The sequence below is a fragment of the Periplaneta americana genome, chromosome 3, assembly GCF_040183065.1.
Source record: "Periplaneta americana isolate PAMFEO1 chromosome 3, P.americana_PAMFEO1_priV1, whole genome shotgun sequence".
NCBI lineage: Eukaryota > Metazoa > Arthropoda > Insecta > Blattodea > Blattidae > Periplaneta > Periplaneta americana.
In genome coordinates, this window is record NC_091119.1 from 71,274 (window position 1) to 215,452 (window position 144,179).

At 37.8% G+C, this 144,179-nt stretch overlaps 8 protein-coding genes across 20 annotated transcripts in view; 1 reads left to right on the top strand and 7 right to left on the bottom strand.

Annotated features, from left to right (window-relative positions):
- Positions 1-847: 847 nt before the first annotated feature.
- LOC138695720 (zinc finger protein 235-like) lies at positions 848-12,057 on the bottom strand. 2 transcript variants are annotated; one of them, XM_069819841.1, is made up of 5 exons: positions 11,740-12,057; positions 10,508-10,683; positions 9,388-9,501; positions 7,461-7,537; positions 848-3,142 (listed from the first exon to the last, which is right to left on the bottom strand). In XM_069819841.1, exons 2-5 carry the CDS (start codon positions 10,601-10,603, stop codon positions 2,158-2,160), a joined length of 1,272 nt encoding a protein of 423 aa, XP_069675942.1. In that variant the 5' UTR covers positions 10,604-10,683; positions 11,740-12,057; the 3' UTR covers positions 848-2,157. The 2 variants fall into 2 exon arrangements, with proteins under 2 accessions (XP_069675942.1, XP_069675941.1); XM_069819840.1 differs by having other exon boundaries at positions 10,508-10,686.
- A 3,669-nt stretch (positions 12,058-15,726) lies between these two features.
- Positions 15,727-50,152, bottom strand: LOC138695713 (zinc finger protein 235-like). 6 transcript variants are annotated; one of them, XM_069819828.1, is made up of 6 exons: positions 42,059-42,191; positions 41,886-41,956; positions 23,744-23,854; positions 21,165-21,278; positions 20,888-20,970; positions 15,727-17,543 (listed from the first exon to the last, which is right to left on the bottom strand). In XM_069819828.1, exons 3-6 carry the CDS (start codon positions 23,852-23,854, stop codon positions 16,283-16,285), a joined length of 1,569 nt encoding a protein of 522 aa, XP_069675929.1. In that variant the 5' UTR covers positions 41,886-41,956; positions 42,059-42,191; the 3' UTR covers positions 15,727-16,282. The 6 variants fall into 6 exon arrangements, with proteins under 6 accessions (XP_069675929.1, XP_069675930.1, XP_069675932.1 ...); XM_069819829.1 differs by having other exon boundaries at positions 42,063-42,129; XM_069819831.1 differs by lacking the exons at positions 41,886-41,956; positions 42,059-42,191 and adding an exon at positions 25,790-25,903.
- A 3,611-nt stretch (positions 50,153-53,763) lies between these two features.
- On the bottom strand, positions 53,764-77,318 carry LOC138695718 (zinc finger protein 235-like). 3 transcript variants are annotated; one of them, XR_011331186.1, is made up of 5 exons: positions 75,240-75,621; positions 74,406-74,522; positions 72,391-72,461; positions 59,256-59,403; positions 53,764-53,859 (listed from the first exon to the last, which is right to left on the bottom strand). XR_011331186.1 is itself a non-coding variant. In XM_069819837.1 (5 exons), exons 2-5 carry the CDS (start codon positions 75,330-75,332, stop codon positions 64,561-64,563), a joined length of 1,359 nt encoding a protein of 452 aa, XP_069675938.1. In that variant the 5' UTR covers positions 75,333-75,337; positions 77,189-77,318; the 3' UTR covers positions 60,325-64,560. The 3 variants fall into 3 exon arrangements, 1 of the variants encoding a protein (XP_069675938.1); XR_011331185.1 differs by lacking the exons at positions 53,764-53,859; positions 59,256-59,403 and adding exons at positions 60,325-64,418; positions 64,453-65,638 and having other exon boundaries at positions 75,240-75,620; XM_069819837.1 differs by lacking the exons at positions 53,764-53,859; positions 59,256-59,403 and adding exons at positions 60,325-65,638; positions 77,189-77,318 and having other exon boundaries at positions 75,240-75,337.
- A 1,116-nt stretch (positions 77,319-78,434) lies between these two features.
- LOC138695719 (zinc finger protein 180-like) lies at positions 78,435-91,285 on the bottom strand. The gene is made up of 5 exons (XM_069819838.1): positions 91,077-91,285; positions 85,644-85,720; positions 85,300-85,398; positions 83,476-83,558; positions 78,435-80,218 (listed from the first exon to the last, which is right to left on the bottom strand). Exons 2-5 carry the CDS (start codon positions 85,713-85,715, stop codon positions 79,195-79,197), a joined length of 1,278 nt encoding a protein of 425 aa, XP_069675939.1. The 5' UTR covers positions 85,716-85,720; positions 91,077-91,285; the 3' UTR covers positions 78,435-79,194.
- Positions 91,286-94,756: 3,471 nt separating this feature from the next.
- LOC138695721 (zinc finger protein OZF-like) lies at positions 94,757-116,109 on the bottom strand. 3 transcript variants are annotated; one of them, XM_069819844.1, is made up of 5 exons: positions 113,965-114,019; positions 110,357-110,505; positions 107,358-107,468; positions 106,089-106,171; positions 94,757-96,658 (listed from the first exon to the last, which is right to left on the bottom strand). In XM_069819844.1, the coding sequence occupies exons 2-5, from the start codon at positions 110,429-110,431 to the stop codon at positions 95,731-95,733; spliced, it is 1,197 nt and encodes a 398-aa protein (XP_069675945.1). In that variant the 5' UTR covers positions 110,432-110,505; positions 113,965-114,019; the 3' UTR covers positions 94,757-95,730. The 3 variants fall into 3 exon arrangements, with proteins under 3 accessions (XP_069675945.1, XP_069675944.1, XP_069675943.1); XM_069819843.1 differs by lacking the exon at positions 113,965-114,019 and adding an exon at positions 115,970-116,109 and having other exon boundaries at positions 96,524-101,016; XM_069819842.1 differs by having other exon boundaries at positions 96,524-101,016.
- A 3,481-nt stretch (positions 116,110-119,590) lies between these two features.
- On the bottom strand, positions 119,591-134,880 carry LOC138695724 (zinc finger protein 782-like). Its single transcript, XM_069819852.1, has 4 exons — positions 133,465-134,880; positions 131,064-131,174; positions 129,810-129,892; positions 119,591-122,610 (listed from the first exon to the last, which is right to left on the bottom strand). The coding sequence occupies exons 1-4, from the start codon at positions 133,537-133,539 to the stop codon at positions 121,776-121,778; spliced, it is 1,104 nt and encodes a 367-aa protein (XP_069675953.1). The 5' UTR covers positions 133,540-134,880; the 3' UTR covers positions 119,591-121,775.
- A 134-nt stretch (positions 134,881-135,014) lies between these two features.
- Positions 135,015-144,179, bottom strand: part of LOC138695726 (gastrula zinc finger protein XlCGF64.1-like) — an 11,457-nt gene continuing 2,292 nt past the window's right edge. Inside the window, exons 1-5 of one of the 2 annotated variants that reach the window (XM_069819857.1) lie at positions 143,012-143,517; positions 142,539-142,624; positions 142,310-142,447; positions 141,021-141,100; positions 135,015-136,948 (exon numbers count right to left, since the gene is read on the bottom strand). In XM_069819857.1, the coding sequence (XP_069675958.1) occupies positions 136,297-136,948; positions 141,021-141,100; positions 142,310-142,447; positions 142,539-142,624; positions 143,012-143,018 (963 nt within the window). In that variant the 5' untranslated portion in view covers positions 143,019-143,517 and the 3' untranslated portion in view covers positions 135,015-136,296. Of the gene's footprint in view, positions 136,949-141,020; positions 141,101-142,309; positions 142,448-142,538; positions 142,625-143,011; positions 143,518-144,179 lie in introns of those variants that run through there. The other variant, XM_069819858.1, reaches the window with a different exon arrangement.
- LOC138695723 (zinc finger protein 664-like) overlaps positions 143,829-144,179 on the top strand; it is a 9,578-nt gene continuing 9,227 nt past the window's right edge. The window contains exon 1 of one of the 2 annotated variants that reach the window (XM_069819851.1): positions 143,829-144,129. The gene's annotated coding sequence lies outside the window, so the exon portion shown is untranslated. The other variant, XM_069819850.1, reaches the window with a different exon arrangement.

Genomic DNA, 144,179 nt, shown 5'->3' on the forward strand with positions numbered 1-144,179 from the left:
TGATGAGGTCGAATGCTTTCTTATAATCAATGAACACAGCTTCAGACATCTTCACTTCATTACTACCGAAAGATAATGTTTTCTTCAATAGGCTGCATTGTGAACTCCCCTTGGTGTGAGAACAGTAACCAGCATTAAATGTAGGGACGAGGGAACAGAAAAAGCTCAACATACGCAGTCCAAAATGAATAATATGCTTCACATAAAAAGTGTAATGACTAATCAAGCGGGCTAAGCTGGCGCTATTATTGATACACAGATTAGCTCAAACGTCAGCAGACTATATCAACTGCGATGTCTATCTAGCATCTGGGTGAAACGAAGGCGATAATCGCAGATTTGTACTCCAAGTGTAAATATGGATAAACTCCAGAACACGGACAGCAACCTTTCCCTCTTATTTCAAAATTCCAACCTTGTGCACACAAAATAAATTATTGGCACTGAAAAGTGTCTTTTCGTAAATATAATGATGCGTACTCGACAAACGCAGACAAATCTGCTCTTTTTAGTATTTTAAGACATAATTTGGTAGGTTCAATCCGTGTTCTAAAATTTTCCCTAATTTGCCTTGCAATGGAACCTGTATGCAGCACAAGCAGGAAGAATCAAAATACGCTTATAGGCTTGAAGTTGTCTGAAGAGATATAACTGCATATCTCTCAACATTTTCTTGCAGAAATAGAATTCTTTCCGAAATAACCGTTAAATTTTAATATAGCATTTGTTTGCTGTGTTAATACATCACATAATATTTTACTATTTTCTTTCTCTGTTGAAAATGTTCCCACTTATACTTTACTACTCTGACTATATTTTGTTCCTTTCCAGTTTCGTAATTGGCTTTCCATATATTTATTTATTTCTTTATGCCTATAACAGGGCAAAGCCCCAATTACAATAGACAGTACAGATATTCGTTTAGATACAAATGTACATACAAATTGAAATGGAAAATGAGAAAAGAAAAAAAAAAAAAAGAACAGACAAATAGATACTACCTAAATAAGAGATACAGGTATAGATGTACATGAAAAATACAAAATGAAATAAATGGAAAATAGTTAAATATAGATATCATAGCCAAAAATGTAAAATGTAGCTATAATTGGAAAATTACAGAGTAACAAATAGCAATATTATATAAAATCAACTACCTTCAGTATATTAATAAGAAAACGTTTGTATTCCCTGTAAGAAATGCAGAAATCTAGATCCCATGTTTTACATATTTCATTTAAATTTGAACAAATGTTTAACACTGGTGAATTTTTAAGTCATGAAGTCTTTGGTTTTTTTTTATAATATAAGAATTGACGATTTCTTAAATGTGATGTTCTAGCATTAATCTGGAAGTGACTGGAGATATCCGTTCGAGATCACGTGTGTATATCTGATTAAAGACAATTATTAAATAAAAGCATCGAAACAAACCTTGACTCTTCAAAATTCATACCAAACCAAGCTTGGAAAGCAACGAATACACCACCATGAAATTCACACTAACTTACTACAAACAATAAAATACGATGCTTTGCTTATTAGTTCACGTGACTTATACTTGTAGACCGGTATTTACGTAGTGTGCTCGTGACAGAAATAATAATAATAATAATAATTTTTTATCTTGGTTATTTAAAGACGCTAAATCAACTAGTAGATTATTTAGCGTCGATGACATTGGTGATAGCGAGATGGGGCCGAGGATTCGTCACAGATTACCTAGCATTCACATTACACTTTGGGAAAACCTCGGAAAAACACAAACAGGTAATCAGCCCAAACGGGGATCGAACCCACGCCCGAACGCAACTTCAGACCGGCAGGCAAGCGCCTTAACCGACTGAGCCACGCTGGTGGCTAATAATAATAATAATTATTATTTATTATCATTATTTATTCATATACAGATTTCTAATGTTTACACATCTTTTTATACCTAAAGTGTTATTCATGTCCTCATCTCTGTCCATCCAATCCATGTCGTTGAGCTGCACCCCTTGTAGCCATGAATTTCTAGGTTTCCCTTTCCTTCTTCAAATAATAATTTCAACTTCCAGCTACCGTAAGGTAAAATTATACTAAAAATAAGATGGCAAATAACAGAACATAACACACACATTAAATTAAAACTATAGTCTCGTGTTTATAAGGTTCTCAGTCTGTATGCAGTCGGGAATGGATTTTGAGACTATGGGGCACTGTATAGCACTTACCACACACGTGGCACTTGTATGGCTTCTCGCCTGTATGCACGCGTGAATGAGTTTTGAGGCTGCCTGGCACAGAGAATCCTCTACCGCAAATCTTGCACTTGAACGGCTTCTCGCCCGTGTGATGGCGCGAATGAACCTTGAGATCACGCGAGTCATGAAAACTCTTGCCGCACTCGCTGCATTTGAACGACTTCTCGCCGGTATGTCTGAGCTGGTGTGCCCTCAGCGTCGCCGACCTCGTGAAGTACTTTCCACAGACACTGCACTTGAACGGCTTGTCGCCGGTGTGTAGGCGGGCGTGGCTCCTGAGATGTGACGAATTTATGAAACTTTTTCCACAGACGTCGCAGATGAACCGCTTGTATCCAGAGTGCACGAGCGCGTGACTTTTTAGATTTCGAGACTCTGTGAAAGTCTTTCCACAGACATCGCATTTAAATGGCCTCTCCCCTGTGTGGAGGAGTACATGGCTATTTAGACTTCGCAACAATGAGAAACGTTTTTCGCAAATTTCACATTTGAAGAGTTTTTCGCCTGTATGCAAGCGTTCATGGGCTTTCAGCGTATACGTCGTCGAAAAACATTTGCCACAAAGGTCACATGTGAACGGTTTCTCGCCCGTGTGCGAGCGATTATGGACACTCAGGTGGTACTTCGACGAGGCTGCCTTTCCACAAACATCACATTTGAATGGCTTCTCACCAGTGTCAGTGTGTGTCCGCAAATGTCTCTTCAGATATTCGCTAGTTGATAAAACCTTGCCACAAATGTTGCATTTCTGCGGAGGGACGGGAACTGTGTCTTCTCTGATAAGCAAGTTGTAGTACCCGCGACAGACACTGGTGAGCGTAACCTGATCAGCGCTGAGCCTGATGCTGGTGTCCTCTTCCTGTGTCGTCACTTCCTTCTTTCCATCAGCTGCAATGCTATGATAAAACATCTTCAACAACCTGATAGCCGGTTTCACCAAGCTTCACTGTTTTTGACGATTTATTTATTTACTGCTCCATTAAATTATTTTTGTAGCTCGCCAAGCATCCTTAGCCCTAACGAACCAATACAGCTATCATTAGTTTAGAGATAGAAATTTCCATCTTTAAATTTTTTATTGTTCACTAGTTTCAATAGAAAATGGCGGAACGTATCGACGTAGAATTGTTACATATGGAACTGCTCGAAAATCAAGAGCCAGATGGGGATAATGTTAACCATTTAAGAAACAATCAGTTTGAAAATTTGAATGAGAAAAAATTTCCCGAAAGATACCGCGCCATGGAGATAGAGGTACTCAAAATTTTAGAAGAAACTGACCATAGGTTAGGATATCATCAGAATGGCTGATGCTGAGACAAAACTGAAACCAGTCAACTAGGTAATGTACAACTTAATTTTTATTGAAACACATAAAAGTGGTTGTTATAACTAAATAGCTGCACACAATGTACATTCAAACATAACGAAACTTAACTGGTATATTAACTCCGATTTATTAGAATTAAATTTATGGACATATCGAATGTCCACCTTGAAAGCAGTTATTTAACACAGCGTATCAGGGATCAAGTTTCTACTTTCAGTTCTACGACTATACTTCACAATACAGTAAATTCAAATGTCTTCAATTTTTTTCTTTCTGGATAATAGGTTTCAAGAATATTATCAATACCTAAATTGGAGTTACCGTACATATCATCCTGCCTCAAATGAGGCGAGGACTCCAATCAGAAAAGCTATCCTCACAACATACAACAGCCATAATTATGGCGCAAATCATAATACTTTTTGCTATATTTATTATATTTTGTAACCGCAGTGCTTCATTGTTGCTCTACATGCAAATGGTGCACGATTTGCGGTATAGCAGGCTGTGATTTCACAAAAATGTTGAGGTATTTGCAATGAAGCAACACGTACTGCTTATTAAATTTTAATAAAATTCTGTTGGTGAACAGCACACATTTGCTCTTCAATATTTTTGCATAATTTCATAGTATGCAAATAATTGAAGGTAAATTTTTAAATACGGATACTATTCAAGCTGTATTTAGGTCATTAATGTAAAATTCATAGTTCATGTTTTGATAATGTGCAGTCCATATGGACATATCTAACAATTTTAGTGCCTATAAATCATAGTCTTGGTCATATTATATTACATTTGTTTACTTGTAGTATTTGATTGCACAGCAAACACTTTATTATGTATCACATTTCTCACATGAAACAGATTTTCCCAGTCAGGACCTAAATATTTAACATTCCCTCATGCACAAGCCATTGCTGTACTAATAGTGTTCCAGACTGAGAAATGTGCTGATGAGTAGCATGCCACAGCCAGCAGTTGATATGCATTATGAGATCCTCAAAAACACGTCATTACACCATGTTTAGACAAAAGACAGAAGAGGAATGGCATAGTATAGATTTGGTGTTAACCGGAACTGTGAAACATTTTAGAATTGCGAACAGAAATACAACTTTGAATTTCATATTTGTGCTTAAATTATTATTGGATGGAGGTCACTACAACCCAACGCTGTGGTAACCCATCTAGGCGTATCCAAACCCAAAACAGCTCACTATGCTAAGGTTTGCTGAGTGTGCAGGTATCGAAGAAGGCAAATGCATTCATCCAGAGATCAGCGCTTAGTGCACAAGCCAATGGCTATACAATGATAATGAAAAGGAACGTGGATGTAACTGCAATGTTACTTAATGCGAGGAAATGGAAGAACGTGGAGAAAAATTCCAAATGTATCCTTTCACACCAAAACTGTCATTTGAAAAATCTGAACAATCCCGACTCGAACCTGGACTGCATGGTGTACAGCAATGAGCCACCACACGATAATGGCAGTGCATCAGTTAAATTATTAGTCTTGAAAACATCTGATACCAGGGAAATGGATAATGCCGAAATTAGATTGCTCTCTGTCTCCACTATTCTCAATAATCAGACATAATCAGACAAATGCGCAGAGTCTAAATGAATTGCTATAATATATTGCACTCCTCAGAAATAGCAGAAAGCGACTCCAAAAATACTTATAAAAATGAGTTCAAAGCATACGGAGATGTTAGGAATTCTACAAGAAGGTAGCAAAAAGGTACAGCCCACGGGGTTTACTGACGTACAGCACAATAGAAGCTGATACATCTAGTCAAAATGGCTGTAGCTACAAGCTATTGCACAGCCAACATCCAGCAACAATTCACTAAACGCTTTAGAATCAGAGGGATTATCAAGACAAATGCCTCAAATTGATAATGACAGGATGTTTAACATCAAGCAATGCAATGCAACTCTGATTGTGCGTTGTTAGCTGCTTGGGCAATGTCTGAGTGTTTGAACAACTACTGATGCAAGAAACTGCATGCTCTTACACAATGGATCATACAGTGTCTGTAGGATTACGAACTTCATTCCTGTAGCAGTGGACACATTTTCTACTTCCTACTGAAGAATCAGTAAACTTCCCACTAAGATCAGTTTATGGCGCTCGGTATTCTGTACCGGAATTGTCTACCAAGTCGCATAGATTTTGAGTGCCCAGGAATGTTTACAGGGTGGGCTAAGGGAACGGGAGATTTTTAAATAGTGAAATTAAATTTTAGATATTGAATTGAATTAACTTTTAATATATGGATATATACAATATAGTATGTCACTTGCATGGAACCACTACTTCTTGAAAATGGCCTCCACCAACGTGCATGCATTCTTGTAATAGCTCTTTGAAGTTTCTCGTTACACTTTGCAGCATTTCGACTGTGATGTTTGAAATTTCTTTACGAATTGCTGTCTTCAATGTTTCGCGGTTTTTTGCATATGCCAAACTTTTTAGATGCCCCACAAAAAGAAATGATATGCACTTAAATTTGGGGATTGTGCAGGCCAGGGAATGTGTCATTTCTTGATATGCCACGATTCCCAAACAAATTTCGCATTTCCGTTATACAGTACTTATGTGCCTTGCACAGTCTTCTGAAACCAAGTTGACGTCTCAATTGACCACTAAAAAATGTTTAATCATTATCACATAACGAGTTTGCGCACGGTCATAATTCCTTTGGAAGAGACTTTAGTGCTCAGCCTGTGTCTTCTGAATGCAGGCTTTAATCGCACAAGATTTCACAGCAAATCCTCCTTCGTCACCAGTCCGAAGCTCCATGTTTTAAAATTGCAACAATCAGGCTAAACAATGGCAATGAATTTAAGCGTAATAAAATAATACTTGTACTACCAACAACAAAACTAAAATCTCCCATTTCTTTGTACGTAACACTGCACACTGTGTTATGTATTGCACAACATCCTATGGAATTAAATGCCCACACTACCGGGAACATTTGATCCGGCACACTATCTAAGTTCCTTGAGGCACCGTAATGAAAATGCCACAAATTTATTCAACACAGAGAGAGTAAGTCTTTAAGGGGTCTAGAAATAAAAATGGATATATTATATACATTGGAATATTTAGTGGCAGTGACCAAACTTTAACGTAGTTTGCAAGTGAAGTAAAAGACAATTATGTCGAACTGATCAATTTACACAAAGAAACTGAGAGTGGCAGATTTAAGACGGATAATACTGGAATGGGCCAGCTATGTGTGGAGGGTATGAAAAGAAGCAGTAACACTACGTGAATGATGATCTTGAACAAAGAGAGAACATTATAGTCCCGTCGCTCTAATTTCCGGCATTGCAGGTTGGCTACATTTAAACGTGTGCATCTTGTGATTCGCTGATTCATTTCTTAAGGCTCGATAAATACTTAATATAATCGCCCGCCATTTTAGCTCTTTCGTTGGCGTTCGCAGAAAGCATACAAAGACGTTATTTGCCGCTCAATTATTTGCTGAATTACAGTGCGTTTGATTTATTATCATAGGAGCTACGACATGATAATGTTTAACAGTGTGGCAAATAGATTCCTCGTATGGTAGCTCGGCAACGTAAGAACAAAAATAGCGAACGATACTACCTACCTAGACTTTATAGAGCCTTGACTTCCTAAGACGTAAGCAAAGAGGCGGAGTCACGCCGGGAATAACAGCGTTGGGACTATAGGTATATGAGAACCAACAAGCAAGCTGAAGGAGAGGAAGACACGTGGTGGGGAGGGTTGTATTGTTCATGGACGTTGTTCCACACATTAATGAAGCAGTTTGTCATACAAGGAATGTAAGCAAAACATTAAACATGTTTGGTCTACAGCACTGCGGCGTGATCGCACTCACCTCTGAGAAGAGACTTCATCATCTCTTAATTCCTGCTTCAGTTCTTCCTTAATTACGTCCAGGTCAGGCGATTCCTCCTAAAAGAGAAAAGAAAACAAAGGTGTGGGCGACCATTAGCTGCAGCAGATTTCTGTGATGGATGTGTAGTAAGTTCTTGTACAGTCCAAATATAATTCAAAGTGGACAAAGAAAATTTAGCCACAAGCATAGCTCAGGCGGCACTATTCCAAATCTGCACTGAGTCTTGGATTCTAAACCCCTCCAGGCTGATTACCAGATTCAGTTTTTTCCAAGCATAAGGGAACTATTAGGTAATCTATGGTTAGGATTTCCATATGCAGGAGACGCTGAATGATGCAGTCAAGTTGTACCTGCTGCTCTCATTGTGTGGCTCAATTCTCACTCGTGGCTCGACACCTCGATGTCCAGTATTTCCTGGATGGTGCACTGGAAGAGGAGGACCGGTAGTTCTACCTTCCTGATCTCCTGATTTATCTCCAAATTACTTGCTTTTGGGGAAGCGAATTAAAGAAATCCTGTGATGAGTTCAGCAACAATGGAACATACAGAGCAGGCTCGTGTGAGCAACCCAGGATGCAGCACAGTGTTAGCACAGGGTGGCGGACATTTTGAGCAATTATGAAGATTGTTGTGTGGGAATGAGTTAGTTAGTTAGTGGGGTTTAAAAAGGGCGCGTCAGCTACTATGCCTATTTGCGCCCTGATCTAAAATCATTCACTAAACACGAACGTAACACAATAACCAGAATACTTAAAAGAACTAAAAAAGCGTTGTCACGGTTAAAACGAGGCAAACAAATGCAGTTTCAACAACGTGAAGCATAAAAACCATAAAAGTCAGAAGTTCTCAGACCCTAATTAGTATTTAAAAAGAAACAACAAAACAATAAAACATACGCCACCAGAAATAAATTGTCTGGCGCATTTATAAAATACACGGATGTAAAAGGTCCGAACGTCAAATTTGTTAAAATCATATACCAAAAATGTAACCTCCGGATGTAAAGGGTCCGGAGGATAAGTAAAACTACATCACCCTGCCAAGTCCTGCATTCGATAAAAATCTCAGAACTGCACTTGTATAATTAAAATAATTTCCAAGAGCGTCACGTAGAGTCAGACGAATTCCATACTGCTGACGGACACAGTCGTATTTTCTACACGGCATATATCACACTCCGGCTGAGGCTTGCCACGTAGCAGATGGCCATGTGTCAGATGACAGTGGCCAATCCTCAACTGGGTGAGTAAAACCTCCTGTGTCGTGACGCTGTTGAGGACGAATCCCAAAAGCGAACAGTATTCTTTATTCTTCGTAATTTATTTCCCTCTTGTGCAGACCATTCGCCTTCCCAATGCCACCATAACGTATGTTTCAAATAATTTTTAAAATCTTGCCACCTCTCACGCCAGTACACCTCAGCCCCATTTATAGCACCGTCCCTGGCTGCAGCGTCCATAGGAACGAGTGCTCACAACATCGCGATAGCTGAGGACCCATATTTACAATTTATTTTTCTGTTTTCTTTAATTGGAAATAAGAATGGAAATAAAAGAATTGTATAAGTTATTTCGTTCTGAAAGTCCCATCCAGAGATACCTTACACGACCTCGGTTCTTATTTGAAAATAAAGTCGAAGCCTACCCATAGATCCTGTTTGTGTCGGAAAATGCAAGCACCATGAATCGATAATATGTCACTATCAATTTCCACACTCATCTTGAGAAATATTAACATGTATTTATGAACAGTTTCCCAAAATCGCGATTTCGCATATTTATCAAGACACTTCACCGAAAATCAATTCACTCAAATCACAAAATGTTTTCAGATATAAAATCAGTGACTCCTTTGCTGTCACTGAGTGATCCATTTATTGCCATCACTGACGCAAAGCTTGACTCACCTCAGGCTCACAAGAAATAATTGGAGCTGCAGTTCCCTCAGATGTGAGGTCGCACTTCTGGTCCTCGCTCTCTGCTTTTATTCCAGCCACATGCAGACCCAGTGAGTTTCCTTCCTGTAGAACACAAACAAGAAATGAGTAACAATTTATAGTTCGTAAAGGTTCAATTTATGCATCACAGACCACACCCTATGTAGCGAGGCATTGAGGAGTGATGAATGACTAATTGTAGCAAATGAGTTCTGATCGACATTGACAGTGAGAATGATGTTTAATAGGCTGTGTCACAATCTAAGGCTATTCATGTCTATGGGCTAAGGGTCTAAAAACCTACACAGTTTGAGAATACTGTAAATGAAATACAAACAAAAAGTAGAAATATAGGCATATGAAAGATATTACCAGTATCAAGAAAGTGATTCGTTCAATATCACAAAAATGAAGTATTTTTAGTCTGACAACAGTAGCTAAAAGGCACTATAAAGTATTGAAACAAACAGCAATAGTCGTGAAATGTCTTTTCATCTCTTATAATAACAACAATTGAGGGGCTTAGAACAAAAAGCAGGTAAGTGACGGAAACTTAGTTTTGAGAAAATTACAGTTAAAGTTCTACATGCAATGGAATATTATACACTAGTTTGGTGAAATGATGCCCATATAGCAGCACTGCACAGTGTGATCTCTTACCTGATTTTATCCCAAAGAAACATCCTTTTGGGCTATCACAACACGCACTTACCTCATTTTTTTTAATAATGTCACTTACCTGCTTTTTGTTCTAAGCCCCTCAATTAATATAATAGTCCGCATATATGGTTTCCACGCAGCAGTATTTCCTGCTAATCTCAAAAGTAACCAAACAGCACTCGCCAGTTCTAAACCTGGTTATATAAAATTTCTCTACACACGAGGGTATAGCCCACGATACAATATTCTGTTACAAAATTTTCGTCCGAGTTTTGCTCTGTGATTGGTGACGTGACACATTTGCATTCCGTCGCAACTTTTAACCTGTTGGAACTATCACGGTATACACAAATGTCACAGAGATACTTGTTACTGTTGGGTTACTGTGACTTAAAACCCACACCCCATAGTGAAATGTGTTTCGATTTACCTGTGATAAAACTTTATTCTCTTCAACATCTTGGTCGTTATTTCCTTCCAAAGCCAGCGGGTCGACTTCCTCTGGCTCTGTCTTGATGACGTCCATCACAACTGACAGGGCTGGTCAGAACCAGACTGCTATCAGCATCTGATGTAGCGTGAATTTCGGGCAGTGCCTGGTTCACACTGCTAGGGAAAGGATGTTCATTATTTATTTCTTTTAATTCATTATTTTACGACGCTTTTTAAACTGCTATGGTTATCTAGCTTCTGAAAGAGATGAAGATGATAATGCCAGAGATATGAGTCCGGGATCGAGCGCCGAAAGTTACCCAGCATTTGCTCTTAATAGATTGAGGGAAAACCTCGGAAAAACACAACCAGATAACTTTTCCCAACCAGGACTTGAACCCGGGCCCGCTCATTGCACAGTCAGACATGCTGACCGTTACTCCACTATGGATGTTTATTTTGCACCTTATTTACCTTTTCAATATGTCTCTGTTATAGATTACACAACACTTGATCTATAAATAGACAGACAACAAACAAAACAAAGGAACAACAGAGCTTGGTTGTGCATCAGCAATTCATTCACATGTAAACCTAAGCTCTCACGGAAACAACCGACGTCTTCCGAAGGCTATGGCAGCCAGTCATTTGTTTTGTCTCAGATTATACATGTCATATGGAGAGTGAGTAATGGGTAGACGTATGCTACATGATTCCAACTTGCATTGTTCTAAATTCTGCGGTGCGGAAATCTGTGACAGGTTAGGTGAATTTAGGACTTTCGTATGGTTTACATATACGAATCTGAGGCAGGTTAGTTTAGGTTTTTGGTATGCTTTGCATATAAGCCTACTAAGTGAAGTGATATATGCATATCCCGTTCATTTGAACTGTTCTACCTTTTTATTTCACGTGTTACCTACACCGAACAATTAGGCCTTACTTCCGATTTTTACCCATTTTCTAGTATGTTTTCAAGTCAACGTCGTCCTTTATAAATTCTTGATATTCCTCTGAAAATTGAGCAATTTTCCACTTTTTTCGTCAAAAACCCTTCACTGTTGCATGCTATAAAAATCCACTGACTATTTTGTAATATATTTGTATAAGCCTAGTATTTTTGCTGCGAATATGCTAATACTATTCCTGTTAAGACTCCAGCAGTAAATAAAAATTGAAATCCAATCAATTCCTGTCTGTAAATAAAATATCACTATCAGTCGAACTTACCTGTGGAAGGAATATAATTTCACTTGTAGTGGATAGTAAATAATGATTAAGTATCTTGAGTAAGGTGATAACTACAAATCTCAGATACAGACATATAAATGTACTACACAAATGGCAATAGCAACTGGGTAAAGGGATTTCTCCACTACACAACGTTACTGACTTCCTGGAAACGGAGAAAATGAAAAATGTAACAATCACGGCCCTCTTGGTGCGCTCCATGTATAAAATGTAGTACGCTTCATATCCATAGCCTCGTTCTGGCACTGCCTAAGGTTTTTCCGTGGTTCACGTAAGGCGCTAAGATTAACGTTGGGATCAGCCCTAAAAGAAATACAATAAACAGACACATCACAAACAACCAACAACTCTGCAACCGCCTCCAGAGCCACAACAACGCTTCACTAACGACGCCACTACAGCCATCGACCTAACAATAGCACTAAAACAATGCAGAAACTGAGCCCCGGACCAGACGGCATTACTTACGACGTTGTGAAACAACTTCCACCTACTGCAGTACACCACCTCGCCGGACTCTACACAGTATGCCTAAAGGCTCATTCACAATGAAGATTAAACATAACGTAAGCGTTAACTTAAGAATGTAAACGTTACGGTAAAATCAAGAAGTCATACCATCATTCACGATGGGGACATAAACATAACAGCAAACATACTTGGTAACCATGGAAACATAACAACGACACCATTTCCTCATATTCTGTCCTATACTTCAGGGCTCCAAGATTGTGTTCTGTTTGCAAATCACGTGAGCATAAGCATGGAAGTTTGGAGTTTGCAAACTTTCATGTTAATGTCTTACGGTAATGTTTATGTGAATCCATTTGGTAGCCTGGGCGCAAACTTCTGTTTTTTATGTTACGGTTATGTTTAATTTTCATTGTGAATGGGCCTTAAGACTCGGACACACTGCCCCCCCTCCCTTACGCTGGAAGCACTCACACGTTTTTCTCTTCTCAAAGCCTGGCAAAGACGCGTCCCAACCGACGAACTACCGACCAATCAGTTTGACATCGACAACAGCCAAATTAATGGACAAAGTAGTCGCGTCGACCAATTGATACGGGTGCTTACCCCCATTGAAGAGGTTCACACACACAGACATTATGCCAGCATCGTGCATTTGACACGGTGTGCATAGACGCCCGGAAGTCCAAACTTTCCTTAATCTCCCACACGAAATAACCAGGTGGGTCTCAAGTTTCATATCGAACCTCACAGGACAGGTGAGACTCGGAAGGGGCGAGTTGTCTCAACCCTTCCGAATCGAAGCTGAAGTCCCACAAGGGTAGTGTCCTCTCCCCAATTCTATACTGTAACATTTTCGTGTCAGACATCCCTCCCCCCATAGACAATGACGTTGGACTCGCTCAGTATGCAGATAATGTCGCATTCTGGGCGACACACCCCCGTTTATCTTCCGCCAGAGCCCAAATAAACAGAACACTGCGGGGATATATCACCTGGACCAAGATGTGGCGAATCCAAATAAACACAAACATGTGCGCTCCGTCCCGCACAGTAAACGCAAACCCTGTCACAATCGGAACCACCCAAATCCCCTCCGGCATCCCAATAAACGCCACATTATCCTGGACTGCTCTTGTCACTAGAACCTGGAACAATTGTAACGCGGCCATCAAAGCAATCAGCTGCCGTAGTGGCATCAGACGCCCAGGCTCCTCCATCTTCACAAAGCATTGGTTCGATCCCTTTGCATGCACCCCTCCATATTCCTAGTACAAACATCTAACTCCAACGGACGAAAATATGAGGCAAGAGAAAGGCGCATCCTCAGATACATTTCCAGACGAAGCACCAATCACACCGTATATCACAGAAGAAAAACCACACCACTCTTCACACACCTACAGGACATCAACGATAAATACACATTCTCTACACTCAACAGGAATACACACACACTCTTCACAGAACCGCCCGGCACAAACAACAACAGAAAAACTACTTACACACTGCCACGATCCACAACCTCCTCAGTAACATATACTCAAACATAAAGAACCACATGTTGGTTCATCTGTGTATCGCCGAAAACCCATAAAAAAAAAAAAAAAAAGGATAGAGACGATGGTGACCCAGCTAATTACCATCGAAATCACGAACCAGCGGACAACTCTAATAGAAAACTCAGGACTACTACATGTATGAATGGCGGTCATTGACACATGAGCAGTGTGAGCTGTGACATCATCCTGCATGAAATAACTGGACAACTTTTCGTCCTCAATCAGCTGTGAGTATGAATGCTGCACCATAGCTTCTAAAATCATCAAATAAACACGTCAATGAAATATCGTGTACTTCCAATTGTCATTTGTCCAGAGCATTTATAAAAGTCGCTTAGCAAATGTTTTTGGTCTTGCAGTGTTCCCATATAAGCAAGCCACTGGAATGTAATTCGGTGTTCTGAAATTGAAAATATGAAAAACCACTTACAGTAGAAGTTCCATATCATCAGTTAACTCAATTTCCTCTGACAATAAACATCTGAAGGCTTTAGCAGCGTCACTAGGATACAGATATGCTGCCAAAAGAACACTCTGCCCTTAAGACAGGATCACAGTTCTGGGTAATTAGGGCTACCTGAAGATACATATTTCGATAGGGTTCTTCGTGACCAACAACTTTAAATATAGGGAGCAGGGCAGCCACTGTTCAGAAGGGAGCAGTGAATCTGAAATAAATAGGAATACCTGTCATTTACTTGGTTCATTTGCGGTTAGCAAGCCTGACCATGGAAGGAGTGGGCCTGAATTCAAATCCTGGTTTATGACAGGTTACCTGATTGAGATTATCCTGGGGTTTTCCGTCAACCCATTAAGAGCAAATGCTGGGCAAATTTCGGCCCTGGACCCTGGACTTATTTCGCTGGCAATATCGTCATTTCACTCAGACACCAGTTGAAATGCAATTGTATGCAGTTCCGAGACATGGCAGCACACAATGTAATAACCAGAACCCCACCTTAGTCTTACGGTATTCCGAAGGAATTTAACTGATTAACTTTTTTTTTTTTTTAAGTTTTCTGGTAGAAATAAAATTGACTCTAAAATAATGTGTTAAATTTTAATTTAGCATTTATGTGCTATACCATTACGGAGGGAAAAAGACCTTTAGGGAGGCCGAGACGTAGATGGGAGGATAATATTAAAATGGATTTGAGGGAGGTAGGGTATGATGATAGAGACTGGATTAATCTTGCACAGGATAGGGACCGCTGGCGGGCTTATGTGAGGGCGGCAATGAACCTTCGGGTTCCTTAAAAGCCATTTGTAACTAAGTAACCATTACATTACTATAATATTTGAGTATCCTTTTCTTTCTCTTTTGAAAATGTTCTCGATTATTATTCTTTTTTACTTTCATGGCCTAAAGGACCCTATAAATGCAGAGACTTACCTGGAGGTACAGATTCACGATTCCTTTCCGCCATTTTTAAATAGTATATGTAGTTTTGCTGCTATTAAGTATTATTATAACATATTTGATTTTCCATAAACACAGTAGAGATTGAAAACAATGAAATCTGAACTAGATGCTCGGAGTATAGTTTCTTTCTCTGTTTAGGTTTTTTTTTTTTTGTTGCTTAATTTGGAGAGCGCTACATTCGGAAAATTTAAGGTACCGGTAATCTGGAGACTTATCTGAAGGCCAGAAGCCTTCATACTTTTCGCCCATATACGAGGAGACTGGCCTGCGGCTTTATGTTTGCATAGACTTACATTGAGATGTCTTAAGGCCATTAGAAAGCTAAAACGAATGTCTTCCCCCTTTTTGGAAATTGTATTTCAAGTTGTTTCTTTACATAATTGCGAACATATGCGACCGGAATCTCATTTCCGCAGTGTGATTAAAGAGAATATTTAACATACGCATAATAAAAATCAGTTAAAAGAAACATTCAGTATTGAAAATTCACAGCAAACTAGAAGCTCGGGGTGTAGTTGATAATTTACTATGAAAATAAAAATAAACTACTTTCAAACACATAATGTAGTTTATCAATTAATGTCCTTCAAATTTATACACAGTAGTTGATAATTTACTATGAAAATAAAATAATAATAATGATAATAATAATAATAATAATAATAATAACCGTCCTTGCAGGTATTAGGCCTAGTGGCCTGTTATGGTCTCTGTCCATCTTTTCAGGGGGGGTCCCAAAGATCGTCTTCCATGTGGTATATAGCGGAGAATGTCTTGGGAATCTGGAAAGGTCCATCCTATTGACATGTTTAAGCCAATTTTGTCTATAGTGATTGAGATGTTCATAAATAGGTGTAATTTTCAATTCTTTTGAAATTAGTTCATTCCTTTTGTGGTCAAGCAAGCTGTAGCCGGCGGTCCTCCTTAGAAATCTCATTCCCTCAGTTGTTAAGCGTTGAATATCTGAGTTTCGGACAGTCCAGGCCTCACTACCATACATAATAATAATGATAATAACAATAAACATAAAGACATAAGGCTACGGAGTGTGGTATGTTTGCAAGGCTTAGTCTGCGTGTAGCCGTGAATGGACTTTCAGGCTACAGGACACGGAGAAGCGCTTACCACACACGTGACACTTGTACGGTTTCTCACCTGTATGTACGCGTGAATGTGTTTTGAGACCGATAAGTGCACGAAAACACTTACCACAAACATCGCATTTGAAAGGCTTTTCGCCGGTGTGCTGCCGTAAATGGAGTTTGAGACTGTAGGACACTGAAAAACACTTACCACACACGAGACACTTGTATGGTTTTTCCCCTGTGTGCACACGTGAATGGGTTTTGAGGTTTATCAGTACAGAGAAGCACTTGCCGCAAACATCGCACTTGAATGGCTTTTCGCCAGTGTGCTGCTGTAAATGAAGTTTGAGGTCATATGTTTTTGAAAAACTCTTCTCACACTCACTGCATTTGAAAGGCTTGTCGCCTGTATGCATTCGCATATGGACTGTCAAGCTTGCAGACCTCAAGAAACATTTCCCACAGACATCGCACTTGAACGTCTTTTCGCCGGAGTGCACGAGGACGTGACTTTTGAGATAGGCCAAATTCGGGAAGCATTTTCCACAGACATCGCAGTCGAACGTTTTCTCCCGTGAGTGCAGCAGTGCGTGCATCTTCAGACCCTGACTCTCTGTGAAGGTCTTGCCGCAAACATCGCACTTGAACGGTCTCTGGCCTGTGTGCTGCCTCTTATGGGTTTTCAGACTTCGCAAACTCGATAGACCCTTTCCACAAACGTCACAGCTGAGCAAACTGTCGCCTGCATGGCGCCGTTTGTGGTTCTTCAGGCCGGCAGACGTAGAGAAGCAGCCGCTACACACGTCACACTCGAATGGCTTCGTACCGCTGTGTATGCCGGCGTGCACTTGCAGGTGATACTTGGACGACAAACACTTCCCACAGACTTCACATGTGAAGGAATTTTCCACATTGTGGCGGCGTTGATGGCTCTTCAGCCTTTTGGAAGAGGATAAACATCTGCCACAAACATCGCATTTGAATGACTTCTCACCTGCATCAGTCTGTAAACGTCTTCCCACAGAGCAATCTGTTGCTACAATGTTGCACTGACTCGAATTAACGTCTGTGTTGCTGCGTATAGATTCGCGGACTGCATGTTCTCTCGTAGAAATGTTCTCGTAACTATGGCAACCAACAGATGTTCCACTAACATGCTCTTCATGTTTAATGTTCGTGTCCTCTTCTTGCAGAATACAGCAGCATTGAGCCGACATTTTATTGTCTTGGCCAACTCCAATGCTACGATAGAAATCACGACAGATCACCAAATGCTGTATATAATTCTTTCAAACTATCAAATTCTGTTTCCACACTTCCTACATTCTAAAGAAGAACTTAGATACTTGAAATGAACGCTAAAATACTGATCCAACAGTTTGAGCATAGTGTTAATGACCCTCAAGAAGGAAACTTACAGAAGAAAATATTTTGGAATAGTTCAGGAATACTTTAACAGAGCTATAAAATTAAAGGTGATGTGGTTTGTTTTTAGGCTCTCGTGATGCCATTTCGAACTTCTTTTCCGAATTCTGTAAGAAGTTTAATGTTCCAACAAGTACATTAAAAACTGACGCTATTATTGCTGTTAAATCTATACTAATAATAAATCTGTAGCCGAAATTTTTCTGGTAATTTTCGATTTTCCAAAAATAATTGGTCCTAACATATATAATTAACCACCCTGAAACCGAAAATCGCTTTTTGGAAATTTTTGTTTGTATGTCTGTCTGTCTGTATGTTTGTTACCTTTTCACGCGATAATGGCTGAACGGATTACGATGAAAATTGGAACATTAAATTAAGTTCGTCGTAACTTAGATTATAGGCTATATGGCATTCAAAATACATTATTTAAAAGGGGGGTTATAAGGGGGCCTGAATTAAATAAAACGAAATATCGCTCTTATTATTGATTTTTGTGAAAAATGTTACATAACAAAAGGTTCTTTAAAAATAATTTCCGATAAGTTTTATTCCATAAACAATTTTGATAGGACTGATATTTAATGAGATAAATGAGTTTTAAAATTAAAATAACTGCCATCTAAGGCCGTGTAATGAATTAAAAAACAAATGACTTCGTCTATAAGGAGCCTTGGACAGCAACAATCGAAAGGAATGAAAGATAGCCTACAGAGAATGTTTCTGTGTTTGTGAAGTAATATCGGAAGCTAAATTAACCGATTTGTATAATTAATTATTATTTCACCATTGGAAAGTGTAGTTTGTCTAGATGGACATAATGCTATAATGTTATTACAGTAACTTCTGATATAATGTAATATAATATAATATAATATAATATAATATAATATAATATAATATAATATAATATAATATAATATAATATAATATAATATAATATAATATAATATAACATAATATAATGTAATATGTAATATTATATAATATAATTTAAGTTATTTGAAGGGTTCAGAACCATAGTGGGCCAAGCGCCATTTACTGAATACGTAGAAAACAAGGGTTAAAATTAAGTTATTACCATAATTCAATGGAAACCTATAACAAGTAAAATAAAGTATACACATTAAATCTAAATGATGTCAATCTTCATTAAACTATGGTTGCATGTAATAAAAATTAAGAAACAGGTTAAAGGAATTGTCATTGCACCAAATGAGTGCTCTCTGGACCAAAATGATCGCATTTTAATTATTTGGATGCAATTTGAATTAAGTAACATATTAAACGATTTATCCTTCTATCAAACACGAATGTTCCCTGGATCAAACGTCCTATTTTAATTATGTAATTACTTTATATTTATTTCTAACGGGTGCAGCGGAGCGCATGGGTACGGCTAGTATTCAATATATAAATTTTCAGAAGCCATTTATATGGACAAGCGCTCTCGAAAAATTATTTATGTAAACAGTGAAGTGACGAACAATTATTATGTTATGTATATTTATTATACTATGTTGTGTATTGGAATTATTTTTGTATTCACTGTACTCGGTGTCGTTTGGGCACATTTTTCTTATGGTAAATGATTTAGCAACACTAAAAATTAACAGATGATGTTAACAATAATCAGAGAGCTGGACGAGTTGCATAGTAACTGACAGAATATTACCACAGTTAGAGATGTTTCTGTCTAACCGTCGTACTATTCTGTCAGTATTAACATTGCCAACATTAGAAAAACTACTTTAAATTACGCAAGTCGATACTTTTGCAAACCAGACCGAGAAGGATAGGCAACTCTTTCCCCTCCTGAGTGGTGCAAACCTTTAGATAGAACCTGTAAGGAGAACATTAAAACTTAATAAACTGCGAAGGCAGTTAACATTATGAGATTCTCAAAAACAGATAAATAGTTAATTTTAAGACAAGACATGGAGAAGGTTTTTCAATTTATAATACATTTTATAAATTAATTTCCATCAGCGTATGATACAGTACAGCTAATGTATTAAATGAGTTATTTTACGACGCTGTTTCAACATCTAGGTTATTTAGCGTCTGAATGATATGAAGTTGATAATGCCGGTGATATGAGTCCGGGGTCCAGCACCGAAAGTTACCCAGCATTTGCTCATATTGGGTTGAGGGAAAACCCCGGAAAAAACCTCTACAAGGTAACTTGCCCCGACCGGGATTCGAACCCGGGCCACCTGGTTTCGCGGCCAGACGCGCTGACCGAAACTCCACAGGTGTGGATAGTATTAAATGAAAGACTGAAAGAGTTTAGGACTCGAAAGTTTCAACACCACATGGGGACTTGAACTACTGAAGGGAGAACACGAAATCTCAACACTGCGACATTCTGCCGCCCTGACTGGCGAATCTACAGCCAAACTAGCTGACTACGCTACAGTCTTCCGAGTGTCGGATTTGAAAGGAGGGGAACCTGCGCATTGCTATATCAGCAATTAGGTAATGTAGGCACCATTGTAACTGCAGAGTGATAAAATATTTAACAAAGTTTTCTAAGAAGGAAAAAGGCGATATTTCGAGAATAAGAAAACTATGTTGAACCAATGAATATACAGGTTTACATACTTACTGACTTTTAAGGAACCCGCAGGTGACGATCCTGGAATAGGTACTTAGCAATTACAATCAGTGACGTACTGCGTACATGATTGGTTGCAGTGACGAAAATTTAACACAGTTCCCAAAAGAAGGAAAGTAAGAACGGTATGTTGAACAGATGAAGTTACACGAAGACATTCACGGCAGGTTTATGAGGGAACAAGTTATGCACTGAAGATGGATCAGCTGAGACATGAAAAGAAGCACGAGGATACAGCTAAGAGCGCTACGGGAATGACGATTCCGAACAAAGAGGACCAAAGATAAAGAAAGAAATTGAAAAAATACGAGAATGACCTGGAAATGTAAAACAGGATCTGCAGCAGTAGCAGCAGAAGTGGTCCTTGTGTTTGTAATGGTAGTTCTAGTAGTTTATATTATGCCATTTCACATTCCACAAATTACTGAAGTATGAATTTCGACAACAGTGTGTTATAAAAGAATGCACTGAAACATATAAAAATTCATATTCCACGTCATCATTCAACAGAAATGATGAAGCGAAGATTTGCAGACATACTCACCTCTCTGCAAAGACTTCATCACCGTGGTCTGCTAATTCCAGCTTCAATTCTTCCTTAATCATGTCCAGATCAGGAGATTCCTCCTAAAAGAGAGAGTAAGTAAAACAAAGATGACGACTATTAAGATATTTAAGATTCAAGATATTTATCAAGGCACTTGAAGGAACATCAATTTGCCCAAATCAGTAAATTTTAATGTAAAGTTAGGGACGTCTTTGCTATCGCAGAATACTCCGTGCTTCATTTGTTTTCATCACTGTAAGGTATGTTGACTCACCTCAGGCTCACATTTCAACCCAGAAGAATTAACTGGCACTGGAGTTCCGTCAGACTTCGTGACGTCATACTTCTTGTCCACGCACTCTGCCTTTATTCCAGTCACGTTTCCTTGCTGCAGAACACGGACACGAAAAATTAGTCACAGAAGTTCATTTCGTGCTAACTGGATCTGCATGGCAGAATCTGACTAGCATTCGCACCACAAATTATGAAATGGAGGACCGGGAGCTTGGGGGATGGAAGGGGAAGAAATTTAAAATTATGGCTTATATAATGACGCACGCAACTGCCGAGGTTCTATCAGCGTCGCCGGATGTGCCGGAATTTTGTCCCACAGGAGTTCTTTTACATGGCAGTAAATCTACTGACATGAGCCTGTCGCATTTAAGCACACTTAAATGCCATCGACCTGGGCCGGAATCGAACCCGTAACCTCCAGCACAGAAGGCCAGCGCTACCCAGGCCAACCGGGAGGGGAAGAAAGAACATAGGAAGATAAATGTAGACAAAATTCTAACAGTTAGCCTGCATGCAATAACTGAGGAGGGGTATTACGAAGTATTTAATCCCTGCAGAGTATTTCGTTAGCAATATTAGCAGAGTGTCTCTGTTCCTTCATTACAGAGAGTGATGGTATGCCCTCAAGTTCTAAAACATACCATTTAATAAGAGTGTAAGTGAAATGCGAACACAAAGTACAAGATATGTAGACACAATTAAACTCTGGACAAAAATTTATTAGCAACAAGGGGATTCGTTTTATTTCATTAAAGGAAAATATTTTACGCCCAAAGCAATAATAATCAGAAAGGACCATAAATTAAAATAAAGCCCATGAGTCGTGAAGAACCTTGCAGAATGTCCGAATAACAAAGTTTGGTGAAATATCAAGCAACTGAAATACCCTGCACAAATAACAGCAGAAAGTAATATCCTAGAACTGCAATCATTTCCAAGGGCGACATGCAGTTCCTGCTGTACTGTTTGCAGATGCCTAATGCAATCATATTTTCCACTATGTAACATAAATGCTTCACTATAAGCAGTTCTTGGAATATAATGATAGTAGTTATCGAGTAAAACAGTGTTGAAAATTAAAATTAAATAGCAGAATAAATTTTTCTGAAGGAAGTATTAATTTGCGGCTGATACGGTATTATCATTTTCGTTGAAATCTGCACTCATACTACTTCCACCGTGTTTACTGTGTTTCAGATTGTGGTAAGCAAGCTTCAATGATACAAATTACTCGCTCCCTATAATTTCTTCAATGAACTCTCAACGTTACATGGACACATTACTCATGGGAACAAGAAGAATATGTAAGAATAAATAACAGGCAAGTGAGGACGGGTATAGTTTGATGATGGCTAGGAATACGGAAACTGAAAAACTGGAGGGGTGCTGTACAGAAGGATATCTGTCCCTTTGTAGCATGAGAGAAGACATGTTCCATACAGTAGCAGAATGTCAAGAAACAGACAATACAAGGAAAAAGTAGAGAAACAAAAAATGTTTGAGTATGAATAGATATGTAGCATATAAGAAAATATGTAGTACGGCTAATATATGAGAGTTAGGCAAATTTTTACTGATAGTGAAACTGAAATGGGAAGAGAAAGTTAAAATTAATGCTGTATTAAATTGATCTTGTAGTTTGTAGTCGTATTTGTTTTTTTCCTGCTTAGTGAATAGGGGATGTAATATATATATATATATATATATGTGTGTGTGTGTGTGTGTTTAGGAGAAGGGTTGTGTTTAGCTAGTAGCTAATTGAATGTGTTATGTTCATAAAAATAAAAGTATATTGGATTAGTTTTAGGGTTGGTATGCAAGACTTGGCGTTGGTGGTTAAAATTGTAAAGTAAGGCAGATCTGGGGTAATATAGAATTGTAACGACTCTGTCTTTCAGATATATGATGGATGAATGAATAAATATATCATATCATACCATACTGACACAATTTTTTTTTTAAACTTGCTGTCTTACTTCTTCAAGGTCTTGAGGTAGACGCAACAATGACGTCCGACCCTGACAAAGTCCAAAGAAAGGTGTCACGTGGTGTCAAAACTGGCGACCTAGAAGGCCAGATCAGGAGTGGTAAAATGACGAATTTGGAAATGTCTACAAAACAACTATTGTATAAATTATTAAATTTGTTTCCGTAAGCTGCAGAACACAGAACGATTTATACTGTGAAATTACTGTTTCTCAAAAATGTCTCCCATGGCAACAAAAATAATATGGAACATTCCATTGGAGGCGTGTCACTCGGAAGATGGCCGTCTGTTTGCCACACAGCATTGGCCAAATCTGAACCAAATAAAGCGAATTCAAAATAACACACTATTCACTCATAAAATTCTCGTCTGAGACTTGCTAACTCTGTGATTGTTAACGTGTCATGTTTGGATTCTACTGCAACTTATGACAGGTTTAAAACCTCTGGGGGGGGGGGGAAATCATAGAATACCACAGACATGCGTGTTACTATGGAACTGCAGTGACTTAACACCAGCACTGCATTGTTACATACATATCGATAACTACTGATAAATGTGTTTCAATTTACCTGTGAAAAAACTTTATTCTCTTCTACATCTTCTCCTTCCAAAGCCAACGGGTCGACTTCCTCTGGCTCTGTCTTGATGACGTCCATCAGGGCTGAGTCAGAAGCAGACATCTGCTCACACAAAGTGAACTGCTATCAGCATCTGTACAACATGCTGACCTTTATTAATCACAGAAGAAATTTTAACTGGATCAAACCAGTGCACAGATACACGGCCCCAGAACAATTTTTCCTTCGAAATTATTCAAATCAAATTTACAGGGAGTTATACTTGAAAGCTTGAGTTGTATAATACACGTCACTGTTCGTTAACAGAAAACCACAATTTAAGTCACACAGAGTTAGTGTGCACTCAATGTTGGTTCCTTGACAGTTGTCAGCCCACTTTGAGGTCTGTGGATATAGAGGGAAAAATTGGATCAGTGTCGGGTAGAGTTCCCGGATAGCTCAGTCGGTAGAGCGTTGGTACGTTTAACCAAAGGTGCCGGGTTCGATACCCGGCCCCGGAACAATTTTTCCTTCGAAATTATTCTAGTGCACAGGTAGTTCTGGTGATTTTGGAAGGGAAAATCATGGAATTCGTAAGGAATATTTTGTGGAAATGGAGTTGAATATTTAAGTACTTTACAATGATACTATTACACTGCTTAAAAACAGAACTGTTTGACAATGAAATGAATTACGGTTGAAATGAGGTGTCATAATCGATAAATAATAATAATAATCAGCATCATCTTGTAACAGAAAAGTACTATTCTACTGGTGTTTACATGACTACTCCCAATCTCTATCTTTTGGAAATCTGAAGAAAGTTGTAACATGGTACAAACATTTCCACATTTAACTGACATTGTGTAGGCTACAACTATAATGAGAATAATCCTTGCATCATGTGTTTTTTTTAAGAATGAAGTTCATATCACAATTCAACGCGCTATTCGTCACGTCATCCTCGCTGCCTAAAATCCCTGCCGCTAGATAGCACTGGCGAGTCATTCGCCACTTTTACCGTGAACTTTCCGGTATTATCATTGTAGACTATTTGCTATCACTCAAACCGGAGGGATAGAGGGCATTTACATCTTCTAAACTAAGCTAACGTAACCTTACGTAAGCTTTTTGTAAATATTTACAATAGTGTTATCAATGGAAAGCCGATAGCAAAAAACCGCGCAGTTTTAAACAATTTTTAGCCTATGCAAGGTATACCAAAAGCCTAAAGTACCTTGTCCCGTCATTGATTCGTATATGCAAGGCACAACAAAAGCCTAAACTAACTTAACGTAACTTGTCACAGATTTCCCCACCTCTCCGCCGAACTTCACTTTCACAGCAACTTTGGATCCTTATTTTCGGTGTGGAATTGGCGTCGATATTTTATGTTTATGATACGTATGACTCCAAGCCAAGGATGTAAATACATTTGTACCTTAACTTGGTAACGCAATAGTAGAGCAATAACCTAAGACAGCGTGAAACTTTCGTAATGTCACGCCAAGTTATGTTGGTAATACTCCTAGGTCATAGAATACAGTATGATCTAGGGTAATACTTAAGAAAGAGATGAAGTTGTACTAACAAACTACGAAGGGAACTATTGTTTAACAAGTTACCATTACATGCACACGAACTAAAATACTTGAGGTTAAATCTGGAATTATCGATGGTTGATTCACAATCCCCTCTATAGTGTAAATGAATAACTTGACTGACATGTATACATCAGCCTATCTGTAATTCTATTATGAACACTAAATATAAAATTTGCAATGTCAACTTCATCCTTAGTACCTAGAATTCTGTTTCCTTCTATTGTGTTAGTTTTCTCTTACGACAACAGCAGCCTTAGGCTCACCACAGGATAGCTCACAAACTTTGTACAGTATAACTGATGAATTTACCAATACTGCTTCTGTCAAGCAGCCAACCGTCCAATCAATTAGAGGATATTAGTACGATAGCACCAAAACCCTAACAAACCTCTCTATGACATACAATCGACTTGTTCTGGTTAGTAAATACTTAATTATCTACGGTGATAATTACGTTATTAATCTGAGAAACAAGCGCATAAAAGTACAAAGTATATCACTATACAACTTCGCACAGGGATTTCACCACGCCTCACACTTGACGTTACTTAATTTTCTTGACGTGAATCGATATACTCACGGCCCTCTTGCTGCTCTCCATAAGGATTAAGAGAATCATCAATCAATTCAATTGCATTACAAACATGAGCACTTAATTGCAAATTAAGTATTGATTTAGCCATTAACCGTACATTATTTTAACGTAAAAAGACCAATTTTACAACTAAATAAATTAATCACAAAGAAACATACCGTATATGTAACTTGGAGATATTGATGTGGAATTTGAAAATTTTAAAATATTGGAACTACGCCATCTCACAGCATAACTGCAATAGGATCTAAAGTAGTTCGAAAACAAATCAATAGAACAAGTTGGTGATTTGAAATTCCTTCACACAATTATATATTGAGGAAACATTTATCAAAAGATAAATAGAAACATTAACTTACATAAATGGCAGAATCAGAACTTTAGTAAATAAAGACAAAAAAAGAAAGAAAAAAAAATAATTAAAATTGTAGTACAATGTTATGTCGGTAACTTGCCTGTTATATGGTAGTGAAACATGAATCTCGAGAGAAAGAAAAATCAAGGTTGCAAGCAAATGAAATAAAATTCTGCAGTTATGTTGCAGGTTATACAAAAGTAGACTGCAGAAATAACAAGATGTCCGGTTACAGTTAGACTTTTTAAAAACTGATGACAAAATTAAAAACTACCAAAATAACTGGAATTACATTCAGGAAGGATGGACAACACCAGACTTCCACTGCAGTTTTGGACTAGCAAGAAGAACTCTGGGAGACCAGTAAAATGTTGGACAGATCAAGTGTAGTTATTACAGGCAGGAGATTATGTACCTAAGACATGGATGATGATGATGATGGACACATCATTTGGCATAGAATAGTATAGGGGTACATAAAAATTCTCAGCTCAATTCATAAATATTTTGTACACTTCTAAAAGTGTTTTATAAAAAATAATTTCATTTCTCTTTTCTTTAATCATATAAAAATTATTTTTGAAATTAAACTTTACTGTTAAGTTCAACATACTGTCACTAATAATACTGACTGCCATGGAAATTATAGGAGTGATCATTAGTAGTATTTATTTATTTAACCTGGTAGAGATAAGGCCGTCAGGCCTTCTCTGCCCCTCTACCAGGACATTCCAACTACAATATCAACAATAAAATTACAATTAGTATTAAATTTACAATTACAATTACAAATAATATTACAGTTAGTATTAAATTTACAATTACAATAAAATCAAAGTACGAAAAGATTACCTGAATAATTAAAGCTAGATAATTTATCATAGAGAAACAAAGAATATTTTATATTTAGTGAATTACAAATTAAATCTAGAATAACAAAATTGTATAGTCATGAAATTACTGGATATTGAAATATTTTGTGATAGATTAAAGAAACTATTTACAAGTAATCAATTACTCACCAAGTGCCTAGTAAGTTTTCGTTTGAATTCAATTTTATTTCGACAGTCCCTGATGCTAGCAGGTAACGAATTCCAGAGTCTTGGCAGGGCTATTGTGAAAGAAGATGAGTATGAGGAGGTGCGATGGGATGGTATTGTTAGTATTGTTTCATGGCGAGAGCGTGTGTTCAGATTGTGGTGGGAAGAAAGGTAAGTGAAGCGAGACGACAGGTACGAAGGAATAGAAGAGTTCAAGATTTCGAAGAGAAAGAGAAGTGAATGTAAATTTCTTTTCTTATCTAGTTTAAGCCAACCTATTGCTTCCAGGGATGGGGTAATATGATCATATTTACGAACTTTGCTTACAAAACGTACACACAAATTATGAGCACGTTGAAGTTTCGTTTTGTTGTCGCTGGAGAGGTCAGTCAGTAAAATGTCCGCATAGTCGAAATAGGGAAATGCAAGTGTCTGCACAAGGGACTTTTTTAAGCAAGAGGGGAGATGAACATTTATCCTTTTTAGCACATGGATAATAGAATATACTTTTCTGCAGGTTTCATTAGTTTGGCCCAAAAAATTGTTTACATTCTAGTAGCTCAAATATGAAAAAGGATTGGCATGATTGTACAAATTATTAAAAGTAAGTCCCTTTGAAATACTACTGGTATATATCCACGCCAACTGTCATCCAGTGTCATGTAAACTGAAGGAGGCGTGCAAAAATGTCACGTAGCTAGCTCAAGATTTGTTGCAGGAGATAAAACATGGGAAGAGTGCAAAAACTAAAAAGCGGAGAATTTAAAGTGCCCACATCTTTACAGATGGCTGCCAAAGCTAGTGTTCTAAAGGACGCCAGTCTCTGAAATTTCACGAGGAGCATGTGTTAAGCTTCGAACGTTTTTTTATGAGTAGAAACAAAAAAAAATTTTTTTTTCGTAAAAAATGCAATTCTTTCACTTCAGTGCACGCACATCACATATTGCAATTGTCCCAAAGTAAACCCATAAGAAGAGCGTTAGCCTAATGCGTATCGAGAACAATTTCAATTTATCTAATTCCTGAATAATTAACTTCCAGCACTGCTGTTAAAAATGACGATTTCTTGTGTGCTCAAATTAAATTCAATGCTGTGTATAGGTCAGTGTAAAGGTATGTAGGTACATCTAAATTCAAATTTACAGTATCAAATTGCAATACTACTCTTCTATACCTGTGACAAATTCTATTTTCTCGCTTTTCATAGCTATGTCTTTTCTGCCTTTTGAAGACAGCCTATGTACGTTATAAACAATCTTGTCCCACAGTAAACTTTTATAATTTCTTGTCTGAGTACCAACACATACAGTCAATGATAACCGGAGCACAATTTTGCCCAAAGACTTCGGGAAAACGAATTAATTTTCTTCTGGTTTTTTCATAACTGCTCTTCCGGCAGCAGTAGCAAATCACCATGAGACAAATCGTTCCGGTCCATCCATTGAATGATGTGATGTGGGCGTGGATTAAACCCTGTCATGTTGTGGCTAATGCATCAAACTTTTGTTGCGGTCTGTGTTGACCTTTCAGTGGAGAATGTGACATTAAATTGACATTTAGCATATCTTTTTGATCTTTTACTATGGCAGGAACTGAAGACACGACTGGTAGAAGCTTTCCAAACACTGATGACGTTTGATGTCACAGGCAGAAAATGTCGCCTGCATTCACACCAATCGACACCATCACTATGCACAGCTAATGAAGTGTCAGAGATGGTTGAGTGGGGCTGTGAATTTATATCATACACCAACCGCAATCAATTCTGTTTTGTATTTCCTATCACAAATCATTCGTAGAATTTGTAAAAATCCCTCAGCAGTAGTTCCTGTATATTTACCTCTTTGTCAGACATCCTGCTGCTCTCTATCGCGTTGTTTTAAATAAAGAAACTCATAAATAACGTCGTGCAGTAGATGTCAATTAAAACAGGGGCACATACAAGATGTAGCAAAGCAATCTGACATGAATGAAATAATTTATTTTTAACATATGTTTTTATGAAAAGACCCTCCATGGTTTACGGTGAGATGTCATATTATCAGGTCATCAAATTTCACATTCTACACCAACCTTCCTTCAATGTTGAGGAGTTCCTCACCCAATGATAAGGCTTTACATGCCTCAGAGTTGAGCAGTGCACCCAGTGCTATCTAAAGAACTAAAGCCTATCTACATTATGATGCCTTTCACAAGGCCTTCTTTACCAAGAATCTGGCACTGATATGACAAATTTTGCAACCTTACTGCTGTCCACCATTAAAAAGTTTCAGACAGATTTCAGATGCAAACATTCCTCGTGCAAGATGGAGTCAAGATCATCTTCATAGAACAAAAGATTTTCTCCTGCTGCTGCTTCAGTAGTCTTCTAATAATCCCATTTTTTCATGGTGTTCCTTATAGCGAACACTACATTCTTTGAAAGAGAAACACAGATAGTCCAGGATCACATTAGAGGTACTGTCTGTTACTCAGGAGAAGACGAGCGGAAAGAATGTGACCTTCTTGACTATCGCTGTTGATTACTATAAACATCGCTCAGATAAGCATCCCAGTAGTCAGGTTATTACTCGTGAAGGAAACATGAGTAACAATGCGTATGGAAATTAAAGCTAAGTTGAACAGAAGGAGACCTAATGTTTCTGCTTACTGCAGTACAAGTATTGCACGTGTTGTCGTACGTTATCTGTTCACATCCCTTCCTCCTCAGTCCGCTGTCGTCTTCTCCTGAGTCACCGACAGTACAAGTATTGATCCTAAAATAATATGATCCAGTTTTCAAAACTGTTACTTCCATGACGCTATCACCTGACATTAGTGGACATTTTACTCTTCTTCTTTCATCAAATGCGTAAGTGTGGTGTCCAGATGAACCTTCAGCTGAAGTCTTCAAACCTTAAGAAGTCTTCTCTCAAACGTATTACGAAATCGGATAATGAACTATATAAACCGCCTACTTGTACTACATCAACATTCACAGCCTGAGGTCTAGCATTCACTGCTTCGAATTAGTCCTTGCCATTCACATCGCAAAGTGTGACTCACATCACGTTTAGATGAGACTCTGAACTTTTAGTTTGCAGTTTTGACTAAGAATTTTCCACCTATTCATAGAAGCCGTCAAAAAGTTACAGAGTTCTTGAACGGTCCAAGGAGATACAACACTCAGTAGCACATGAACCTCAAGATTAAGAAAGTGTGCAGCACATGGAATGCAGTGAACTTGCGGAGGAATTTGTTTTATTCTTGCTTGAACTCCCGAGAATGTTCAGCCATATTTGAAGCGCTGTTATACGACTGGCGTGTACAATTCCAAATATCTATATCGTATTTTTTTTTTTCAAAATATTCAAAAGTGCATTTATATCTGACATTTGGTAAGAAGCAAAGGTAACTTCCAAGTGGGGTTGCGTCAGCATTCATATATCGTATTATAATTCTATGGTGCGCGTAAAAGGAACACTGCAAGTGTTGAGTACAGCAAAAAACTCTGGAATGAGGACCAACAACATTATTATGGTAGAGGATAGACATATGCTCTTTACATATTTCTTGTATTCAAATGCAGGTCGTAACCTCCAATTCCTTTTTCTTGCTCACAATAGAATTGTAAGCTTAAATGTTATGTTTTATTTAACGATGCTCGCAACTGCAGAGGTTATATCAGCGTCGCCAGATGTACCGGAATTTTGTTCCGCAGGAGTTCTTTTACATGCCAGTAAATCTACTGACATGAGCCTGTCGCATTTAAGCACACTTAAATGCCATCGACCTGGCCAGGGATCGAACCCGCAACCTTGGGCATAGAAGGCCAGCGCATACCAACTCGCCAACGAGGACCACGAATTGTGTTGATCTACATGAGATATATACCGAAATACTCAGCTTATTTGTTGATTTCTTTAAGAACATTATCACTCATCAAAGTATTCAGTCCTTCAATTGTAGTTTAGAAAGGTATGATGTTTTTCCAGAGCCCACGTTACAATATATATTGTGTTATATTTCAGTTTTAGGTCACCAAGTAACAAACATGGAATGCAGAAAACAAAACTCTAGGATTCGGAGTATACCAGCCAGTATCTCATGTTTCTCTCCATTAGTCAAATCGCAAACAAAGAGGTGTTTGGAAAGATATTTATCTTCATCACCATATGACCTCTTACACTTACAGAAATCCATTTCCAAATTCTATTCGACGCCATGGCCAGCTATATAATCGCGAAGTTGTTCACCAATTTTCCGCAGTGCTGGGTCTTTACTTGGCACAAGAATCTGATTTTTATTAACACGTATGATACTCTTATTATTAACACTGTTACACTGTCTGTTTCAAGTTTACCCAAGATCACTGCTGCAGCTGAAGATTCATTAGGTGATCTGCTACTGGAATTGTGGCGTCATGTCTGTGATGCCGATGCTTCAGAGTTATTATATGCATTAGGAACGTCTGTAGAATCGATAAAAGAGACACTACGCTCATGAACAAAACTTCTCTCATTCTTTTTCTGAATTAACTTTTGTATAAAAAAAAGATTTTATTTAATTTTATTGATTTCATAAAAGCTTTAGATAGAGTTGATAGAAATAAACTTTTAGAAATTTTACACTATGATAATGTGCCAAACCAAATCATTCTCTCGATTTATAATTTATATCAACAAAATGAAATTGCCATAAGAACTGAACGCGGAACTACTAGCTGGACTTCCATCAACCAAGGTGTTAGACAAGGGTGCGGTCTTTCCCCTCTGTTGTTTATTATATATATGAACCATTTTTTATACATTTGGAGGCAAAGTCATCATGCTGGAATTCAAATTAATCGAAACACAGTTCTCGATACACTAATGTTTGCCGACGATCAGGTTATTATCGCTAAAACAGAGGATGCTTTACAAAGAGCCATTTATAATTTGCAAATAATCGCCTCTGATTACAATATGGAAATCTCAAAAGAGAAAACAAAAGTCATGGCATTTTCGGGAGAGAACCCAATTCCAAGTAAGATCATGATAAATAATACTTTAACTGAACGTGTTAATTCATTTAACTATTTAGGTTATAACCTATCTTACATCACTGATGAAGATATGTCAAACAAAATATCTAAATTTATAAAAATCACTGGCCTCATTAACGCCGTCTTCAAATCCTCCCATGTTCAGAAACATACAAGGCTAAAGGTATATAAAACACTAGCTCGACCGGTCCTCACTTACGGTAGCGAGGCATGGACAATCAGAAAATCTGATGAGCAAAGGCTGGCGACAGCTGAAATGAGGTTCATGAGACGAACAGCGGGATGCTCTTTGCTGGAACACCGTAAAATTGTGGACACATTGCAGGAACTCAAAATGGATCCTATAGTTAATTTTGTTCAACAATATCGACTTCAGTGGAAAAAACATGTCGAAAGGATGGATCGCACTAGATGGCCTAAACAGATTCTTACTTATGTACCAAGAGGAAAGAGGAAATTGGGAAGACCACGAAAGAGCTGGCATGAGACCGTAACAGATCCTGTAGGGTCTAATACGTGAGGGATATGATGATGATGATGATGATGATGATAAAGAAAAGAACTAATTTTCGGAACTCTTTTCAGAAGAGCTGCCTCTTAAAATCATGGAAGACCTGCGTGAGACCCAGGACGAATGTAAATTGACAATAATGACTTTACGTGACTTCAGCAAAGCCTTCGATTCTGTAGACATTGACTTGTTAATATGTAAACTCAGAAGATTACATCTAGAAGAGCACGTCCTGTGGTTTGCCTCTTACCTTAATGGCCGCCAACAAAGTGTGATAACTGGAAATCGTTCTTCCTCTTGGCAGGCCATGAGGTCAGGGATCAGTTCTTGGCTCTTTACTATTTACAATTTATATAAACGACATCAGAATCTCTAAAGTACTGCCGACACCATCTCTATACAGACGATCTTCAAATATATATATAAAATTCCACACTGACAAAATAACTAAAATTAATGACGATCTCGACTCAATTTGGACATGGACACGGAAATTCCGACTTAAATTAAATCAGGAAAAATCACAGTCAATAACTCTGGGTCATTCACGTCTGTTAAGCACTATTACCATACCAAATCTGTCCCTGATTAAAATATATGGCACCCAAATTCCGTTCAGTGAATCGTATTTATATGGATAAAAGTTTAAATTGGAACATTCAAGTTGCAGAAACCTGCAAAAAAGCGTACTCATTAATCCACTCGTTTCGGCGATTGAAGACTTTTCTACCCTTTTCTCTGAAAAAGATGTTAGTGCAAACACTGTGATATTTTTGTTTTTTTTTTCCGTATCTCAAATAATATAATATTTATAGCAGTTTAATGTTTGAACTTACTTTTGAAATATCCTATATATAACCATTAAGCATTGATAAACCTAAAACAGCTATTACCGTTAACAAGAATTGTTAGAAAAATATTTCGTTAGTCTATTGAATTGGTTTGATGTCTGACAGTCCCTGACATTACTCGGTAGGGAATTCCAAGTCCGAGGAAAGCCACAGTGAAGAAGATGAATATGAGGATGTTCTGTGGGAGGGAATGCATAATGTTGAGGAGTGTTATGATCGTGTGTCTAGGTTACGGTGGGTTTTCCCGACACATCCAACAACCCTACTGCAACTGAAAGATGCCATCTCGCAAGAAATTGCCAATATTCCAAGACATTATCTGCAAAATGCTGTGCATGGTGTCGCAGACAGAATGCTGTACGTTGAAGAAGAGAACGGCGGACATCTTCCCAATGTTTTGTAAACCCCGTTGTTTGCCCAACACTGTGATGTTTTTGTTTTTTCCCTATCTGAAATATTATATTTATAGCGGTTTAATGTTTGAATTGACTTTTGAAATACCCTATATATCACAGATTAAATGTTTAAATTATCTCATTATTATTATTACTACTACTATTTCTTACCAATGTTTATTATTGTCTCACTGACATTACTTATCCAACTCTAATTATTTACTTTCATGTTGTTTTATGGTATAGATGTTAATGTAATAACTATGTAAGCAATTGTATTCAATTAGAATTAGAGTCTGGCTGGGCGGAAGAGAAGGCCTACTGGCCTTAGCTCTGCCAGATTAAATAAATAAATTATTATTATAGAACTAATTATCGATGGGCAGGGCATGTATCACGTATGGGCGAACCTAGAATTGCATATAGAGTGTTTGTCGAGAGACCGGAGGGAAAAAGACCTATGCGAAGGCCGAGACGTAGATAGGAGGATAATGGATTTGAGGGAGGTGGGATATGATTATAGATTGGATTAATCTTGCACAAGATAGGGACCGATGGCGGGCTTATGTGTTGGCAGCATGAACCTGCGAGTTCCTTAAAAGCCAGTAAGTAAGAACTAATTTTCGGAAGAACTTCCTCTTTCAGGACTAATTTTCGGAACCCTTTTCAGAAGAGCTCCCTCTTTGTTATCTTTCTCCCCCTCTTTTTCTGTATTGTAATCCATGAGTATTATCTTAAATCCAGCCTTTTCAACTGCTATGGTAATCTAGCGTCTGAATTAAATGAAGAAGATAATGCCGGCGAAATGAGTCCTGGGTCCAGTGTCGAAAGTTACCCAGCATTTGCTATTGTTGGGTTGAGGGAAATCCCCGGAAGAAACTTCAACCAGGTAAATTGTCCCAAGGAAGATTTGAACCCTGGTCCGCTTGTTTCACGGTAAGGCATGTTAACCATTAGTCTACTCAGTTTTACTCTTTGGTCACTCATGACTAGCGTGATGACTTTGTTTGAAATCACTAAACAAACATTAACACCCACTCACACACCATCTACCTCATTGCTACAAATGACTGTCAGGAGTGCAGTGTGACGGCTTACATTATGCCAGCAAGTTAGTTCTCAATAATGCAACGCGATAAGAGTTCTGCTGACCTCGTTCTGAGAAATATTGTTAGTGATGTTTTAAATGCTGCATGAAATCTTTTATATCCTGAAAAAGAGACATTCCGAAAATTAAGTGATCTTTAAATGGGGAAAAATGCCTCTCTAGGCAAAATCTAGGCCTGAGTAAGACAATATAATAGAACATGAGGTGCATATTAGAAGAACAGAGAGGTTACAAGAAATTAAAATAAAAAAAAAAATGTGTAGATTTATTAAAATGTACACCATGAAAAAATAAAATGTAACAAAACATGTACACGGCTTTTGCATGTGTTAAGAACCAACACAACCTACAACGCTACTTCAAGTCTTTTCAGACAGAAATATTTCAAACAACTACCTGGCAGGACGAGTCTGTTCGTCTTGCCACACGATGTCAGCTATTTTTTCCTCGGAAGTTCGCTTTGCTGGTTGGTACTGTCCGTGGTATGCACACGTGCGTGCTTTTTTAAACTTCCTGACCGTGGAAAACATTTTTCACAGACGTCACATTTAAACGGCATTTCGCCCGTGTGCATTCGGAAATGCAATTTGAGAGCTTGAGACTCTGAAAAACATTTGCCGCACATTTCGCAATTGTAAGGTTTCAGTCCCGTGTGCCTATGTATGTGGGCTTTCAGGTATCGAGACTCTGAAAAACATTTCCCGCAGATCTCGCACTTGAATGCTTTCAAGCCAGCGTGAGTACGTTCATGAACTCTCAGAGCCCCCAAATCCGAGCAACACTTCCCACAGATATCGCATTTAAACGGTCTCTCCCCGGTATGGGTACGAATATGAATTCTGAGATTTTCCTTCTTTGCAAAGAATTTCCCACACGCATCGCACATGAATGCTTTCTCGCCTCTATGCATACGCACATGCGATAGTAGCGTACTCGACTGTGAGAAACATTTACCACACACATCGCATTTGTAAGGCTTTTCGCCCGTGTGGATACGTTCGTGGATCTTAAGAGTTCGGAAATCTGATAAGCTCTTCCCGCAGATATCGCATTTAAATAATTTCTCGCCTGTATGAGTTCGGAGGTGAGACTTGAGAGCGCTAGAAACTGAGAAGTATTTGCCACAGATATCGCAACTGAATGGTTTTTCGCCGGTATGCGTACGAATATGAGCTACCAGATGTCCTGAACACGAGAAAGATTTTTCACAAAAATGACATTTGAATGACTTTTCACGCGTGTGAGTACGCATGTGGTCCTTCAGCTTTCTACTTGATGAACAACATTTCCCGCAGACGTGGCATTTGAACGTCTCTGTGTGGGCGTGCGAATTGCCACTGCTTGATAACAACTGGCCACAAATATCGCTCTTAAATGAATGACTCCGAGTCTGTGACTCCAACTGGTTCGTTCTCAGAAGCAGCTGCTCGCATAGCGGAGGGTCCAGCACATTCTGCGAGGAGACACTATCATCAGCACTTGTGCACTTTCGCCAAGGCATTTCCGTCTCGCTGTAAACAGAAGTTCCCATTACAGAAAGTGACAAAAATAAAAGATAGTATGAAATATTGCAATGCAAGAAACTTTCCACTTATGAAATAAAAGCTGAAAAGGCTTCAAAGAATAACAAGTTGATGCTAGGTTTTGTATGATATTAGAGCCGGGCTTGTTTAATATAAAGAAGGCTGTGATGAACTGAAAACCGGAATCCTCAAGGTGCGAGATATGTAGGACGATCACGTGGGACTGGAGAAGATGAGACAAGCATTGGGAAATCTGTGAGAAAAGTGAAAGCTGCTGCAGGGAGTCGCGTGCTGTGGAAAGCTGTTAAAGGTGCCCTACGCACCTGATGGAACTACAGTATGATCATGATGATAAGTATGAAAACAATTAAAAAATCTAAGGTTCATTAAATCTATTAATTTTATACTGATTCTGAAGTCATAATTTTGTGTAATTGATATTTTGTTATTGAAGTGTTCTACCAGTGAAGAATTATGTCGTGTCAGAAGTGTGTTGTAACAGTGAAGTGTGTTGTGTCAGTGAAGTGTGTTGTGTAAGTGAAACGTGTTCCTGTCAGTGAAGCTTTATAGTTTATAGTGGCAGTGCAAAGTATTTGAACAGTGAAATGTGTCGTAGTTCCAGTACAGTGAGTGAGTTGACAGCGAAATAAGTGTAATGTTGAAAGGTACTTGTGCAGATATGAACATATACTCGTGGGTTTTAGTTCGATCTTAGTTTTAAGATACAAATTAGAATATTTCAGATGTTATTTTAAGTGATCGTTTCATTTAATTTAGTATATTCCCTGTTATTATTATTATTGGTAGTATTAATTATTAGTATTATTAATTGTGTTTATTATTGTCATTATTGAGTGTAATTAGTTACCACTGCCACCGGGTATATACCCATTGCAGTGTGAATACATACATAATACATAAAAAAGAGAGCTGAAAACACTCGACTGTCTGCGACCTGTCACAATTCATCTCACTGTAATGTTCAGTTTATCGTTTCTTATGTCAGTGACAAATTTACAGGGATGTTTGAAGGAAACAGGAAACAAAACTCTATGCACACAGAACTGAATAAAAACAAAATACGAACAGGACAACAATGTAATTCATTTATTAAATCAATGTTTTAAGCTGTCGCCATGATCTGGTGACTAGAATGCTGGACTCAGTGGACCGGGGTCCAATCCTCGGCAGATTTATAACTTGCATGCAACAAGCTTACTCATACTATCACCCAATAAAATATTTACTATTCCTCCTCTGTAGGCTCAATATCCAATACAGGGTGTCTGGAAAATGCCTACAGAGGAAGATAGGACAAATGACTGTGTAATGAAGAAACTTCAATTATTAAGAAATCCTTTCGTTTTTGGAAATGAAATTAAAGTTTGTCGGCAAGGTCTGGAGAGGCAATTTGGACTTCACAAAAAATTGATCATAATTTAAAATAAACATCATATCAAGCCTAGTCATGGAACACGAATGGCAAGGGATTGGAGTCCAGAAAAAGAAGACATTTCCAGAAAGTAGGTTTCGTTTCCTCTCATCACTGGAATGGATTGCAAGTATAAAATCAGTAATCTTCGCGCAATAGGCTACAGATGGATCCTTTGTGGTAAAGAGACGCCAACCCTGCAGTTGCTGTCACAAACCCTTACTGATTACTTCCGTTACAAATTAAAATAAGACGACTACTGGAAAATATAGAATTTGACTGTTATGGAGAGACTGGCAGATTCAGTAACTTCGCAAAACAACACGAATGTCCTAATTGTTGACCCTATAATGAAGTTTTGAAATAATCCTAATCAATCATCAAAACTTGCGTTACAAAAGTAAAATATTATATAGTAAATTGTAACAGTATTATAACTAAACATTTTCATATAATATGCATTGCTCTTTGTTCTCGGAGGTACAATATTAGAAGTTGCTGTAATGTTTTTCAAGATTTTCGGCTTGGAAGCTTGATAAATCGTACACAATTATGTGAAAACATCGCAATTCAATCTATGTATATCATTCATCACCATATTTATGGAAATTAGATTTAAAGCGATTACTTTCATTTACATTGCAAACTTTAAGTAGTAAATATAAAAGTGCAATCTATACAGTATACCCTGTTTCACTGCAACTCGTTAAGGAGCAGATTCACTTTACAAAATGCTACATTAAAAGCCTTGTAAGCAATGTTGAACACAATAGGGATATAGCAAAATCACTGTGACAAAAATTCAGACGAATAATTGATATATCAATGTTATGAGCAGTGTTTATATCAGGAATTATAAACGTGATACAAGCTACAATTTCCAAGTTACCACCTTTATTGCGATATATGTGATGATTATTTTTCACAATCAGCATTTCATATTCTCAGTGATGGCAAGCGACTCTCATGAGCATAGGACCTCAAAATCACAAAATATGCAACACAATGGAGGAAATAATTATCTGTAAACTGTCCCAAACAGTTTTTTTTACGACGCTTTATTAACGGCTATGGTCATCTTGCGTCTGAATGATATGGAGGTGAAATAAGCACAAAACGTTACCCAGCATTCGCTCTTAATGGGAGGAGAGAAAACCCCGCAAAAATCTCAACCAGGATTTGAACTGGGGTCTGCTAGTAAACAATGATGTTTCATATCTATGCGTTTTATAACAGACTTGATAACTGTTGTACCTAAGTATGCAGCAATTGGAATATTACAGTCGAGAGAGAGAGAAATGTATCAAAGTACTTCTTTGTACTGTGATCACAGAGTTCATACAGAATCTGCATTCCGATTACTTTGCTCTGAATGCTTGCGTGAATGCACTTTCAGGCTTCCTGACCGTTTGAAAAACACACCGCATACGTCACACTTGAATGGCCTTTTATCAGTATGTGTGAGTGAATGTGTTTTGAGAACTCCAGATCGTGAGAAACATTTTCCACAAATATGACACTTGAATGGCTTCTCTCCTGTGTGGGTGCGTTCATGAACTTTGAGAGAACAGATTAACGAGAAAAGTTTCCCACAGACATCGCATTTGAATGCCTTCTCCCCTGTGTGGGTTAGCGCATGCGCTTTCAGGTGTCCCGACAGTGAGAAGCATTTCCCACAGATATCGCATTTGAAGGGCTTTACGCCTGAGTGCGTGCGTTCGTGAGCCCTGAGGCCACCAATTAATAGAAAACATTTGCCACAGACGTCGCACTTGAACGATTTAACACCAGAGTGCGTGCGTTTGTGCACTCTGAGCCCATTCATCAACGAGAAACACTTGCCGCAGACGTCGCACGTGAAAGGTTTCTCGCCTGTGTGCGTGCGCGAATGAGCTGTCAGATGTCCTGACCGTGAGAAAGTCTTGCCGCAGATGTCACATGTATACAGCTGCATGCCTGTGTGTATGCGCTCATGAACTGTCAGATCTTCAGCTGTTGAAAAACATTTCCCACACACATCGCACTTGAGTGACGTGATGTCTACGTGACGACCTGACTGTGGCAGTAAGGTTTGCTTTCTTCTCACCAAGTCGTCGTAAACCTGGAAGTGGGGTTGATTTTCACACGGAGAATCCTCGGAGGACAGATAATTATCTCCCTCAAGAGTTGCAATCTCATCTGTATTCATGACGCTGCAAACAAAAGTTACAGAACAAATGGCAGCAAAAGGTCACCTGGACCATCTAGAAGTATCAATCCCTCAACTGTGCAAAAACATGCAATATATTTCACACAATACGTGTCAACACATTCATTTTTGTACCCCAGTCACGTTCACAATTATAGAAATGTCACGCACACTTTACCACAAGGAAGGACGTCATCGCACTCACCACAATTTTGAAGATATAAGTACAAAACTTTTATATTGCTGAAGGACATATCCGTAAAAAAATTCCCATATACTCGTTAAACATTTTACTCCACAGTTATTAAAGAGAACTTGTTTAAGACGCTAATATTTTTCAAATTAAAATTCTTAATTTGTCACGAATTTGTAAATGCTAAATCTCAGTCAGGAAAATATATACAGGTCACATATTTATGAACTCCATTACACATTTTGATAGCGTTCAGCATAAAATTTGTCAATTACGTAAATAAAAAAAAGAACATTACGCTCTCTTTTTACACTTGTTACAATTAATGATACTGATACACTGAAATCGATACAAATATACTGTTTATCTATAGTGCTAAATATCGGCCTGTGATGGAAAGTGTGTCATTTGTAACTTGGTGTGACTTTGTTGACATCACATGATTGAAACAGGAATTACAGGCATGTAAACATGGCGGATTATGTATCGGCCGGTGGGAATATGTGCATAAACAGCAGGATCGTACATCTGCCTCAAGGGTTTATAAGTACAAACCTAAACAGCTCAAATGTGGAAAGTTTCTTTTTATATAACTCTAACACAATCCAAAGTTATGATCATGATAAAAAAACTTGAAACCTGATATAACGAGACATGTACGTAGTCTTTTCACATTGAAAGAAGTTCACAATATTAATAAATGTATTTATAGTTCCTATGGCTATAATAAGGAAAGGAATGCCTGTCATCTGAAGGAATTACGTGTCTTTGATGGAAATCAAAATTATGATAATTGTAAGGAAATGTTGGCTGCATTAAACTCGAACACTAAGAAAGACCAGAATTCCCTCTGTAAGTACAATTCGCTGTATAATATCTTGTATATTGTGCACACGCTGTGGACAGAAATTATTGAAGAATACTAAAAATATACCACGTAACATTCATGGAGGAAATGCAATACAAGAAGCGTGCGCTTTGTAAAACCTTAACATGCAAGTTGTTACAAAAGAACAGAGATCGCACTACACTATTTAAAGGCCAAGTTTTTGCCCATCCAGAGCGAGAAAAGAATAGTTTTAGAATCGTCAGCAGCAACATCCCGGTACTCTCTTAGCAAATATTCAGCGTTGGCAAGGTGCCCATGTGCACTGTCAAAATTACTGACTGAATGAGTAATGCATCTCTTTGCATCTGCTCCATCGCCAATATGTGCAACGGTACTCAACAACTGCAGAGATTACACAAATGGTAGACCTAGCACAATCACAAGATCAAATCAACATTTACATAAGCGAGAAAATCCATTTCTGTATAAACTGCAGACTGCACTCACCTCTCAGATTCCTCTATCGTTATATCCAGCTTAGTCTCCTCTTTCACTGCAACATCGCCAAGTGATTCTTCCTAAAAGTAAACAATAAGACACAATAGATTGATGCAGAAGAGATTAACAAGTCAGGCGTGGGCAATGAAATTAAACAATTCAGCATCGTAGTGTCACTATACCTACTGGAGGGTGCTTCGTCAATGGCGTGCACTTGGTGTACGAATATGACGTAGCTGGCACTGGAAATTCCTCAATTTTCATTTCCCGCTTGATGCCATAACTAGGGTCCTTGTCCTTCAATGTTGTATCTTCCTGTGGAATGCAGACATGCCTTATTATGTTCAATTCGATATTGCTTCTTAGCAGATTTTTGCAGCAATGACACTTACACTGAAGCAGCAATGCTGGGTTTCATTCCAGTTGTACAGCACGCAGACTCCATTCAGCTTATGTCATCATTATCAACATAAGTAGAAGAGCATTATCTTCTTTCAGAGTTTGTCTTCCTACGGCTGAGTGTAAGAAAGTTACGTCACCTCACGACAGCGTGTGGTTCTTGCAGATGGAACAATGACACAGGATTCCGAAAAATTTGGATATTACACTCACTCATATGTAACATAATGCTGTAACGCTTGCTTAGACATATTACTTAAAAAAAGAAGAATGAATTTAGAAATCTTCTCACCATTCGTGAGTTTCCACAAGGGACAAAGAGTACTTAACCATATAAATCTTTACGAGTGCATTGTACCTTGATTTTGTGTTGACAATGCAACTCCTACAAGTACATTTTTAGATTAGTAGAAATGTAGCTAGTTGTAGAACTGGTATTATTCAGCTTGTAAACTACAGGTTCAGTAACGTAATGATAGAATAGCATTTAAACAATACTGAAGGTACGGGAACCCTTCTCTGCACACTTACTGCTGGCTCTTCTTTAACTGCATCACTGCATGGATGTACAGTCAACGGGTCGACCTCGGGTTCTGTCTTGATGACATCCATTACAACTGAAACAACGCGAGATAATTACTGTCCAGTGCTGTGCAGACGATACTTATGAATGCCGTGGCAGGCCAGCATGCGGAAATGGCATTTCCTCCTTTTTGATGAAACAGTTATAACTCTGTGACTCGGTCCCCAGAGCCTCGTTTGTTAAAAACAGGTTGCACCATAGGAAGGTGAGGATGGGGTTGAGTAGGGAGGTTATGGAATGCACTTCACTACTCCTTGCAACCCACCACCGATATGTGTAAAATATTAATTTATTAACTATGAAGGAATATGTGACATTTCTTAGCACAATATTGCTTCAAACAATTCGATCATGTACCATGCTTCGCATTTTGAACCTCTGATACTACAGAACAAGCAGAACAATACAAATATTTAAACTTGGTGACAATTAAGACTTCCAGGTAAATGTAAGGCTGAAACAGGTAGACGTGTATGTGTGTGTGTGTGTGTTTGTTTTGGTTCTAAGTCTGGAGAAACAAAAACCCTCAACGACATCTGGGTGGCTCTTCGTGTTTTCAGCAATACATGAAAAATGACAGTAGTCCTCACATGTAAATCACATTAAATTTCAAAGACAAAAAGAAAGTAGAACACTCCAACCAAATACACAATCTGAATGCTGTAGACACATAATGTACAAAAGAATGCCAAACATTTATACATTCACATTCATGGAGAAAAAATAAGAGGAAATATACTGCAAAAAATGTTGTGGCCTCTCTGCTTTCATAAATGTTCATCCATATCCAAACTTATTCGTTCAGAGCACTTAAGTCCAAAAAAGTAGGTCCAGAACATTTTTGTCCATTGTCGGTAAATAATAAAAAAAAAAAAAAATCACAAGAAATGGACATATGATGTCATGGATATGCATATGGTACATCAATGTGTTTAAGTGTCGAAAAGAAACAAACCATTGCTAGTAAAAGACTGCTACTGTTACCAACATCACTCATACAACACAAATAGGGAGGAGGCTATACTGGCAATGTGGACACAGGTCAAACTGTAATGCACATTGCATTACAAATGTAGATTTGGAAAACATAAATACAAAATTGACCTTGTTGCACATCTTCATCCACCACACAGTGCTGCAGTGGAAGCACGAGAGGTGACGTGAAGAATAAAGGACATAGCTAGGAGGTCGCCTAATGCAAATCCACATGAAATTAGGGGATAAAATATGGGAGAAATACAAAATGAAGTTTTAGTAAAAATGCCCGAAAGCCAAAATATTAAGACTAATCAACCTACAGCAAAACAGAGCAAGATCGGCAATTTAATGTAAGTAAATCGAATCAACAGTTTCTTCTATATGATAGTCTGAGGAAGAAAATATTTTTGGAATGGAAGAAGAAAATGGAATAGAAACATATAATTTAGTAACTCAACTGTGTAATGAGATTTTTGGCCTGAACCTGAACAATGATCATATTGAAGAAACCTTCAGTATTGGAAGAGGGAAGAATCGTCCCACAATAGTGAAATTTACGAGTATGAGGGCAAAAATATTTATCTTATCACTTGAATATGCTGAGAAGTAGGAACTTAAAAATTTGAGCAGGACTACAAGGAGTAAGAGAAAATCGTTACCACCATTTATGAAAGCGGCTAAATCGAGGGTTCAGTTTGCGATCTTAGTGAAGGATAAAATAAAGATAAATTGAAAACTATATGACTTAGAGTATTGTCAGAGGAACCTCAATTCACAGAAATCCCAGGTATCCAAAGGTAAAAATTACCTGACAAGAGAGAAGAATAATTATGTACATATTTCGTCCCCTAATAGATTGAATACTGAACATTATAAACGAGTTGGAATGATCGGGTCAGCAGAATGAAGTATGGACGAGATTAAAGCTCATATCAGAGACCAGGGAGGGGCCTATTTCATAAAACTTGACAATGGTAATACCGTTATTCTGACAAATAACAAATGACGATTCTACAAATTTTCAAATTTCTGTTTCACAAAGCATTATGAAAATTTGTCAGATTTCTGTTTCATTAAAGTTCACCATGACATGTAAAATTTTACAATTTGTCAAGATTTTTCTGATACATTTAAATTTATGAAACAGACAAGTCTCAATTAATTTGTTGACAATTCTACATATTTGTAAAATTGTCATAAAATTCTGACACCTCATGTTTCACATGTAGTAGGAAGGTGACAATTTATTGTTGCAGTATTTAGATCATATTGTAACTGGGGCTATTGAATATTGGTGTGGATTTCAGGGCAAATACCTTTTTTATGTAAGTCATATTCAATACTAGCAGCCCAGTGATTATTACAGGGGGAACCACGCAGGACAAAGAGGATAAATCTAAATTACATTTTCGGTGAGTTTGTATTCATGGAAAAATTTCCTATTAGCAAAATATGAGCTGAAAATATGCGCGACATAGGAGATTTGCTGCACAAAACAAAATTAAATAACTTGATCCAAAATAATTATTGTGTGTTCTTATACAGGCCGGAAATGGAGCTCAGTAGCACTTGACTGCTGATGCATATCGATTATCGAAATCAACCCACAGCCCTTTATGAGGGCAACCAATTTGCCAAGAATTGACGGAATTATTGACGAGTCCTTGATAAAAAAAATTACAGATGATAAGAGTCAGAGTCAGAAATCTGCTGAGCAAGTGGAATAGTGGACCGATCAGGACAATGCGGAAACATATGGTGTAAGAGACAACGTGAGTCAGCAGGAGGCAAGAAACAAGAGAGCTTTACGGGAAGGTGCAGTTAGCTTTCAGAGAAGATGCCAGGATTCGACAAGGATGAGAGGAGAGGAGAGGAGATTATGCTTTCGTCACCACAGAGCAGTCTGTTATCGATGTTGGGTGGAATTAAGGAACAAAAAAAAGTTACAATTTAAGAAGTTGGTGCATGAGCAGAATAAAATAAATAAAATGTCAGAAAGAAAAATGACATTTGAAATTAACAGATTGTAATATAGTAGTTTGGTGATGTAACTTAATGTTGATAAATCGTGTTTAGTGTGATGAAAGAGTGTTTAAGAGAACTTGGACATAGAGATCAGTTAGGAAGTAACAGAATTGAAATGGATGTTGGGAAATTTAAAACATTGTCTAGTTAATTAATATAGATATCGGTAGAAGTATAAGGCAAAGAACTAAATTTTAGAAAATGATGTAGGGAAGTTCTGAAATATGATATTAGTGAGGATAGTTACAATTTTTAGATAGTTTGTTATGAGTGTTGTTTGAGGTTAAGGAATGGATGACCAAACTGAAGTGAACTTGAAACTCATGTCAACATTTAGCAAAATTATTAAAATGATGTGTATTAGGAAGAATAGGATCGCGTATGTGCATACATAATGGCAACATCAGCATAGAGAATGTATTTACTGTGTTTTAGTCTGAGATGTCATTATATACATTGCAAATAGAAGAGGCCCCAATACGAACCCCTGGGGTATCCCCACGTTCACTACTCACCAAGTTGAATATTGGTCATGGTTTTCGGCGTAATAGATCGACTATTGATCAGATTTTTTGTATTCGACAGATAATGGAGAAAAATTGGGAGTATAAGGGTACAGTACATCAGTTATTCATAGATTTAAAAAAGGCATATGACTCGGTTAAGAGGGAAGTATTATATGATATTCTTATTGAATTTGGTATTCCCAAGAAACTAGTTCGATTAATTAAAATGTGTCTCAGTGAAACATACAGCAGAGTCCGTATAGGTCAGTTTCTATCTGATGCTTTTCCAATTCACTGCGGGCTAAAGCAGGGAGATGCACTATCACCTTTACTTTTTAACTTCGCTTAGAATATGCCATTAGGAAAGTTCAGGATAACAGGCAGCTTCTTGTCTATGCGGATGACGTGAATATGTTAGGAGAAAATACACAAACGATTAGGGAAAACACGGATATTTTACTCGAAGCAAGTAGAGCGATCGGTTTGGAAGTAAATCCCGAAAAGACAAAGTATATGATTATGTCTCGTGACCAGAATATTGTACGAAATGGAAATATAAAGATTGGAGATTTATGCTTCGAAGAGGTGGAAAAATTCAAATATCTTGGAGCAACAGTAACAAATATAAATGACACTCGGGAGGAAATTAAACGCAGAATAAATATGAGAAATGCCTGTTATTATTCGGTTGAGAAGCTCTTATCATCCAGTCTGCTGTCCAAAAATCTGAAAGTTAGAATTTATAAAACAGTTACATTACCGGTTCTTCTGTATGATGTTGAAACTTGGACTCTCACTCTGAGAGAGGAACATAGGTTAAGGGTGTTTGAGAATAAGGTGCTTAGGAAAATATTTGGGGCTAAGCGGGATGAAGTTACAGGAGGATGGAGAAAGTTACACAACACAGAACTGCACGCATTGTATTCTTCACCTGACATAATTAGGAACATTAAATCCAGACGTTTGAGATGGGCAGGGCATGTAGCACGTATGGGCGAATCCAGAAATGCATACAGAGTGTTAGTTGGGAGACCGGAGGGGAAAAAGACCTTTAGGGAGGCCGAGACGTAGATGGGAGGACATTAAAATGGATTTGAGGGAGGTGGGGGTATGATGATAGAGACTTGATTAATCTTGCACAGGATAGGGACCGCTGGCGGGCTTATGTGAGGGCGGCAATGAACCTTCGGGTTCCTTAAAAGCCATTTGTAAGTAAGTAAGTAAAAATTACATACTGCTGACGGTAATAAAGATAGGAGAACCAGGTAACTGAGTTGTCAGAGAGGTGCAGTTTGCAGTGGAGCAAGTCTATGTTCACGGAACTGAATGCATTTGTGACGTCTAGAAGTGTCAGTCACAGCTACCATTGCTTCACGAATGTCTTCAGTTACTTTTACAATGGCAGCAGCAGTACTACGTTGTACACAGAAGCCAGATTGATACCAATCCAGAAGATTGTGCTCGTTCAGATTATCAGAAAGTTGCTTGTGAATGATTCGTTCCAGTGCCTTCGACAGGGCAGGTAAAAAGCTGATAGGATGGTAGTCACGAGGTACTGATGGGGTTTTGACTTTAGAAATGGGATGTATATAGGCTTTTTCCAAATATTGGGGAAAGCTGCAGTGGTAATAGAGGCATTAAAAATGTGTATCAGTGTAGGTAACATTATATGCTAGATATTGTTTACTAGAATAATGGTAATGCTATCTATATCAGTTACTTTTGATTTAATCCATCTCAATGCTGAAAAGATTCTTCAGGAGTAAATTTTCACATTTAGGAAATACGGCGGTGTTATCCATTGACGCACGACGAACTTGATATGTAAGGTATGTATTTGGGCAGACTGGGTGAGCATACAGCTCTCCCAGGGGTCACATCCAATTTCCACTGTTCCATACTATAAATCCTAGGCATTCTCAAGGTATTTCAGGAATTTCCTCTAGTGACTAGTTCATAAGTAACCTTCCCGATTTAGCCTAAGTAGTAAATATGGCAAATGTAAACACATGAAAGATAGCTACTGGAAGGCTGTTAGCTTCTTACAGTCGACAATGGAGGAACACGAAATCGTTCAATGTAACAATAAAGCAGAGTCAGTGACAGAGGTTAAGTTGCCATAACTTAGGATCCCAAAAGTTTCAGGTAAGTTACATTTCAATAATGGGTGTCATTTAAAGAAACGTTTATGTCCTTAGTTGGTGATAATACACAAACAGTACACCAGTGCTACATGTACCCCACCGCTAAAGAATTCGGGGCAATTGATGAGCACGATGCTTAGAGGCGTGACTTGCTGAAACGACATTTGATAATTTATACATTTCGTCCAAGTGTGTTCTTTGTGCAATACTTAATGCGATATGTAGTGCAATAAAAAGTGAAAAGTGTTGTGACTGTGATGAAAATGTTGAAATTCGTTTACAGTGCCACATTGGCAGTAATAAAAGTGTGCAATATTCATTTATAGTGGCGGGTGGATGCTCTACCTTGAATAAATAACCTAACCTGTCACAGATTCGTATATCGTCGTTGTTTCTGCAGTACCAACTCGGATACATTTCAGAACACGGATTCCTTCCTTTCCCTCATTCTTCAAAATTCCAACCTTGTGGACACAATTTATTGGCACTGAAAAGTGTCTTTTCGTAAGCATGATGATGAGCATTCGGCAAACGGAGACAAATCTGACCTTTTTAGTATTTTAAGATATAATTGTCCTCTAACGACCAATTGAGCAGGTTGTCTTTTTCTTTTATCGTAACTGCCAATGAACTTCTCATTTCTACTAGCAAATGCCGAATTAATAATTATACGTATTGTTATAAATTATTTAACTCCTTTTTCGTTTATGTTTCATATACCTAGAATAAAGGAGGTTTGATTGAAATTATGGATATTATCGATTGCGGAAGGAAATCGTCTTACCTCGTGTAGTAGTAACGGGCACGCCATGTTTATTGACATTCTGCTAAATACTGCAAATACCGCCATTATAGTATTCGAAAAAATCACGTAGAACTCAGCGAACTTATACAACCTTCATAATTAACAAATAGTTCATAGTCCTTCGTTAAATTATTGTTCCAATGGTCACTTATTGCATTATACACATTACCACATAATAAATTCTGTCGCGGCTCGCATAAACACAATCTTAAATGTATATTATTTCCGGCATAACGTAGAATCGAAATGTGGTGACAGCCATTTCTACGACCACGACGTGCAACTAAGCAGGTTAGCCAATACGTAACATACAAAAGTACGACATGACAAAACAGAACAAAACCAATTTCCTTCCTTCTATTATGTTCATGTATAAAGTACGGACAAGACAATACAACGAGTCGCCATGTATGGCGGTATATAAGAACAAAATATGTCATTGCGAAACGCCATTAGGCCGACTTGACCATCATAAAAATAATGTGACCAGCACTGACAAAAGTTAATCATAATTGCACACTTACTATCCCAAAATTATTTACACTTAAGTACAGCACTCATAATAGCAATTAATTAACTATTTGAACCTTTATGTTTTTTTTTATTTATAGTTTATTCATTGCCATTGCAAACATGTTGAAACTGCGCCGTCTGTTTTAGATTGAAATTTATATACAATATAATATCTGACATAAAGCTATAATTTACTAAATGGGTAAATATTATCAAAATACTCAATAAAATAATATTAAGACAGTACCATCTGTGTTGAAACTCTCTGAATAACAATCCAGGCTTAACGGAAACAGTACATTAATACATTGCAAACAAATCAAATTCCTGCCACTTAGATCGCCAATGCAGCAGTGCCATTTCATAAAATGTCCGACTCTGGCCAAAGAGTTTGTAATATTTACAAACTCATTGACTCTGGCTAAGCCAGGGTTGCCAATTGGGCGATATTTCGCCGTTTGGAATACATAAAGATTTTGCGGCCTATTTTTTAAGAATTGCGACTATCGCCATTTGGGCGACTTTTTCCTGGAATTTTGCGAAATTCTGGCGACATAGAAAAACTGACGCAATCGATTATTTTATTTTCTTTACTTATTAGTTTTAAAAATACACATTCTATAATTCAAATTATTATTCTTGTTATTAGTAATATTACTATTTTATGTTTATTTTCTCGTTTTATTTTCCTCGCAAATGTTAAATGCTGGTGTAGTCAGAAAAATTTCATTCTTCTCTGGTTCTCAGCCAGGTCAGTTGGACAGTTGCAGTATTATTGTTGCGCTGTATCATTTTCCATGTTTGCTGATGTGACATGTATTGTCTTCACTATATTCCATGGCAGTGATTAATTAATGTACTTAGTAGGCCTAATAAATTGTGAGCAACTGACACTAGTATGCACAATATGATTAAATTACTACAATTGGTATAATAAATCTTGATCTTATATTTAATTCAATAATGAAAAATAATTGGAAGTGGGCGTTTCTTAAAATGAACTGAAAACTCAGTCACTGTTGAGGAGCGAGTTCTCGGCTTTGTTTCAGACAACTTTACAAAAAAAATACACTGCAACAATATTATTTAACGTGCTGAGAACCTTCTGGCAATTGTTACATTACATTAAGTTGAACTGAGAAGTATAATACAACATTTTCATAAGTAATATTATATTACTAAGCCAATTATGTTATTTTTTGTACCATAAATGAAGTATTATATTATAAATACAAGATCCCATTGAATGCGGACAAACACACATAAGGCAGACTGGTCGCACTACAGACGACAGAACACAAGAGACACCTCAAACTACATTACCGTGAGGAATCAGCCGAGGCTCAACACAGCACAGAAAACGAGCACAGGATCCTGATCGACCAGATTGAGATCGTGAAGAAACCCAAGCACTATTGGTAACGAGTAATCCTGAAGGCCATTGAAATTACATTAGAAAAGAACAACTTCAACAGGGACGGTGACCTGCAGCTCAGCAAGGCCTTGAACAGACTAAAACCCTCACGAGAACCTGCACCGAGTACCGAGGACCAGCACCTAGCCAAGGCAGCCGATCCAAGCTTGCCATCCGCCAACATCACAAGAGGAACCCCGGCAGGGGCGGAGCTTATGAACATACAGAATTCCCGGCCTCGGATTGGTCCCACCACTAGCCAATCCCGCATCATCTGACCGAACCAATTTATATATATATATATATATATATATATATATGAGAGACATTCAGACATCGGTGTCATCAGTTCCCTGAAGATGGCTACAGAGTCGGTAGCCGAAAGTTGGAGTATTCCACAACTTTAACTCGGCTGATAGCCCGTGAATCCATCATTATGAATCAACGCTGAGAAAGCCTGAAGTCATATAGGCAATTATAGTGTAGTACATGCTGCAATGAATTAAATTATGATATAGTTGCAATATTGGCTGATATCAAGTGGCTGGCAGACGTAGTTCTTAACTTCTTACAGAATTATTAAGATTTTGTTCATTTCCTTCATAGTGACAAGTTGTGTAGTTAATAGTGCCAGGTGTAAGTCTGTGTAACAACTGGAACATTTGAAAAGAAATAAGGAAACAATGGAAAAATCTTCCAATATTTAAAGGTAACAATACAATCAGTTTATTTAAATTGTCACTGTGAGAAATGTGTAACTAAGTTACTTTTATCTTAATTTTTTTTAAGTATTAGACATATACACTTAATATTACTTGTTATGCAAACTAAGTTGGCTGAAGGAAGCCAAAGATTCGAACCCAAACAAAGAAGACAGATGTTCTGTCTGCAAAATTAATCTGCGAGCACACAAAACAGTTCTAGAAAAGCACGCTAAAACAAAACAGCATCTACGAAATGTAACTTTTCTGAATCCAGAAAAAGCTCGGAACAGTTGGTATGTACCATACTTAGTGTTTTTCTGTGTTACTGAAAATGTCGAGAATCACGGATTCAAAGTAAATAGGGATATCATAATTCTAATATCCTTAACTCTTCGTGAAACATTTTGGAAATTATAGAATTGGAATTTATACCAAGCTAATAAAACTTATTCCCATACTTTCCTATTTTTCTGGTATTATTGCTGTATCAGATGGAAAACAAAAAAAAAATTAATTCTTGCTGTGCATGCAGCTGTCCATACTGCGGTATCATTTAAGTACAATACTTAAAAATCTGGAAAAGGAACCACCTTAGGAAACCTTCGATTACACACAAGGAAATGTTTCGAAATTAATTTCCAATGTACTGTTGATAGAATTGATTAATGGAGGAAGAGTCCCTGACATTCCAGTTCCAAGTAGAGAAAGAAGACGACTCGCTTTCAGATTATGTGAAACAGGATAACAAAATGCTACAATTCCTAAGTGAAAAAAAGGGTTGGAACATGGAATGAATACAAAGTGGAAAGTTCTTGAAATAAATCTCTATATGTTGTTAGCAAGCAATAACTGTGCCTCCTGCACAATGACTTTAGGTATGTAACACTGTTAATCCACCACACGTGTGATACAGATTAGTGCTACTGTTAATAAAAGCACTCGGAAGTAATAGATTTTGCAGATTCAGCACACATGCATGCACTCTATCAGCCACAAACAGTCTACCATCTAATCTTAATGTTGGAAAAGCTCTGATTGAAAGTGACTGCGTTACCAACAGCAGTTCGAAGCACACATGTCCTTGAGGTAATCAATTAGGCAACTGATTTGGTAAAATGCACATCACAATCTCTCGAGATTCTAGTACTACCTCGGGCAATATACTTCCGTGTTATATGTATCTATAAATTATAAGCAAACTGTTGTCAGAACACAGAAAGGGAAAAAAGAAAATTATGAACAAGACACTGACATAAATACCAGACAATATGAAGCTGAAAGCATTGAATTACCTAACACAACGCCATACGAAATAAATCAGGCTTTACCATGGCCCAATGCAACTAATCATGTGAGAAATATTCTTCTGTATGAATTTTATTTTTATTTTATTGGGTTATTTTACGACGCTGTATCAACGTCTAGGTTATTTAGCATTTGAATTAAATGAAGGTGATAATGCCAGTGAAATGAGTCCGGGGTCCAGCACCGAAAATTACCCAGCATTTGCTCATATTGGGTTGAGGGAAAACCCCGGAAAAAACCTCAACCAGGTAACTTGCCCCGACTGGGATTCGAACCCGGGCCACCTGGTTTCGCGGCCAGACGCGCTGACCGTTACTCCACAGGTGTGGACTTCTGTATGAATATCACATCACAGTTCATAAGTGAGATAAAATTCGCTAATATTGGGCTCATAATATTCAAAACAGACAAAAAGCATTCAGATGGAAATACATCAGCAATATTAATATTAACAAGAGGAGCAAGAATTCAATATCAAGAGTTGGAAACAAAACAATAACAATAGTCCACCCACCTTAGAAAATGTAATTGGCACTGGAGATTCCTCAATATCCACTTTCCATTTGATGCCCCAGCTAGGGTCTTTGTTCTGCGATGCTCAGCCTCCCTGCAAATTTAACAAATGTCTTACAATTACATTCAATATTTTTGTTGACTATTGCAAACACTTGGCTATTACTGCTCTTGGAAATGAGTGAAGCTGGAATGCAGCGAATGACGTACTGACTGGCAGAAATTCTGGGATTCATTTAGTAGGACAGCATGCACTCTTCTTTCAGCTTATATCGTTGTTATCAACACACGTACACGGTAATCATTTCCTTGTAGAGTTTACTGTTCTGCGGCTGAGTATGAAACAAATTTCATTTCATCGTCCATGCAGATGAAGATTATAAGATGAGAAAATATGCAGCCTGTTACAGAAAGTTTACCGTCAGACTCAGTTTATAGTCTACGATGTTATAAAACTGACACATCCTGTAAATAATGGATAATAATATCTGTTTAAAACTGTCATGTTGGCAAAACTTATAACCACGGAACTTTCGAAACCAAAGAGTTTTGTATTGCTAACTTTACAAACTCTTTGATCGAAACAAAGCTAGTGCTGTCCCGACCACTGCGGCAAACTAAGGAACATCTACGAGCAACCAACATCTATCATTTAAGTTAAAACCTCCTGACTTCAATAGACCCAGTCTCTAATCATTTAGTTTTTCCTGTGTTTTGAATAATCCTTGACAGTTGCTCTTTCCTAGTCTCCGAGTAATGGGACTTTGCTTTTACCATTTACAATACAAGGACATAGCTGGACTACTTCGAAAGGGAGGGAGAGGGATCTTCGTGCATTCCTTTGATCATCATAGGAGACAGTAGTCCAGAGGGTTGATCTTGATAGCTCTCTTCAGCTAGTCTGTTACTTTTTCTTTAAGCTTTCGTATACTGTCAACTTTGCTCAAAGAGTGTGAACTGTGAGAAGAAATTTCAGCTTGAACAACATTCAGGAACTACTGCACATATTGCGGCACAGGAGAGGCAGAAAAACAGACCACCACAACCACTTCTACACAGGTGAGACCCAAGCCACATGTTAATACATTTTTAAGTGCATATTGTTTCATTTTTGGTGCATATTTTCCCACTTTTAGTGCATAGTTGTATGCATAAAGATCCGGTCCCCAGCAATAACAGTTAGCAATGAGATAAAATGTCACGATCTTCATCTCTTTTACCCAACATTAAAATATGATTTAAACATACGAAAATGAAACAGCTTGAAGAGAGGCATAAAAGTGCATTTCTCCGTAATATTGGACAACAGATGTTCGGACTTGTTAACATCATCACATCATCTGGTGTGGTAAATATTGAGGTGATCTTTTTAAAGCAATGTGACTTCCCCATGTAAGCCACACTGATGCCCCAACGCAAGAAGCACTCTGGTGGTGGGTAGCACATGCCATCAGAAGAAAAGCAGGTCATTCTACATGACAATGGTTTAAGTAAACACTAATAGCTGGCAGTACATACAATTCGTTGAAATAACTTACATACCATCACCTTCTATATGCATGCACTTGTCCGGTTTTAATCTCCTTCACGTCTCACACTCGTAGTACACAATTAGTTGCTATGCACGCTGATGATATTTCGTATTGGTTGGTGGTAGGAAAGGGCGAAGGACGAGGGGACCAGCTAAGCTTCTTGTAACAGTGGATTAATTATGATCAGAGTTTCATGGGTGCTAAGTAACACCACAGACGCCAGTCAAGCTTCTTTCGTGTAACTGTTATGGAGATTTATAATAAATAAATTTGTGGCTCCGCAGAAATATCTGAATGCTGTACCAACTTAGCATATATAAAGTATAACTGACTCGCACATTACATTCGTTCCTGAAGTCTTTCATCCAAGGCAATTTATTTCTGTATCTATGTGTTATCCCTTCAATTTTTGCCGCAAATATTCTATTGCAAATTGTCGACTCATCCTCAACAAAGAATGCTTGCCTTCTAGAAACGCATAATTGAAAAGTTTCTTCCATCAATTACGGAGTGCATGAACAGTACAAACAATACGAAGTTTGGAAAGATTTACAATAAGGAATACTTGCAGGCAGGGTCAAACAATCACATGTGCACGAGCACTCGATGTGAAACGGAGGAGTGCCTGATAATATAGCTCGTATTAAATTAAAACGTAATGAACATATATTTGGTTGTAGGCAAGTATTCTACATTACTTTCTTGGGGGGGTGAGGGGAAGGGGAGAGCTGTGGGAGAATAGTACCTTTAAATCGGCATGTCTGTTGGTAACAATTCTGCTAAACTTGCGCTGATGTAGTTCCCTTCATACACCTTGCATATACGAATGTGACAGGTTAGCTTTTGTTATGGCTTGCATTACGATCAATTGGACCTCCAAAAAAAATCCCTTATAATTTCAAAGATTTTCACTTCCGAAATCACTGGAACTACCTCAGCGCTAGTTTTTCCATAAAATCTACGTGACAATTGCTTTACTCTACACCACTTACGCGGGTGAAGACGAGGCTACTAATATTGGTCAATGTAGAGTATCCAACGCCCACTGAACGAATATTTCACATTTTTATCACTGCCAATCCGCTATAAACCAATTTTCGGCAATCTAATGTAAAAGACTGCCTGCAGATATTTGGAAAGTTTCAGAGAAAATTCACAAATTCAATCTTCTAACACGATTTTTTTTGTTTTTAAATAATTAGGTAATTTGCTGGGAGACATCGTTAGATATAGACCACTCTTACACTAAATTGGAGTAATTTGAGCTTATTAATCAGATATGATTCTACTTACTGTTTTTATATGCTCACCTGTTATGTAATTTTTATTTTATACATATTTCATTGTTATTGCCCATCCAAAGATCGTTAGGAACGCTGAATATTACTTAATATCTCCTATCTTTCTTCAAATAGTGTTTATATGCCATGTTAATTTTCATTTGTTTTCATAAGTTAATAATGATGCACATTGGGAGCAAGATATAAGAAATTATTTTCCTACACAATGCACGCTATATTCAGGTTGTCTTGAAATGATTAATCGAAGATGGTTTGCTTATTGTTTATTACAAGCACATTTGTATGTAATTTCTATTTCATACGTTTTTTTTTTCTATCCATACGTTTTATTACCAGCACATTTGTATGTAATTTCTATTCCATACGTTTTTTGTCTATGGTGAATATTATTCATGCTTGTTTCCTGCATTTCTTAAAATAATGTTATGTGGCATGTTAGTTTTTATTTGTCGTTATTTACGTAAAAATGATGCGCCAAAAAATAAATAATAATAATAATTTCGTACTCATTCCAAATCCTATTTATTCGCATTTGTTTTTCAGTGATTTATTAAAGAATGTACCGGTATTTAAAAGACTAATAATTTAGAAACATGTTACATAAATCATCCTTGTGCCAAAAGAGAATGCTCCCTGGACCAAATTGTCGTATTTTGCAGTGGTCGTCAATACTCGATGAAATGGGTAATAATATAATATAATTATTTTGTACGTAGCATTTAGAAACATGCCTGGACCAAATTATCGTATTTTGCAGTGGTCGTTTAGTACTTGCTGAAATGGGTAATAATATAATTAAGCCCCAATGATGATCCGACGTGTAGCAAATGATGTAAAAAGCGGGGTATCGGGGCTTGCAGCCCCAATGGTGATCCAACGTGTAGCACATGATGTAAAAAGCGGGGTATCGGGGCTGCAAGTCCCGATGATGATCTGACATGTAGCACATGATGTAAAAAGCGGGGTATCGGGGCTGCAAGCCCCGATGATGATCTGACATGTAGCACATGATGTAAAAAGCGGGGTATCGGGGCTGCAAGCCCCGATGATGATCGACGTGTAGCACATGATGTAAAAAGAGGGGTATCGGGGCTGCAAGCCCCGATGATGATCGACTTGTAGCACATGATGTAAAAAGCGGGGTATCGGGGCTATAATTATATTATGTAGGTTAGATTATGTGTGTAGTATTCTCAAAGGTTAGGTTAGGTTAGGTTAGGGTAAATTAGGTGTGTAGCATTATATTAAAGGTATTATATGAGGTTATGTTATGTATAGTATTATATGAGGTTATGTTTGGTTAGATTATGTATGTAGTATTCTCAAAGGTTAGGTTAGGTTAGGTTAGATTAGGTGTGTACTATTCCTTAATATAATTCAAAGGCATTTTCAGTTATTTACTTTTATTCATGCAAATTTGCTGCAAGTGTAAAATCGCCAGTAATTTTATTTACCCGGGTTGGCAACCCTAAACATACATCATTTTTTGCTTTGGAACCACAGATTTTTTTTTATTTGCGAATTGTTTACTGAATAGAATTGTGTAAATTTAATTTAATGAGCGTGATATAGTTATTAATTTGTGCTTTGTGAAGTTATCCCATTTCTCTGTTTAATATGATGAGTTAAAAAAATGCAAGGAAAATCTGTTATTATAATATAATTATGTTGTACATAGCAAGATCTATTATTCAATTGAGAGGATATTTCATGAGGTTGTCATGACTGAGATATCTATTGTCAATTGCTTTTATTTCTCAGAAGGCCTTGACTGACGGGTATATAAGGACCGGCGCTGTTATGGGCGGTGGTCGGGGTTTGGGATGGCCCACAAGCAACAAGTTATACTAAATATGTTTAGTGTAAAACTGGCCTATGTCTCTATAGTGGGCGGGACATAAGTAACATTCACCCTAATATTTCATGTTTTCATTATAATATCCGAGTAACAAAATTTCCATACTGTCTATGCATGTTTTTATTTTATTGGGTTATTTTACGACGCTGTATCAACATCTAGGTTATTTAGCGTCTGAATGATATGAAGGTGATAATGCCGGTGAAATGAATCCGGGGTCCAACACCGAAAGTTACCCAGGATTTGCTCGTATTGGGTTGAGGGAAAACCCCGGAAAAAACCTCAACCAGCTATGCATCTTATATTGTTGTATCATTATCAAGCCGAAACTAATGTAAATATATTGATAGATACTTCAAAATAAACATAAAACCAAATATTTCCCAGTTTGTATTGTATTGCTTTTACTTACGTTATGATTATGAAAGACTATACTGTTACTATGGGCGGTTACAGAACTACAAAGAATGCCTTTGCAAAATGGTACCGTACTAGGATAGCCTTATTACTGATAGCCTACTTATGACGAACATTATCACATGTCACACAAGCACATGCATACAAATCTCAAAATTACTTTAGAAGCTGCTTTTTACTAATCATTCCATATATTACAACAATTAACTGAACTTGTATACCTGTTATTTTAGCCAGTTTTTCATCGCTATTAAGCCATTTTGAAACCGCGTCATTCTTAAATTGAATATTGTGTAATACATTTCTGAACAAAATGTAATTTGTCCGATAAAGGTGTGGTTTAACATGTTATGAAACTGCTAAATAATTATTAAAAGCATACCTTATATGTCGAAATTAATTCAATCACAATCCAGACACGAAAAGACATCACAAAGACATGACACTCATGCCATATCAGAGCTGCCACGATCGTTAAACCGTAAGTTCATTTTCTTCCTCTTCTTCCGTATCAATGATTGTATCCCGTTCTGCAAATTCGTAGTAAGCTGATAAAATTCAATTTTGGCTCATCTAGCAGACAATTAAAATATAATAAAAACAAGAGTATTGTAGCATGTTATTATATATTCAGAATATCTTCCAAAGAGTTTTTGGGCTCCTAACTCATAAATAAACCTGCCCAACCCCTCGAACTGATAATTCTCTTCCCTATAAGTAGCTGTACTCTTCCACACTAAAATCTCAAGTGTTCAAAGGGAACATAATAAATTCTGTAGTGGAAATTTATGACTTTCTCATGGAACTCGTTTCTTTGCAGGATAAGCTGAGAAATGAGTTCTTGCCACTAAACGTAAAGCAGTCATTAAATTCATTTTCTGAAAATAGGTTCCATACACAATGTAAAAATTTTCATGAAAATGTAATCCATTTATATTAAATTTGAGTACAATATCTAAACACATGGTCAAAACCTATGAAAGAATTTAACTGCCCTCAATAGTTTAAGCTGGAGCACATACATACAAAACATAAAATATGATGATCTATTGACATGCACTGAATTCTTACATTCTAAAAATGTCACTACTTATGATTCTAAGCTATTTGATCAATTCTGCAATGTACAAAGCTATGCTAATCAGGTTAATTTTGACAAAGATTTAAGTTTAGATAAACAATGGTGCAAATTCTTCAATTCCAATAGTTCTGCGAGCACTGAAACTTTCTCAGAACTTTAAATAATGTTAATTCTATTTGTCTATTCCAAGCCACAATGGAAGTGCAGAGAGAGTATTTCCCTAATATCTGTTCAATGGACAAAACAACGAAATCGCATGCTAACGGAGAGACAGAGGTACCGGTATTATCATGGTGAAATATACATAATTTCAAGGAGATGTCCTATGAACAATTCCATAGATGAAGTTTGTCTCTTCAGGCTCTTCTGCATAAAATCGGCTCCACCGATAAGTACACATGTAAATTAATTTAAATAGTTGTTTTCAAAAATGATAATAAAAAGCCTTTATAGGACACCCAGCATAGATAGGTTGGGATTTTTGACAGATACTTTGTTTTTTTCGAATGCCACTCAAGTTGCTGCTTGTTTTTAGAATTTTCGATTGCGTGTTAACATCAACCTATCTACAACACTGGATGTCCGACACTACATAGAAGTTATCAGTGCTTTTTTCTGGCAGAACGATATTCCAGCACCTTTTTGTTGCATCTTTCATCATTGAACCGAAAAAGGGTGTGAATAACTATGTTTATAATATAACTTTTCTTTGAATTTCGCTTAGAACTTGAAAGTCTTAGTCGGACGAAAAGGAAGTTAAAAACGACAAAATTCCCGTTCAATGAACAATACTCATCTCCCCATATGCTAGAAAATATTCTACATGATCTCCAGAAGAAAAGCACTGGTTGTTGTTATATTATTATTATTTACAGTCCCATGTATTATGGGTCCCTATCACCACGGCATGACGCGTCCTCAGGTTGCAGTTCGAGGAGACGGCCTCCAGATATGGAGGGTAGCTGCGAATATATTGAATAAGCAGTCGTGGACAGCCGATGAGGGGTGGTCCTCCAGCTTGTGGGTTGAGCGAAGGGCTAACAACCCATCACCGTAAAAAACAGCTTGTTACGAATCCTTCAAATAAGCCTCGGAATGGGACTGATACTCTGGTACGACCACAGCAAAGTATTAAAATGGATTTGAGGGAGGTGGGATATGATGATAGAGAATGGATTAATCTTGCTCAGGATAGGGACCAATGGCGGGCTTATGTGAGGGTGGCAATGAACCTCCGGGTTCCTTAAAAGTCAGTAAGTAAGTAAGAAAGTAAGTAAGTATTATTAATAATAATAAAAACAAGTATGAGTCACTATATTGTGGGTGTTCAATAAAGCGCGTCTTTAGTCAAAAAAGGTCAGGAACCACTGATTTAGGGAGTATAAAATAACTCTTTTCCTGAAAAGGAGATGGCTATAAAAGTTAAGGCAAATGTACACCCCTCGTTGCCATTCCTAAAAATGCTGAAGCCGACAGTGCTGCCTCCAGCCAATTGCCATTCAAGCGAAAAGAATCTTAAATACACAAATGTGCTAATATCATGAGCAGAGAGGCGTTTCTCTGCAGGAGGGAAGCATGGAAAGAACAAAGGAATGTTTGCGTACTTCAAGCACGCCAGACATTGGTAATATCACTAAAAAAGGATATAATTTGGGAATAGTTGTGAAAATTATCACACACTATAGTCCATACACATTATTACACAGATCAAAACAATCTAAATGCAACGTCTTTCGTAAGATTTTGTTACAAAATGCTAGACTGAGAATGCATATACTTGAAAAGAGATGAAATCCCATAAGAAATTGTTGGTGATATTAATGCATGCTTTCAGACATTCGGTTCCTAAGAAATGACAGTTAGAATGGTGACAGCATTTAACCTAACATACCAATCACACTAGAATCAAAGGGTCATGTCTTCCAGTACTGTTTCCATGTGAGGAGCGTTTTTGCAGAAGTCGAAAGATGCAGAAATCAAGATTTTACAGAAATTACACTAAGTGACAGGATCTATCGAGTTTTGAAAAAACCTGGAAGGTTTGGTAGTCTCTACATACGGTATGAATCAAGTTTTGGTAAATCTTATTTCATAGATCGATTCCGGAGGTAGAAAACATACGATATCCATATGTAACTCACTATCAAAAATTTCTGCATCTATCGACTTTTGCAAAAACGCTCCTCATGTTCTCTAGTTTTATAAATCCCAGACAACATTCAAAACATAGCACTTCCTTCTCTACGGACATGACATCACTGTGCCACAGCCACTAGCTGATAACGAGAGGTGGCAGAAGAGTTAGGCCATTTTACACTTTAAGGTTAACTTTAAATACGTTAAGGAATAGAACAATGCTATATTAAACCACCTAGAATAAACTGTACTTCACAGTAGGAGAGCTGTACTCTTCAAGAGCCTTAAGATGAATGGCTTAAACCGCATTCTGGTAGGAATATCAGGCTCCTGTGCACTGTGAAATGAATAATGCCGGGCTATACAAATTATGATGAAGATGGCACTGGACACTTCAAAATCTGTTGTAACAAATCTCTTCTTTACAACAAGCTGTTAAATGCAGCTATTACTGGTGTAATAACCAATCTGTCATGTCGAATTAAAAAAAAATCGATTTTTTAAACACGACACACCATTTGATGAAGATTAACAAAACGTTTGTTTGCAATGCGTGCCGGCGCACTGTGGATTGTCTGGCTGCTTACAGTCTTGCTAGGCAGGGAAGTAAAATTTTACTAACCCCTATATCAACTTTATCATTTTCAGCAGTTAAAGATTAATCAACTCAAAATACCAAAAGAAGAAAAAAGAATATAAATATTGCAATTGTTAGGAAAATTATATGATATGGGTCACAAATTTGGCAGCTAAAAAAAGGGAGGAAGGCAGTTACTGGCGATGGAAATCGATTTTTGGAGGAAAGTAAACAGGACATCACGAATGGAAGGAATTAGATTAGAAAAGAAATAGAAATACCAAAAAATACAGTGGAAGAAATTATAACAAAGCAACACATATGGTATGGCAACTTCCAGAGAATGACGAACTGGAAACGCATTGGAAGCAAAACAAGAGGACAACCACGGAAATCATAGCAGAACCACAGAGAGGAAGAGTTGAGATATTCCAGGAAGTCTGTGGGAAGAGAGGAAAGCTTGGAGAAGATGTAATGCATCAATAAAACGGCATTTAGGTCTATGTATAAATATGAATACATTATATCATACCATTTCAACGAAATTTCAAATATTAAAAGATAGAAGTGTCCCAATGTGCAACAAAATATAGTTCTGAGTGTCCAAAGAAAAGTGCAGTTCCATCCTTCTATTAGTCGTAAGTGATGACTGTTTGTCAAAACATTTGAACAAAATAGGAGTTACTTCTTCACCACTTCATCCATTATGCAGTCTTGAAGAAGAAATGGATCAGAATCATCTTCAGCGAGGTGCAGCTCTTTCCTTTAAACTCAATGTGAGTGAGAAATATTAGAGAGCAAGCACAGCTTTTAAAGCTGATATCAGAGTTTTCTAGGATTTGTCAGCTTTGAGAGATATGGGCGCGGTTTCCATAGCAACGGTATCCACTAAGATGATTATTTTTAGCCCAAAAGTTGAAATACAATTAATTACAACCTAAACATCACTTGGGACTATTGACAGTGATATATTAATCAAGAGATAATTATTCAAATACTAAATAGAAGCCCATCCAACACAAATTCTCGCATCTTTGGTCCGCGCTAGTTCATCTGTTCATAGGTTAAAACTGTGCAAGAGTCAATGCCACACGAATGCAGACCCATCAGCACTGACTACTGTCAATGGCTTACACTTGGGACTATTGACAACGAGATTTCTCTAATCAGACCTTATGGATGGATTAGCCAGGATTCAGAACAAGTTACATTTAGAATGGACCAAATTTACATGTTAAAGCAGACAACAATAATTAAATCTATCTAGTTTCGACACAGATTCAGAGTAAATGGGCACAGATTCTAGTGGCACACTTTCGCCCGTTTATAGAAGAAAGAGCTGCAGACAAACTAAATATCCTGCATGGAACATTGGAATTTAGCACCAATACACTTCTACATTGCACATCATGGGGAAGGATTTATGCAGCTGCACCGGAGACATGACAGTAGAGAGTGCGGAACTTGGAATGAGATATTAGACTTCGAGCTGAATTGTGTGCACCTGAATGGAGGAGATTTTTGGACACATGTAGTGACTGACTTTGATCAAATATGAGTAGGTTATGTCTAACATGAAAAACTAGGAAAATATAACATCAGCTAAGTCCACAGAGTATAATATAAAACAAAATTTGCATTTGTAGAAGTCGAAAATGGGAAGAAATTCGAAAAAATTCTACCACCATATTATGTATGTGATCAATCCCTGTACAAAGTCCTGAAGAACTACCATTGCCGTATAATATACCCTGCATATTATAAAATGACTCGAAAATCAGAAACGTGTAAAGCAACACGCGTTATTCAAAGACAGCTTCCGTCAGAGATTAATTCATCTGAGAAAACATATTGGTTATAGGAGATTGAAGAGCATACAGAGAAACGTTGCATCTAAAGTATATTCACGTGTTTACGTGAATGTGTTTTGAGATTTCCAGAACGAGAAAAAAATTTTCCGCAAATGTTACATTTGAATGGCTTTTCGCCAGTGTGCGTACGCGAATGATCTTTAAGATGTGACGAAAGTGAGAAGGATTTACCACAGATTTCGCATTTAAATGGCTTTTCGCCAGTATGCGTACGTGAATGGGCTTTGAGGTAGTCCAAACGTGAGAAAGATTTCCCGCAGGTATCACATTTAAATGATTTTTCGCCTCTGTGCGTACGAGAATGTGTTACTAGATTTCCTGATATTGAGAAACATTTTCCACAGACGTCGCATTTGAATGGCTTCACACCTGTGTGTGTACGTTCGTGAACTCGAAGAGCACAAACCAAAGAGAAACACTTGCCGCAATCGTCGCATTTGAAAGGCTTCTCGCCAGTGTGGGTGCGAGCGTGGGACTTTACATGCCCAGAGTGGGAGAAACATTTCCCACAAATATCACACTTGAATGGCTTTTCGCCAGTATGGGTGCGGGAATGAGCCTTGAGATGCTCTGGGAGAGAGAAACATTTCAAGCAGGTATCACATTTGAACGGTTTTTCGCCGGTATGCGTTCGTGAATGAGCTATGAGATGCGCTGATATCGTAAAACATTTTCCACAGGTATCACATTTGAATGGCTTCACGCCCGTGTGCGTTCGTTCGTGAACTCTGAGAGCACAAATTAAAGCGAAACATTTACCACACACTTCGCATTTGAATGGTTTTTCGCCAGTATGCGTACGTGAATGATCTTTGAGTTGTCCTGAGCGTGAGAAAGACTTCCCGCAAACATTGCATTTGAATCTTCTCTCGGCTAAGTGTATGTAGGAATGGATCTTGAGTTTCTGAAGAGTCGGTAAAGACTTGCCACAAACATCACACTTATGTGGTTTATTTTTTATATGACGAGGCGATTGTGACCGCAGCTTCTGTCTGTTATGTACGTCGTCGTCAATTTGGGCGTCGAGCACCTTTCCAAGGGCAGGTTTCTCGGAGGAGCGATATTTAGCAGGCGTGTCAATCTCTTCAGAATTCATAAAACTGCAAAGAGAACCTACAGATCACATGGAAGGAAATATTATCTAAGCATGAAATAGTGCAAAGTATCAATTCGTCAAGTATGAAAGAGTATGTGAAATACCTTCACACAATATAGCATCAACAAATCCTATCTCATCTCTGCCGATACCAAAGAATATCGAAAAATATTCGAACCTAATTTTGATTAATGTTTTCAGTTTACGTCACGCAATCTTCAAAGCTGAATAATGTTGTCTGATTTGAAACAATCCCAGGAAAGTCAAATTTGTGATCCAGATTATAAAATATAAAGTAAGATGTAACTACACACGTGGTAATCTTTCAGCATTCTAGATGATATACAATGTAGTCTAGAGTTTGAGAACGATCTGTAATCCATCGGGGTGGCTCTGTCGGTTAAAGGAGCAGTCCGTGGTAAAATTAAGTTGGCTTTAATCAAACACGTTTTTCAATCTAAGTAGAATGCAATTTGCCGCATGTCAATGCGAGGCATGGTTCTTGAGTTACTGACTCCGCACAAATACTTATGACGTCACAGCCACTGAACTGGTGTGATTGCGTAGTAGGCCGAGAACATCCCGAGTGCAGCGCTTTGTATTAAATAATCTTCTCGCGCCGTAATACACGTGAACAGAATTTCGGACTTTGTTGTGGTTGAGTGAAGTTATATTTTGCTTTTCATTTAATCATAAAACAGCACATACCAACGTTGTGGTTTTATGTAGGGCTATTTTCTTTTATATGAACGACTTCGAACTACAGTACACTAAACAGAAAAAATTATATCGTAATACAGTTTAAAATGCCGTGGTGTTGTGATTGTTCGTGTTCAGAGGGAAGAACAAAAGCAGAACATGGGGAAGGGGAATCATTTGATGTATTTCCGAGCAAAGAAAAGTCACCGCAAATATTTAAAACATGGGCGAAGAAAATCAACAGAAAAGATTTTACACCATCGAAAACTGCTGTTGTGTGTTCTAATCATTTCCATGAAATTAATTTTGAAGAATCGTGTCTATTAAAAAGACGTTTAATGAAAGACAATAGAACTTCTATGAAAATTAAGAAAACTGCTGTCCTTTATTTTTGAAAGGAGAATCTCCCCAAGACAGTTCTAATACTAAGTGCTCCTCTGCTTATAAATGAAAAAAGCTCGTCGAAGAAGTAATAGCAAGCTGCAGTGATGCACCTATAGCTGAAAATATTGACGTATGTGTAGTCCTCGATGAGGCTGAAAATTCACAGAAACCTAATATAAACAAAGCTGTGGAGTGTGAGATAGAGTGCGAGACGCTAAGAAATGTGTGTGGTGAATCAGATGTGAGTGAGCCATAAACTGACTTAGACAGATCTTTTCAAATAGAAGAAGAAACTTCAAATTCTAATTCATCAGGTATAAGGTACAAATTGTTTGAAAATTTTTCAAAAACTTTACAACTATATATCATCAGCAAGACAACATTTTATAAAATAATTTCAAAATTCGTAGAACCAACAGTAGGTGCAGTTATTTTCACATTCATGAACAACTTATCAATTCCCTAAAAGATAAAAACGTGCTAATCGCGGTGATGACCAATTTGACTCACCTGGTTACAGTGCAAAATATGTGACTTACAGTGTAATGGACCTCGATTCAGATAATCTTATAGACTTCATAGTTCTCCAAAAGGGCCTAATTGTAGGCAATCTTGAAAAGCAGCATGCGAAAAAATTCTAGATCGCCTAAAAGAAAAAATGAACATTACCCTCTCTCTGTCGGACCGCAATAGAGGAATTAGGAAATTCATGAGGACCAAATACGAATGGTGGATCATCAATTTGACATTTGGCACATTGCAAAAAGCATATCTAAAAACCTTAAAGCCGCCGCAAAAAAACATATGAGAAAATACAAATGTGGAAACACAGCATCATAAATCACTCGTGGTGGTTATGTGCTACATGTGAAGGTGATCCTGACGACTTAGAAGACAGATTCATTTCTGTATTAAATCATGTTTGTAAAATACACGAACAGAGACGTATAAAAAATGTGCACACATCCACCCATACTATAGCGAGAGGGAATGGATCGAACCTGGACCCAACGATTACAATGCTCTGAAAAATGTTGTATGCAACCCTGCCCTTTAAAAGACTTAAAGCAGACTAATCAGTTTCGTCACATCAGCAAACTTGAATCATATCATAACGAGAGATTAGTTTACATTCCTAAGAGAAAACACTTTGCATATGATGGAATAGTAACAAGAACTATGATTGCGATAGTGGGCCATAATTACAACGTGAAAAGAGATGTAACTGGCTCCAGACTCCAGTACCCTAAAGCCGCTAAACGATGGGTGGAAAAGAAAACATACAGCAGGAAGGAAAACGCGTGGAGAGAAGATATACAGAGAAATGTGTTGGAAGTAGCTCGTGGTTATCCACTACTGCAATTCGATGATGCACATGTTTTAGAGTGACTCAACAACTATGGTGCAATATAATAATATAAACCATGTACTAATTTATTGCTGACGTGAGATAAACACGTATCTGTAGTCCCTTCATAACGAATATTTCACGTCTCACATACATTCACTCACTCAGTGAAGACGTTGACTTAGGTTATAATTGATCAAAATATTAAACCTTTTCAGTTTGAACCCTTATCAGACCCAAGTCGTTCTAATCACAGAATGGAACAGAATGCATTGTACACGGGATTTAAAGTGGGATAGAGTTTGGGTACGTTATTATTATTATTATTACTATTACTATTACAGTATATGCATGTGATAGGTCCTAAGTGAGTTAATAATAACTGGCTGTAACATGAATTTGTATTTACTCGGTCTACACTATATGTCAAACGGAACTACAATGCAGTCTTATGAAGCGATGAGTGGTTATGACGTCAGAGCTTGCAGTAAGACCTTTAATATTTCACAAACTAAAAGGTGTAGAGAGATGAGACAAACGCCGTTAATCTAAGGATTACTTAGGTAAACATCCTATAATATAATCAAAATTTCGAATTTTATCGCGGACTGCTCCTTTAAGGCGCTTGCCTGCCAGTCTGAAGTTGCGTTCGGGAGCGGGTTCGATCCCCACTTGGGCTGATTATCTAGTTGGGTTTTTTTCCCACGTTTTCTCCACCGTAATGCGAATGCAAGGTAATCTATGGCGAATCCTCGGCCTCATCTCGCTATCACCAAACTCATCGACGGTAAATAACCTAGTAGTTGATACAGAGTCGTTAAATAATCAACTAAAATAAAAAAAAAACGATCTCTAACCTCATGACCTCTTTATGTCGTGAGCAATACATCAAAGATGATTGTGGTATATTTGTCGCATTAACCCTTCAACTCGCATGGGGGACACCTGTCATACCAGCATGTTCATTTACAAATGTTGTGTTTCCTAGAAAGGGTTTACAATCGTGAGGTACCTTCAAAACCAAGCTCATATAATACCATTCTTAGATTCAGTCTTGAAGTTGGTCATATAAATTGTGCAGCTAAGGTTTCATTCTTGTCAACCACGCGACATTTTACATTACAGTTCCTGCAAAGTTTCGGTAAGTATTCATTATTACTTGTGTGAGTTATATACTATACCTTTAGGGATAATTTGTTCTACTGAACTTCGAAGGATTGTAGATCTACGTTTATCAAATTCCTTCAGAGATTAAGAAGGCGTTCCCAAGTATTAATGTGAATTCAAGAATTCACTAAGCCAGCCACAGAACAAAGGCATGGATGCAGGGGCCGTTGTTACCAATTTGGTAGGTCTTGAGATAAAACGATTAGAAATGATGTGTGAAATGTTGAAAACGGACATATGCAGAACATCTGAGGGATATCTGTGTAAATTGCTTGTAAATAATTAGGAATTGTAGAGACAGAAAGCATTCAGGAATAAAAGACGTTTGAAGAATACAGTAGCGTGCAAATTAATCCGAACACGACATATTTTTACATTTTCTGTCATTGTTGGCCTCACAGCTGCTCATACCGCTTTAATTGACATCTGTAGTACGTGTAATTCCATTGTTGAAGGTCTGTCATTATTTTTTTTATAATATGTGACATTTTGCCTGTCGTTTTGTACTTATAAGCATTTCAGTTGTGTTGAAGTCTTAATACTGCAATCCTGTGTACATTCTGTCATCTTCACAAATGAATACAACTCCACGAAAACGGTCTAAAATTATAACATTAGCAGAGCATTCTTCTATGACACAGAGGCAAATTGATGCAGAATGTCACATCGGTTTGGCCTACTGTTACTTCGATCTTAAAATGATACAGGGAGACTGGATCCATCACACCCCAGAAAAAAGGAAACTGTGGCCGGAAAAGGAAGACTTCACCTGCAGATGATCGTTTAATTGTCAGGAAAAGTAAGTTAAATCCTAGACTAACTGTTGTCGACTTAACCCGCGAGTTAATGGCTACCACTGGGGCGAATATTCACGTCACAACAGTGCGGCGTAGGCTTTTGGAAGCTGGACGAAGGGCTCGTAAGCCTATTAAGAAGCAACTGCTAACCCCTGTTATATGCAAAAAACGCTTAATGTGGGCAAAATTACATCAACACTGGACAGTGAATGACTGGAAGAATGTACTTTTTTCCGATGAGTATCATTTCGAGATCCACGGCCACCGTGTTTCTTACGTACGGAAAGGATCCGAAAAAGTAACAGTAGCTCATCTCCAACAAGCACCCAAATACCCCCCTAAAGTAATGTTTTGGGGTTGTTTTACACATGAAGGGCCTGGAGCATTAATATCTATCAAGGGAATGATGAATTCTGTATTCACTTATTGGAAACCAGAATCGTACCCCAGCTGCAAAAATCATTTCCGGATGGCAGAGGTGTGTTCCAACAAGACCTGGCACCATGCCATACGTCTCGAAAAACTACAGAATTCTTCAACAAGAAGAATATTCAGGTACTCCCCTGGCCAGCCAACTCACCCGACATCAACCCCATTCAGAACTTGTGGTAAATTTGCAAAATAAGGATGCAAAAAATGGATTGTTCTACAAAAGAGAAGATGATTTCTGCCCTCATTGGTGTATGGTTTCGCGATGAAGAAATGAACATTTGTGGGAAATTAGTGGAATCCACGCCAAATCGTCTCAGAGCTGTTATTAGGAACAAGGGAGGCCACATAGATTACTGAGGTATGTCTTAGATCCTTTTTTTTTTATCCCGTTTGAGTGTTTTTGCATAAGTAATTACGTTGTTCGGATTAATTTGCACGCTACTGTAATTCACGGAAAATAGGAAACAAGCTATTCGGGTATTATTGTATTCAAAGATTTGCACAACAAAACAAAGATTATAAACGTGTTTCAGTGTTAATTTTGTAAGTAAATGTAGAAAGTATTTGAAATTTACACATAAATAATTATCTAATAATTATAAATGAACTTCTCTTTCAAAACTATTTCAATATTTCATTCACTGTGTATACTGCGTAGCAATATATTTATGTAACCATTCATATTGAAAAGAATGTTCAAATTCATTCTCTAAAGCAAGAATATAACTTGGCTGACATCTGTCCCCACGCGACTGAATACATTACGAAAAAGTACGCGAGTACTGCAGGATTAAACTTCAAGAGGCAGGAAGACTAGTTTTCTGTCCACAAATACAATTTTCTTCATCACAACGTGAATGTTGTAGATACGTGATAGTGAAAAAAATACTAATGATTAAAAAATATATCTCAATTCAGATACATCGAGGAAAAGGTATACTATAATACAAGTTAAGACAAAGTGCGCATTCGCAAATCTCCACAAGGAAGCTGCTAGAAGAGAAATGAGATCCTACGTTGCAACTGATATAATAATAATAATAATAATAATAATAATTATGACTTATTTTAGCTGACAGAGTTAAGGCCGTAAGGCTTTCTCTTCCACTCAACCAGCAAAAAGTGTATATACATATGCATGAACTTACAAAGAATTCAACAATTTGATTTAGATGAGAGTTACATGTATACAAGAGTTATTTACGAATTAAACAACAAAATACTATGAACTATTAATTAAACACTGAAATACAAACTGTGTAGCAGAATTAAATTAAAATACATAGAATGTTAATATATTTCAAATAATATTAGATAATAGAAAGAGATTATTATGAGACAATTTTGAAAATACAGCACAATCAGGATGATGTCTAAAGAAAAAAAGCAACAGTGTAGTCAGTGATAGTTAAAATGAGTATGATTGGAGTGAAATGCTAATAAGGTTATCTTTTAAGCTGTTCTTAAAGGTGTTTATTGTCTTGCAGCCCCTAATACTTTGTGACAAGGAATTCCATTGACGCGAGGTGGATATTGTAAAAGATGATGAATAACAAGATGTTCTATGAAGAGGTATACTTAGCGTGCCACAGATAAGTGATCTGGTATTTACGTCGTGGTTAGAGTATAGATAAGAGAAACGAGACGAAAGGTAATTTGGTGTTGAGGTGTGCAGAATTCGAAAGAGTAAAGACAAAGAGTGTAAAGTTCTGCGTTCTTTAAGATATGCCCGTCCTAAACGAGAAAGAACGGAGTAGAATCGTCAGAAGCGACAAAGTTTGTTGTAGGGAAGTACCGTGTCACACCAGTCGATACAGAACAACTGCACACGAGCTCACACATTTCTTGCCATGGGGTGGCATAGGAAGAATTATGCATCACGTCATCACAACGTCCAGCATAAATTGTGAAGTAGAGTACTGCACTCACCTGTCAGAATCTTCTGTCGTTACTTCCTGCTTGATTTCTTCTTTCACTGTAACCATGGCAAATGGTTGTTCCTGGAAATGATCAACAGATTGAGGCAGGAAGAATCAATAGCACAAATGTAATTGATAAAGCATAACCAAATGTAATAGCGCACTATGTGCCTAGTGGAGGATGTTTGGTCAATGGCGTTCATTCTAAGCATCCGGCGTAAAATATCCTATATAAAGAATACGAACAGCGATGTACTAAGTACCCACTAGTTCGACAGACAACAGATCTCAATTTCACAACCCTCTGCTTGAATACGTGTAGACTAAATGACAGTTGCTATCTGTAATGGAGACTAGTTTCCCCTCGAAGTTTACAAAATGTTATAGATTTACTTCGAGGCCCAGTTTTATAAAACCCTCCTTATCCATCACTGAGTCTTCTTGGTACATGTTAGAAAATAATCAGTCTACACGATGCCATGTGATCCTGTCCTGTTAAAAGTCTAAAAATTGCTAAACTGCTGTTCCTGGTCGTCTGGTATCCTGTTTGTGCCTGGCAAATCTCATTTATCAGATTTGCTTTCACTTTGTGACGTGTAGTATTTGGAAATTTCTATTTTGTAGTATCATTGTATACGTAGAGCATACATAGGTCAAAAAGCATGCTCGGTTAGAGATATACGTAAATTCTCATTTTTAAATCGAACTATAAAACATGGAATGATCTACCTGCAGCAGTGTTTGAGGGCTGTACTTCCTTAAGGAGATTCAAAAGTAACTTAAAAAGTTGTCCACGAAGTGTAAATGTTACAAAAGATATGTTACATTACTTAAGGTGATATGTATTTACTTACCCTGACGAGTTATTCCTTTGGTTTGAATTGTAAATTGGTTTAAAATAGCTCGTAAGAGGCTCTTAGGCTAACAATTTTAAGTTAATATAGTCTTCTAACGTACCCAGACTGATTGTCCCGTTATATTTCGTCCACAGTATTTACGATCACCATAAATTTTCATCCGACTGAGATTTTAGTCTACAGTAATTTTATGCCCTTAACAATTTTGTCTACCTATTATGTCCACTTATATAAATCGTCCACTTTATGATTTCGTTGACTATACTGAAATGTCCTCAAATATTTTTGTCTATTTTAAGTATTTTTAGTCCATATTCCTTAGACCACAATATTTATGGTCCATTGTAGGATTACTATAGTATTTCCAAATTATATTGGACTAGTTCATTTCAGTCATATAAAATGAAGATAACTACGAATTTACTTTCAGAAGGAAATAAAGAACAATTTAAATAACATATTAATTATCGTGTGTACTTAAGTCACCACTGCCCACTAGCAGTGTACATTAATAAATACATACAAAAATATACAAAATGCTGAACTACAAGAAGCCAATCAGGAAAGCAGAGAGCGATATTGAAAAGTTAAGCAACGTCATCAGCACCACCGCAACCATCACCAACACCGAAGACCTCTGAACTGTCTGGCATAGCTTGCTACTTGACTCTCGTATGATAATGAGCTGCGTGGAGTCCCAATGGGGCCAACGCTGTAGAAATGTGACAAATGCGATAAGCTTTACTTTGTAACCACAAATGAAAACAGTCCGTAAGGTGTGATAAAATAACGTAACTTTGAGCGAATAATATTAAGGTACTTGTCAGACACAACAACATATTGAGAGAGGCATATCATAGGGATGTTGTTAGTGGCTGAAACGAACACTAATTCAGCATGAGAAGAGTTGAACTCTCAACATCTGAAGACTGAAATACGAAAGGTGGTAAGTTCAAAAATGTAAGTTTTTAGAAAATTGGAACATATCACCTCTCGAAGGCACATTGGACTAGAGACAAGACAAGTACCATCACAGAGTAGCTAATAACATGAGCTGAACTTTGCGCCTTTGCTGGGAAATTGGCCTCACATAACACAATATTTCTACAGCAGCAACTCAATTTTCACCTATCGTATTTCCACTCTTTAATTAAGAAAGTTCACTTACCGGTATTTCAGGTGTATACTTCATGTCAGAGAATGTAAATGGCAAAGAAGTCTCTTCAATTTCCTCTTCGTATTTGAGAGAACTGCCAGGGGCCTCGCCCTCCATCGCTGTCTCTTTCTGTGGGATACACAAACAACGTTAATGCTAGGTACATCGCTGGTCGAGAATGATACAAGTCTACAGCTTTGGTAGGCGCAGCACTCAGTCTCTCAGCTTTGTGCCATTATAATCAACAAAATAAGAAAACAAGGCAGGAAGAACGCTTCGTGTCACATGTCTGTGGTCTTGAGATAATCCCAGCACTATGTAGTGGACATGACGCATTCTTTTCGCAGTTGTGGCTTTCCACATGATTCAGATCGTTTTTCTGTTCCCTCCTTTAGACATGTGACAGTGTTCGTGCTAAGCCACCAGATGGCAACATCAGTACCTTTTGCATCGAAATAGACCTTTTCTCGCTTCGTCTTCAATACATTCTATACCATTGTGCAAATGACTCGCCAATGTGGATAAAGAAAACAGTACGCGTAACTACTTAATAATGAGGAGGAACTGCACACCTTGTTATCTGCTGAAATGTGTATTTAAGTTTATGAGTTGTAAACAAAGGATCGCGGAATGCAATGAATTGGGTTCACAGTATCAAGTCATACAACCATATCACAGTACATAGGTCTGTTACATAGAATAGACAAGCCCTTAGCTTTTATGGACGACCTATTACTGAGATATTTCACGAAAGTCTGTAACATAATTACAGTGTAACGATTAAGCAATAAAACAAAAGAACTGGTAAAGTAGAGGCGCTGCAAACAAGCCTCTATTCTTACTTACTTTCAGCCAAAGGTCTGAGTGACGTACATCTGCGTCATCATCTGACTGTGCAGCCAACGGATCGAGTTCGGGCTCCTTCTTGATAGCATCCATTACAACTGAAAGAATACAGGCAGAGAATTGTGTGCTTGACCTTTGTAAACAGAAATGGAATTCGTGTGCCTTGAAGGAATCATACGCAACGATAAAATGAAGCCTGGATTACAATTGAAATCCTCAAAACAGCTCATATATATCGTTAGGGTTATCTTCAATCAAATAAAGGAAAGGATATGTCGAGCGAGTTGGCGCAGACAGTAGCGTTTGTGACTCGTATTCAGGAGGTCTCAGATTCAAATCCCGTGGGCGGACAATCCGGCTGGGATTTTTCATGGTTTCTCTCACTTACAAAGGCAAATGCCGAGAACGATTTTAGAACAGGATTTAAGCCACAGTCGCATTTTGCTACTCGATTTAAAAAAAAATACAACAAACTTTCAATGTAAATGTGCAAAAATTCGACAACTGCATTGCACTTCAGAAACGAAGATGGTGACGGAAAAAAATATCACAGATGTGTAGAACTAATATGAATGTAAATTAAATTCTAATGGCATAGGTAATGTTCAAAAAGGTAATAGATGTTCAAGAATGGACTTCAAAGAGTTGGTGCAATTCATGTAAGTTAAGTGAATAATTTCTTTATACAATTCCATTCCATAATGTAAACTGTGAACGAGGATCTTGTAAAAACTGAAATTAGAAACCGGCTTTCAGTAAAGGAGTTAACACTGCCAACAATAAATCTTCTAAGGGCCTACTTGTAAAGAATTTCAAGGTTCAGAGTGCTCATAAAATAAGGTATTTTAATGTAATGTAGCCTATATTCAGCAATAATTCTAATAATTTATTTACATATGTATATCTAGAGTGTGGTAAGATGAATTGAAAGTAATAAAACTGCAAGAAACAAATTACATAAGTTTTTGTTTCTGTATACCTTATTAATTTTAGCTTTCTGGACAAATATTTAGAATATTGCACAAATTTTCGCAATTTAGAAACATATAATTTTTATTTGTGCATTTTTGCGACAATTATTTATTTTCTAGCTTAAAGCCTGCTTCAGAATATCGCGTAAGTACATTATGTTGTTAACTGCATTATTTAATTAGTATGGTATTTAATTTTGGTGCAAGAGACATCTCGTTTTTTTTATTTATCTATCCTTGTACCATCATAAAAACATGTTTTGTTTAAATAATTTTTTATTTTCACAGTCTTTCTACATACGTAGGTAGCCTATTTACGTGGTATTCTTAATTATAGCAAAATGCCGGAGTGGAAATTTACATACCATGATTCATCACAGTCACCGACTCAGACACCAATATCATGAACATTAATCAAAATCTAAAATTTTTACATGAACACAAGCCATCTACAACACACAACAAACAGGGACTCAACAATAGTAACAGCAACAACGGCCTACTACAGAATATGTATAAAAAAAAAAGGCATGCATAATTTTGTCAACTGTTTCCAATAATACAAAAACTTGAAAAACAAAACACGGTGAAAATAGAGCTGAGGTAGTTCCGTGATTTCGGAAATGAAAATCGATGAAATTATAAGGGATTTTTTTTTTTGTGTGAAGACACACTTGATCGCATATGCAAGGCATAACAAAAGCCAAAATCAAACCTAACCTGTCACAGATTCGTATATGCAAGAAGTATAAACGGAGTACGAAGTGAAGTACCACAGCTCTAGTTCAGCCCACAACCGTGCTAACAGAATATAAATGTACTGTTATCTTAAGTCTTTATTCTACAGAGATAAACAAACTTTACATCTACAATATATCGCTTACGTAAGAGAAAAAAACGCCCTTATAAGTTATACGGATAAACACGAATAGGGGTAGCCGTTATAAATGTAACACGAACACTCAATTAATAGAGTACCTTCCGCTTTGAAACTTTAACGCACTACAGTTGAACAAGGCAGTACACAAGAAACTGCAGATGAAATGTGGTTTCCGCCTGAGATCTCGTTCAGGGAATTCGATAGTGAAACGATAGACTCACTAAATGACCGAGTGGAACAGTGTAATCAAAGATGCCGTGACAAGAATCAAAACGAATGATTGCCAATTGTCACATAAAATTTTATTATGACTGTTATTCAAATTACAACAAATGTTTGAACAAGTTCAAAATAATTACAATGCATTGTCTGTCTTACATTTGTAGTTATTTTGCAAATGTATTAAGATTTAAGTACTTTCACATAAAACTATAATTACTTCTTTCTTCCATAAATCTGTGTTCTAGAACGAAAAGGATGGAAGTCCAATTTTACTGATTTTGGGATAAGTATATCATTTTGATCAGAATTTCTTTCTCTATCAGCTGGAAAAAGATGGAAGTGCAAAAATATGCGTTTCTCTTTAAATTCAGATGTAAAAAGATGCAAGAATCATTGCCCTTAATATACTTGCTTTGGTTTTTTTTTTGCTTTCCTGAAAAGTTATGTTTTATGATTGATTGGTTTATGATTGCACATACATTTTAAATATGATTGTCAGTTTTTACAGCTATATTCCCACCTATATTACATGTGTTCCAACTTACTAGAGGGTATGTTCCAAGGTACATGAACCTATTGTACCTTCGAATACATAACATATCTCTTCATTTTATTTTTTCAATCCATAAAGGATATGTAAAACAGGAAAATACATACAAGAAGTTCTAAAGGAATCCTCAATAATTATTTCAAGCATATTTTCATTTAAGAATTTTCATTTCCAAAAACTTAAAAAAAAAAAAAGACAAAAAATTGATAAACAGTGTTTCAAAGTACAGCAGTCTCCCCTAATCATGTTAAAATAATGGTACTTATACCATTTACACCCTGTATTTAGAATTGATACACTGAAAATATAGTGGGAATAAAATCATACACAATAAAAAAAATTCGCCCAACAGAATAATGTTACCAAACATACCCACCACACTTGCAGCATTACCCCGTTGAATTGCAATTCATATTTGGTGTCGCAGGAATTCGGTAGAACGTGGGTCTCCAGTAGGAATTAAGATCTGTGTATTTATTTTCTTATCTACTTAGGTAAGTAGTGCTAAATTTAAGTCAGCACGACAAAAAAATAATAAATATTATGATGATAATAATAATAATAATGGAATGGTTAGGTGAGAATTATACAATAGTCATACTTTAGTACGACGGATGCATTTCTTTCTTTCGCCAATCTTGCCTGGGTCGCTGTGCCAGTGCCATGACCTGTTTCTATACAAGAAAGGACAGTGCTGAGGTCGGTGCGGTACAACTCTCACATCCTCCTTTTCATTTCTAGGCTAAATGATTTCAATGTGTATCATTTGATGCAATTCCAATGACAAGAAAAGACAGCAGGCATATGAAGAGGTGCACGAGTAAGCAGCATTCACACAAGTTCATGAATCCACGATCATAATTGGTTTAAAATTAATTTTACACTTTCATTGTGTGTATACATATCTCCATATATACCGTGTCCCGTAACATTTCGCAGAATATCATATAGGATTGGTTAAAGATTACCATTTTGAGTAGTTGGTAATTATGAATAGAAAAATTCGTAGTAAAAATATGTTTTTCTTTTTAAGTAGAACACGCTATTCTTCAATATATAAATTTTTTATACTCATCTGGATTGAATGAACAGGCATGAAGAACCATTCTTTCGTCTTCACTGCATTGATAAAACAAAAAAAAAAAAAAAAAAACGTCAAGAGCAAGTTCAAGATAAAAAAAGAACAATTAATGTAACACAAAAATTTCGTTGTAAGACATGTTCTCTCAGGTTTTCGTTTATCTCACATAACCAATTACATAACTAAAAGAGATTCAACATCAGAACTGAAAAGTAATGACAATATAAATATTTTTGTCTTCAACTTCGCGCTCATGCATGTACACGTGAATGAACTTTCAGACTTCCAGAGCGCGAAAAAGACTTCTCACAAACGTCACATTTGAATGGCTTTTCCCCAGTGTGACTACGTAAATGCTCTCTCAGAGATCCCGATTGTGAAAAACATTTCTCACAGGCATTGCACTTGAATGGCTTTTCGCCAGTGTGCGTTCGTAAATGCACTCTCAACGACCACATATCCGAAAAGAATTTTCCACAATTATTGCATCTGAATGGTTTCTCGCCCCTGTGCCGGCGAACATGCACTTTCAGACTTCCTGAGAACGAAAAACATCTGCCGCAGATATCGCATTGGAATGGTTTTTCTCCTGTGTGGGTACGCAAGTGGCCTTTCAGTTGTCCAGGCAACGAATAACATTTGCCACACGCGTTGCACTTGAAGGGCCTGTCGTCGGAGTGCGTGAGAACGTGATAACGCAGATGTCCAGTTTCCGAGAACCGCTTCCCACAAGTAACGCACTTAAACGGTTTCTCACCCGTGTGCGTGCGTTTATGTGTAAAGAGTCTACCCGAGTCTGCAAAGCACTTCCCACAAGTCTGGCATTTGTAAGGCTTTTCGCCGGTATGTACGCGTACATGAACTTTGAGCGTTCTATATCCTGATAAACATTTTCCACAGATGTGACATTTATACAGCTCCTTGCTTGTGTGGGTAAGCACGTGCACTTTTAAATTGTCTGAACGCGAAAAAGATTTACCACAGACATGGCATTTCAATGGATTCTCGTCCATGTGCGTACATGCATGCGCCATTAGAATTTCCGAACTTTCAAAACATAGTCCACAGTGTTCGCAACTCAATTTCCTTTTCCCGAAGTGAGTGCGGGAATGGATCTTGAGACTGTCAGGAGTCAATACTGACTTGCCACATGTATTGCACTCAAACCGGTCAGATGAGTGAATGTCACGTGATCGTTCACAGGCACGACACTCCGAGGACACAGGGCTTGTGTGCTTCCCTTCAGGCGTGTGAACCCTGTCATTATTCAAATTGCTGCAAATAAGAGAGCCCAACAGTGAAGGGTACATCAACACACGAAATGGGTAACTGCACTGAAAAAATTCAGCATTTCAGAAACTACGGAAATTACTCCAAAATCTTCTCCTGAATAAATTAAGAACTTCATTCTGCTACAATGTTCAACATTTTTCTCCCATCACAAATACAAGGCACGAGAGATTATTAGCCAAATTTGCATGTTGGGTATCATTATAGATTCCAGTTTGAATTATATGTGAAAGCTTGAAAGAGGATAATAATAATAATAATAATAATAATAATAATAATAATAATAATATTACCGTATTTTCTCGCGTAATTTGCGCCCCGGCGTATTTTGCGCACCCTAATTTTTAAGGGATTATTTTAATTTTTGCTCCGTGTATTTTGCGCACACATTTTACGTACATATTTATTCAGTGTAGTAGGGATTTTCCTTCCCTACAGTCCATCGTAGGTCATTCACCAGCAACTGAAGTACCTGCTTCAGAAAGAAACCCCAAAGTCCCGCTACTTTAACAATGCTTGTCCTTGGTAGAAACAAGTTACCGGTACAGAAAATTAGCCCTACCGTAAATAATTACCTATACATATACTAGTAGAAAAGTTTTCCGGGCTATGAGGCCGTGGTCTGTTGGTTGTGAGACCAAACGTTTCGTTCACTGCTGCGGTGAACATCTTCAGTGGTGTCTATTGCTGGTGCGGCTGGTTCTACTGCGTGTGCCGATTACAGTCTGCGCTGGCTGCATCGTTGTATCCAGTGCGGGAGGGGGGGGGCTTGCTGTTGTCGCCTCGGTCCGCGCTCGAATGTGCTTCGCGGGCGGGTTTGCTGTTTTCCACGCGCTCCGCATCCGGGGTTGTGTTGTTTAATTGTGCTTCGCGGGCGGGTTTGATGTTGGTTTTCCTTAATGCCGGATACCAGGCCTTGTTAACCTTGAGGCCTTCTTCTTTTGGATTGAAATTGTTCTTATGTTTATATATTTCAATCGCCTCTCGGTGTAGCCTCGCGTAGAAATGTGGTGTGTCGCTGAGTGTATCGGTGTCTTCGAACCTAATGGCTACGCCAGGATAGAGTTAAAAAGGGCCTTGAAACCAAGGAAGAAGGCGACACCGGAGTCAGGCCAAGACCATACGAAGAGAGGCACGGTGTTCTTGCCCTATTACAAGCAAGTTACGGACCGGATAAGCAAGATCCTCAACCGGCACAAGGTGGACACTATCTTCCTGCCCACCAAGCAGATACGCAACAGCCTACGCTCAGCCAAGGACAAACGCGACAGATTATCTTCTACGGGGGTCTACAGGATCCCGTGTTCATGTGGAGCAGTTTACATAGGGACGACGCAGCGGAGCTTCAAGACTCGGATCTCCGAACATAGAAGAAACTGCCGCCTTGGCTACGTAGATAAGTCGGCTGTAGCTGAACATGCTTATCTGGAAGGCGAACATAAAATTAGGTGCGAAGACACCGACACACTCAGCGACACACCACATTTCTACGCGAGGCTACACCGAGAGGCGATTGAAATATATAACCATAAGAACAATTTCAATCGAAAAGAAGAAGGCCTCAAGGTTAACAAGGCCTGGTATCCGGCATTAAGGAAAACTAACATCAAACCCGCCCGCGTAGCACATTCGAGCGCGGACCGAGGCGACAACAGCAAGCCCCCCCCCCTTCCACACTATATATACAACGATGCAGCGAGCGCAGACTGTAATCGGCACACGCAGTAGAACCAGCCGCACCAGCAATAGACACCACTGAAGATGTTCACCGCAGCAGTGAACGAAACGTTTGGTCTCACAACCAACAGACCACGGCCTCATAGCCCGGAAAACTTTTCTACTATTGAAGCCGGCCGTGAAAGCCTACACTCCAATATACATATACTAATTGAGATAAACTCACAACAGGACCTCTTACTTGAAAAATCCGCATATTTTACGCACCCCAATTTTTCAGTGGCCAAAGTTAATTAAAAGTGCGCAAATTACGCGAGCAAATACGGTAATACAATATTTGGCATCACACGCACAGCTAACTCTATGAAACTACTTATTGACCGCCTTCCTATTACATTTCAGTAACGATTATCTAAGGTTCGTATTCTTAATGCTGGTCACTCTCGGTACACGAGAAGTACTTTTCTTGAGCCTATCTAGTCATTATTATGAAACAACAACAACGAGATTTGTAACATTTTATTTTAAACTCTGAAAAGAAATTTACTTAATTTTTAAAATTATTTTCACTTGTACTTGTGAGTAATTTCTTATATGCTATCGTGTTTAGTTTGAGAATTTTTTCTTTTACGATGGAGAGTCAAAAAGTAAGCTTAATAATTGTTTTATTACTTGAATATGTACAATAAGACTACAAACAAGTCAACACAGTCCCCACTACGCTCACTGCAAGTGTTCCTGTTATACAGGACCACGGTGTAGTGTGTGAGCCTGATTTGTTATTTATATATTAAGGTTACTTTTTGAATCAGCGTCGTATAAACAATTCAGTACTGAGTTTCCAGATGTAACCTCGCGTGTTCTCTGTCATGCTCCTCTTGTATTCATGTCTACGATTTTTGATATAACCCGTGAAATTTATTTTCTAATTATTTTCGCCAATTCGATTTCACTTTTGCAGAGCATAAAAGTTGCAAGCAATTATTTTAATTTTCTTTCAGTTTGTGTGTAATTTATCAGATATACTTAGTTTTAAAAGGAAATGGATTAAATTTAGTAGGTTGTTTTTAATAAAAATGATAAGTATTCTTTTCCAAGAGGAAAACCTGAAAGAACATCTAGGATAGTAGTTAAATATAACATTTGGGTTGCATTCAAAAAGTATTGATTATTCAATCTATCTTAAATAAGAAGCAACTAATTGCATACGTGTATTTGTAATTTTAATTAATTTCAGAAAAATTAATTATATTTGAGTTTCAGACAAGAGACAGGTGTTCTGTAAAATCTGGAAGGAATAAATGGACGACATATTTCACTAACTTAAACACCAATTCTTGGCCAGTCTTATTGAAATCACGAAATTGGCCAAGTGCTCAAACCTGCAGTTAAGACTTGGTCAGTAGACTATTTCGTGCATCGTTGGCACGATTACATCCGTGTTGCGGTACGAGGTAACAGCATAAAATAAAAATATTTTTTGTTGAAATTGTGGCAACATAAATTAATGTCCTAAGTAATAATTTAGTTCGAAACAGCAAAACCAAGACCTGCACTACACTCACCTGTGATTCAACACTTCGGTTTCCTGTGCACTTTCCTCCAGGTTAACATCTTCCTTCATTGTAACCATGCGAAATGTTTCTTTCTGAAAATAGCGTCAACAGAGAAGATTAATGCAGGAGAACTGAAGATGACAGGAGTACTGAAGGACAATGTAACAGTTTTTAACCCATAGCGAAATATAGGTAAAATCATACAAACAACGTGAATCTGCAGCATATGAGCTAGTTTGACACTGCTATCGATCACATTCTTAAAACATGTGCTTGTAGTAGCGATATTACATGCGGACTGAGTCTGATATTAGACTGCCAGAGCATGACGACATTCAATTTAAGGTACAGATAGCAATTTTTACTAGTCGCTCTTGGTAGCACAGTTAGTATAGTGCTGGCCTTCTATGCTCGACGTTGCGGGTTCGATCCCGCCAGAGGTCGATGATATTTAAGTGTACTTAAATGAAACAGGCTCATGTCAGTAGATTTACTGGCATGTAAAAGAACTCCTGCTGGACAAAATTCTGGCATACCGGCGATGCTGATATAACCTCTGCAGTTGCGAGCGTTGTTAAATAAACCATATTTTTTTTACTAGTGTGGAAACAAAAAACAGGGTCTAATTAGGAACTGGAAGGCAATGTCTAAGAAGTTCACTTCAGAGGATCAGGTAGTCTGCAATTCCTTAGACCTCTGCTTGTTAAGGAGGTCATCACGTTAACATACAGAAACAAATTGCTGATGTTGCTGAAAAGTCATCTTCTTCTTTTTCACATTAGGACGATGCCTATTAATATAGAAATCATTTCTATCTTAATATCTACGTAAAAATGTAATTTCTTATATTACATTTTTTGACGTGTTTGAACTATTAGGTCATTTCTATATATTTCTCCGCATTGTTTGGCCATTTTTAATACTTTGAAGAACTTTTCACTTCACATAATGGAAGTAGTATAAAATGCTTGACAGCAGCTTAGTTTAAGTGAGGACTTTACCGCTATTGTTCTTTTGTTGGTACGAGGGTGCCTTTACAATTTATGTTTGAAAGGGGGGAAACTTTCACCATGTCCTGAACAGCACGCTGTGTCCCCAACATGGTTCGGAAGGGATGTCTACTGTAGTAGACAGTACTTTTAACACAAAGATTGCAAGAATGCATGTTGTGCCCTCAATTCGTTTTGTCATTCACACTCCCTCATCTGGAAGATCTGGTTGCAAAAGTGAACACATTGTGAACCCTCATTAAAATCTATAGTTTTCCCTTAAAACCCTCACTTTCTTGCATGTCCTTTTCCTTTATCTTAGCCAAATTCCAGGAAGTTGCCTCCTCTCTCCGACATTTGCAGGGCAGTCATTGAAACAAGGTGACTAATTTTTAAGAAGTTGTGATGCGAGTATGGTGAATAATATTTAAATGCCATTTTCTTATAATTTTATATCATTTTCTCATTAGTTTAAAAGCATTTTAATGATCATTTATAGTAGATTTTTAGGTCATCAAAATCAGCCCCCTAGTGATTATACTTAACACAGCAAATAAGAGTACGCAGTTGATTACTACTGAACCAAATTCAATCTTTTTACTTCTGTCATATCCGGCGAATTGTCTCTCCTAAGCACTTCAGTTACTCTTTCAATAAACTCGAAATATGTAGAAAATTTCTGGGAGTCTCTCTCTCTGAATGCAACAGTAGCCTTCTTCTGTTTGTTAGTGAATGTCCTAATGCATATCTATCCACTGCACACTTGAAAGACCATATGAAAAACTGACTTAGAGAAAGAATGCGGGATATCTGCAAGTCACATAGGAACAGAACCTTCACTCACCTCAGGCTCACACTTGACCACAGGAAATGTAACTGGCTCTGGACAGTCTTCAACTTTCACTTCCCATTTGACATCACAGCTGGGATCTATTCTCCCCTCCTTCAGAATACAAAGACGACAGAAATTTGTAAATCATTATTGCATGTTGAAAGATGAATCCATTTTTTAACACTATGCATGCTACGAGCCTCGAGAATGCGTTAATGACTGCAGTAGAAATCGTGGAATCGTAACAGTCACTTTCCAAGCTAAGGCCTGTTTAATGACACTATACTAAATACACGCCAAAAATATAAGAACCAAAAAACAGAGAAATTAAGGAAAAATGATCTCTACACACTTACCTCTAGTGACAGCTGTACACTTGACTCTGCAGCCAATGGATCGACCTCGGGTTCGATCTTGATGGCAGCCATTACAACTGAAACAACAGTTTAAGAAAATTATTGCTTCTTCCTTGTAAAGTGCCCTTTTTACCGCTGCATTAGTAACATAAGTGCCTTAAGAAGAACTGTGTGATAGCAAACAGTATGGTGGAACTAGCGATGAGGTACTTCCAGAAGTGACGATGGTTGAATCTGCAACTTGCTGTTGTTTAGTCAATTGTCCGAAAAGAAGTCTGAAACTAACATATCAACAAGGCAACTAAGCCAGGTGATAATGGGTAAGATGGCTAGTTCCTTTGTTCCTCCATTGTATACATCAACTAGCTATATGTTTACATTAATTAAGTTAAATTCTCGACTTCATCATATGCAAGAAGACATATTTGAAGAAATAAAGAACCTTCCTCATGGCAAAGAAACATAATTTTCAAGAAACTCTTTTAAAGAGTTTTACGTCAATGTTTAAAAGCCAGGAATAATAAAATCCAAACCATTCATTGTTATCATCAGGGAAAGGATTTATATGTAAATACATATTTACTTATAAAGCTAATATAATTTATATTTTGCATTATCTTTATGTTTCACAATGTGTAGGGTTGAAAAATCCTACTTTTATTTTCCATATTTTTCCATATTTTAGAGTTTAGTACATATTTTCGTTAATTTCCATATATTTTCCATATTTCATATAAAACAGTCCATATTATATTAGGTTTAACAATAAAACAAAACAAAATTCCATTAACTTTTAAAAATACATTTCAACAATAGAGATTTAAACACATGTTCAGTAATCCCTTTAACATCAGAGTTATTTGAAAATTAGCAGTCCTATCAACAATGGGAAAGTAAGTTACAAAACTGTATTAATTTAATTTAAAATTTTTAACAGACTTCAGTTGTGCAGCTCAACAGTTAAATGCCAGTCAGAGTACACATAGGTTCAGTTTTGTAAATCATACTATAAAGACGGTAAATATGCCAAAAGTACGTCATTCAGTCAATTTAAAATCAAAACTAACAAGTTACATTTCAGAATTTAAAGAAGATGGTTTATCAACTGACAATAAAATATTATTTTGTAATTTGTGTCAATGTGCAGTATCATCTACACAAAAGTTCCTGGTGCAACAACACATTACAACTAGTAAACATCAGGCCAACAAACAACTAAATTCCAAGCAGAGACAATTGTTTTTAACACAACCAACAACATCGAATGTAAGATCTGAGTTTAACATCGACCTGTGCCGTTCTCTCATCTCTGCTGATATTCCTCTCTACAAACTAAAGAATAAGGTCTTCAGGGAATTCCTTGAAAAATATACTCAACATACAATCCCGGATGAGTCAACACTTAGGAAGACGTATGCTCCATCCATCTACGATGAGACAATACAGAAGATAAGAGATGAAATTAAAGATAGTTCAATTTGGGTTTCCATTGATGAGACTCCCGACAAAGAAGGTAGACTTGTTGGTAATGTAGTTATCGGTTTGTTAAGTGAACAATATTCTGAACGAATTCTTTTACATTGTGATGTTCTAGAAAAGTGCAATAACAAAACTATAGTTAAACTGTTCAACGAAGCTATGGGTATCCTGTGGCCAAAGGGTATTATGTACGATAATGTGTTATTCTTTATTAGCGATGCTGCCCCTTATATGGTCAAAGCTGGACAAGCATTATCTGTTGTATATCCTAAATTGACTCATTTTACTTGTGTGGCGCATGCATTTCATCGTGTGGCAGAAGTGGTCAGAGACAATTTCCCTAAAGTAGATTTGTTGATTTCATCAATGAAAAAAGTATTTCTCAAAGCTCCCAGTAGAGTTAACGTGTTGAAAGAAATGTACCCTGAAATTCCATTGCCACGAAAGCCAATTTTAACTAGATGGGGTACATGGCTAGAAGCAGTTGAATATTATGCCGAACATATAGACTCTATTAACAATGTTCTCCTTGCATTGGACTCTGAAGATGCAGTCTCAATTGATACTGCGAAAACAGTTACCTGTGACATAAGTGTGAAGAATGACTTAGCTCACATTCAGCATACATTTTCATGCATCATAAAAACGCTCAAAAGTCTCCAAAATAGGCACCTTTCACTATCTGAAAGTTTTGAAATTATAAATAGTACTGTGGAACAACTGAATCGTGGTAGAGGTAAAGTTGCAGATGCAGTAAGAGCTAAGGTGGACACTGTACTTTCAAAAAACCCTGGATATGAAGAACTACAAAAGGTTGTTGCTGTGATGAGTGGTGAATCAACAGTGAAGATTAACTTGGACTTATCCCCAGCAGACATTGTGAAATTGGATTATGTACCAGTTACTTCTTGTGACGTCGAACGCTCTTTTAGTCAGTATAAATCTATCCTCAGAGACAATAGAAGAAGATTCACTTTTCAGCACTTGAAAGAAATGTTTGTAACCTATTGTTATGGTAACAGACAATAAAAATTGTGTTTTGTTGAAACTACATTGGAAGATAAGGTACGTCCATTATATTTTTTGTTTAGTTTGATTAAAATGTACCAATATTTAACGTACATAGTCATTTTTTTATAATTTTAAGTCCATATTTAATTCCATATTTTGGTAAAAATCCATATTTAATTCCATATTTTGGTAAAAATAACTACATATATATTTACATATTTCATATATTTTTAGTCCATATAAATCCGTTCCCTGGTTATCATTATAGAACGCACATTTCCCTCGTACACAAGTGTAAGGATGGTGCAAGTACCTATTAAAACATTCCTAAGTTATCGGGTAAAGAGTCTATCAACACTCACAACATTAAAAATCTGTATCTCAAACCTCTGATTCAAATGACTTACGATGAAATACTAAGAGTGACTAAGATGAAGGCTTGTTAAATAGTTGGGAACTCACAGACCTGGTAGAACAGACTTACAGACAAGTTAAATAGCAAATGCTAAATAAAGTATTCAAATTATTCTATACCCAACAATAACACTGTAAAATACTTAGGGATTGTACACTATTAATCAGAGTGGAATCGTTCTCTTTGCAACAAGCATTGCAGTGTACGATGGTTGAATTTGTAACACACGATAAGATGTAATGTCAAGAACGCGAAACTTGTAGTGACTCAGTAACCACTAAAAATAGTGAAGCACAGCATATACGTAATAATGGAATAAACACACATTTTCCATAATTTAACTTCGTTCCTACATCCGTTATTACACTTTTCAGTACTAACAACAACCCTAAACAAAAATCACCACAGTTTGAAAATCCTACATAGATTCATACGCAAGGCATAACAAGTCTGTGGTAATTCTACAGGGTGTTACGGAAATGCTCGATAAGAAAATTATTACCGATATTTTTATTGTACAAGTTAATTTACAGCAATGGAACTCCTGGCTTTTCTATAGCATGCAACACTGAAACTTCAAACTCGATAATCTCTGTAATGTTGACAATTAATATTTGAGGACAAATTAATAAATCCATAATATTCTCATAGCTAGCAGTGCATCATAACTGGGGTATCCCGGCCAAATAAGTCACTCAACTGAGTGCACTCTTAGTATAATGGCAGATGACACTAGACATATACGTCAACATATATGCCTAACTTGGAATCAGGCCACAAAGGGAAACATTGAAGGAGGAAGGTTCCATCCGGTGCTGTGGATTAAATTCAGCGTAGCTCAGTGGTCAGAGCGCTTGGTACGTAGAACTAAGGACCCGGGTTCGATCCCCGGCGCCGGAGCGAATTTTTCTCCTCAAATATTAATTGTCAACGTTACAGAGATTATTCTGTAGCACAAATTAATAAATCCTTAATAAATTCAGCATGTTTTGCTATCAGATATATGCAAAAGAAAGTAAATATCTATACCTTAAAACCAATCTAGTTTGCATACTCGGTAATGAGTTTTGGAATAATATTCTGGGGAAATTCCACAGATAGAGTATATTCCTATTACAGAAAAGAGTAATTAGAATAATAGTAGGTGCCAAATCTAGGGAATCGTGTAGGACTATTTTTAAAAAACTACAAATAATGCCCATGGCTTGTCAGTATATTTTTTCATTAATAATCTTCCTCGTAATGTAATCGTGAAAACTTTGTAACTAATTCAACAGTTCATAGCATAAATACACGCAAAAAATGGCTTTCATAACTCCATCGGCAAGTCTATCGTGCTATCAAAAAGGAATGCGTTACATAGCAGTAAAAATTTTTAATAGCCTCCCTATCGATATAAAAAATGAAATCAAAACATAAGATTATTTAGGGCCAAATTAAAGAAGTAGCTAATTTCTCACGCCTTCTATTCTGTACGTGAATTCATGACATTCAATAACACTTCATGAAACTGATACTAATACTTTGTGTTGTACTATTAGATTATATTGTAAACCTCGTCTGTATATATTTCATCTAGACTGTGACTATAAATCCATAGACATTTCGTTAGCCCGCACTACAAGCGTGCTAAACTTGCCCTGGCTATCGACTGGTCACTTGTATGCTACAGGATTCATATCATATCATATCATATCGCTAACACTGGTTTATGAATACGAAAAACGTTAGTTCGCTGATCATCCGACCAGAAGCCCGCGCTAAGAATGTCTATGAATACGGGACTGTATTTAGTTTTTTGAGTTGTTCTATAGTCTAGCTGTAAAGCAATGTATGAATACCATGGAATGTTAATACATACAATACGGTGCAGGAATCTGTCACAGATTAGTTTAGGCTTTCCGTATGTCTTGCATAAGCGAATCTGTGACAGGTTGACAGGTTAGGTTAGTTAGCTTAGGATTTTAATATGCATACCGGTATACGAATCTGGGTTTACGTTAGATTACTTTAGACTTTTGTATGCCTAGAATATACTAAGGGAAGTGAAATGTGCATTTTCCGTTGTTCAACCTCTTTATTTCACACATTAATTACCAATAATAACTTTTAGGTTATCTACACCTATCAATTCTTTTCAATTTTCAGTTATTTTCTACTGTTTTCGAGTCAACTGACGTCTTATATGAATTCTTCACATCCTAAATTATCTTCTCTCTGAAAATTAGACCATTTTCCCACTGCTTTCGTTAAAAAAAACTTCATTGTCGCGTGCTATGTAAAACTCGAGCTGCTTATTCCTGAGCAAGTACCTCAGGACAAAGAATTCTTTGTTTTATAAGCAGGCTGCAAAATAAGCCGAAGGCAGCAATGTTTGCATGCAAGTGGGCCCTCCGCCGAAGAAGGAAAAACTCTGTTATCAAAATCCCTGTAAGAAACCATGTAGACCACAAAAGCATTCAGGGATGGATGAATTTAAGCAAAATTATACACACAGATCACAATACTGTAACAATGACATTAATTACCTTACTATTCTAATCGTATCATAAAGGCTATGAATATATACCGTAAATAAACTATTAAATGATGAATCAATAAGCAGGATATTATCTAGAATCCCGTGATAAGAATTCGTACTAATATCATCAGACCTGTCTTCGGACAATTGACTCAACAACAACTATCATGATGTCTTATAGCGTAGCTTGCAAAATACGCATAAATTTTCGAATTACAAAGCAATTTCAATATCGTATCATTTACGAATATCTACACATATAACATGAACAACGTTAGATTTAAACAAATAAATATAATAATAATAATAATAATAATACCTAGGCCAACGTGCACCAACTATTTGTAATACTTCAACTTTTATAAGCATATTCAAATATAGGCTAATATTAATACCTACCTTACTTACTTACTTACAAATGGCTTTTAAGGAACCCGAAGGTTCATTGCCGCCCTCACATAAGCCCGCCAGCGGTCCCTATCCTGTGCAAGATTAATCCAGTCTCTATCATCATACCCCACCTCCCTCAAATCCATTTTAATATTATCCTCCCTAAAGGTCTTTTTCCCTCCAGTCTCCCAACTAACACTCTATATGCATTTCTGGATTCGCCCATATGTGCTACATGCCCTGCCCATCTCAAACGTCTGGATTTAATGTTCCTAATTATGTCAGGTGAAGAATACAATGCGTGCAGTTCTGTGTTGTGTAACTTTCTCCATTCTCCCGCTTAGCCCCAAATATTTTCCTAAGCACCTTATTCTCAAACACCCTGAACCTATGTTCCTCTCTCAAAGTGAGAGTCCAATTAATACCTACCGGTATTATAAATTTTCTTACTACAGCAGGACATTGCACAACAAACTATATAGCTATAAGCTATATAATATAAAATTTGCACCGACAGTTGGATGGACTCGTGCACAAAATCTCCACAGGCTCTAATGCAGATCATATTACTGCAGTTGCAGATTCGTCTTTTTGCTTTGGCTGTCCTCGGCATGCCTGACTTTTGATGTAATCCTCTTGCTTCCATGGCTGTAGTGGAGTTGCCAGCTTTTCAAGTCGAAATGTCTGGACATCTGTGCCTACGTACTTGTGGGGGAGGGTTAAGTAATACTTAAATATGAATGTACCTTTAATTCTTCTGATGTTGCTGCTACTTCTGCGGTCTTTTGAAGGTACTGCTGATCACTAGTTGCTGCCTTCAAAAGCTGTTGTTTTTTTATATTGATGACAAGCCTATCAAATCCCATACAAGTCATCCTTATTTCAATCTTACAAGAAGTTCACTTTCAACTGTTTTAACAGGAAGTCATCTGCTCACTAGATTTTCATTTTTGAAAATGTGTGTTCGACCGCAGCATTGCTCATGTGAATATTGTAGACAGACAAGTTTCATTATTTTAAGTAAACTGGGGACAATGCTGCTAGATGTACTGTAAAATTCCATCTATTTCTGGTTGGTTAGTAGGCCTATATCCTTCTTTCAGTTCATTACCATCAATTGCCAGTTTATTTGCTTTCAAGATATTTGTGGGATCTTTAAATGTTACTGGTTTCTTCAAATCTATGTGAAGCATAGGAATCAAAGTCGAGCCACTTTTCCAAATAAGGTCAACTTCTTTGATAAATCCTTAGGACATAATTTTTAAAACACACCTAATCTAAGGACATAACTCCAAAACTTTCGTGTACTTTGAGCCCATAAAATTCAATTCCACATTACCTCGTAATTTACTTCATATACCATCTGTTGTGTTGAACGAGTTTCCAGTAAGTATTTTTGTTACAAACCTCGTGTAGTTTGTGGTAACTTAGTGGAAATTCTAAGTAGGAGTTGTCTGCACGTAACTACAGTTGATGCCAGTCGCCATCATCGACATGAGTCACATTTTGGACGGAGATGGCTATTTCTTGCAGCTGTGATTTTCGAACTATAGTCACTGAGATTACATTACCTGGCAATAAAGCAACACGGGGCCACAAGATAGATTTCGACACCACCATCATCTTGGACAAGACAGCGGGTTATTGGGACCTGGCCATCCAGGAAGCCATCGAAATCCAGCTAGTTGGTAAGAGACGGGGACCTAAAGCTGAACCTGTAATCAACAAGCTTCGACCAACCAGAACGCAGCAGGCAGTCAGGGCTAGGACCGGCTTCTGATCGGGAAGCCCTACTAACCGGATAGACATGCTCCCACGGCACTTCATCTCTAAAGTGTCATCGAAAGCTTGCAAGTAACAATCCAACTCACCTGGCTAAGAACCCAAGAAGAGTTATTCCATATCAACTTTTGTTTATGTATTATGCATTCACCATTTTATTCTCCATTAAATTCTCCGCGTAAGAGCGTGAAACTGAAACATAAGTCACGTGGAATGAACTTGTAACATAACCTAAACAGACCTACCCACAATTATGATAAGTAATCTTTATATGAAACGAGTCAAAGACAGTAGCTAAAGGATAAGAAATGTCTAAGAAAGTGAAATAGGGAGAGTATGACAATGAAGCCTCTATTGTCTACCCTCGTCAACATCTACTTCAAAGATTTAGTGAAGAACTGTTTTCGGAACGTGGCAGGGGTGATAACTGCAGGAAGAATAAAGTGCATTAGATTTGCGGATGATTTTTTTTAGTAGGTTATTTTACGACGCTTTATCAACAGCTCAGGTTATTTAGCGTCTGAATGAGATGAAGGTGATAATGCCGGTGAAATGAGTCCAGAGTCCAGCACCGAAAGTTACCCAGCATTTGCTCATATTGGGTTGAGAGAAAACCCCGGAAAAACCTCAACCAGGTAACTTGTCCCAACCGGGAATAGAACCCGGGGCATCTGGTTTCGCGGCCAGACAGGCTAACCGCTACTCCACAGGTGTGGACGTTTGCAGATGATATGGCATTGTTAGCAGAAGACATGATTCTAAGGGGTATGTTACTGGAGCTAAATGACAGCTGTGAGCAGTATGGGACGAAGACAAATACGAAGAAAAGTCAAGATAAAGCTGCGAATACTAAATGAGGCAGTAGAGAAAGTGGACAGTTTCAAATACTTGGCATGTACTATAAGCAGTAAGAAGGCTCTGAATGGCAGAGGAAGCTTTTAATAGAAAATGAAACATCTTCTGCGGACCTCTGGAAAAAGAAGGAAGAGACTAGTGAAGTGCTGTATGTGGAGTATGGCAGGCAATCTATGGTGCAGAAACATGGACATTACGACGAAATGAAAAGAAAGGAATAGAAGCATTTTAAATGTGGATAGGGAAAAGTATGGAGCATGTGAAATGGACAGACAGAATAAGAAATGTAGCTGTGTTGGAAAGAGTGGGTGAAGAAAGAACGATGCTGAAACTGATCAGGAAGAAACAAAGGAATTGGTTCGGTCGCTGCCTGAAAAGAAACTGCCTACTCAAGGATGCCCTGGGAGGAATGGTGAACGGGAGAAGAGTTCGGGGCAGAAGAAGATATCAGATAACAGACGACATTGGATCATATGCGGAAACTAAGAGGAAGGCAGAAAATAGAAAAGATTGCAAAAGGCTGGGTTTGCGTGAAAAACGTGCCCATGGATAAAATACTAAATATATATGATACGTAAATTTCGGTTTTTGAAAGAAAAATGTATTCTTTCAATGGAAAAGATATGCCAAGCAAAATTTGCTTAAATAATACCTTGTAGAAAAATTTAATTCGTTGAATTATTTAGGTTATACAATATGAATTACAGATCTTGATTACACCTTTTAACAATATCAATCACTTGGGAATAGTTATAACTAGTATATTCTTAGGCACTATAAATAGTCAGCAGTGCAGACATATCAAACGAAATTAAAAAATTCGTTAAAATTATGAGCGCTATACATTGTGCACTGAAAACTTCAGTGGTGGAAACATATAGCAGAATCAATATATATATTCAGTTGGTTATTTAACGACGCTGTATCAATTACTAGGTTATTTAGTGTTGATGAGATTGGTGATAACGAGATGAGGCCGAGGATTCGCCACAGATTACCTGGCATTCACCTTTCGGTTCGGGAAAACCTCTGAAAAAACCCAACCAGTAATCAGCCCAAAAGGGGATCGAACCCGCGCCCGAGCGCAACTTCACACCGGCAGGCAAGCGCCTTAACCGACTGAGCCACGCCGGTGGCTATATATAATCAAGTCTGACATATTCTTGTGAATCATGAAGTGTCCGAAACAAGAATAATGCTCGATAATTGCTGAGATAGACTTTATGCGAAGTACGGCTGGATACACAAAATGGGATGAGAACAAAATAATGAAGACGTATTAAAGAATTATATAGCTAACCTGAATAAAAGGATGAGAATCAACTTCAGAGATGTCCAGCCCTGTCCTCTAACCCGCAGTGTGTGACAAATACTGGAGAGCAAGAAAGTTGGCTTTGTTGCCAAGAATTCAGAATTAGATTGATCTTGAACAGCAAAAGGAAAACTGGAACCATGAACGAGCAACAAAGGTATAGACCTCGAGAGAGATGAATTAGATGGCCTGTGAAAAGAAGGATTGAGTCCGTAACAGGCTACAATCTATATCCGCAAAGCTCGAACTGCAAAATCACTGAACCTCAATATGAGATAGTGGGATATCAAATGTGTCGCCAGAAATCTCAAGAGGTTCGCTTCTAACAAGTCTTTGAAAGTACGTGAGCCTTAAGAATGGATCTGCGTGAGAAACCTCTGCCACACGCAACACATTTGAAAGGTTTCTCACCAGTGTGCGTACGAATGTGACCCGTGAGAGTTCCCGATCGAGTGAAAGATTTCTCACAAATATCGCACTTAAACGGCTTGTCGCCCGTGTGCATCCGCATATGCGCAATGAGCGGGCCTGACTGCGAGAACAACTTCCCACAGGTGTCACATGCGAATTGCTTCTCTCCAGTATGCGTTCGTTCGTGATTTCTTAATTCTCCGGATCGAGTGAAACATTTCCCACAAACATGACACTTGAAGGGCTTCTCGCCCGTGTGTATACGTGCGTGGCTTGTCAGTGTTCCAGACTGAGTGAAACATTTGCCGCACGCGTCGCACTTGAACGGCTTCTGCCCAGTGTGCGTACGTTTATGCACCGAAAGTCTCCAAAAATGAGGGAAACATTTCCCACAGACATCGCAGTCGAAGGACTTCTCGTGCGTGTGGGTTCTGGCGTGCGCCGACAGACGTCCAGGGTACAAGAAGCTTTTCCCACAAACATCGCATTTCAACGGCTTCTCGGCCGCGTGAGTACACAAATGCTCTTTGAGATCGCCTGATTGTGAGAAGCTTTTCGCACAGATGTCGCACTTAAACATCCGTTGGCTCCCGTGTTTGCTGTGATGCATTTTGTAACTCTGTAGTGTGCGTAGCAATCTCCCACAAACATCGCATTTAAATGGGCTTTGGTCAGTGCGGGCGGGGATCTGCGATTTTAAGTTGTTGTTTTCGCAGAGAAATAATTGGTTGCAATTCTGAGGTTCACGTGTACTTGCACAGACAGGATTCTCTGAAGTGAGACAATTTTGAGGACCGGCCTCCACCGTCTGTTTCTCATCTCCGTCGCAGTAGGAAATTCTGCAAACAAGAGGTCACGTTAGTGGAATTTACGACCTTCAGTTCAGAAAAAAATATTCATAACTAGGCCACTTGTGAGTTTCATCTTGTCGATGTGTTCGCAAGCAAGGAGTGAAACGAAGCTCGAGGTAAATAATCTGAATTGAAGGGAGATATTTGCCAAGATTATTTTGTGAATAAAATGAATACTCGATGAACAGTGATAATAAAATTTAAATACAATTTTTATTCTCAATTCAGTACTACTTGCCATCCAATGTAAAGTATCTGCACTATAGGTGAATAAGTTGACAATGGAATGATGTGAGACAAAGAATTTTATTAAACTAGATATGACCTAAGCACTGAAAGTTGTCATTTAACCCATGTTAATTCTGCATACAAATTTTGAAACTTTAATATCGATCTTAATACTGGAATTGACATCTTTTAAAAGTAAAAGTATTTAATGATGAGGATTTTGATTGCTTGCTTCGCTGGTTGTCTACCATGCGGTTATGGTGTTCCCCGTCAATTTGTACACTGAGTTTCAATGAGGATGAGCTGTCATATCCTTCGAAATAATCCCAGCACCAATCAGAAACAATTGCGAATCTGGAGCAACAAGATTATTTCGACAATATCACTCTGATAGAGGCTGTTTTTGGTTGAATTGATGGAATTGTTACAGAGATATGTCATTGTTGCATGGGCGAAATAGTAAATAGAAACATAAAAAGATGTAAATCCAATACTATAAAATATAAACGATGAATTTTGCATAGGATATCGGATTAGTAATTTCCAACTTCCAACATGAGAGATTTCACAGCTTACATGATACAGGACAGAACAAGAAATTGAGGAAAACAGCTTACACATAGATATAATTATGTGCGTGAAATGTGACAACTCGATAGCAAACATAGATGTCACATTACAACGTAGGGTAAAGCAGACTTCACGGATAATTGCTTTTAATTGCAACATATTTTGAAGCTCTAGTTATTATGTATCATACTGATTAGAAACAGAGTTCAACAAATACGTAACATCGTAGGAGGCAGTTACGTACTGCTTTAGGCTAAGATGTCGCAAGAACCAAGCCATCTGACTCCACAAGGCTATTAGGCGTCGTTTCATAAGCACGCATATATTCAAAAGTGTCAAGTTGAAGTTCGGATATGATTCTAATGTGAAGTTGCTGATGAAACGAAGGATTCTGCTGCATTACTGCAATCAATGTATATATTTTTAGTAGGTTATTTTACGAAGCTTTTTCAACATCTTAGGTTATTTAGAGTTTCAATGAGTTGAAGGTGGGAATGCCGGTGAAATGAGTCCGAGTCCAGCATCCAAAGTTATCCAGCATTTGCTCCTATTGGGTTAAGGGAAAATCTCGGAAAAAACTTGAACCAGGTAAATTGCCCCGACCAGGAATCGAACCCGGGCCACCTGGTTTCGCGGCCAGACACACTAACCGTTACTCCACAGGTGTGGACCATTCAGTGTATACTTCTGCCTACTTAAATTGTTAGCACTTTTTAAAGACAGAATGTGATGCGGTCATTTGTGGAATTGTGCCGAGATACAATAACATTGGATAAACCCTACGACTACTACTGTAAGGACTTGACAAATATTGAACTTCCAAATCTTTGCCAAAAAATAAATATCCGACGTTTCGTTCTTTCGCTTGCTCTGTTGAAGCCATGTTCGCTACAACTTACGTTTGTGAAAAATTATTTTCAACAATTAAAATAGTAAAAACCAAATTTAGATCACGACTGACAAACAAATACCTCCGTGATCAACTACGACTGGCAGTAAGTGACATCATTATTTATTTTGAAACTTCGTGGCAGAGACATTCTGAAGAGAGTTAATTTTAGGTTGTGATATTGTTCATTTCTTTCTTCGTTACACATACTAAACATTGTTTGTAGCCTTGTACTGTATGAAATTATATTTAAGTGCCTGAAGTAAGGAAAATAAAAATCCGTTAATAAGTCAGATAGTTGCTTCACTTCCCCTTCCGGTGTCCGCCTCCCTCCATAGGTGCTATGCACGTTGCAGGTTACACAGTGGCTCGGCGCACGAATACATTTTCGCCACCGCTGCATTAAATCGATATACATTCTTAAATCCGTGTCAGACAGAGCTGATGTTTACAACACATTCAGAGAAGAGAAAACTACTAAGAATCTGAAGTTCACAGTGATGACAGAAAGTACAGTGAAGATGTTAAGAGTTTTCCAGAAAAACAAGTAGATATGCACAGATCCGACAAGTCCACAAAAATCGCTGTGACAGATAGTAGCGTTTTGTGACGATGATTTTTGTGCAAATCTAGCTTTCAGGTAAAGATCCATGTGAAGCCTTTCCAGGCCAACACGACTTTCAACACAAAAATTCATCCATCCAGTCACATAGTGATAATCTATACCTGCAATTCTCAAGACAAAGCCAAGCCGAAATTTATAAGCGATGTGCCATATATACTGCACAACTAGCATTTAGAGTAGCATACTACACGAGTGTCGAAAAACCGTAACTTACAGACAGCGAGAACTAAATAACAGGAAGATTAATGAATGCCTGCAGAGGGGTCAATAAGTGTTCAAATGTAATATGATGATATTATAATTCTTTCGCAGAATGTAAAAACCCTAAACAGAAAAGGTACAACAAAAAAGATGAAACAATGATATCAGTAAGACGTAGCCTATCCCAAAGAAACATATATTAGAAGCGATCATTCTGGATATCATTTGCTATTTAAATGATGTTCATTTTTGCAAGATTTTTGTAGGAAATGAAATATTACCTACAAGAAGCCTACCCAACACGGTGCTCACTACCTTTGTCCCAAGCTTACGTTTCATGACTCTCTAGCAAGTCATCTCTACAGAATAGGTATCTCAGCTCCACCCATATGTGTCCTGTGTAACGATCCAGCAAAAATGAATGAAGACCTGTGAAGCATTAAGATCAGAAGAAACTACAGTTCAAAAGTATTGGAAAGCAAGACTGCTAACGGCTTCATTGCCAGATGCAAGGCACTAGACAACAACAACAACAACATACCTTAATTCAGCGAGAAAGCTTGCACAAGCACTACGCAATCGACTGCCTTTTGCCGGCATTTGAGACTAATCTGAATGTGGAACCATTAGTTACAGCCTAGCATTTGAACGGATTTGAGGCCTTGTCCATTGTAAGACTGTGGCAAGCAGATGTTAGACTAGGCAAGTTCAACTCACGTGTTTCATTGCATGATATTTCATTTGCCTCCATTTTGAAAATCCTTTCCCATGGATTTAGCATTCAAATTGTTCTCCCATTTGCAAGCAGGCAAATGGACGTCGAGGGCGACCAAGAAGGAGAACTGCTTGCCGCAGACATTGCACGCAAACGGGCCTTCTTCGTTGTGCTTATGTAGGTGCGTCCTGAGGGTTCCAGGACGCGTGAAACTTTTCCCGCAAATGTGACACTTATATGGCTTCTCGCCTGTATGCGTACGTTTATGTTGTTTAAGTGTTGTCGAAACAGAGAAACGTCTGCCACATATGAGGCACATGAACGGCTTTACGCCCGTGTGGGTAAGCAAATGGTCTCTGAGAGAACCTGAAATTGCGAAACAATTACCACAGATGTGGCACTTATACGGCTTTTCGCCCGTGTGAGTACGTGCATGGCCCTTGAAGGTTCCTGAATCAGAGAAGGATTTTCCACAAATTTCGCACTTAAACGGTTTTTCTCCGGTGTGAGTACGTAAATGGACTTTGAGGGCACTCGAGTGAGAGAACTGCTTTCCACAGTAGTCACATGCGAACGGTTTCTCACCCGTGTGAGTACGCCTGTGAACATTCAGTGACGTAAGAAAAGGGAAACTTTTCCCACAGATGTCGCATTTGAAAGGCTTTTCGCCCGTGTGCGTACGTGTGTGAGCTTTCAGAGATGTGGCCACAGAGAAACTTTTCCCGCAGACGTCGCACTTGAATGTTTTCTTTTCATTGTGCGCGCGCATGTGGTCCTTGTGAGCGCCGGCACATAGGGAGACTTGTCCGCAGACTTCGCACTTGAATTGATTTTCTCGTCTGTGCATACGCGTATGGATTCTGAGGGCCCCGGAACCAATGACGCATTCCCCGCAGGTGTCGCATTTCAAAGTCTTTTGCTGGGTATGTCTGAGGGAATGGAGCTTCAGGTAGCCTCGAGTCGGCAACACTTTGCCGCAAACTTCGCACTTGAATGCAGTTTTGTGTTTGGATTGTGAGCGCGGGCTGCTGTACAACTCACTGTCACACGCAGGACTCTGGTCTGATGCAGACCTAACAGCAACTGTGTGGATTTCAGGCTCGTCAGTACACAAAATGCTACAACCGAAAGTGAGAACACAATGTCAGCAAATAAACGAGTATGTTCTGGAATTCATCATACTAAAAACTTCAATTATCTGTCATGCATTGCGATTCTATAACACTGATGTCGGCTTATTATGTAAAAAACCAAAATCACAGCACAATAATTACACAAGTTCAAATCATTCATTTTAAACCAAACAGCTGAAGGATTCATTTCATAAGAGCCTAGGAACAAGCCGTTCTATGCTGGAAAACAGAACACAAAGAGAAATGTGCCAAGTTGGCAAATACAAATTTATCCGTCCCATATTTAACAAAAATATCATAGGCCATGTAATACGTAACATCGGTTATTTACAGTAAGTTTGGTGTAATCTATTTAGTGATATTTTTTTTTAGTTGGGCAATACGATTTACAGCACACTTTGTGTACACCGACTGTGTGACAGTCGTCCATTTTATATGGAGGTGACAAAGGTAACAGGAAACAAAATTATAAAGCTGCTACTGGGACTCGAAAAATGTAACGTCGAGTGTTAAGGTGTAGCACAGCGATGGTGGCGGCATTCCAGTACAGAGAAGAGGACAGCAGTATCCTGGAAGATCTGAAGTATGGAATATTGAGGATACGAGCAGTTTTTGGAAAAAAATCCACAAAAAAAGTACTCACAGGTCGTCAGAAGAATATTGTGACAGCGACGTGAGATTCGAACTCACGACCAGCGTCCCGCAAGAAAGCAGATCGCGCGGGGACGGCGCGCGGCGAAGAGAAGTAAGGGGAAATGGCCTACGCGGCGAGAGAGTGCGCGCGCATCTGGTGCTGGTAGAGAGGAGAGGGCTCTGGATTTTTCTGGAGTGCCATCTCTAGAGACGCGTGGAACTTTCGAGGCTACGTCGCTGTGGTTATAAATTACGGACGCGAAGGAACGACAGATAGAGTTTTCAGTTGATTAGTCAGCCAGTCAGTGAGAAAGCCAGAGCAAGCAAGCCAGTCTTGTGTACCGGAGTTCGACTCGAGTGTGCGTCCGCAACTGTATCAGCATCCGAAGGCCTGAGTTCGAGTGCAGTGGACCGCAGTTGGAGGGACCTGAGTTCGAGTGCAGTGGACCGCAGTTGGAGGGACCTGAGTTCGAGTACAGTGAACTGTCTCTGAAGGTCTGTGGTTCGAGATACTGTGAACTCGAGTGACTGAGATAGAAGAACTGTGAAGTGATAGTTCTGATTTGTAAATAGTGCTTTGTAAATATTAGTTAAGATTAACAGTTCATTGTTGTTCGTAATAGTCCAAGTAAATTGTCATTGTCGTCGGTGGAGTGCTATAACGAATACTGTGTTGAGTGAAAATCCAATTGTTGACGAGAGCGTTTAAGGCGAATTGTAGAAAGGAATTATTGTTGTGGTGAATAAATTACATTGTTGTTACTAATAAAATTCACAATATGATGCTGGCAAAGGTACGAGACATTATAAAACCACACAAAAGTCGTAGATCAATTTACAGTTTCACTGCAGAGCAGTTATATATCATAAGCTTATCACTAATCTTACGGACGACAAATTCATCAGCAGAATTGTCAGATATGAAAAGAATGGGTACGTTACAGCAACTCTGACAAGTGAGCCTGCGAAGTAGTAGCAATATGTCAAACCTCTCTGAAAGGTGACTGAAGTTTGCTTTGATGAACACATTAATTTCTCGTTACAACACACTTCAACTAAAATTTTGCTCCAAAACGACGAGCAGAACCCTGCGTTTGGTACAAGTTAGGTGCGTGGCGATTATATCTTGCTTCACTTGTATGGCGAGCACAGCGAAGCAGTCCCGGCCCGCTGTGTTTATTCTTGTGCTAATCTGCACTGATCAGCAAACAAATGAAATAGTATACTTACTTACAAAGGGCTTTTAAGGAACCCCAAGGTTCATTGCCCCTTCACATAAGCCCGCCATAGTATTAATGTACAAAATAGCACTTGGATTTAATAATAATAACAACAAAGTACCTATTGATTTAAATGTCTTTAAAGGCAGCTAATATGGAATGAAAGATTATTTTTACCAGCTATCAACAAAACTCCCTGAAGAATATAAAATACCTACGCAATGCAAACACACGATCTCAGGGACGCTTTGTACTCTTCACTGAAGCTATGTAGGGATAATATTTTGAGATGCGCAAGATTAAAACAGTATTAATCTAAAAAGCAGATTCGAATTTCTTTGTACAGGGACATCATTTCATTTTTACTTCAATTTTTATTGTACCTGAGTTTTTTAATGTACTTCACTCCCACCCTTTCTACTAACGAAGTTCAACCATCCTCCACACAGATCCAAGACCGTATATAGTCATAGTAGTCTTACGGTCATAGTAAATAGTACGTTCCAAAAATATGTTCGCGTTTTCCAGTGACGAAAGAGCTTTCAATATTGAATCATATTCGCACACGAACTGTCGTCTATTTGCCTACGTCGTATCCCGGTTTCCCCCACCAGCTTTTAATCGCCAGCTAGTGGCTGGGCTGTCTTAGCTCTTTTCTGAGAACATTAATTTCTGTTAGGAATTGGACGTTTACGTAATATTACACAATTGTTTAAAATAACTTAAATAAAAGGGCCTCGTTAAGTAATTAACTGTCACGTGATTTCCCTCCTTTGTACGATCCTGCGGCAAAACCACTTGGACGGACAGTAGATAGCATGTCTGAGTAATTTTATCTTTTCGGATCAGACAGAAGTGAAGATTGAAATTACACTACGTAAGGTCTCTTTTATAGAGTAGGTACAGAATTATTTCAACATGAGTTACTAGTACGAAGGACGAAACTGGTAATTGAGATAAGGTACAGTAGTCTATAGTGCGTTAATATGCACATTAGAACTGAACGGCCACCATTTTCAAAATTGTGTTTAAATATCCATATTATAATTACAGTATTTTTCAATTTAACTTCATTCTCCATAGTGTACACTAATGTGCTGTAGACAGTATAATATACAATGCATAATGAATACGTCCACATGGACAGCTCAGTTCGTGAGTAAACACACTCATTGTTAATACTGTACTGTATTTTGATTAAACAAAAACTTAATGGAAATTATCAAACTCAAAAGCGCGATATTTCCTAGTTTACCTAAATGGATGAACTACCTAGTAAAGTGATTTGGTTGTATATTACGCCAGTATCATCGAACTCCAGTCTTGGAAGGGGGTAGCAAACGGCGTTGATCCAAAGGTATAGCCAGGTTAATATTAAAAATGTCAGTAAAAATAAAATGATGTCCCTGTACAATCACTTTTGTTAACATTATAAGAAATGAAAGTTGTAAAACATTTTTAACTCTGTACAAAATATTCAAGCCCACATAAACGTTTTTAGCCGCCATGTCCACCTGGCTCCTGGAGTTGGCTGCCCCAGGTTTTTACATTTCATAAGACGCAGCCAGGTACTTTAGATTTAATTCTATACCGTGTGAAACTCCAGATTCCATCATTACAATGCAAGGCCCTAGACATAGTAAACTGCACTCCTGAGGAAATTTTTAAATATTACTGGGAAGCCAGAACAGAAATTGAGGAGATTCAATAAATTGAGATCTAATTGAAAGTCAAAACTAGATAAAAAAAAACTCAGTAGAAACTCAAAATAAAAGCAATCATGATGACTGTGTAGTTAACGAGTCTCTACACATTACAGCAAATGCCTGTAAACATTTCTTATTTCCCAATGAAGTGCTTCTATTAGAGCAGCGATCTTCAAGAAGTAGGCTGAGCTATACTTCGTACTCTATTGCGGTGTGCTTTGAAACTGCAGGTCTCCAAACACAGGACAGACAGTTTTTGATATTGTGGCAACGGTGCTGGAAGATTCCTCGGGAGTCTACGTGCGCGTCCGGCGGAGAGGGAGGCGCGGTACGCGGGGGGGGGGCTCGGGCTTCGGCGGATGAAGCACGGCGCGTCAGGGGAAGCTACGGGCCCGATGCAGAGTGGAGGGGGCGGTCGTAAGGGGAAACGTCTGCAAACAGATTGCTCCCGAAGTTCGAAGGTTCGAGAACGTGTGATTTAGTAAATATAAAGGAGTGAGTGTGTCAGTTTAGTTTAGTTAGATAGTCAGCTGCCAGAAAGCTAGTCAGCGATCCAGAGGATCTGAGTTCGAGGTGCAGTGAACTTGAGTAACTGTGGCAGTGTCCAGGCGAGTGCAGCATATCCGGAAGCCTAGAGTTCGAAGTGCAGTGAACTGTATCTGAAAGTCTTCGGTTCGAACTGCAGTAAAATGAATCTGGAAGGCTTGGGGTTCGACGTACCGTGAACTTGAGTGAGTGAGCTAGAAGAACTAGCCAAGGCGAACGAACCGTAAACTGAGAACTGACAGTTTTGTTTTGTACATAGTGTTTTGTGAACATTAGTTGAGATTAGGAGTACATTGTTGTTCTTCTCAACAACCCACTTGAATAGTCATGGTCGTTCTGTGAATTGCAATAACGACTACTATATTGAGTGGAAAACCCATTGTTGACGGGTGTGTGGTTGCTATTGAAATAAAAGAATTTAGAAATGTTTTTCTGCTGCGTCTGGCCCAAAATTAAGAACATGGGAGGATGCGCACGTCTTCAGAAATACACCTTTGAGTAAGCTTAGTGTGAGCAAGACAGTTCTGAAATGTTGGCCCACTGACCTTCAAGATTACGAAGAAACTGTACAAGAACATTCGTAAGTATAATGCATATAAGAAATTATGAATATTCTAATAATTTTTTGATTTCATTATACTTAAATATGAACTATCCACTTATTCTAATCTAGTAATGAAAATAAAGTCATCAAGAAGAATGAAGGCGCTTCGTCAATAACAGCAGGAAGCAACCAGAAAAATTAATTAATATCTGAACAAATCATAATTATGCAAGTCTTTGCTTCATCACTAACGCTGATAATGATGCTCACATCTAAACATTACAACTGCAGCAGATCTGTCTTCCCGCAGTATGTGCTACAGTAACAAACTAATATTTATGATGTAGTTGATTATTATCAGACTGAGTAAAATGAAGTACAAGGTCAATGCACACGTGTTACACTCACCTATCACTTGAGATTTGACATTCCTCTGCCGTTATCTCCAGCTTAGGCTCCTGTTTTATTGTAACCACACCGGATGTCTGTGCCTGAAATTAATAAACAGAATAAAGAAATTTAAAGTCGGTGGTTTACGGAGGCCAGGCCATGTTTTGTCACCCTCTGGGGGAGGAGCTCCACTTAGGAGATACTTGTCCGTCAGATGGCAGTGATTAATCCTAACCTTGTAAGAATCAGCTCTTCATATTACTCAACTGTAAAAGATGGAATCTTCTGAACTACTTGATTAATGGATTGAATTAAGTAGCGCACACCCAAATATCTACAGTGGAATGGGGAATAATTTAAAGATATTAGCTGCTCAAAAACTACCTTCAGAAACCAGACGGCAATATGCGGAATGTGTCTGCCCAGTAACACAAGCAGGAGTCGAAGCACTGTGCTCACAAATGTAGCTCTGCATGGTCAGGTAATTCAGACAGATAGAGTTACAAATAATACACAGGCGAGGTCTAAATTTCGAAATGAAATACTTGCTGAGGTAAATGTGTTATAGTCAGTGTTTCATTATAATATATAAGGACATAATGTATGTCTAAAAGAACAACTCAGCCATAACTAGAAACAGACTGCGTTCAATCAAAAGTCAATCTCCTACGTGAATAGAAGACATACTACTTAAAGGAAAATGTATATTCAAACATGAGGCCAAAGAATCTCACAGTGATAAATATTATAAGGTTACTCTGTTCAAAACCCGGGCCAAACGTGGATGTAGGGAACAAAATTATACAACTGAAGACACTGAATCACTTCAGCCCAGGATATGAACCACTGAGATGAGCAACTGCAACTCCAGTTCATAACACACGCACAAAGTGGGTAAATTGTAAGTAACAATCCACTGATATTTGTAGGTATAAGCAGCAAGTAAACTTCTGAAGAATTACAGGAAGGAAACAAAAGAAAATAGTGAGCAAGGCATCTAAAATTACGCCAGGCTTCTCACTAGCGTATTAGGAATTACCAACTTTTATTTCTTTGTTTTGCATGGAAATTCTAGCGTGGTACACAAAGAGTGTAAAAACTACGAGATCAGAATATAACGCAACTAAGGAAGTGACTACAAGGTAATATCATGTTGCACCCACCAAAATGATTAAACTGGAATTAATACTCTGCCAATATTAAGTAAGCAAAACAATGATGTGAGCAGAGAGTTTGGCGGAAATGCAGAACATGAGCTCAATTTCAAGAACTGACAGCAGTACTCACCTCCACCTCCGGGTGCAGCTGAGGAAATGTGACTGGCACGGGGATTTCCTCCACTTTCACTTCTGATTTGAGATCATATATGGTGTCCATGCTCTGCAGTGTTGCCAGTTCCTGCGGATCACACACACATCAACCCTTTATTGTTTGTTGTAAAGTTAATTCATTTAATGCAGTCCTCAGCTGATTTGATCTACTCTGGCCTCTGTCTTGGCAATGAGAACAGGAAAGTGGCATAAGGCACGTGATTCATGCAGCAATGCTATATTCGCCTCCATGGTGCAGCTGACAGTCTGCCATGTTTATGGCTTTGTAACTCATTGTACATATGATAAATAATACAACCTTACTGCAGGCCTGCGCTAATATAATGAAAAGCACTCTGGAACATGGCACACCAAGAACGCGAGATTTCCACTCTGTTAACAGCACTTCCATTCTCATATGGAGGATATACATCGTTGTTGGTGTTACATCGTACATCGTACATACTACTCTTCTCCAGAATGACCTCAATAGAATAAACGATTGGGCAATATCCAACAAAATGAAAATAAATTCTCTAAAGAGCAAAGCCATCAGCTTTACAAGGAAAAGAAATAAAATAGCCGCATCGTATACGTTAGGGGGTGAAACCATTCCGGAAGTTAACAAATGTAAATACCTCGGAATAACATTTAGCAGCGATCTCGGCTGGGGGGAACACGTTACAGACACAGCGGGAAAAGCATGGAGAGCGTTACACTTTGTGATGAGGGTACTAAGAAAAGGTTCTGATAAATCCAAAGAGATTGCATATAAATCACTAGTACGTCCAGTAATGGAATATGGTGCTGCATGTTGGGATCCTTACAGATTAGAACATATTAAGACACTGGAAAAGATTCAAAAACGGGCTCTTAAGTGTTGTCGTAATAATTCACCATTAAAATGGGACACACTCACGGACAGGAGAACGCGAATTCGATTATGCGCACTGTTCAAAACATACAGAGGTGAGCCTGCCTGGAGAGAAATAAAAAATAGGTTGCAGCCGCCAAATTACTCTTCAAGGAACGACCACTCATATAAATTGAGGGAAAGAAGGCAGAGGACGGACACTGGAAAGTTTTCTTTTCTCAATCGTACTATCAGGGACTGGAATGCTTTACCTACAGACTTACTAAAGGCTTTACCAACAACCAAAAATGTATTTAAAAATAGGCTTAAGGACCTTACTAATAGACGGTAATTATACACAGTAGTTAAAGGGTGTAAATGATATGTTGTTATTGAAGTGTTGTATCAGTGAAGAATTATGTTGTGTCAGTGAAGTGTGTTGTATCAGTGAAGAAGTATGTCGTGTCAGTGAAGTGTGCTGTGTAAGTGAAACGTGTTCCTGTCAGTGAAGCTTTATAGTTTATAGTGGCAGTGCAAAGAATTTGAACAGTGAAATGTTTTTGAAGTGGTAGTGAAATCAGGATAGAATCAGTGAAATGTGTCGTAGTTCCAGTGCAGTGAGTGAGTTGACAGCGAAATGAGTGTAATGTTGAAAGGTACTTGTGCAGATATGAACATATACTCGTGGGTTTTAGATGGATCTTAGTTTTAAGATACAAATTAGAATATTTCAAATGTTATTTTAAGTGATCGTTTCATTTAATTTAGTATATTCCCTGTTGTTGTTGTTGTTATTATTGTTGTTATTATTATTATTATTATTAGTATTAACTATTAGTATTATTAATTGTATTTTTAATTAATAAGTTTATTATTGTCATTATAGAGTGTAATTAGTTACCACTGCCACCGGGTATATACCCATTGCAGTGTGAATAAATACATACATACATAATTAATATGCTAAATAAAGATTCTACCATTACTCCGTTTATCATTACTATATACATCGCCTGCCTAAGCAGTCTGTTGAGGTAAATGATTATGATTATGAGTCAGTACTTGACAAGAAACACCTAACAAAACTTTGAACAGGATCTTCTTGTAATGAGTATAGAGCAAGGAATGCGCATATTGAATTGTAGTAACAGAAATAAAATGAGGGGAAAAGGATTATTTGTGAAGGAATATAAATCAAGATCTACATGATATAAACGAGAAATACGAGGAGCAATAAATTGTGAAGTTCTTAGCCCTACAAGGAAGGAGTTAGTGCATCAGAAAATATTTTTTTTTATTTTCTCATACATCTTCTTCCCTCTGGAAATCAAAATACAACATTGAACAGAGAACACAAAATACACTAAAAGAGCATCTCAACACACAATCCAGGAAAACAAACAAATACAACCTGATAAGTAATAGTTGTAACATCTACATTAGACAAGCTGGAAGATATTTTAAAACACAGACGAGGAACACAGCACAGCCAATCAAATCACACAATACTTCCATGTAGTTTCAAGAATCCACTCACGTGTCATAAATGTGTTAGAAATATTTAGGCAATGAGCCACTCTCGACTACCGTCAGAGAGCCTTCTCGCACAAGATGTGTGTTATAAAGTTGTTTGCAAAGAGTATAAATAAAACAAATACGCAATACAAATAAAAGAAAAGAATTCTGAGGCTCCAAGGCAGAATGTGACGTCATTTGTTGTACTTTTTGAGGAGTGAACATTTAAAGTTTGAAGACTGTATAAAATCACAACAATCGTGCTTCATAAAAACAAAACAGATGAAGCCATTTTTGTCGAGTCGATACATCACTCACTGTAGCCCGACATAAATGAACAAGCACATGACGTCTCCAGATGCCGCTAGATGAAGGGGTGCAGTAACACATCTTAACAATGACTGTTCTGTATGTAAGCCTGCGCGCAACATCATGGCGACAGTCGCACAAACGTCGCTGCGTCTGTTTTCATCCTTAGAGAGAAAGGTAACAGATATATGCAGGACACACAGATACCATCAGATATAGCAAAAAGTCATTTTCGCCAGAAACTGACAAATCGATTTCTGCCTTGGAATCACAGAACTGAAGGGTCATTCCACACTTACTTCTGGTGAAATATTTGCGTGTTTAGTATCTCCGTCTTCACTTGATTGTGTGAATTCCTTCTTGAGCACTTCCATTGCAGCTCAAAGAACAGGGCCACAAAAATGCCTCCTTTATGTTTATCAGCTGTAGAGAGAGCCCTTATGCATACCTTGAAGACAAAATCAAGGGGTAACACAAAAATTAGGACAGAGTTGTAGCAGGAATCCTTTATTGCAACTGACTATGAATTCTACGACCAGGTCATCAGCTGTGACTTACGCACACATTTTGTGAAATGTTTGACTGTGAACAGTTCGAGAGGACTGAGAATTCTTCCACAGTATCCCTGGCTTTATCCCTGCAGAAGGTGCAAGAGAAATTATAGTTTCTGCATATTTTTCAGAAGTGAATTACAGCTGCATGTCCATCACCAAAAGCAGCATTCGACCAATGGGGAAAGAAGTTCTTATTTTGCCGCCTCAAGGGGTCCGGGAAAAATACGATGGAAGGGGAAACGCAATTTTTTTTACTTGGTTATTTAACGACGCTGTACAACTACGAGGATATTTAGCGTCGATGGGATTGAGGGTCGATAGTATTTCGCGAGATGAAACCGACGATTGGCCATAGATTACCTGACATTTACCTTATGGTTGAAGAAAAGCTCGGATAAAACCCAACCAGGTAACCAGCCCAAGCGGGACTCGAACAACCCGCGTCCGACGCAACTCCGGATCGGTAGGTAATCGCTTTAGCCCACTGAGCTACGACGGTGGTGGCCTGGTAACGCTATTGATGACGTAATGAAAGAAAAGACGGAGGGTAACATTGGCATTAACGTCCGGTCAGAATAGTGTCTGTGAACTGAAGTTTTTCTATTCCAAAATAATTCCCACTGATCCTCGGCAAAGTGATTATGTAATTCTACTTGTTTGCCAGTGCACAGGCAGGCGTAGGATAAGATTGGGTCCCCTTCGATTCACATTTTTTCATCCAGGGAAAGTACTCGTCTTTATCTTTTAGTTTCCGTGATTGTAACTGTCCTGTGACCTTTTCTCATGCTGTGGCATATCACCAACGATAAGGTTCCAGTCTGAACTGAACTTCCGTGCTGGTAGATTCCTCTAATATTAACCAATTTTGTTACTTTCCCCTCACATGCCAGCTCTCGCAACTCGATCTGTCAAACATGACTTTGTATAACGCCTTGGATGCCACACTTCAGCCACTGTTTGAACTGTCAACTTGGGATCGTTCAAAACAAGAATTTAATAGCCTATATATAAATTATATTTACTGTATTGGAATCATCTAAAATCGATCCAGAAACCTTGTGCTTAATAATCTCTAATCATTAACTTTACATCACAACATCGTTGAAATATTCGATCTTAAAAATCTTTACAAGACATATCTTCGAAAATGTATTTCAACCATTTTTTTTACTGTCGATAAACACTTAACGATTCATGATATTCAGAAATTATTTAAATTTTACGAACGATATCCGTACAGGTTCATTAGTGTTTTATTATACAGTAAAATCGCAGTCTAGTAGGCTATATACAATGACGAAGCTCAATACGTAGGGAATATGCATCCATAGTTCCTAACCACTAGGATCACTATTATCGCCTCATCGCAGACAATGCGAAATGGTACCGGCTAGCGATGGGATAAACCGTTCTTTTTAAGAAACAGTTTCCACTGTAACTGTTTCATGAACGAAACTGTTCCAAAATAACAGTTTCATAAGAATATGTTTACAACATCAGTGCCAACTGTTTCAACTTCTCATCTGCTTCGGAAACATGTTTCAGGCCCTTGAATCGTCTTTAAAAAAGCTGTTCAGTGTATTATGACAAGGAAAGTCATTTTTCATGGGTTACTGTTAAGGGTACAGTAAATAACTACATTTCAAAATGAATCGATTTTAGTAAAAAATAATGATGTAACCTAACGATGACATTAGCCGATGATATTTTTCGCGGTATATTAATAATTAACACTATGTTAGGGCACCATGAACATATTGTCCATCAATAGACAGTTAATAATTAATATCAGATTTATTGGGGAATTTGATTCGTACAATTAAATTGCGCGATCCTACATAGGCTACTGTTGCACGAAGGCCGATTGGAAGATGGATAATAATATTATTAAACTATATTATCTACTCTCGACTGGAGGTCAATGATAGTGCTACACGGTGGCCTTCCAGGCGGCAAAGAGGAAAACTGTTTGGAAATTGAACTGTTTATCTCTTGGAACCATGTGGAACGTTGAAGTGACCACTGGAGCAGTGTAATACCCTTTGGAACAGGTTATATCACGAAACAGTTTCAATTGTGAAACAGGTTACAAAAACTGTTCCGGCTTTCTTTTTATCCATCTCTAGTAACGGCGCAGTCTAGTGTTGCTAGTACTCCCATCACCTCAAGCTTCGTGACTGTAGATACTGGACTGTGACAAACCTTGGACTACGAGTAAGCTGGCTTGCGATTGTTTTGCAAAACGAACATTTTTGTTCGAGAAACGAGCGATGTTAGTGCGTTATTATACTTCAAAACATCACACGAAAGAAAACAGTGAAGTAGATATAAGTTGAGTACTAAATTAACATATTATCTATATATTTGTGTGCTAATGCTTCCTCTACCTACAAAGACTGTATCCATTAAAGGTATCCCTGTCACACGTCATGAAGGCACTTGGGGGGGGGGGCATGGAGGTAGAGCCCCATTCTTTCTTGACCTCTGCACTAGAATGAGGTGGTGTGGTCGACACCACGCTCTGACCGCCTTTTACCCTGAAAAGACTCAGTACTCAATTTTAAGGAGGTTGAGTGAACCTCGGGGCCGTTCTGGAAGTTTGGCAACGAGAAAAATTCCACCACCACTCGGGATCGAAACAACCCGGACCTTCCAATCCGTAGCCAGCTGCTCTACCAATTGAGCTACCCGGCAGCCCCAGGCTATATCCATTGCATTTGCAATACAGCCGGAGGATTACAGCCAATATGGCTTCGGCATAACACTTCTATATTATGCCTAAACCATAAAAAATCTATATAATGCATAACAAAGAGGGATTACGAGTATCAAGGTTAACAGAAATATAAGAATAGTTCAACAGCGGCATATATGCACAGCTGGAATGTTCTACGCACTTGCCAGATGCCCGCTTCGGTATTGTGCATTTCAACCCACGCACCAAATATAAACATATCAAATGCTTCTTATAGTACGATATCCTAATATCGACCCAACCTGGAATCAGGATATAATTTTCGACAATTGCTGCAAGTGCCGCTTCTGAGCCACACATTCCGTTATTTAATATGTCGATCACGACTTGCTCAGTTATTTCATAATCACGAGGTAAGTACGATATCGTTAAAGTTTACCAAAACGCTTACATTAGACAAACATTTCTCTCTGTTCTTTTCATTAATGTTAGCACTTCCGCTTAAAATCGGCCTATTGTACACCTTCGTGAATGACATTATTTGTTTGTTATTTCAGTCACAATCCTAAATTACGTAATTTTGCAAAGTGCGCACGTTAAATTTTCTCGGATTTGACTGAAAGAAATATATAAACATTAGGCTTACTACGTAACTTACATGAAACCAAACGGCTGCGTCCTATATTACAATTTAATAAAATAAAATATTCTAGTGTTTGTCAGTGCCTTCTAGATAAGATTCGCGTATGAAGCGAACGGAACATGTGGGCAGTGTTGCCAGGTCTCCGGAAATTTCCGGAAATCTTCGGAATTTTTTAACTTCCCGGAAAAATAGGAAATAAAGTTGTAATCTCCGGATTTTTTTATGTAGGAAATTATTTATTTTTTTTAGAAAAACCAATCTCTGGCATACGTTAAGACTGGTAGATGAACATTATATAGTTAAAGTTTTGTTAATATTTTATAACTTGACTACTAATGCTTTCCTAAATATAAAATATGTAACGCATAAAAACGAACATATTTGGTCAGGAGAAACATCTATGAGAGGAAGGTGGTGACTACTAAATCAAATTGGTGAGTAGAAAAATTAAAGTAGAAATCTTTTTATTATAGGTTCATGTATTGTAATAGTTAGAAGATTATAATAACATTTTATGTGATTTTCAAAAGTGCCTCCGGAAATTGTGGACAAATCTCCGGATTTTTTTCATTACGACCTCCGGAAATATTTTTTCAAGTTCTGACAACATTGCATGAGGGACATCAGGGTTGCCAGGTTGGGTGGTTTAACAAAAGAGGGGTAATCGGCGAGTAATAAAATTGTCAAGTCGCCGTTTAGGCTACATTAAAAATCGAAAGGGCATAACTGGGCCATATTTAGTTTCCTTTTGTATGTTTGCAATAGGTTTTGAAACAAATTTTAAAACGAGAAATTATTCTTGTTGGAAGTAAATCCCGAAAAGACAAAGTATGTGATTATGTCTCGTGACCGAAATAGTGCACAAAAAGGAAATATAATTGGAAATATATCCTTTGAAGTGGAAAAATTCAAATATCTTGGAACAACAGTAGCAAATATAAATGATCCTCGAGAGGAAATTAAACGCAGAATAAATGTGGGAAATGCGTGTTATTATTCGCTTGTGAAGCTTTTATCATCCAGTCTGCTCTAAAAAAAATCTGAAAGTTAGAATTTATAAAATAACTAATGGCTTGTGCAGCATATGCTGCAAACTAAGTTCATTAGACGTTCAAATAAACATTTTTCAGATTTATTTTCAATGAAGAATACCAGACATTCTGAAACTTATTTGCTTCCATAATAATGAAAGTTACTCTCTCTCGAGCCAATACTGAAGAGAACAACGCATATAAATATCTACACCACACCGCCATTAAATATATGAAAAAGATCCAACCCCACTTGATTAATAAGTATAAAAATATTTAATTTTAATAATATTATTATTTTACGTAAGTTTTATAGCTTTCAGTCACATATACTATATATACTATATAGCCGCCACTGAGTAAAATATAGAAATCAAAATCTAATTTAAGATATTCTTTACATCTACTTAAATAACCCCAAAACGTTTCACTTTCATATCATCATATATATTGTTAAAGGAGTCCGATCTATTGTAATCAATCTATTCTTTAACAAACTCCATGCACCTTCTACCCTCAAAATTGTATAATATGTTTTATACATTTTATTATCCTTGAGTCTTATTGCGTAAAATTGGGACAGCAAATTATTTAAATCCAAAATAGTATGTTCAATATTGTCAAGTGAGATGTATATGCATTAATATGTATAATTAATGAAAAATAGTCACATCATGGCATTAGCTACAATAATATTTCATTTCTAATGGTAATAATGTCATCAAACCACCTCAAGTTTTGTAGTTTTTAATATCCAACACACAGCTGTACCCAGAAAATTACACACCACAGAATCGAACCTGTAAATTATTTTTAGTAAGTTATGTTTTTAATAACCAATTTAATTTGAGCTCTAAATATGTCAGCATTCTTGCAGATCATGGCCTTCGTGTAATATTGTTAACTGTAGTATGTGTTTTGTTAAATAATGAAATATCATTACAAATAATTGATCAGCATATCAATAACAACCTCATAAAATTACTTACAAAAACACTCCCAAAAATAATATACACTTATGAAAAAATAAATAAATAAATAAAAAAATTATTGGATTAACAATATTTTCACCGTTACAATTACACTAAATATAAACATTTACATAGAGATAATTTTTTTTTTATTCTGAAATGCAACACGGCCGACTTGATGCTCGCTTCGCTTGTCCTTTACAAAAAAGCGAAGGTATATCAAGTCGGCCGTGAATGCTATTAGCTAGTTCTCAAAACTGACTACAGATGGATTTTGGAAAATAGGAAAATTATGTTTAAAAATTGACATTTCACTGAAAACTACTACTTTTCCGAAAAACTTAGAGTTCCAATCTTCAAAATGAGGGGTCATTTATTAAAATCTGTCCAGCCGTTTTCCCGTAATTTCCATTACCAGTTCAAATTATATATATATATATATTATATTACCGGTTCTTTTGTATGGTTGTGAAAATTGTCAGAAACAATGTCTGCGTCTTGCGAAACTGCGTGACAATAGCTAACATACGTGCAGTGCAATTTATAACTGCCACAAACCTAGTCTTTACTGAATTTTCACACCGCTCCACGACAATGAAACACGAACTGCAATGACTTTATTTCTTAGAAACAGAAACACGAACCCATTGTTGCACGCTCTTCCGTTTGTACATTTAAACAGTTATCAAGATGGCAAACTATAGATGTTTAAGGAAGAAAATAAATATTACTAGTATTATTACAAATATTATTTGACGTAAAACCTTACGAAGACTGAATATTAAAACAAGGCTTGTAACCTAAAAACAGAAAAGTACATAGGAACATTTGAGCGTCCCGTCATACTCGTATCGGTACACAAAAAAGTAGGGACGATGACGACAAAATCGGGACAGGTGGCAACCCTACTTTAAACATACCTAACTAAGATGTAGTAACAGTGTATTGGTTTATAACAGTGGAACACTTAAAAAAAAGAATAACAACCGAAGAAAGAAATGTTTAACTTGAAGAATTCCACAGAAAGGCGCAGACTTTAGACTTTCATTTGGAGAAAGTCTTGAATCGCATGATGGTACAACTAACGGGTCCACCTGAGATTCCTCTTTGATTACATCCATTTACTGAAAGAACAGTGTCAGATGATTATCTGTTAGAAATACTTCTATTAGTTGTAGGCCAGACAATCTCAGCATCAAATAGTTAAAATAAGAGACTTATAAGAAAGAGCTTGTGGTATTGAATCTTGGCGACTACAAATATAGGCCTAAGATAAATAAAAATTACATGTACGGTATCCTATTGATGTAAGAATGAATTACAACATTACAAATCCGGTAAAAGATGGTAGTGCGAATCAAGTGTGCCGTGATACGTTATTGTCACAGTAAAGTAACTGTCTACACATTCTAATTAAACAAAAGGGCATACAGAAACCCTTAATTTAGGATTGCTATAAGTTACAGAGGCTATATTTTAATCAATGTTACTATAATTTGCAGTTTGAGAACTACTGTATGTATATCATTTCTGTTCCTGTCCCATCTTCACTGAAATGCAGCTGTACCTATAGGCCTATCTAGGGCAGCTTCTTTTCTTTATTCAATTTTTTTAATCAAATGTCACATGAAAATTATAAATTTACAAATTAGCAGTAATATGAAGTCGTACAACAAGGACTGAGGACTAGACTACTGTTGTTGCTACATATTAACCCTCAAACGGAGTTGTGGGATCTTTTTCGATACCAGGCAAATTGTATACCCCTGACATTCCTTAACCGTTGCATTCTTTCTCTAAAGCTTTTGTGTACCTTTTCCTTTTGTCAAGCTTAATCCATTGGCTATGTCGTTGACCAGCAGGTACCGTTATTTATTTCCAGTAATAGCTAAAATATTGAGTGGTATCCTTTTCGACCCCACAACTTCAGTTGTGTATCTGCACCTTGTCAATGTACATCCAACTAGTTTTCATAGTGGAGTATGGCTACTAATGCGCGTAAAAGTGTATCAGTGTTCGATTCTGGTTTCCCACGCTTTGTAAACAGTATTGTAGATGAAAGTGAAGGCAGTGATGCGAGTGAATGTGAAGTCGAAAATGAACTGGACTATAATTCTGAACATGACACGGATTCAGAACAAGATTACGATTCGGATGGAGTGGATGCAGATGTAACCAACCAAATGGTGTTTCATTGAATTTCTACGGTAAGAATGCATGCAAATGGCCGGCTGTCGAACCTAATAGAAACAGAAGAACACCAGCACACAATATTGTAATGAAAGTTCCTACACTGAAAGGAAAAGCTAAAAATGTAGGGAATTCGTGCAATCCTTTACAGGTATGGGAATGTTTATTTACAGAAGACATGATTACAGAAATTGTTGTACACAAAAATGAGAAAATTAGTTCCTACAGAGCAAATTTTTCTGATACAATTCGTACAGAACTGAGAGACACTAATGCAGTAGAGCTGAGGGCACTTTTCGGGTTCCTGTATTACACAGCAGTTTTCAAATCAAACCATGAAAGTCTCGAGTCCATGTTTGCAACTGATGGTACTGGAAGGGATGTTTTCCGTGCCATTCTTTCTGTCAGGCGAACATACATTTTGATATATTGCTTGCGTTTTGATGATTTTGCAACACGAGCAACAAGGAAGGAAATTGATCCATGTGCAGCAGTGTCGTATATTTTTCACAACATGGTTGAAAACTCTCATCCTTGCTATAATATATGTTCTTATGCCTGTGTAGATGAGATGCTAGTAGGTTTCCGTGGCCGCTGCAAATTTAGGGTTTACATGGCTAGTAAGCTGGAGAGTGAAGAAACATGCGAGAAATCGAAAAGAAAACGTTGCGCGCTGTGTCCTCATTCAAAAGAGAAGAAGACAAACCAGTACTGTGTTAGTTGTGACCGTCCAGTTTGCCAGGCCTGCCGATCAGTCACATGTAGAGAGTGTGGAGAATAAAGGAAATCCAGTTTGACAGTAAAGTATGCAACCAGACTGGCATTTTTATTGTGATTACTACATTTGAATGTGATGGTTATGAAGAAAATATGATAAAATGGAACTTTATCTTTTACAATAATTTTAAATTAACTCAAAATTGTCATACAGACTTTCGGTTTACATTATGTTATGATCTATTGTTTTTCAAAGTTTTGCACAAATTAGTAATAATTATATTGTACTCATATTAGTTATATGACCTTAAATTATGTAAACAAACTTAATAATAATTGAAATTCCTATTACATCAGCTTAAAAAGTAAACAAAATTAATATTATACCTCCTTTTGTAGTGGTATCGTTTTTGACCCCGCAACTCCACTTATGTCACAAAACAGTCACAACTCCGTTTGAGGGTTAAAAAAATTTTAGAATAAACAATTGCGCAAGTCAATAATATAGCCTACTTAATTCTTGTAGTTCGCTTGACTTTCGCGGCAGATACAGGCAGTTGTTTAGTTCATAACAAAACTGACAGGTTTCAACTTATCAATAAAAGGTTACCTTACAAATGGTATTAAGACTATTTATGCATAACATAACATTATTAAGGGTCAAATTAAAGAACTACTGGCACCTACTTCTTCATGCCTCCAATTTTGGAGATATATTTATTAGATTTAACATCACTACATGAATATTTCTGTCTTGTATTAAGTAGCAAACTAACTGGGATGGCAACAATAACCGTAAACATTGTCGAAATCGAAACTCGCATTGGTACTCGAGATAATAGCGGTGACGAAGAGTTGCAACAATTCTCCGATTGTCAATAGTGACAGAGACTAAGCCAATTCAAGTATAAACATATCATAGCTTACCTTAGGTCACTATCTCTCTGTTTATAATAATATGTAATTACATAATATAAATATGATTTTTGCACACAGGAGAAACAGATGTAGCAAGAGATGATACTTACCAGACTCGGGAAAAATACAAGGATATTATTTACTTCAAGAAAATATGGAAGTTTCAGACAAAATGATGATTTTCAAATTCAGTTTTTTGTCCTTACTTTCGTGGAATGACCTACACAATGCAATTAACTCAACAATTACAGAAGACTACAAAATACCAAAACATAAAATTAGAACCTGGTACACGCAACATGAATAAGAGCTCTTCGTTAAAAAGTATAGCACCCCTCCTTTCGTCTGATTGCTTGGTCAGCATCTGATTTCTGCGGATTGCTCACCATGGTCTAGAGTAGCACTACTGAATTTTGAACTCCTGTGTGAAGTTTCATATTAACTTATCTTTACTTTCATGTACAGTAATTGACATTTAATGTTTAAGCTGAATTTTCACCCCATATTTTGAACACATACTTGGTAGACCACGACAAACAGGCAACAGCTTTTGTCTTTGTTCTTAAACTAATTGTAGTAGAGCTATAATTATGTCAGGGCTGCAGTCAGTTCAGGTGATGCAGTTCCTACGCTGGGGGGTGACGACACAGCAGTGATATGCATGGAGTGACTGCAATTCATGTTACAATAAGTGGGCAATGTGAAACCAACATTTATTTTGTGCTTCGAATTAAATGACATACAAATTTAAAATTCTTCAAACTTTCAAATCTCTCCACCTCATGCCTAGGATGCATATGATGCACTGATTCAAGTATTGACGGGGGAAGAAATTTCCCCATTAAACTTCCGCTCATGTGAAGGCCAACGCCCAGACATCTCTCGGAAGGTACAGCTAGGGAGTTGCATATTTAATATAAATCAAATCTCTTAAAAAAAGTTCCAATTGAAGTTTGATCGCCTGCCATTTTATACTGCAATATAATACTGGAAAAAAGGGTTAAAAAACTTTCACGTTTAGATAAGAATTGGACCATCCGGTAATAATATGCATCCACGAAATAGTTCACGTAATAATTGGTGAATTATGAGATAATATTGTTCTATAAATACATCACTAGATTTACTCACAGCTTCTCCGATGTGAACTCAATGTGTTCCATATCATTGTTCACACTTGCGAGACTGTCCATGTACTGTCAAATGTCTTCATAGACGATAGGAAATGATTCTGTTTCCTGACGTTTCAAAGTCTTAAACAGCATTACGGGCACAGTTACTGTCCAAGCACTATCACAAAACTTCCATTGGAAACGTTACGCCCATATGAAAGTGAACTGGAGTCTTGTAGGATTCAGCAGTCCTAATCCATATGCTAGCTGCATAGCCAAACCATCGTATTGTCACGTAGCTAGTGCGGGGTTCGAGTCCCGGCCAGGTCTGGAACATATCATAGTGACGCTGACAGAATCGCAGGCGGTTTTCTGGCGGATCGCCCGTTTCCTTGCTTATAGGATCTGGTGATTTGCCTTCTGAACCAGAGATGTGCTCTGGCATAGGTTCGGTTCCAGCTTGGATTTTTCCCAAATGTGAGGCAAATGTCATGTAATCCTATGGGAAATGTTCGCTTCGAATTCACTTCCACAAATTCATTGACGACAAATACTCTAACAGATGATTCAGCGCCATTAAGTCACGGACAATAGACAGCACTGGGGCACGTCTCCATTCTTCTCTTCGCAACCATTTAAGAAATGCGGACGGGACTATTCCAGGGAAATGTGTATACGCAGCAAACCTTAGCATAGTCAAGTGGAAGTATCATTATGCATCTAGCGTAATGCAATCGACTGCTTTTTGCCGGCATTTGAGACTAATCTGAATGGGGAGCCATTTCTCAGACCATTTGAACGGATTTGTGGCATTGTGCATTGTACGATTGTGGCAAGCAGATGTTAGACTAGGAAAGTTCAACTCACGTGTTTCATTGCATGATATTTCATGTGCCACCATTTTGAAAATCCTTTCCCAGAGATTTAGCATTCAAATTGTTCTCCCATTTGCAAGCAGGCAAATGGACGTCGAGGGCGACCAAGAAGGAGAACTGCTTGCCGCAGACATTGCACGCAAACGGGCCTTTCTCGTTGTGCTTATGTAGGTGCGTTCTGAGGGTTCCAGGATTAGCGAAGCATTTCCCACAAATATGACATTTAAATGGTTTCTCGCCTGTGTGCGTACGTTTATGTACTTTAAGAGATGAGGAGAAAGAGAAACGCCTGCCACATATGTCGCACATAAACGGCTTTACGCCGGTGTGGGTATGCAAATGGTCTCTAAGAGAACTTGAAATTGCGAAACAAGTGCCACAGACGTGGCACTTGAATGGCTTTTCGCCAGTGTGAGTACGTGCATGGCCCTTGAAAGATCCTGACTCAGAGAAGGATTTTCCACAAATTTCGCACTTAAACGGTTTTTCTCCGGTGTGAGTACGTAAATGGACTTTGTGGCCACTCGCGTGAGAGAACTGCTTTCCACAGTAGTCACATGCGAACGGCTTTTCACCCGTATGAGTACGTGTGTGAATTTTCAGAGGCGTAAGATAAGGGAAACTTTTCCCACAGATATCGCATTTGAAAGGCTTTTCGCCAGTGTGCGTACGTGTGTGAGCTTTCAGATATCTGGACACAGAGAAACTTTTCCCGCACACATCGCACTTGAATGCAGTTTTGTGTTTGGGTTGTGGGCGCGGGCTGCTGTACAACTCACTCTCACAGGCAGGACTGTCGGATGACGCAGGAGCTGTGTGCATTTCAGGCTCGTCAGTACACAAAATGCTACAACCGAAAGTGAGAACACAATGTCAGCAAATAAATGAGTATGTTCTGCAATTCATCATACTAAAAATTTCAATTATCTGTCATGCTTTGCGATTTTATAACTGTGATGTCGACATGTTACGTAAAAAATCAAAATCTCAGTACAATAATTACATAAGTTCAAAGTATTCATTTTAAAGCAAAACAGCTGAAGGATTAATTTTATAAGAGCCTAGGGAACAAGCCATCCCATGCTGGTTAGAGCAGAAAACAGAGATGCCGCAAGTTGGCAAATACAAATTTATCTGAAATATCATAGGCCACCCAATACGTAACATCGGTTTTTTTTTAAGTTTGGTGTAAATATTTTAATGATTTTTTTTTTAGTTGGGCAATACGATTTACAGCACACTTTTTGTGTACACCGACTGTGTGGCAGTCCATTTTAAATGGAGGTGACAAAGGTAACAAGAAACAAAATTACAAAGCTGCTACTGGGACTCGAAAATGTGACGTCGAGTGTTAAGATGTAGCACAATGATGGTGCCAGCATTGCAGTACAGAGAAGAGGACAACAGCATCCTGGAAGATCTGAAATATGGAATATTGAGAATACGAGCAGTTTTTGGAACAAAACACACAAAAAAGTACTCACAGGTCGTCAGAAGAATATGATGCTAGACATTATAAAACCACACAAAAGTCGTACATCAATTTACAGTTTCAACGCAGAGCAGTTATATGTCATCAGCTGATCACTAATCTTACGGACGACAGATTCATCAGCAGAATTGTCACATATGAAAAGAATGGGTACGTTACAGCAACTCTGACAAGTGGGCCTGCCAAAGCAGTCGTCGTCAATCCATGACGCACTTACTTCCAAAACATGGAAGATGATGAAATGAGTATCACCAAATTTTTCGCATTAAAAACCAGAAACTGGTACTGTAGCAATATATCAAACCTCTCTGAAAGGTGATTGAAGTCTGCTTTGATGAACAGATTAATTTATTGTCACAACACACTTCAACTAAAATCTTGCTCCAAAACCGACGTTGCTTATGAGTAGAACCCTGCGATTGGTCACTTTGTGTACAAGTTAGGTCCATGGGGATTATATATTGCTTTGCTTGTATGGCTAGCACAGCGGGAGTTCAATCTACAGTGAAGCAGTCCCCGCCAGGCCTACTGTGTTTATTCTTCTGCCTATCCGCATTAATCAGTAAACAAATGAAATAGTATTAATGTACAAAATAGCACTTGGGTTTAATAATAACAATAAAGTATCTATTCATTTGAATGCCTTCAAAGGCAGCTAATATGGAATGGAAGTTTATTTTTACCAGCTATCAACAAAACTCCCTGAAGTATATAAAATATCTATGCTGTGCAAACAGACGATCTCAGAGACGCTTTGTACTCTTCACTGAAGCTATGTAGGGACAATATTTAGAGATGCGCAAGAAATATAACATATTAATCTAAAAAGCAGTTTCGAATTTCTTTCTAGAATCACTTTTGTTAACATTATGACGTTATAGACAGAAAATAATTGAAAGTTGTAAAACATTTTCAACCCAGTACAAAATATTCAACCCCACAAAAAGATTTTTAGTCGCCATGTCCACCTGGCTCCTGGAGTTGGCAGCCCCAGGTTGTTACATTACATAAGACTCATCCAGGTACTTTAGATTTAATTCTATACAGTGTGAAACTCCAGATTCCATCAGGAACAGGGAATATTCATTACATAGTAAACTGCAGTCCTGAGGAACAAATTGTTAAATATTACTGGGAAGCCAGAAGAGAAATTGAGGAGATCCAATAAATTGAGATCTGACTGAAAGTCAAAACTAGAAGAAAAAAAAAAAAACTCAGTAGAAACTCAAAATAAAAGCAATCATAATGACTGTGTACATAACGAGTTCTTCACATTACAGCAAATGCCTGTAAACATTTATTTCCCAATGAAGTGCTTGTTCTATCAGAGCACTGATCTTCAAGAATCTACCTTTGAGTCTAAGTAAGGCTGAGCTATACTTCGTACTCTATTGCGGTTTGCCTTGAGACTCCAGGTCTCCAAACACAGGACAGACAGTTTTTGATACTGTGGCAACCGTGTTGGAAGATTCTCGTTCCCTCGGGAGTCTACGAGCAGGTCCGGCAGGGAGTGAGGCAGGGGCCGCGGAGGGGGGGGGGGCCGGCGCAGAGTGCAGGGTATGGACGTAAGGGGAAACGTCTGGAAGCAGATTGTTTTCGAAGATAGAAGGTTCGAGAACGTGTGAGTTAATAAATATAAAGGAGCGAGTGTGTCAGTTTAGTTTACTTAGATAGTCAGCTGTGAGGAAGCTAGTTAGCGGAGACGTATCCAGGGGATCTGAGTTCGAGGTGCAGTGAACTTGAGTAACTGTGGCAGTGTCCAGGCGAGTGCAGCGTATCCGGAAGTCTAGAGTTCGAAGTGTAGTGCACTGTATCTGAAAGTCTTCGGTTCGAAGTGCAGTAAAATGAATCTGGAAGGCTTGGGGTTCGACGTACCGTGAACTTGAGTGAGTGATCTAGAAGAACTAGCCAAGGCGGACGAACTGTAAACTGAGAACTGACAGTTTTGTTTTGTACATAGTGTTTTGTGAACATTAGTTGAGATTAGGAGTACATTGTTGTTCTTCTCAACAACCCACTTGAATAGTCATTGTCGTTATGTGGAATGCAATAAGGACTACTGTATTGAGTGGAATACCCATTGTTGACGGGTGTGTGGTCGCAATTGAAATAAAAGTCACAACACTATTGTTGAATTAAAATTTAGAACATAGAAATGTTTTTCTGCTGCGTCTGGCCCAAGATTAAGAATATGGGATACACCTTTGAGTAAGCTTAGTATGAGTAAGACAGTTCTGAAATGTTGGCCCACTAACCTTCAAGATTACGAAGAAACTCTACAAGAACATTCATAAGTACAATGCATATAAGAAATTACGAATATTCTAATAATTTTTAGATTTCATTATACTTAAATATGAATGTAAGCTTCATCTTACGATGTGGGTGACGTACAGTCTCCCTGGAAAAGGAGAGACGATTGAATATTCCTAAGTCTCAGATGTAAGACACTGCGCATGATCGGAGACCAGAGCACCGATACACAAGATAACGAATATTGAGTTACTTAAATTCAGGCTATTTGGTTTGTTACTAGCATCGTTCCGAAATTCACTTCAAAAACTGCAAAAATATGATAATATTACGTAAATAAGAAATAAATATATACATAAATCGTGTAGTTGAATCGACAATGGACCTTCATGACTAGATCGACACTCCGCACAGAAAGGAAAGCTTTCATGTCGTTTCAATAGCTCAGACGGTAAGACTTCCGCGTGTTGTGTAGAACAGAGCGAGTTCGATTCTTAGTCTACACAACGATTTTTTTTGTCTAAATATCGTTGCAATAGCTAAGTAACGTTGAAATAGAGTTTTACAAAGTCCTGAGATTGTGTTAATGATCGCAAACTATACAAAATTACAAGTTATAATATTATAAACGTTAATCTAATGAATGCATTTATACATACACACATACAATGTAAATGCATATATATTAAAAACTAACAATTAAAATGAAATTAAAAAAATATATATAATAATAGACAAACTTTTACAAAGGTTTAGAGTCCTAGGCTATGTAATTTGTTGAGTAATTATTACAATATTTTATTCATAGCTTTCCCATATGTGTACGAAATGCACTCGCACAAAACAATTTTTGTTAAAAGTATGGCTTTAGATTATTTCATTCTCAACCCTTCAGTTAATTTTAACTATTTTATCTACGTGTTTGCAATAGTGTTTAATTTAATGTGCATTCAATTTTATTCATGTTATGATTGAATGAAAAAGCACTGTTGCAGTTATTCAATAAATACATATATTAATACTAATTATTAAATGCATCTGTTAAGTAACCAATTGCAGTATCTTTTGCAAAATCTTGAATGTTTAAGTTGTCAATAATATTTCTGTACTATATGCTATAATACGTTAAAAGAATTTGCAATAGATTTGGGATCCTCTACTTTATAATCATTGGTTTTAATGAAAAAATATTTTCTTTCTTAGGATATCTACAAGTTTAAATTTAATAATATTCCGAATAGGTTTAATTGCATTATCTGAATTTGGTACTTTTCTATTCAAATATATTCTATTTCCCTCTTTCATAATTTTTGATAAATTACACTGTACTTCTTGCAGTATTTAAGAACATGAGGATCATTACATTGCAACTCATTACATATAGAATCTTCTTTTTAATACATGAGATTTTGAAGTCCCTGCGTTATCTACATGTTTTTACTTTTGAATTTTTTCACAACATTGAGTGGAGAACATCCACTGAAGTGATCATGAAATTAAGTGAAAAATTCAATACATTTACTCTTAATATCAGCAGTACCAGTATCATATATGTTTTTCCAAGATTCATTTTGTAGACATAAATGTAAATAATCACTAGATACAGCATTACGATCCTTTCTTAGTTTTTAAATTAATATTTTGAAATTGTTCAGTGACATTGGAAACACTTAGGATTTGTTTATCATGTTCAGACAAGCCATTGATTATAGGTTCTGTCGAATAGGAATTCAGTCTAATTCTGTGTACAAAACATTTATCAATGGCTGTGCTACTTCAGCTTGTATGCTTTGGAAACTGACTCTGCGACTAAGGTTTCCAGTTTCAAGGAATGAATTTAATTTACTTTTACGGAAATGTTCCGAGAGATAATCTATGTTTATGTCTCAACAGATCGCAAATTCCATATGAGATTTCTAAAGTCTTTTCTTTACAAATTCAATGTTGGCTATAAATATTAATAAATAATGTAAGAAATGAATGATTGTAGTTAGAAGTCTGATTTACATTATAAAAAGCAAGAAGTTACATTCTTCCGCAAGATTCGAACTTTCGATGATGGTTTTGTCGTCCAACGCACAACCACGGACTTATTCAATGCTTATGTTAATAACCTACAATTTAGCTGTAGCAATGTGGTGTCATAACTTGGGGTTTGTTTACTTACTGTAATTAGATTTAATTTGATTAGTTTCGCAACAATTGGACTTCCTGTGATATCCTGTTATTTAGATATTTAATTTAGGGTTGATTTATTAACTCTTACTATGCAAGTTGCCTGTTATTTCAATAATTCTATATCACGTTAAATAGTCATTGTCTACAATAAAGTATTATCGTCATCCCTCATTTCTCATCGTAATGGCGAACCGACGTGACATGAGACAGCGAGTTATAGCTCTAGTCGAGGCTGGATATGGGGCTAGATCTGCTGGCCATTTGGTCGGTGTTCCTGGAAGTACAGCCGCGAGGTGGGTTCATCGTTACCAAAATTTAGGGGAGGTCGAAAATCGCCCTATTCCTGGGCGTCCGCGGATTTCTTCATTGGAAGAGGATGCTCTCTTATTCGAGACAGTTCGACAGGACCCCTTTCTGACTGCTAACGAAATAAGAGCAGCATCTAACTTTCCCGGCTCTTCACAGACTGTGATCAGCAGGTTGAGGAACCGCGGTATTAGGAGCCGGAGGGCTGCGCAAATGGAAATATTGGGGGAAGCACAAGCTGTCGACCGCCTTGCCTTCGCTACCAATCGAGTGGATTTCGATTGGAGGAATGTAATTTTGTCCGACGAAACAACCATCTCGAGTAATTACGAAGGTCCTGTCCGTGTCTATCGTGAGGATGGTCTCCGACATGACCAGCGTTATGTGCACGAAGTGAAAGATCGGGGCGCTTTAGCATATCGTGTTGGGGTGGATGTCTTACGATGGACCTGGCGTTATAGATCGCATCGATGGCCGGTTTAATGCGGGAACTTACGAGCACATTCTGGAAAATATATTCCTTCCCTCCGCCCGAGATCGTTTTCCCGAAGGAACATTGCTGTTCCAGCGGGGTAACCATCCCGTGCACTATGCTGCAAGCATTCAAGGACGGTTTCAAAGGAGACCCGAGATCCAAATCATTAATTGGCCTCCGAAGTCACCTGATTTGAATGTCATCGAAAATTTATGGGCGGAATTGAAAAAGAGAAGGATAGCCACCTATGCCCACCGACGCCCTCGAAATCGAGATGAATTGTGGGATCAAGTTGTTGACACCTGGGAAGATCTCGCCAGGGATCAGAACTTATTCCACAATCTCGTGACATCCATGCCGGATCGACTTAGATCTGTAATAGAAGCTGATGACATGTGGACAAGATTTTAAGTTAACAGGTCTCTTTTTGTTTCTCACGATTTTTGTTTGAGGAAGAATACTTTTAACTTCCAAGTAAGATTTATTTTTTTTTGACGAGGTTCAGCCCACTTGTAAGATCCAGAAAATGGGCATAAATTATTCCATATTTTTCGACAAATTAGACAGTCGAGGAACTCTGAACAAATTAATTACACCTCAATAAAAAAAAAGTTTTACCAGGGAACGAACACGAGACGTTTCGGTTATATAGTGGAACAGACACGCTACTACATGAGCTACCGAGACAAGACAGTGACAGCAGCAGTCCAGAATGTAGATCCCTTAGCAGGCATTTGCCATTCGGTACAGTGAAGCAATGATATTTTGTGACTCGAGCTATGTTGTGAAATCCTGGCCTTAAATGGCAGTCTTCTTCGTGATCCTTATTCTGGTCCTTGTAACAATTCTTGTACTATTTCTCATGGTATGTATCGTTAAGTCGATATCGATTGAACCGCGCTGTAGAACTTTAACTTCCAACGACCAAGAATCGCCTCATTCTTTTTCAGGGTAACTGTATATACGTCCGTTGATGTGACATATTAATGAATTTAAATACTATTATAGTCACAATCATGCCATGGTATGAAAGAAAAACTCCACAACCTCGAGCGGGATTCGAACCTGAAATTAAAGTCATCAAGAAGAATGAAGGCGCTTCGTCGATAACAGCAGGCAGCAACCAGAAAAATTCATTCATATCTGAACAAATCATAATTATGCAAGTCTTTGCTTCATCACTAACGCTGATAATGATGCTCACATTTAAACATTACAACTGCAGCAGATCTGTCTTCCCGCAGTATGTGCTACAGTAACAAACTAATATTTATGATGTAGTTGATTATTATCAGACTGAGTAAAATGAAGTACAAGGTCAACACACACAGGTTACACTCACCTGTCACTTGAGATTTGACATTCCTCTGCCGTTATTTCCAGCTTAGGCTCCTGTTTTATTGCAACCACACCGGATGTCTGTGCCTGAAATTAATAAACAGAATAAAGAAATTTAAAGTCGGCGGTTTATGGAGGCCAGGACATTTTTTGTCACCCTCTGGGGAAGGAGCTCCACTTAGGAGATACTTGTCCGTCAGATGGCAGTGATTAATCCTAAACCTTTTAAGAATCAGCTCTTCACATTACTCAACTGTAAAAGATGGAATCTTCTGAACTACTTCATTAATGGCTTCAATAAAGTAGCGCACGCCCAAATATCTACAGTGGAATGGGGAATAATATAAAGATATTACCTGCTCAAAAGTTACCTTCAGAAACCAGACGGCAATACGCGGACTGTGTCTGTCGGTAACACAAACAGGAGTCGAAGTACCGAGCTCACAAGTGAAGCTCTGCGCTGTGCAGGCTAATTCAGACAGATAGAGTTACAAATAATACAGCACAACAGGCGAGGTCTAAATTTCGAAATGAAATACTTGCTGAGCTAAAAAATGTTATAGTCAGTGTTTCATTATAATATATAAGGACATAATGTATGTCTAAAAGAACAACTCAGCCATAACTCGGAACAGACTGCGTTCAATGAAAAGTCAATCTCCTACGTGAATCAAGACATACTCCTTAAAGGAAAATGTATACTCAAACATGAGGCCAAAGAATCTCCAGTGATAAATATTATGACGTTACTCTGTTCAAAACCCGGGCCAAACGTGGATGTAGGGCAACAAAATTATACAACTGCAGACACTGAGTGACTTCAGCCTAGAATATGAACCGCTGAGATGAGCAGCTGCAACTCCAGTTCATAACACACCCACAATGAGGGTAAATTGTAAGGAACAATCCACTTATATTTGTAGGTATAAGCAGCAAGTAAACTTCTGAAGAAGTACAGGAAGGAAACAAAAGAAAATAGTGAACAAGGCATCTAAAATTACGCCAGGCTTCTCACTAGCGTATTAGGAATTACCAACTTTTATTTCTTTGTTTTGCATGAAAATTGTAGCGTGGTACACAATGAGTGCAAATACTACGAGGAAGTGACTAGATGGTAATATCATGTTGCACCCATCAAATGATTAAACTGTGATTAATACTCTGCCAATATTAACTGAGCAAAACAGTGTTGAGGGCAGAGAGTTTGGAGCAAATGCACAACATGAGCTCAAATTCAAGAACTGACAGCAGTACTCACCTCGACCTCCGAGTGCAGCTCAGGAAACGTAACTGGCACGGGGATTTCCTCCACTTTCACTTCTGATTTGAGATCGTATACGATGTCCATGCCGTGCAATGTTACCAGTTCCTGCGGAGCACACACACATCAACCCTTTATTGTTTGTTGTAAAGTTAATTCATTTAATGTTATTTCAGTCACAATCCTAAATTACGTAATTTTGTATACTGCGCACGTTAAATTTTCTCGGATTTGACTGAAAGAAATATATAAACATTAGGCTTACTACATAACTTACATGAAACCAAAGGGCTGCGTCCTATATTACAATTTAATAAAATAAAATATTCTAGTGATTGTCAGTGCCTTCTAGATAAGATTCGCGTATGAAGCGAACGGAACATGAGGGACAACAGGGTTGCCAGGTTGGGCGGTTCATCAGGGGTAACCGGCGAGTAATAAAATTGTCAAGTCGCCGTTTAGGCTACATTAAAAATCGAAAGGGCAAAACTGGGCCATATTTAGTTTCCTTTTGTATGTTAGCAAAAGGTTTTGAAACAATTTTTTAAAAAGCGAAATTATTCTTGTTGGAAGTAAATCCCAAAAAGACAAAGTATGTGATTATGTCTCCTGACCGAAATATTGTACAAAATGGAAATATAAAAAATTGGCAATTTAACCTTTGAAGAGGATGAAAAGTTCAAATATATTGGAACAACAGATCCTCGAGAGGAAATTAAACGCAGAATAAATGTGGGAAATGCCTGTTACTATTCGCTTGTGAAGCTTGTATCATCCAGTCTGCTCTAAAAAAACCTGAAAGTTAGAATTTATAAAATAATTATATTACCGGTTCTTTTGTATGGTTCTGAAAATTGTCAGTAACAATGTCTGCGTCTTGCGAAACTGCGCAACAATAGCTAACATACGTGCAGTGCAATTTATAACTGCCACAAACCTAGTCTTTACTGAATTTTCATCCCGCTCCACGACAATGAAACACGAACTGCAAGAAATGACTTGATTTCTTAGAAACAGAAACACGAACCCATTGTTGTTCGCTCTTCCGTTTGTAAATTTAAACAGTTGTGAAGGTGACCGACCAACTGTAGAAGCTTAAAGAAGAAAATAAATATTACAAATATTATTTGACGTAAAACCTTGAGAAGAATCAATAATAAAACTCGGCTTGTAACCTAAAAACAGAAAAGTAGGAACATTTGAGCGTCCCATCATACTCGTGTCGGGACACGGAATAGTTACAAAAAAAGTAGGGACGATCCCGACAAAATCGGGACAGGTGGCAACCCTACTTTAAACATACCTATGGATTTTTCCAGCCATATACTTGAACTTGTGTCTCCGTCGCTTAAACTTCTAGGATTTATCTATAGACATACCACAAAATTCTCCTCTCAAGATAGTTTAAAAATTCTATTTTTTTCACTAGTTAGATCAAAACTTGAATATTGCAGTACTGTATGGAACCCCTATCAAATTAAATATATTAACAAAATTGAGAGTGTTCAAAAAAAGATTCATCAGATTTTTGTTTCTTAAATCATTTGGTTACTATCCCTCCTGGAATAATGAAAGTAATATCTCGTACTCATCTCTTTTGTCTCTCTTTAATTTTGAAAGTTTGCAACACAGAAGAAATAATATTGATATAAAATGCCTCCATAATTTATTAACAAGTTCTGTAAATAGTCATCTACTGTCCAGGATAGCAATACATGTACCAAGAGAGAACTGTAGACCAGTAAAACATTTAATTTAAACTATGCTAGGACATGTTATTACAAGTACTCTCCACTTCTTAGAATCTGTTCCTTCTATAATAAACTAAGCAATATTGACATCTTTCAGGATAGAAGCACACTCTTGAGAGAAATAAATACCGGTAGCGTTCAAAACACTCCACAAGTATTTTACTAATAAATAGGTCTTAACTGGTTTGCATATTGCATAAATGATCTTCCTTCTTAAATTATTTCATATCAATTATCATTACGAACTCGCTCCTAATTCTGACTTAACGTAGGTCTAGCCCCTGATCAGTTGTATTATTGTTACTAATCTGTGACTAGTTATTTGCATTTCATGTTTTCTTCATACTGTAAATACTTTTGTTTTTGTTAACCGAGATTTACATGTAATATTTGCTTAATATCTTTTGTTTAGTGTTGGATTGTAACTGTTTAAATTTAAATACCATTATTATATGTATTACTACTGTTATTTTCATTTTAGGCCTATCTACTCTGTAATTACATTGTTGAGTGGATTAAATAAATAGATAAATACCTAACTAGGATGTAGTAACAGTGTATGTAACATAAAAAAAAAACAATAACAAACCGAAGAAAGAAAGTTTAACTTGAAGAATTCCACAGAAAGGCGGAGACTTTAGACTTACATTTGGAGAAAGTCTTGAATCACATGATGGTACAGCTAACGGGTCCACCTCAGATTCCTCTTTGATTACATCCATTTACTGAAAGAACGGTGTCAGATGATTATCTGTTAGAAATACTTCTATTAGTTGTAGGTCAGACAATCTCAGCATCAAATAGTTGAAAGAACAGACTTATAAGAAAGAGTTTGTGGTATTGAATCTCGGCGGCTACAAATATAAGATAAATAAAATTGACATGTACGGTACCCTATTGATATAAGAATGAAACACAATATTACAAATTCGGTAAAAGATGGTAGTGTGAATCAAGGATGCCGTGATATGTTACAGTCACAGTAAAGTAATTGTCTACATATTCTAATTAAACAAAAGGGCATATAGAAACCCACGAGGGTCGCAGTCCTTAATTTAGGATTGCTATAAGATACAGAGGCTGTATCATAATCAGTGTTACTATAATTTGCAGTTTCAGAAATACTGTATGTAGATCATTTCTCTCCCTGTCCCATCTTCACTGACATGCAGCTGTACCTATAGGCCTATCTAGGGCAGCTTCTTTTCTTTCTTTATTTTTTTTTTAAATCAAATGTCACATGAAAATTATAAATTTACAAATTAGCAGTAATATGAAGTCGTACAACAAGGACTGAAGACTTCACTTATTTTTGTTGCTATATATTAAAAAAATTTTAGAATATACAATTACGCAAGTCAATAATACAGCCTATTCAATTCTTGTGTTTTGCTTGACTTTCGTGGCACATACACCGATAATAGCAGTGACGAAATGTTACAGCAATGCTCCGATTGTCAATAGTGACAGAGACTAAGTCAATTCAAGTAGCTTACCTTAGGTCACTATCTCTGTTTATAATAATATGTAATTATATAATATAAATCTCCGAAATAGACGATTTTTGCACGCTGGAGACGTTCCTTGTAAACACGTGTAGCAAGAGTTGATAATCACCAAACTAACTCGCGAAAAAATACAAGGATATTATGTACTTCCAGGAAATATGGAAGTTCCAGACAAAATGATGATTTTCAAATTCAGTTCTTTTGCCCTTAATTTCCTGGAATGACCTACACAAAGCAATTAACTCAACAATTACAGAAAACTACAAAATACCAAAACATAAAATTCCTGGTACAAGCAACATGAACAAGAGCTCTTCGTTACAAAGTATAGCACCCCTCCTTTCGGCTGGTTGCTTGGTCAGCATCTGATTTCTGCGGATTGTTCACCATGCTCTAGAGTAGGACTGCTGAATTTTGAATTCCTGTGCGAAGTTTCATATTAACTTTACTTTCATGTACAGTAATTAACATTTAATGTGTAAGTTGAATTTTCACCCCATATTTTGAACACTTACTTGGTAGACCAAGGCAAGCAGGCAACAGCTTTTGTCTTTGTTGTTAAAGTAATTGTGGTAGAACTATAATTATGTCAGAGCTGCAGTCAGTTCAGGCGATGCAGTTGCTACGATGGGAAGCAGACGACACAGCAGTGATATGCATGGAGTGACTGCAATTCATGTTACACGAAATGGGCAATGTGAAACAAACATTTATTTTGTGCTTGGAATTGAATGACATACAAATTTGAAATTCTTCAAACTTTTAAATCTCTTCACCTCATGTCTACGATGCATATGACGCATTGCTTCAAGTACAGACAGGGTAAGAAATTCCGCTCATGTGAAGGCCAGAGCCAGACAACATCTCTCGGAAGGTACTGCTAGGCAGTTGCAGATTTAATATAAATCAAATCTCTTAAAAAAAACTTACAATTGAAGTTTGATCGCCTGTCATTTAATACTGCAATATAATACTGGGGAAAAAAAAGGTTAAAAAACTTTGACGTTTAGACAAGAATTGGACCATCCGGTAATAATATGCAGCCACGAAATAGTTCACGTAATAATTCACTACAGGATTTCCATTATATTTGTCTCATATGATTAAGTTCCTACACAAATCTCAGTTAGAAAAACAATTAAAATTTCTGTTGGTTTTCACTGCAGTGAATTGATTGGTGAAGTATGAGATAATATTGTTCTATAAATACATCACTAGATTTACTCACAGCTTCTCTGTTGTGAACTCAATGTGTTCCATATCATTGTTCACACTTGCGAGACTGGCTATGTACTGTCAAATGTATTCGTACGCGATCGGAAATGATTATCTGTTTCCTGACGTTTGAAAGTCTTAAACAGCATTACGGGCACAGTTACTGTCCAAGCACTATCACAAAACTTCCATTGGAAAGGTTACGCACCCATGAAAGTCAGCTGGAGTCTTGCAGGATTCAGCTGTCCTAATCCATATGCTAGCTGCATAGCCAAACCATCGTATTGACACGTAGTTAGGACGGGGTTCGAGTCCCGGAACATACCATAGTGACGCTAGTGGCTGACAGAATCGCTGGTTTTCTCGCGGTTCGCCCGTTTTCTTGCTTATAGAATCTGGTGGTTTACTTTCTGAACCAGAGTTGTGCTCTGGCATAGGTTCGGTTCCAGCTTGGGTTTTTCCCAAATGTGGGGCAAATGTCATGTAATCCTATGGCAAATGTTCGCTTCCACAAATTCATTGACGACAAATACTCTAACAGATGATTCAGGGCCACTAAGTCACGGACTATAGACAGCACTGAGGCATGTCTCAAATCTTCTCTTCACATCACTGCACTCGTTCAAGAAATGCGGACGGGACTATTCCAGGGAAATGTGTATACGCAGCAACCCTTAGCATAGTCAAGTGGAAGTATCATGATGCATCTAGCGCTTTGGTTCACATGTAAAGAAAAGACTGTCCACAATGATTACTTCAAGTTGACAACGGTGGGTGAGTCGCCTCGTGCCTTCTGAGGGAGTAGGGCTGGGTGAAGCTCTTGCCGCAGATGCTGCACTGGAAGGCCTTCTCGCCGGTGTGGATCAGCTCGTGCCTCCTCAAGACTGTCCGCTGCACGAAGGTCTTGTGGCAGGAGCTGCACTGGTACGGCCGCTCGCCGGTGTGGCTGGACATGTGACACCTCAGAGAGATGCGCTGTATGAAGCTCTTGCCGCAGTAGTCGCACTGGTAAGGCCTCTCGCCGGTGTGGATCAATTCGTGTCTGGCCAGATGCGTGCTGCGCGTGAAGTTCTTGTTGCAGAAGTCGCACTTGAAAGGTTTCTGGCCCGTGTGCGACACCTGGTGTCTGCGCAGGGATCCCAGTTGCGCGAACCTCTTATCGCAGGTTTTGCAATAGTGGGATTTCTCGCCCGTGTGAGTTGTTTGGTGTCTGCGCAGGGCACAGGGCTGAGGAAAAATCTTACCACAAACATCGCATTTGTGGCATTTCCTGCCTGATCTTCGCCTTCCTACAGTTTTCTGCGCAACCAAGTCCTCGCCAATGTACCCCGATATCAAGCCGTCGTTGTCACACACGTCTGGACTCGATATTTTGGACGCTTCATTTGCTTCCCTCTCGTCAACTCGCCTGCAAATAAAGAAAAAACTGCAGGCCATCTTTTGTACATACAGAGAAATATTTCGACCGGATGAATCGTAATATTTTACTATGTATTTGCCATTTGTTCCCGCGCCGTGTCGTCATGGTCTAAGGCATACTGCCTAGGACTCGCATTACGGAATTCGCGCTGGTTCGAGTCCTCATGGGGGAAGAAATTTTCTCAGTGTATAGGACCAGTGCTCACCCAGCTTCGTGATGCACTTTGGGAGCTACGATAGGTAGCGAAAATTCGGTTTCGCAAACCAGCTATAACGGCTAGGGGGATCATCGTGCTAACCACACGATACCTTCATTCTGGTTGGATGATCGTCCACCTCTGCTTCGGCATGTGGACGCGAGGCCAGCAGCCGGCTGGTCGGTCTTGGCTCTGCAAAGGGCTGTAGTGCCATGGATCTTCACAACAAATTATATCTAATAATATAATGTGTGCAAGACGAATCTGATTTCGACAAGAGCTGGAATAAAATGTCAGATTCAAAAATAATTACAAGCAAAACAGGTATGAAGCAAGGCTGCGGACATTCATCCGTTTTTATTATTTGTACGAATCTTATAATTCTTAGAAAATTTAGAAAAATATGGCATGGCTGTATGACTGTAAATAGGAGTTCGCATTTCCACACATTCATTCTTATCGATTATATATCATTACAACTACATCTGAAGACGATTTACAAAATTCTTTGAGCAATTATATAAGACGTAGAGAAATATTTCATGAAATAGCGTCAGGAAGGCATGGCAATGGGTTTTCCTGGTACTGACCGAATACCAAGCAGAGTATACTTGGGATATACAGTTTTAGAAAGAACACATGTTAAGTACCAACGAATTCTAAAAACATCTATAATTTCGACACATATTTAGTTATAATCTACTGAGTTTTGAGACCTTCGTTGGGCCCCTCAGAAGTGTGATGAAAGAAAAATAACAACAGCAGACGTGAGATTCATGTTGTGAGCAGCATTGGAGATTCAACCAGTTGTGACTACGTAAACTTACAAACGACTTTAAGTAAAATAATCCTACATTGAAATTGTACCATAACATATGGACTGTGCAGAGAGCAACTTATTATCACATTTTTGGAGCTGTCGCAGAATAGGAGCAGATGAACTCTAAACTCAGACACTAATTATTATTACTTTTCAATTATAGCTTTCCGGTACTTTTTACTTGACAGTTCGTAATTCACTCATATGAAGTCAACTATGTGGACCAACTTAGCCCAGGGTGCGCCCAGGTGGCTGGTCTACCCTATACCCACGATGACATGAGATGATTGAGATTTTTTTGCGATGCCACAAGGGAACCGGAGCTCCCAGAGAAAACCCCTGTCTTACATGTGTCACGGAAATGTCCATCACAAGTCATAAACTGGGGGTTATGCCAGAGATCGAACCTGAGCCACAGGGTTATGAGTCCAGTATTCTCAGACACAGCACTCTGAGGCAGCAGGCACAAGCTGTGTCAAGTTAGGCGCGTCAGCTACTATGGCTATTTACGACCATATCTAAAATTATTACACAAACAATACAATAAGTTGAATGGTAGTACAAACTATAAAACATTGTCACATTAAAACACGAAGTACAGGAATGCGTTATCAACAAAGGCCAGTCATCGTCAAGGAGCGACATGCCACGTCAGAGCTCCCTAGTGAGTGACGCAGCAAACAAGAGTAGGTCCCGTGCACATGTGAATACAGAAGCCAAGCAAAGCAGTGAAGTGTGTATCCCAATACAAATATATTACAAGGGAGAAAAATGAGGGTAGGTGGAGTTATGCAGTGATGTGGAGTGGTAATATTCATGATACTTCGGTGGAGTAGGAGGGCACGATAGTGGCAAGGTGATCGTACACAGCATCACGAGATATTCAAGGAGATTTCAGGTCGCAGGTGTGTCTCCTGAAGACGTAGGGTTCTCATGATACATCCACTGTTGTAGGTCTGTATATCTGCTGCGTAGACCGTTCACATTCCAGTGAACAATTTCAGTCATCGTAAGGACTAAATCACAGGGGATCTTCTCTATGATTGGAATGCGATGCCTAGTCTTCCACTGTGGCGACTCGCGGTTGGTCGCACTCCTGATCGTGATCTTCATCGAGAGCGTGATCTTGATTTCTCTCCCGAAAGAGGAGTGAGACGTCTGCTTATGACGTCACAGCAACGATTTTTCTTTTTGGGAATATGTGGCCTGCTATCGAGGTCACAGCTGTCGCCTGAGTGCCAGGGTCACATACCGTCTAGGTTGCGGTCTCAATTCACTCCACAGGGGTGGCGTTTGAGTCGATTCCCTCTTATCGTTATCTTTTCTAGATCAAAACACTGTGTGTGTGCCTAAGAAAGGGTATTATTATCTCTGACTTAGAGCTCTTGTAGTGCCTTCTCTACCAGAAATTTGGAATTCGCATCAAACTACGGTACCCATCACAATTCACGCAGTGCCCGGCGTTGGGGCATGGGGAATCCCCATGGTCTCCAATGCCACACTTTGCACATGCATATGTCCGAACCGTTGACATCTAGTGGTGGTCTGAAAAGAGAATGATAGCGATGGAAAAGAAGAATGAACGAAAAGGGGTGCATGGAAATAAGTTGATAAATATTCGAAAACAAAACCACGAGAGTCACCATTGCATCCCAACTTGGCGGAGTCCACCTCGACCGCAGCTGTGTCGAGAAAATAATTCCCGGAAATCCAAAAAGACGACGAGAAAACTTCAGACATGGGAGACAGAGCTTTGCTGGAGTAGAGAAAGATTTCAAAAGGATGAAAGTGAGAATATAAGCTGCCGTCAAGGACGAAAGATCCGACATTTTTCTGACAATGCTACATCTCTTCCCGCTTAGACTGAGTAAATGACGCTATAGATAAATTGAACGAAGACATTGACTCGATTGTGACATGGTCAAAGAAACTCCGTCTTAAAATCAATCCTGGAAAGACACGCTGTAAAGCACCTCGACATTTCCCCCGTTAAAGTAAGTACAGTGCATATCCCTTTCAGTTCTTCGGTAAAAAATCTTGGCATTCACATGGATAATAATCTCAACTGGGACATGCAAATCACAGAAACCTGCAGAAAAGTATATTCTATTATCCATGTGCTAAAAAGGATAAATGTTCATCTCCCCTCTTGCTTAAAAAAGTCCCTTGTGCAGACGCTTGTATTTCCCTATTTCGACTATGCGGACATTTTACTGACTGACCTCTCCAGCGACAACATAACGAAACTTCAACGTGCTCATAATTTGTGTGTACGTTTTGTAAGCAATGTTCGTAAATATGATCATATTACCCCATACCTGGAAGCAATAGGTTGGCTTAAACTAGATAAGAAAAGAAATTTACATTCACTTCTCCTTCTCTTCGAAATCTTGAACTCTTCTATTCCTTCGTACCTGTCGTCTCGCTTCACTTACCTTTCTTCCCACCATAATCTGAACACACGCTCTCGTCATGAAACAATACTAACAATACCATCCCATCGCTCCTCCTCATACTCATCTTCTTTCACAATAGCCCTGCCAAGACTCTGGAATTCGCTACCTGCTAGCATCAGGGACTGTCGAAATAAAATTGAATTCAAACGAAAACTTACTAGGCACTTGGTCAGTAATTGATTTCTTATAAATAGTTTCTTTAATCTATCACAAAATATTTCAATATTCAGTAATTTCATCACTATACAATTTTGTTATTCTAGATTTAATTTGTAATTCAGTAATATAAAATATTCTTTGTTTCTCTATGATAAATTATCTAGCTTTAATTATTCAGGTAATCTTTTAGTACTTTGATTTTATTGTAATTGTAAATTTAATACTAATTGTAATGTTATTTGTAATTGTAATTATAAATTTAATACTAATTGTAATTTTATTGTTCATATTGTAGCTGGAATCTCCTGGAAGAGGGGCAGAGAAGGCCTGACGGCCTTATCTCCACCAAGTTAAATAAATAAATACTAATACTAATACAGTCAAGGAGTACACTTTCATGAAGGTACCTCGCAAAATATTTACACTTACCTCTCAGTCCAGTCACCATCTTGCTCTGTCGAGGTTTGCAACTGCTCTTGTTTCACTGCGCCCGCATTCCACGACCGTTCCTACAGAAAACAAGATGCCATGACTGCTCGGCACGGATCAAAACAGAGAGAAGAGCGACTTGAACATTTAGTGTGGAGACGCTTTGATTGATAAGCCTGTATCTATTATCAGGCAGTACATCTCGCTTGACGATATGTGTCAAAGAAAGAACAAATGTTTGTATGCATCTTAAGTCTGATTAGTGTAATATGTTACTAGTCAGCGATGTATGCAATGGAGGCCACCTCTTGGCTTAGTTGCCTCATGAGTGGTTCCTTATTGGTAGCAACTATGAGGTTCAAACCTGTCTTCGGACAGTAGGCTACACAACTCTTTGGCAATAAAATATTTTCAAACAAAAGCAGGAAGAATTCTGCATATTATGATTAATTTCTCCGAAAAACATTCTGGTCAGCTCACTTCACTTATATGCACGACACAAATTTAAAAACAATTTGCTTAGGCATAAATAGATTTTTAATTTATCACAATTTTCTGTTTTTTATTTCAGATAAAAACTATTAAACCTTTTACTGAAAAATATTATATTTAAATTACATCATTTCGGGATAAACTGACTCGTAGATACTGAATATGAACAAAATCCGTCCAATAGTTTAGTAGAAATCGCTCTACACAGACTACTTCTAAAATTAATATATTTCATGTACACCATTCCCTGATAAATTGACTCGTAGATACTGAATATGAACAAAATCCGTCCAATAGTTTAGTAGAAATCGCTGTACACAGACAGAGTAGTACTAAAATTATTATATTTCATGTACATCATTCCCTGATAAATTGACTCGTAGATACTGAATATGAACAAAATCCGTCCAATAGTTTAGTAGAAATCGCTCTACACAGACAGACTACTTCTAAAATTAATATATTTCATGTACATCATTCTTTGATAAATTGACTCGTAGATACTGAATATGAACAAAATCCGTCCAATAGTTTAGTAGAAATCGCTGTACACAGACAGACTAGTACTAAAATTATTATATTTCATGTACATCATTCCCTGATAAATTGACTCGTAGATACTGAATATGAACAAAATCCATCCAATAGTTTAGTAGAAATCGCTGTATACAGACAGACTAGTACTAAAATTATTATATTTCATGTACATCATTCCCTGATAAATTGACTCGTAGATACTGAATATCAACAAAATCCACGCAATAGTTTAGTAAAGCAAGTCAGGACTCAGAACTGACCTGAACTTCAGACTTTGATCCAGAACATGAATTGGAATCTTCACTGTCTTCAGATTTGATGTCTGGCTCATCATCACCGCTGGAGTCGGAAGGTTCCACCTTGATCTCAGACACGTTAACCCTGAAGAAATTACCTTCCTGCGCATCAAAAAATACCATAAACAAGTAAATTATGTGTCAGAATGTATAGACAAAATATTATTATGCACACACAATATGGATCACTTACAGTTTCTACGTGATGTCTAACGTCTTCATTTATGTCGTCCATCTGTGGGGCTGGTTTATTGACATCGGTTTCTGTTTTGAGAGCATCTAAAAATAGAATGCACTATTAACTTAACAGTCAAGTCACTCATATATTTATTTATTGTTTGAGCCATTCTTTATTCATACAAATAGGCTATGTAACCACGTACTAAGGTACTTGTGCTATGCCTTTTCGGCTGCAGTTATTTCTTCGATTATGTGCTACTGCGTGAGATATTAATGATTTATTACGTTATTTATTGATCACTTACCAGTACCGGTGCTTGTTACAAACGGCATGGATCGCCATTAGTAATCTCATAAAGGTAACCTACCCTAAAGGCTATGTAGCTAATAGGGCTACAGAATTCAGAAAAACAATCTTATATTTGTTAGTAATTATAAGAAAAATAAAAATATTATGGAAATATTAAATAAATAGAAAGTGATTACCTTCCATTATCAACCGTCGATGACACACAAGAAATGAAACTTTGCGTGAATCAATTCCGATGGTATTTAATTACATCTTAACCTAACTGTTGCAGCGTTGCCACGTTAATGACTTGGATAACTACTGATAATGATTTTTACAATCATTCACTTAAGAAATACGCTGCACATGGTTGAATAAGATATTCACGATGGTTCAATGAGATTAGAATTTCTTCACATTTGTAATTAATAAAAAAAATCAACTAATTACTCTTGCTTCGGGCAGCTCCACGGCAATGATTTAACTTACAAACAGCCAGCTCTGTGTGTGTCTATTAGAAGACAGATAAATGCGTACAATTAGACTCTCATACTAAGAGAAATTGGTAAAACCGCCCATGTGTCAAATATAATATAACAAAAACGAAACCTTCAAGAATCTGAGGAGGGGCGCGGATATCCAATGATAGGAAAGGGGCTAAGTAACATCTGAAAATATAACAAATTGTTGCTCGTGGATCAAAACTAACTGACGCTTTGCAGGTCTTGTAGAAATAAATAGATCAATTATCCCTCTGAAAAGAGGCGTTTCAAATCGCAATGCAATGTCACCAAGAGGAGACAGAGGAAGAAGGAAGAAGAAGAAAAAAAGACACGTTTCTGCGGTAGGTACGAAATTATGGAAGGAGCATTAAAATACGGTACAATTTCGGAACATTAGAACATACAGTCTTTTGTTTGTTTAGAATGATCGTGTAGAACCATACTAATACTAAATCCTGGCAACATTGTATTCGTGTACATCTATTAATCCTGTTGCAGTGATCAATAGAACTCCCAGCTATCTGCTAGTCGAAGTAGCTAAAATGCGAAGTGGCTAAATTTCGTAACCTATTCCAATATTTGAATTGCAGAATTTAATACTTCTAGCGTTGTTACATTAGTGGTCCACGTGCCAATCTTAATTAGAAACTCCTATAGGCCTAAATGAAAATAAATTTCGTAATTACTTAACCTTTTCCAACACCTCTTGGTGTTTTTTTAGTTGATTATTTAACGACGCTGTCTAGTATTATCCATAGAGTACCTCACATTCGCCTTACAGTTGGGGAAAATTTCGGAAAAAACCCTACCAGGTAATCAGCCCACGCGGCAATCGAACCCACGCCCGAGCGGAACTCCGGTT

Coding starts and splice junctions, on each gene's coding strand:
- LOC138695718 (XM_069819837.1), bottom strand. CDS start 75,332: ATGGATGCTATCAAGAAGGAGCCCGAACTCGATCCGTTGGCTGCACAG. Junction 74,523..75,239: donor ACTCAGACCTTTGGCTGAAA/GTAAGTAAGAAT, acceptor TGTATCCCACAG/AAAGAGACAGCGATGGAGGG. Junction 65,639..72,390: donor ACGACAGAAGATTCTGACAG/GTGAGTGCAGTA, acceptor TTCTCTTTGCAG/TTTTATGAATTCTGAAGAGA.
- LOC138695724 (XM_069819852.1), bottom strand. CDS start 133,539: ATGGATGTAATCAAAGAGGAATCTGAGGTGGACCCGTTAGCTGTACCA. Junction 131,175..133,464: donor ATTCAAGACTTTCTCCAAAT/GTAAGTCTAAAG, acceptor TGTGCTCCGCAG/GAACTGGTAACATTGCACGG. Junction 129,893..131,063: donor AGCTGCACTCGGAGGTCGAG/GTGAGTACTGCT, acceptor TATTAATTTCAG/GCACAGACATCCGGTGTGGT.
- LOC138695721 (XM_069819843.1), bottom strand. CDS start 110,431: ATGGAAGTGCTCAAGAAGGAATTCACACAATCAAGTGAAGACGGAGAT. Junction 106,172..107,357: donor AGCTGCACCCGGAGGTGGAG/GTGAGTACTGCT, acceptor TATTAATTTCAG/GCACAGACATCCGGTGTGGT. Junction 101,017..106,088: donor TGTCAAATCTCAAGTGATAG/GTGAGTGTAACA, acceptor TTTCGGTTGTAG/CATTTTGTGTACTGACGAGC.
- LOC138695720 (XM_069819841.1), bottom strand. CDS start 10,603: ATGGACGTCATCAAGACAGAGCCAGAGGAAGTCGACCCGCTGGCTTTG. Junction 9,502..10,507: donor AGAATAAAGTTTTATCACAG/GTAAATCGAAAC, acceptor TGTGTTCTACAG/GAAGGAAACTCACTGGGTCT. Junction 3,143..7,460: donor GATGAAGTCTCTTCTCAGAG/GTGAGTGCGATC, acceptor GTTTTATCATAG/CATTGCAGCTGATGGAAAGA.
- LOC138695719 (XM_069819838.1), bottom strand. CDS start 85,715: ATGGCTGCCATCAAGATCGAACCCGAGGTCGATCCATTGGCTGCAGAG. Junction 83,559..85,299: donor TGGTCAAGTGTGAGCCTGAG/GTGAGTGAAGGT, acceptor CGCTATTTTCAG/AAAGAAACATTTCGCATGGT. Junction 80,219..83,475: donor ACCGAAGTGTTGAATCACAG/GTGAGTGTAGTG, acceptor TCTTATTTGCAG/CAATTTGAATAATGACAGGG.
- LOC138695713 (XM_069819828.1), bottom strand. CDS start 23,854: ATGTCTGCTTCTGACTCAGCCCTGATGGACGTCATCAAGACAGAGCCA. Junction 20,971..21,164: donor GGTTGAAATGTGAGCCTGAG/GTGAGTCAACAT, acceptor TCTCTCTTTTAG/GAGGAATCTCCTGATCTGGA. Junction 17,544..20,887: donor GATGAAGTCTTTGCAGAGAG/GTGAGTATGTCT, acceptor TTTCTATCGTAG/CATTGGAGTTGGCCAAGACA.